The sequence below is a fragment of the Camelus dromedarius genome, chromosome 21, assembly GCF_036321535.1.
Source record: "Camelus dromedarius isolate mCamDro1 chromosome 21, mCamDro1.pat, whole genome shotgun sequence".
NCBI classification, from domain to species: domain Eukaryota; kingdom Metazoa; phylum Chordata; class Mammalia; order Artiodactyla; family Camelidae; genus Camelus; species Camelus dromedarius.
This window is the reverse complement of record NC_087456.1, coordinates 35905673-36049851: the sequence shown is the minus strand read 5'-3', so window position 1 is coordinate 36049851 and position 144179 is coordinate 35905673. Positions and strand designations below refer to the sequence as shown.

Sequence of the window (144179 nt, the reverse complement as noted above, 5' to 3'; positions counted from 1 at the left end):
TTTTATAGCAGTACATTGGGTCCAGATTTTGTCAGTGACATGGCAACATTTTTCTGGTGAATGTCCTTTTTCCAGCATTTGTTTGTTTTCTCCTGTTCCTACTTTTTTCCCCTTATGTTATCTATATATAGATCCTCTGCTTGTATTATTATTATTATTAATGTTGAACCGCGCTGCGCTCTCTGGGACCAGCTGCCTGCGGGCCGCGGGACAGGCCGAGGTGGTGCCCTCCCTGAGCGCTGCTCCCCCTGGTTCCCGGGGGACTTCCTCACGGCACAGGTTGCTGCAGCCGAGTGAACTCCCTCGCACATACTGTCCCGTGGGAGCAGCTGTGCGGGTCCGCCGCGGCCCTCCACCTGGCGCCCTGTCCCCACGCCTTGCCTCGTGGCAGGTGGCCTCCGGCGGAGCCCGTGCACCTCGGGGCTCCCTGTTCAGCCCACGCCCTGCTGCTCAGCTTCGCCAGAGGTGACTGCAGGGTGTTCCCCAGCCGGGTCCCCCGGCCTCGCGCAGGGAGGCGCCCCGTCCACGACCCTCCCCAGCCTCGCTCGCCGCCCGGAGAGCCGGCCCTGCGGGCCCTCCGACGCCGCCGGCGCGGGCGTCCTGCCCGGGTGTCGTCCCGCGGGCCGGCGGGGCCCTCGCAGACTCTCCTCCAGCGGCGTTTCTGGTCCACCTGCTCGTTTTGTCATTGTTTCAGGGTGGCTTCCGAGGGAGGAAGGGAGCGCGGTGTCTCTCTCCTGCTGCCTTAAGGATGGAAGCGGCTGGTGTGCCGGGGGGGGGGGGGGGGGGGGGCTCGCGCCCCGTCCTGGCAGCTCCGCCGTCCCCGCCGCTTCGTGTGGGCTGGGCGGCTGCGCTGCGGAAATTCTCACCTCATTTAACTTATTTAAACTTCCATTGAACCAGCCAGCCTCTATTTAGGTTCCCCTAAAGGAATGTGCTTTAAAATTTTTTTTTTTGAAATTACAACTTTATTTGAAAGTATATAATAGCAACTCCCTTAAAATGTACTTTTGTGTAATAAAAATTATCCAACAAAGTCCAAAAAATTTTTTTAAAAAATCAAAACAAAAGGAACATTTCATATTTCTGTAAAGATAAAATAACAAATTCATATTACTTACATAAAATATGCATGACGTAAAATTTACCACTCTAACCATTTTTCAGTGAACAGTTCAGCGTCAGTGAGCACATTCACTGGGCTGTGTGAGCATCACCGCTGTTTTCAGAACTTTTCATCGTCCCAAACAGTGACTGTGCCCATTAATCAGTAGCTCCCCATTTCCCTCTCCCTCAGCCCCTGGTAGCACCTCTGAAACTTCCCGTCTCTGTGAATCTGCCTGCTGCAGGGACCTCCTGTTTGTCCTTTGTGTCTGGTTTATGTCACTAAGGAATGTGCTTTCAGAAGGCATTTATCTTCGCGGGTTTTATTTTTGTCTTCCGCCTGCCACCTCCCTTTCCTGCGGCAGAGAACACAGTTGGGGAAGTGCTTGAAGGAAAGAGAGAAAATGCCGGAAAGGAAGAAGGGGCTCATCTCTCAGCGGTCTTACCCTTCATTAACTGGAGTCCCACTTTTCCCCGTAGCTGGAGCCGGAGGCCCAGGCTTCACTGGAGACCTCCCACAGCTGGAGCGATGCCCAGCTCCTTGTGGCCTCAGCTGCCACTTTCGGAACCTAAGGCAAATGCTGGCGCAGCATTTCGTGGGATTTCTAATCAGCTGTGAAGAAAAAAGTTTCTGCGGGATGCTAAGGGGAGACAGGACGCGAGGTGGAATGCGCTCCTGCTCCCAGGGACTGGTGGCCACGAAGCCTCTGTGCTCCGGCCTCTGCTTACATCCCCGGGGGCTTCTTGCAACTCTCCCTGGGTCCCTTGTGGTCTGGCCTTCTCTGTGATGCCAAGGGTGTGCCGTGTCCTTGCTCCGCTCACTGCAGGACTTTTGCACGTTTTGTCCCCACGTCTAGAGGGGGACCACCCTTGGCCATCTTTTACTTTTCACTTCTACCCATTCTTCAGATTGTGCGTATTCTCCCCCAGAAAGCCTGCAGCAGTCGTGCCTTGATAAGTAATGTGGGTTAGGCAGCTGCCTCAGGAAGCCCACCATGTTTTAGAAGAAGCCACAGTTGGGAGCACGTCTGGATCTCCCCCAGGAACTCCGGACACTGTCACCAAGTCCATGCTCACGCTCCTTGTGGCATGACAGGCCAGTAAGTCAGGAGACGAGTTCTATAGGGCAAGGAATAATGACTTTATTCAGAAAGCCAGCAGACTGAGAAGATGGTGGACTCGTGTCCCAAAGAACCATCTCCCTGAGTTAGAATTCAGGCTGCTTTTATCCTGAAAGGGGAGAGAGTAAAGTCAAACATTTCCTGGTTCCGGTCAGCCTCTGCAGGGGATGTGTTAATCTCTTCCTTCCTGCAGTCATTCACAGGGGGGCCTGGTCAGGAGGTTTCCTGTGAGCTAAATGAAGGTATTTTAGCTTAATATCATTACCTGGGGGACAGGATTCCCAGAGAGGGGCCCTTTTGTGTAGTTTAAACTTACAGGCAGCATCCCTTTGGTGATTAACTTGTAATAGAATACAAAGGTTCTTCCCTGTTACCATGTTCCTGGGATGTGGTGTTCCCATCCTCCCACTCTGAGATGCATGGCGGTTTGGTGTTTTTCATTTTGGTTTGGTGTTTTTCATTTTGGAGGGTGCTTGAAGGAACAGATTCTGGTTTCAGTGGGGCCATCCAGAAACAAAGGATAAAACTGTAAACTGTTACCCTGCTTTAAACGTATTATGCAAACCCTCCTTCCACATGTCAGTGAGACACTCAGCTCTCCAGGTGGTTTGCAGCTGTGCCAGACCCTTCAGTCATAATTAAACAAAATAAATGAATCCTCCCTTCATGGAGTTCACAAGGCTGGGATGCTCTTTGTAGACTTAGGTTTAGATTTAGTATTTTCTGGAAATGAAGGGTGTAATAATAAATAATATTTCCTAGAAATGCAGGTGCAGTAATAAAATGTGCAGTTTTATCGAAGGGGAGCAGATGATGCCTTTACCTGGTGAGGAGGGTCACTGCCGGTTTGCTGACCTGCGAGGTGCATTCGTTGTTCTCTGCTAGCGTCGTCCTTCGCTGCTCGCGGAGCCGGGGCTTGAGAGCGGATGAAAAGAAAGAAGGGCAGTGAAGAAAAGAGAAAGTGAGAGTCTGATTGGGTTAGGGCAGAGTGAAGGAAGTCCCAGGAATAATATGCTCAGTGCAAGAGAGCTTATAAAAGCAATTTCCCCCTTTCAGAAGCACCTCTGATCATGCTGAGTCAGGCCATCACTGGGTTAATGTCCCAGTTAATATCCGAGCCATTGTGTTCTGTTGTCGGGGAGGCTCCCAGAATTACTCCCCAACAGACGTAACTTACGGACCAAATAACCTGGCTCCTTTGAGTTTCCCAGTCCACCTGGAGCGAGCCGTTCACTAGCAGTTACCAGCGTGAAAGGCCTCTGACTGATTCTTCCTACCTGGACGTGGCTCAGGCGCGACCACGAGGAGGTGGCTGGGTCACCAGGCTGGTTCCCAAGGATGAGTGTCCAAGTCGGTTTTATTTAATTTGTTTTATACTCAGTGTAACTTTAAATCTATACATAAACTAAAATTTCTGAAACTTTGGTTATGCAATAATTTATGTTAACTTACCAGGGACAGATCCACAAAAAGAGCCACAAGGCCAGTGACATTGAGCCATGATGCTGGAATTTTCGACACCTTCACACCAGCGGGGACACGGGGGGACCAGGCTGAGCAGGGGTCCCCGTGGGGACTGGGTCTGAGGTTTCTCCGAGATGACTCATATAATTTGGTCACGTACTTGTTCCAAAGTAGCCTGAAAAAAGGGAAATTCAGATGAAGTCATTATGCCGCTTAGCAGCCTTCGGAGAGTCTAGGCCTGAGGCTAAGAAGAGAAAAATGGACCTTATTTCTGTTTAACCAACAAATGAATTAATTCGCTCCTTGAAAAGCTTTAAAATTGTCGTGTTTAAGTGGCCATGCTCAGCTCGAGCTGGCGAGGCCGTCTTGTGAGCGAGTCACGGTCAGCATCCACTGCGAGTGCAGGTCCGGGGCTTCCTGCGTGGGGCTCCTTCTGGTTTTTTCCCTTCACCCGCTGAACACTTGCTGCCATGCTTTCTTCCGGAAACAACACATTTTCTATAGCTAAATGTGGTTTAGTTTTCCTTTTTTGGCTGATCAGTGGCCCCTCCTTCTCTGACAGCTTTGGCAGAAGGGAGGTGGAAGAGGAGAGACCTGGCGGAGATGAGATCAGGGAGCCGGCTGAGAAGTCAGGGACCCACGGCAGGGGCCTCCGGAGCCACATCTCACCCAGAAATGTGAACTTAGTCACTCATTGTCATACAATGTCATCAGTGTGTCAGTAAGATATCATTACTCACAATAGAGGATTTTTTTTTGATTGTGCATTTTGCTACAAGAGCGAACAATAATACTCTAAGTAATAAACCTTCAACTGTGAATATTTTGTCTTTATTTTGAACCAAATTTACATTAAGTCTAACACATATTTAACAAAATTTATGAACACCACTGTAACACCTCATACATCAGCATAGACTGAAGGCTACATGCATCCTACCGTCAAATCCTAGAGGCTTGCTTCAGATGATCCTAACTTTCTCTTAGGCCCAGAGAAGATGAACTCTTGCCTGAGAACACACAGCTAGTAAAGAGTCATCCTTTTTAACCTGCTGAGTTTGGAAATAAATGCTTTTAATTAGAATATAAGATTTTCCTCCTTTGGATAGGAAATTAAGTGAGATTACTTCTATAATTCTTTCAAAATCTAATAAGAAAATCATAAACATTTTTATTTTTATTTTTTAAATTGAAATGTAGTTAATTTAAAATGTTGAGTTGGTATCAGGTGGACAGCAAAGTGATTCAGTTATACGTACATATACATATATGTTCTTTTTCAGATTCTTTTCCATTATAGGTTATTGCAAGATATTGAATACAGCTTCCTGTGCTACACAGTAGGTCCTTGTTGTTTATTTTATATATAGTGATGTGTAACTGTAAACCCCAAATTCCTAATTTACCCTACCCCCACCCTTTCCCCTTTGGTAACCATACTATGTTTTCTATGTCTGTGAGTCTATTTCTGGTTTGTAAATAAGTTCTTTTTTTTTTTTTTTAGATTCCACATTTAAGTGATCTCATATGATACTTGTCTTTCTCTGTCTGACTTACTTCACTTAGTATGATAATCTCTAGGTCCATCCATGTTGCTCAAATGGCGTTATATCATTTTTATGGCTGAGTAGTATTCCATTGTATAAATATACCACATCTTCTTTATCCAGTCATCTGTTATTGGACATTTAGGTTGTTTCTATGTCTTGGCTGTTGTAAATGGTGCTGCTATGAACACTGGGGTTCATGTGTCTTTTCAAATTAGAGTTTTCTCCAGATACATGCCCAGAAGTGGGACTGCTGGATCATATGGTAACTCTGTTTTTAGTTTTATTAAGGAAACTCCGTATTGTTTTCCACAGTGGCTGCACTAATTTACATTCCCACAAAATCATGAAAATTTTTCACAGGTTTCATTGTGTAACTTTATTTTTATAATCAGCAAAGTTCTTCCAAATAACTTGTTTCATCCTCACTTCTACAAATTACTACCACTCAGGGATACCCAAATGTATTTTTTTTCGGTGAAACTTTTGTATTACTCTTTTATAACAGGGGTTACTTTGACATCAACCACTTTAAAAAAAAATAATTTAAGGTGTGAGTTCTTTTTTTCCATCCAGCATTAAAGGGGTGGATTCTTTCTGTCATCTTACACGTCCTGTCCTGAGAACGTCTGCTTCAGAGCAGCTCTCATGAGCCCCCGTTCTTCCCTCCCACCTGATCTGCAGATTTTCTGGGTGCCAGAGCGTGTGGAGCCGAGGGAGAGCGGTGTGATAAGATGTGAAGACGAGGGTGAGACATCACAACGTGAAGACTCTGCAGTTGGGAGAGAAGAAAGAGCCCAGCCAGCGATGGACTGAGAAGAGGGTGAGTTGACAGGAAAGGGAAGCTGAAGTCTGAGGGTCGGGGAGGAGCTGAGGCTCTTCCAGGAAGGGGTTTAGGGACAGAAACGTGATGATTCAACATCTCTGGCTCCTCTAAAGAAGCGAAGTGTGTAACCTCTGCTTTCTGGAGTCAGGAAAGAATGCTTTGCGTCTCAGCATTTCTAGTCCCTGCCTCCCCCCCACCCAGTCCTTTTAAAAGAAAAGGAAGCTTCCTATTCCACAGAATTAAAAGTCTTAACGCACTTGGGAGAGTTCACACCTTGGTACAATGGGATAAAGGCAGGAAGGTAAGTACAGGTGTCAGATCCTATTTGGCTTTGATGGGGGCAGGCTCTCTGGGAACAGAAAAGAAAAAGTAAAGATCTCCTGGCGGGGGGGGGGGGGGGACAGGGCAGAAGAGCTACGATAGTCAGTAAAGGCAGATTCCCTGGTTTTTGTCATTTGCTTGTGGCCATCCTAGTTATTCACAGCTGCGCACAGACCGGCAAAGCCGTGTGCAAAGGTTTCAGCTCGTGCCCTTCCTGCACACGCACACCTGCGTGAGGAGCGCGGACCACGTCGTCACCAGCACGCCCGGCATGCTGCCATCTTCCTAAATGCACCTTTGTGTTTTGTACTTTCCTTCCGCAAAACGTAATCTTCCCCAGCTCTACTCAACGCATTTAAATCACAGCGCGACAGAGGGTCGAACAGATAATTTACGTTTGCTGAGGTTGCGCTCGGAAGACTCGTCTTTGTCTGAGATTGACCATTAGATAGCCCATTGTCAGGACAGAAATTTGCGGCATCGGTTGGGTCCAAACAGCACAGTGAGGACCCACAGTTTAAGAGGCCGTATTTCTTCATCTTGTTAACAGATAGCCTCTTGTTCTTTATAAGACATGACATTACCCAAGAGTTCCTGGCCAGCGTTAGGATCAGGCAGTGGGTTATAACATTTGGACCTGATGAGCTGAGACCAACACCTGCACCTTCCAAGCCAGTCGGGGGTGGGTGTGGGGTGGCGGGGAGGCACAGTTGTTCCTTTCAGACCACCACTTACTTATCTCCCCAAGGGAAAAAATTACACGTGAAAACTTTTTCTGCTGTAAATGGTGTACAGACGTTCTAGCGGTTTGACTGCTGGCTTATAGGATAGAGTTGACAGAATGGCATGAGGTTCAGGGAGTCTGACTGTGTTGCCTGAAGTCGAGGGGCGACGAACACCCTGGTTCTTGGTGTGAATTTCCTACCCAGAAATGGCAGGGCTGGCACTCCACCTGCTTGTGTGTTTCTGCTGTAACACTCCCCACTTGGGTTCTGCTGAAGAATGACATTTTGACATTCCTCAGGAAATTTCACATCCCTCTGTGTGTGTGTTTTAAATTTGTAATTGCTTAGAATGTGTACACATTAGAGGGGGCGGGGCCCCCATTTCCCGAAAGCAGCACATCCCTGGCAGCCAGTCAGAGCAGCAAGGCTGCTGTGGTACCACAGTCACGTCCCACTTCAGACAGCTTCCTCTTCGCCGTCACAGAACTGGAAACGAATTCAGCTCGAGTGCTTCAGCCGCGGTGGCCGGGAAGTGGTAAATTAAGGGAAGCACCATGATGGTAATGAGTTTATTCCGCTGTGGTTAGCCTCGCCCAGGTGAATGGCTCTGGGGAGCGCTAACGTATGGAGTGCCTAATGCCATGGCTTAAAATGCCTGAGACTTTGTAACTTCATTTAAAAATTTAAAATTTTTATTTTGAAACAATTTTAGCCTTACAAGAATGTTGCAGAAATGAACCAGAGTTCCCGCACGCCCTTCCGGCAGCTTCTCCCATGGGGGCCTCCCTACCGGAGCCTGAAAACGCTGACAAGCTCTGGGGAGTCCGCGCGGACTCCATGCCCCGCGGTCATCTGGGGGTCGTAGTTAAATCTGCTGGTTGTGTCCTTTTTCAGGCCCAGGAGCCAGTCCAGAATCACACTTTACGTTTAGTGGCTGGATAGTGACTTTTAGAGATTGCTGTACCGCCTACATACTTAATTTTAACCTTATCCTTTTAAGCAGGTAGGAACCTAGAGTGTCATGATGTCATAATTACAAGACCAGCTCGGTAAAAACACTCAAGCCTGTTGACTGAATTCAAGTAACTGCCCTGATATGCTTATTCTAGGTAGAACGGAAAGCCAGATGTCAGCGTTTCCCCAGGCACGTTTACTTCTCACCCACTTTAAATGGGAAGTGTTATTCTCGTGTGAGGAGTGCCTTGCCAGGCCAGCACTTCCCATGGTCAACAGGGTCAGAAGCCAAGTGAGAACAGCCTCCTATTTTTAAACCATGACTTTGAAGACCAGTCTGGTGGTGGTACTGGCATTTGAGGTGGAGTGGATGGAGGGATGGAAACTGGGTAAGAGCCCACGACAGCAGTGATTCAGGACAAAAGGGTATCTTAGACGGGAAGAAAATAACTAACGAAAAGAGGACAAATCCAAGAAAAATCACTGCCATTAGGTGGCTGATGGAATAACGGAAATGAAGGAAAAAAGAAGGGTAAAGAACATTACAGTTTTTTTACTCCATGGTTAAAATGCCTTTTTAAGGGTTTAACAAAGCTAATCACTTCCGGTGTCCATGTGATGAATCAAATTTCTCAAGTAATCTCTCCGCATATTTTATTTTCCAAGTAACACCTGGGTGCATAGGTTAACTCAAAGAAGGAAGGCAGTGGGAGGGCAGGAAGAGGGCAGAAATGTTAGTGGACACTGACTCGGCTTTCTGGGCAGCGGAGTAGCTGTCTTCTAAATGGCACGTGTCTTTAGAGCATCCATGTTACCGAATGCAAGTTCGTGTGTCGAAGCCCAGTGAGGCCAAAAAATACCGAAATGTCAGTTTGGAGCAGAGAAAGGTTTATTGCTGGGCCAGGCAAGAATAAGTGGCTCATGCCCCCAAAATCTCCAAACTCCCTGAAAAGCTTCAGCTGAGCATTTTAAAAGGCCAGCTGAGGGAGGGACGTCCCAGGGTCTGCAATCAGTTGTGCAGAGTTCTCTGATTGGTTGATGGTGATCAACCCTTAGGCGTCGGAAGTTCTGGGGGGGCCACATGCTCATGATTATCAAGTAGTTAATTTCTTCCATTTGGTGGTGGTTTTAGCATCTGAAAAACCCAGGAAACGTGCGTGAGATACTATTCTCTGGGTCCTTCAGACAGAAGCTGCAGCAGAGGGTATGGGGGAGGGGTCTGGCCCCCAGAAGGCCCCCAGGTTTCTGCTCATCACACTTGCTGGACGCCAGAGCTGCTGGGAGTGGGTGCCCCCACTCCTGCCTCCCCGCCCGGGAGCCTCCGTCCCTCCACGGAGCTGGTGCAGGTTCTGGTTCTGGCACTCTGTGGCTGGCTGCCTTTGTTCCCACAGCAGAGGGGACACCCACCACTGTTATCCATACTGCGTTCACTGCAGCCACTCCTGTGGTCCCTGCTGCTTGCCAGTCCCAGAAGCTTTGTGAAAAATGACCGGAAAAAAAAAAAAAAAGTTCTGGGAGTCGGGGTGGTGACGTGGCTGTGGGAGAGTCACCTGGTGGCTCTGGGCTCCTGTTTTCTGAAAAACGAGGGGTTGGAGGAGGTGAACCTCCAGATCTCTCCTGGTTTTCTAATTCTACAGTTCGTCCCCTGTTTCTTCTTGCCTCTTCTGCGTTTTGTCCAAGGGCTCACTTGCTTTGGGTTCCCCTGGAAAGGTGTCTTCCTGATAGACCCTGGGTGTTGTGGAAGCCCCTCCTCCTTCCCCAGAGCAAGCCGGCCAATCAGTGTAGCTCTTCTTCCCCCCCCAGAGAGAGCCGGCCAATCAACGTGTCAGGGGAAGACCCCCGCCCCACCTCTCCCCGCTCGGTGCTCCCTGCTGACATCAGCTTTGCTTTTTAAATATCTGCCTATTGGAAGGTGTGTAGGGTTTGATTAATCACAAAAGAGCTTCTTCTCAGAGGGAAGGATTTTTCTGAAGTTTGTGGAGCTTAGGGGTTTTATAAGATGCATCTCTAGAGATAATTGTCTTTACTATCATGACAACACAAAATAGTTTTCAAAGCTTTTTTTTTTCTCATGCAAAAAATTATAATTGTATTCCATATTACAAAAGGGAAAGTTACCTGTAGGAAGAAGAAAGGAGGGATGCCCGTGGTAAATTTTGTATACGATTACCAGGTAGTGTTCTGCATTCTTGTCAAACTTTCACGGAGGAATTTTAAAGCTATTAGTGTGATCCTTTCACCCCGAAAGTGCTTAACTTGGCTCACAAACTGGACTTAACTGAATTTTTAGATGTCTATAAAATTTACAAAGTGACCATCTATAGCATTTTCAGGTATGATCTTACTTACGGTTTATGATCTATTTTTTTCATCACGTGAGCACAATTTAAATTTTTAAGACTAGCTTGCTAAATGCATCCAAAGACAAAAGCCTTGACTAATAAAAAGCCAGAGAGTTTGTCTTCTGCGGTCAGCACATAGGACTTGACAAAAGGATCGTGACTGTCAAGGATCATTTAAAACCAATGAATTAAAAATCAGGCAGCCAGGGAGAAGCCGCCCAGAGATGATAAGGCTCTCTGTATTTGTCTTAACAAAGGAGGTGTTAAACCAGAGCGATTTCCCCCTTCGTTCTTTCCCCCCACCAGGGAGAACCGTGAAACTTAATTTTACCCTTGGTTGAGAAGGTGCTAATTTGTCTGACAAGTGGTTGGAATTTGAGGTTGCTCAAGGTATCCTTGATGTCTCAAACCTTCACGCTGAGTGAAGCATGCTTTAAATGTGTCAATGTTTGCGAGGCTCTCTAAGTCTCATTAGGTAAGAACAATATAAACCGCGTGAATGCAAATAGGATTGCAGGAACTGGTCCCCTCTCCAAGGGAAAACCTTCAGCATGTTCTAACCAAGCCAATTTTTGAGTCATTCTCATTCGACTAAATATTTTATCAGAAATTAACTTTATTCTTTTATATCCTAGGAGACTTGAACAAACTTTTCTCCATTTGCTTTCTATTTCTTGAGGAGGTGGGATCTTCAAATCCTTCCCTTTATTGATTGCAGTATCAGTGAGTATTTATCAAGAAGGCTCCTAAGAGGGAGATTCATGTACATATGAAAACTTTAATTCCTTTTCTTTTTAATTGTGTATTTATTGATTTTTCCCCTATGCTTTCTAAAGCCAAGAATTAGCTGTGTGAATGACCTTTGCATGTTAACTAAATCCTGGTTGGTAATGATTAGAAGAAAGTCCTGCTGGAGAAAAAAGACTTTTTTTTTTTTTTAAGCACACAACTCACCCTAAGTTGCATGGTTGATTCTAATAGCTAACACTTAACTCTCACAATGGGCAAGGCATTTTTTTAAGCGCTTTTACTCATTTTAACTCAGGTAATCCTCATAATAACCCTGTGAGGTGAGAATTATTATTTCAACTTTACAGAATCAGAAAAGTGATGACAAAAATAGAGCAGCTTAAAAGTAATAGAGCCGAATTCGACCTCGGGCTGTCTGGCTTCAGGGTCCAGCCCCTGACTCCTGTGCTGTGTTGCTGTTCCTCATCCGTGGCCCCTCACGTAGGGGAGAGAAAGTACGTCGGGTAGGACTGCCGTCCTGTGCTGCAGGGAAGATGCCACTGCAGTCGAGAAAAGCTCCCATGGGATCTGCATGTAGCTGACTTTTCTAAAAGACAAAACTGTAAGGCAAATTTTAATATTTGCAATAACATTTACCATTTGCTTGTGATATTTTTGACCAGCATTATGTATTATAGGAAGACTGAGCTCTTGAAACATTCCAAGACAATAAGAACCATGACTCATTGAGTGCCTACCATGTGTGAGACATTTTACACTCATTTCACTTCATCTGCATAGTAACTGACGCGTGCGTATTGTTATTCACACTTTGCGTGGAGGAATTTGAGGTTCAGGGAGGTTAAGTAATGTGCCCAAGGCTCCACGTTCCATGAAATGCTGGTTGTTTCCCAGTATTCACTTTTCAACTTCATCATCAATAAACTCTGCGGATTACTAACTGGCTGTAAGAATACCTGGAATAAAGACTACTTTTAAGGCATTCCTTGCAATTAGGCATTATCTTGGGATTAAGTTCTGGCTAAGTTCAGATATTAGCAAATATGTGTAACTTCAGAGAAGTGTTAAGTGAGAGTGTATCTCTGACTCCTCCCCCCGCCCACACTTTCTTCTTTTGGCTGGCAGGAACATAGATATGATGGCTGGTGCTCCAACAGCCTTCTTAGATTGTGAGGAAAAAACCATCACTAAGACTTGAAAAGCCCTGACAGTAGAGATTTTACAGTAGAGACCAATATCAGCTCTGGGAGGGTTCTTTTGAATGAAAGAGAAATATAAAGTTTCATAGTTTAAGCCACTATTGTTTGCCCATTTCCACCTGTAGTTGAACCTAACCCTCATGAATATATTCTATATTCAGTACCGTCCATGCATCTCAAACTGTCATGTGCATTCAGATCATCTGGAGGTCTTATTAAAGTGTAGATTCTGATGCAGTGGGTCTCAGGTGGGATCTGAGAATTGTATAAGCTCCCAGGTGACGCTGAAGTTGCTGACTGGGCCATGGATCACACTTGGAAGAGCAAGGTAGAAAGAGCTGGTGCCAGAATTAGCACCTAGGGTGTTCAGACATCAAAGCCCATGCTTTTCCCTTTATGTCCGACTTCCCCCGTAGTGTTGTCACTTTTGTAACTTCCCCTTACACCCAAAGTATCATCATCGTAGTTTTAAACCTGTTAATGCTTTAATAACTTGTTTCCTTGGCAACTTTAGAATAAAATGTAGGCTCTTCATGTAAAATATAATTGTTTGGTTCAGGAGAGGTTGACGTGGAGTGAAACTAAAGGGATGGTGGCAGGAGTCATGCGCTAATTTCAATTTATGTAATGATTTAGTTGATATGCAGTTCATTGTCTTATGATTGATCCTGAAGAGCAGTAAGTATCGTATGAGCTAACGGGAGTAACACAATTACATTGTGAAAGTCTGATGAATAATGCAGTTACGTTACGTGAATCATCTTTGTGGGCTAAGTTGGTGGTAAATTCTTTGCAAATTAGGCTCTTTGGGGAAATATCTAGAACTTCTGTTGCCCAGGCTGGAACCCAGCCCAGTGGACCTGAATCTCTAGGGGTGGGTCCCAGACATCAGAACTTTTCAGAGCTCCCCTGGGATTTCAATGTGCAACCAAGGTAACCAACCCCTGACCTAAATGGATGTTTTCACTGCAAACCCCATACCTATTTCAAAAACCCTTCAACCGTTATAGTAAATACGAAATATCAAATGATTTTTCTTGGAGTTTCTTTTGTCTGAATCAAGCATTACAACACAATTACTTGAATATCTTAGCACCTGGAGTGTATGTTTACTGCGGAAGTATGAGATGTCGTTTGTTAAGGTACTCATGGAGTTCAAGTGATCCTGTGTAATAATCGAAAAGAGTCTGTATAAATCAGGGGCACCGCCTCGTGTATTAATGATTATTCAAACCACATATTCCTGAAAAATCGACAGTCATTATTATATGCAGAACACATTTTTATGTCCATGTGCTCCTTTTGCCCCTCCAGGGACCACCCCCCACCTCCTCCCCGCTGTGGAGTTATATGGGCAACGACCGTGGTGCCCACACCCTCCAGCTTCTGGCTGGCTTAGGCCGGTGGGGGCCCTGTCCACCCACCCCCAGATCTAAAGGGTAGGAGGGAAATAAAGCATTTATTTCCTTGGTTCCTTTCAAAGTTTCCTCAGACTGGCTGTCTCCCTCCCCTGAAGGTCACTGCTGCCTTCAAGGTCACCTCCCAGCCCGGCGCGCTCCCATTTTGGGTCCTTACTTCTCCCTCCCGTGACTGCAAGCCGCGCGCGGAGAGGAGACCCTGTGACGCTGGTCCTGTTGCCTGCACTGTCCGTGGTGCTGACTCAGCGCTCCACTCACAACTTTGTAGTTGTCTCCGTGGAAGCAAACCCTCCACAGATCGTCCCATTTTGACTGTGCCTTTTGTTTCCTGTTGGGACCCTAGCTGATCCAGTGCCTAATAAAAACTGAGGTGAGGAAATCTGCCCTGAGATGGCACCAGTGATGAGACAACAGCTGAGAGGCCCTGGGCTGCCACTCCATTGTGACGCATCCCAACGTCCACCCTGAGCATGAGAATAACTGGTTTCTAAAAGTATGTTTGCCTGTGTTTTCACACAGGTTAAACTCTGCAGTCTGTTCACCGCTGACAGCAACAGCTTGAGGATACCATGAGTGTGGAAGTCTACCCAGCTGCCCTCAGCGTGTTCCCTCTGCAGTGTTTGCTGTTCTCAATATTTGCCCTGTGTTTCCTTTTCCATCTGTGTCTCACCTCATCCTCTTGCTTCCTCTTAGAATTCGAGGTCTAGATTAAACGCCCTCTCTGCCCTGAAGTTCTCCCTGATTTTTCCTCAGTTGAAGGGAAAGCTGTTCTCCTATGAAATCTACTTTGTTATCTACATGTCTTGCGGCTCTTTTTTTCTTTTCTAAATGGAGGGACTGGGGATGGAACTCAGGACCTCGTGCATGCTAAGCAGGCGCTCCACCACTGAGCTGTACCCCCATCCGTCTCATGGTTCTTCCTACTTTGAGTCTCACATTCACCCCTTGACATCTGGCTGTCCGTGACGGGCAGCAATACTCGCCTGGGCTTTGTTTTTTGTGCTGTAAAGTGGGGATGGATAATGATAGTGCCTGCCTTGGTGAGTTGTGAGGCTTGTATCATGTAAGGGAGGTAAAGTGTTTCCCTCAGTGGCTGGCATGTGGCAGGCGACCCCTGTTAGCCACTGTGATGTCATTGTGCCATTGGGGTAAATCCGTGTGGGCACATCACCCTGCAACATGCTTCAGGGACGATGCCGAGTTCAACTTTGCACTCTCAGCACCGAGCAGAGAGACCCGGCTCGCAGTTGGTGGGAGGGAAGCCGGCTACTTCGGTCATTGTTCATTTAATAAAAAGGAGGCAGTCTGGTGCGGTGGTTACACTCAGACCGAGACACTTATTTCCTGGGTTGAAAGTCTGGTTTCCGGTACTTGCTGTTCATGTGCCCGTGAGCAGACGGAGCCCTCTTGCTGCGCCTCAGCCTTCTCATCCGTGACGTGGAGACGACAGTGTGACTCCCCCTTGTAGGGCTGTTGAGGTCTAGGTGACATAATTGTGTAAGGCACTTGGCACCATGCCTCAAGTATGGTCAGCATTCAGTGAGTCAGGGGCGCATTACAGGAATCACAGGAGTAGGAAGCAGCCGGCCCGGGGCGAAGACCGCACGGAGGCAGAGTGCTCTGCTTCAGTGGTTATTGCCGGAGAGCTTCCATGTGCCGAAAGCCTTGCAGTGCAAACAGCGTTCTCCCGATGGGCAAGGAAAGCATTCTGAGGCTGAGGTGATGCCAGGACAGGGCATCCTCGTCTAAAACTGCTCTAGTGATGTGAAAAAGATTCATATGGTCTGTCTCTCGCCAAAGGGTATGTCAGACATGAGATTTACACGTCCTAAGTGTTGTGCCGTGTGATCCGTGCCATTTGTTTGCGTGTCAGTAGCTCTGTGATCACTCCTGGGGAGGACCCATCCACTTCCCGCTGACCTCCCCCGTCCTCGCTGTCCATCCCTCATCACGCCCCGATGTGCGCTCTGATGTATGGCCCCAAGCCCAGGTGAAGCCGGGCGGCCGGCTGAGATAGACGGGAGCCGCGTCCTGCCGTGATTCATTCTAATTCCACCCAAATCCCACTAATGGAGAAGTCAGTGCGGTCGGGGGAGGAAGAGGGATGTGGCTCCTCCTGCTGCCATTCTTTCTCCAGACACTGCCCCCCGTGAGCTGTCGGCGCTGGAGAGCTAGAATCAATAGCTTGTAGAACAGTAAGATCAGCGTGGAAAAGATTCAGATTTCCTGCCTGTAAATGTAGTGGGAACAGGACTGCTGTGCTAAGCCGCTGAGGTGAGTCTGACCTTCGCTGGCTGACGGATGGAAGGCGCCAGCAGAGGAAGAGATAAAAGAGGAGCACGGGGACGATGCGGCTGTGAACATGAGATCAGTGCCATCGTCGCTTTAACTCTGGGAACAGACTGAGATGTTACTTCACTGTTGAATTAAGAGCAGATCTCAGCTCGAGTAAAACAGTACATTTCTTCCTCTTCTTCCTTCTTCCATTGCTAAGCTACAATATATTCAGTAACCTTTTCTTTAAAAATTAAAAAAAAATTATGTAATTTTGAAAGGTTACTTTCCATTTGCAGTTATTACAATATGTTGGCCATTTTCCACACGTTGTAAACACATCCTTGAGCTTGTCTTCCGTGCCGAAGTTTGTACCTCCCTCTTCCCCACAGTGGCAGATTCTTGAAGAAGGCTCGGAACGGAGAGCCCAGACAGAGGGGTGACTCTCACTAAGACGCCTCTCGACTGTCTTTATATGTCTGGGTTCATTCCACCGAGCCACGCACATTTCCTAAACACTAAGGTCACCTACGATTATTTTTTAAAGACCAAGGATTGGTATTGTTTATCTCAAAATTCTAACTGGGGCTGGTAGTTCGGAGGTCAGATTTTTCTACGTTTAAAATACACACTGAAGGAGAATTGTGGTTCTGCATTCTCCCAATGTGGGCTGCTCTCGAAATAGTAGACATTTCCACTGTATTTCTGCAAGGCGTTTTAGAATTTTATTAGAAAATATGGAGGAAAGAAATTGCCTTGCAGGTTAAATCAATGCTTGTCTCCACGTAGAGGTTGTTTCAATCACAGGTGGATGCATATGGGCTGAGATTTGAAATTCCACGTTAGCTACAGTCAGAAGAAACCCAATTTCCTGTATTAAAAATGTCATTAAAAGTTTTCTGAAAATACATCAATAGCTTATAAAGCTTTCCGTGTGATCAAATCACCCCCACAAAATTTCCTCCTGGTGATTTAAGGCTAAAGAATCAGACATATCTAAACTTCTTCAAATAAACGTGGATTTGAAAATTAGGAGGAAAAAATCCGTTCTTAGCATGTGTTATGAATTTGAAGATAGATCATTCAAGAAAGTTCAAGGTGCTCACTGAAGCAAAGGGGGTCCAGAGAGGCATTTTGAGATGTAAGACCGCTGAGTTTACAACACCCCAGGAAACGGAGACTCTTTTAGGTGAAAAACAAACACTTGGAAAATGAAACCAATTTGAATACAATGAAGAGTTGAATTTATGGAAAAGTCCTGCTCAGCATCACATGGGGAGAGTTCCTTTTCTGAATATAAGTAAACACCAGTCTACTTATCCACTAATTCACCTTTACAAAGCCAGACTTTCCCCATCTTGCTGGACGATTTCTGGGTTTGAATTTAGGTAAATATTCAGGGAGAGCTGACAGCATGGGGTGCAACCTGCAGTGACAAAGTCAGTGCCTGTCGCTTCCTCCAGTGTTCTTACTGTCTCTGGAATGGCTGGTACACAGGTTGGAACCAGTGATGCTGTTGGTGAATTGTTCCTCTGAGTTGCTACCATTTTAGACTTGAAGTTTTCAGGGTGTGATTAGCCTTGATGGGTTTTTCATCTAAACAAGTACAGGTATCTTATGTTTGTTCCTCAAAATTTATCTTTTTTGAAGGCACTAATGAACTCATCTACAGGACAGAAACAGACTCACAAACATAGGAAACAAACTTAAGGTTACTGGGGGGAGGGGGTTGGGGAGGGGTAAATTGGGAGTGCGAGATCTGCAGATACTCACTACTATGTATAAAATAGCTAAACAACAGATTTCTTCTGTATGGCACAGGGAACTATATTCAATACCTGGTCGTAACCTATGGTGGAAAATAATACGAAAACGAATATATGTATGTGTGTGCATGACTGGGACATCGTGCTGCACACCAGAAACTGACATGTTGTAACTGACTGTACTTCAGTTGGAAAAAATCTACCTTTTTCTATCCCAGTGGGTATTCTGGCGTAAGAATGGGATCCTAATCAGAAGAAATCTCAAGAAAATGGAAAGTATAAATTCTTGAATAAAAATGTAGCCAACCGTTGAATAAAATCTCCGCTGGGAAACCGCTGAGACCGTGCTGAACGTGTTTGGGTGTTTGGGTTGCGTGTGGCTGTGGTGATTCAGGTTTGTCCTATTTTCCAGATTCACGCGTAGACGTTCTCTCTCCAGAGGAGGTAAAGCAGTAGTCACTGAGAAGCACTGACGCGGAAGCCTTAGAGCGAGGGTTCACAACTATGATGTAATTGAAATGGTAAATACTGTAATGATAATATTTTATAAATTTATAATTAGAAAATATAAATAGTACCAGCATCACCTCTCATTGCAGATGTCTCGTAATCGCTGTTGAGAGACTTAAGAGAGGGCCGCTGCTTATGAGAGACTTTTCTAGTTTTGCAGATTGTGAAAAATGCTGCTTTGCCTGATCCTTATAACACGAACACGAGATGGGTGTTTTCCAGCCACCTCTCTCTGCTGAACCAGATATAACATTTTGAAGAGCCAGAGAAAGGTTGAGTTAGTGGCCCTTGCCAGTACCTGCGAAGGTAATTAAGGGAGTAACTTAGTAGAAATACTGGTCGTTTCACACGTTCGTTACGTAACGTGGTGTAACAGGGTCAGCTCAAGACCAGAAAGGCGCGCTCCAGAGTACGCGCACGTCGGCTCGGAGATGCCGGTTCCCGAGCTGGTTTTTATGGAATTACAGCAGCAACTGATTTAAACACTTAAGAAAGTGAGTTGGAGATTCTACAAGAATAAGGATCAAAAAGACCACCAAGAGACGCCGTGCCCTACAAAGACATCAGCATAATTTTCATTAACTGTCTGTCATAGCAGTTCATGCACATCGTTGCTGCTAGATGATCCCGAACGTTCACCGGAAATTGAAGCCTGGGAATCAGGGACTGTTCCAAGCATTTCACTAAAGACGCCCAGGGCACCAAAATATTTGCAGTAGACCTCGTACGTGCCCATAGCTGAAGATAGACACTGATTGTAACATGTTAATAATTCCTTTATACTGTCCCATAGGGGCCTTTATCAAGCATATTGAGACATCCATGCATTTCTCAAGATTATAAAACCTCCCCAATGATGTTGTTTACAACTACTTTGTCCATGTACGGTGTGACTTCCCCAGAAGGAGCTTGCCCTCAATTCCCTGATGTAATAAAGAAAAAACTCTTTGAGGGGAAACGCAAAGAATCCACATCCGAAGCATGTATGCCATTCGAAGAGTCTGATTTTAGGAAACTCTTAAGGACTTCCCAAGGTTTTGTCTACTCTCCTGCAGTGCTGGAGGCATCTAGGGGAGAATCTGCATTCTTCTCTCTGAATCTGGCTGTTGTACCAATTCCCTTGAAATGGAAATATTTCCCATATGTTTCAGGAAAAACTGTAGAAAAACTTGGTCACCAAATCAAATGAGTTTTTCTCAGAACAGCAGTTTCTGTATCTCTGCACCAGTTGTGCTGGAGCGGAGACCTGGTGAATATTAAAGTAACACGAAGTGCAGATGCTGAATGGATTTTCCAATGTTTTTTAAATTGAAGTGTAGTCGATTTACAATGTTGTGTTAATTTCTGGTGTACAGCATAGTGATTCATATACATACACACATACATATTCCTTTTTATATTCTTTTTCATTGTAGGTCATTACAAGGCTTTGAATATAGTTCCCTGTCCTATAGGGTAGGACCTTGTTTTTGAAATATCAAGATTTTTTTTAATGGAGGCACTGGGGATGGAACCCAGGACTTCGTGTGTGCTCGGCACATGCTGTCCCACTGAGCTCTACCCTCCCCCCTTAACTTTTTAATTTCAAAATAATTTTAGTCTTCCAGGAAGGTTGTAATAATAGGACAGAGTTCCTGTATCTTTCTCACCCAGATTCCTCTACTGTCAGCATCTTCTGAAAGCTTGGTAAAGTTATCAAAACTAAGAAGTTACCCCTAGTACGATGCTATCAGCTGAACTATGGATTTTGTTTGAGTTTTGCCAGTTTTCCCATTTTCATCTGTTCCAGCACCCAAGCCGGGCTCTCACGCTGCATTTAGTTACAACCTGTAACATCTTCTCTGTCTTTTCTTGTGCTTCGCAGCTTAATTTACAGGGAAACGCCCTGGTCAGTTATTATGTAAGCCACGTCTCAGTTTGGGTTTATCTGATGTGTCCCTGTGCGGTCGTGCGGTTTTGCTGAAAGCACCATAGGTGGGCTGTGCCCGTCTCAGTGGCGACATCAGGAGGCACGTGATGTCATGTGTCTCATTACTGGTGGCATTTATTTGGTATAATGTGTGTTCCATTTTGAGTGCCTCCCATCTCCTGGTGATTATTTTCTAATTTACACACATGAAAGAAAGAAAGAAGGAAAGAAGGTAAGAAAGAAACCTCACTGTTTGTGGTAACAGTTCCACAGGTTTTGACGAATGCAGTCGTGCTTTCATCACCAGTCATGGTGCAGCACATTTTTATTCCCCTCTCTCTCATTTTGCACCTTTGCAGTGAATCCCCCTCCACATCCCACCTTTTCAACTGCTGATTTGTTTCAGTTCCTGTAGTTTCCCCTGAGTGAAATGCATTTAAGATTTCTTCTCTCTTTGTCTTTTTTTTTTTTTGGTGTGTGTAAGCCAGGTTTGCCCCACTTCACTGCTGGATGGTGTTCCATTGTACAGATGTAGCACAGCTTCCTGACACATTCAGTTGAGCATCTGTTTTTGATGATTGTAAGTAAAGCTGCTATAAGCATCTGCATGCAGATGCAGGTCCGGGCTCAGTTCTTTTCCATGAGGGCGTCCAGTTTCTCCAGCATCACAAAATTGCCTTTGCACTTTTCTAAAGATTCAGTTGACTAGATCTATCTGGGTCCACCTCTGGACTTCTGTTCTATTAATCGTTGACTCTGTCTTTTCATTGTTACCATGTTGTCTTTATTACTGTCACTTTTGTTAAAAGAAAGTTAACCAAGTACATTTGAAGCTCTAATTGGCTTTATTCAGGGATTCACGAATCAGGCAGCACCCCGTCCAGCGAGTACAAAGCAGCTCCAAGGAGCTGTGCAGAATGAAAGAGGCAGAAAGAGGCAGGGCGAGGAAGCCGCTCCAGCAAAGGTGGATTGTTTCAGCTGAGGCGCCTTCCTGCGGGGAAGGATGGGGTCTGTCGCCCAGGTGACCTCCTAGGGCTGAAGGTCATTCCAGACTGACTGGCTACGGGGCACGTTCCTGGGAGGGGCGAAAACTGCTGTCAGGGACGGTCCTAAGTGGTGGTTTGCTGGTGTGGGGCTTTGCACAAGTGGCTCTGTCTTGGCCTGTTGTTCCTTTTTTTAACACTTTGTAGTAAGTCTTGAAATCGGGAGTATGAGTATCAGCTTTGTTCTTTTCAAAATTATTGGGACTCTTCTGGTTCCCTTCTCTTTCCATGTACATTTTAAAATAAGCTTGTCAGTCTATACCTCCCCTAGAAAAATCCTGTCTTGAGTGGATTGTGATTGAAATTATAATGCATCTATAGATAATTATTAAGCCTCCATAATACTGTCTTTACAATATTGTCCAACATTATGATATAATATTGTAAAATGTTATAATATTTCATAATCATCATAAAATTACAACACACTTGCAGTATAACATAATGCATTTTGATATAATTATATTATACAATATTACAGTATTATAATTTTGAGTCTTCCAGTCCATAAACAAATACATTTTTCCATTTTTTTAGTTCTCCTTTGATTTATTTTATCAGTATTTTATAGTCTTCAGCATATGGATTCTGAACATATTTTGTAAGATTTATACCTTACTTTTTTTCTTTGTTTTTTGTGTTTTGTGTGTGTGGTGTTTTTTTGTTTGTTTGTTTGTTTGTTTTTTTTAGCTTTTCTGCTTTTGGTGATGCTGTATATGACACTTTAAAAATAAATCTGAATTCTAATTATTCATTGCTGTTTTATAGAAATGCAATTTCTTCTTGTATATTGACCTTATGTTTTATGATTTAGATAAACTCTCTTGTTAGTCCTTGTGAGTTTTGTAGATTATTTGGAATTCTTTTTTATAGACTGTCATGTTGTCTGTTAATAGAAACACTTTTATTTCTTCCCTTACCGTCTGAGTGCCTTCCTCCCCCTTTTCCTTCCTTACCGCACTGGCTAGCGCTTCTGGTACTAGATTCAGTAGGAGTTGAGAGAAAGGGCACCCTTGTCTTGTTCCCCGTCTTGGGTGGCATTCAGTGTTTTGTGACCAAGTATAATGTTAACTGTAGATTCCCTTTATCAAGTTTGGGAAATTCTCTTCTATTCCCAGTTTGCTGAGGGTTTTTATAATGGATGGGTACTGAATTTTCTCAAATGCTTTTTCTGCATCTACTGAGATGATCACATGCCTTTTTTCTTTACTAATATGAACTACAGATTAATTTTTGAATATGGAATAAGCCTTATATTCCTGGGAAAAACTTGCTTAGTTGGTGTTTATTATTCTTTTTATATATTGCTTGTTTTGACGGATAATATTTTGTTGACTGTTTTGCATGTATGTTCATGAGGAACATTAGTCTTTACTTGTTTTTAATACAATGTTTTGGTTTGGTTTTGGCATTAGGGTAATGCTGGCTTCATAAACTGAGTTGCAGGGTCTTCCTTTTTCTGGAAGATGTTATGCAGAATTGTTACTATGTTTTCCTTAAATATTTGGTACAATTCACCAGTGAAATTATCTCAACTTGGAAATTTCTTTTTTTTGTTTTTTGGGGAAGTTTTAAACTACAAATTCAACTTCTTAGATTTAAGAATATTCAGATTATCTACTCCTCCTTGAGTGATGTTTTTAGTTTTTAAAGAATTGATCCTTTTCATCTGACTCGTTAAATTTATGGGCATAAAGTTTTTGGTAGTATCCCCTTAGTCACCTTTGAGTGTCTCAGGTCTGTGGTCCCCTCTTTCGCTCCTGATTTGGTAACTTAGGTCTTCTCTGGTTTTTCTTTGTCAATTTGTCTAGAGACTTAGCAACTTTATTAATCTTTTCAAATAATCAACTTTTGCTTTCCTTGACTTTCTCTATTGTTTTTCTCTTTTCAATTTTATTGATTTGTTTCTTTATTATTTCCTTTTTCTAATTTCCTTGTAATTAATATGCTTTCCTTTTTCTAGTTTCTTAAAGGAGAAGATTACTGATTTGAGACTTTCTTTTTTCAACATACATTTTTGATACTATAACATTCTCTCTAATCTCTGCTTTAGCTTCATGGTACACATTTTGATGTATTTCATTTTTATTATCTTTCAGTTTAAAATACTTCTGTTTCTTTTGAGATATTCTTTTTGACAGATGGGTTATTTAGAAGTCTGTTCTTTATTTTCCAAAAATTTGGTTTTTTCCCCAATACCTGTTAACAGATTTCTAGTTTAATCAATGTTATGTATATGAATATAAACATGATACATATATCCTGTCCAGACACACGTGCATATATCTTTAGCACGATGGGACGGGTCATAACATACTTCCCTTATCGCCTACTTCGCTTTACATGGACCGTGTTGTCACGCAGATGTGCATAGATCTGTATCAGTCTTTAAGTAACTACGTTGTATTCCGTTGTATAGATGAAACCTCATTTAAATAATGACTCCACTGTTGATAGACATTTACATCATTCAATTTTTAACTGTTAAAGACAATTCTACAACAGTGATGAATTGTAACATGTATTTGTATTCTTTAGGAATTTTTCCCACAAGATAAATTTTAAAAGTAACCTTGCTATGGAATAGAGCATTCATATTTTGAATGTTGATAGGTGTTTTCGGATTTCTCCCCAGAAAGGCCGTACCGGTCTCCACCAGCAGCAGCTGTGTGTGGGAGTGCCTGCTCCTGCCCCAGAGCATTTCCAGACACTGCTCTCCCCTGGAGCTTGCTCTCAGGGCAGAAAGACGCTGTTGAAACCTTTTGTATTGTTAAGGATTATGGCAGACGCGGTGTTTGCCGCATGTCAGTTTGGCATTACCACTAAGAGAGTGGATGGAGATGAGTGAATTTTGACGCTTGCAGACAAATGTCTCATTCAGGCTGAGGGTCTGAGAGCCGGCAGCGATGCAGTTGTCCGGCAGGAGGAGCTCAGAGGAGGGATGGCGTTTCAGAGAAAATGAAATGGCCCTTGTTAGTGCTTGGGTGTGAGACCTGAATTTGGAGTCAGAAGACCAGGATTTGAATCTCAGATATGCCATCATTACTAAATTGGTGACCTTGGTCAGTTTTTCCAATTTTCGTGTTGCTTACCTGTAACAGGCTTATTGTAAGGACTAAATGAGGCAATTTATATGACAGTTTTTGAGACTGGAATGCCTCATGCAAATGCAAGATAAATGTGATAGTGTGTGAGATGAGTGTGAAAGAGAAGAGAAAATTAACAGTGATCCCAGTATTTGAGCAAAGTGGTCCAGGACGTGGAGGTTATTGGTGGAAGGAGATGATTAAATGAGACAGTGATGGGTTCGAATTTGGAACAGTTGGGTTTGAAGTTAACTACAGAGCTTCCACATGGAAATACCCAATAGCCAGTGGATACAAGTGAATTAGAATTAAGGCAATAAAGACTTGAAATGAATTTCCTCTTGGAAAACCTAGGAGTTGGCTCTCTGACCTCACAGCCCCTCCTCCAGTCTCTGGAGGATTAAGTAACTGACAGGCTGAACATTCTTTGCTTCACTCCCATTTTTCCAGAAAGGGCTGAGGAGGCCCACGGTGACCTCCTGTTAGCTGGAATCCGGCATCTTTCCAGACACAGTTTGCTTAGGGTCCTGTCTGGAGGTTAAAGCTCAGTTTGTAGGCTTGGAAAGAAGGCATCCTCTGTTTTTTGCTTGAATTCCTTACTGATCGAAGAATTATCTGAAAGATACGGGTTAAGGTCATGGGGATTAAGACGGATGGTAACCAAATCGTCGGTCTCTCGGTTGGTAACTCTTGGTCGTCTGTAGTAAGGAGAATGACGCTACTCCTGCCCTCAAGGAACCTTCTGTCTGGTGGTGAGAGAGTCGCGTCTGAGTTTAACCAGATGAAACTGGTGCTTTGTTAGGACTGTGCCCCGGAACAGGGGAGAAAGGAGAGAGAACGGAGCGTGTGGTGGTTTCCACATTTCGGGGGAGGGAGGCAAATGATGGGAAGTTCTAGGGGGTTGTTGACTGAGCTGCATCTTAAGGGATAGTGTTTGTGCGTGCACAACAGGGCGGACGTTTAAGGAAGAAAAAGCAGGAAGACTGACTACGTGGACGGGAGGGACATTTCCAAGTACTCAGGTGTGATGGCATCCACAGGTGGGTCCTCCTGGCTGGAGGCGGGGGGAGCAGGCTGCACCGGCCGGCCGTGTTGGAGTCCTGCTCTGCTGTGATGGCGGTTTCTACTCTCCTGACCCCAAAGCCCGCTGTCTCCAGTCTTGATTTCTCCTGCATTTGAACGCTGGCCTGTCCTTTCACTCTGGGCTGCAGCCTTCCTCCACCTCCACTCAGTCCCGCACTCGCGATGCCTGGGAGCCAGATCGCCACCTGAGGGATTAGACCATCGGTTCATACTGGCCTTGCTGAGAGACGATACGGTTCTGCCCGAGGTTTACTGCGATACGCTGGATGAAGTGAAGACTTCTGAGTTTTGATGTTTACATGTTTAAAAGAAACAGGGGGGAAAACCCCATACTTTAACTCCTAGAAAAGGAATCAATGTGTGCCACGCCGCCCCCCCCCCCCCCAGCACAGTGTAATATGACTTACGTGATACTGTAGCCCAAGAAGCCTGGACTTACTGAAAATACTGCGTAACTGCTTAATAACTCAGATGGAGCACTTGCTCCTGGTGGCGCCTGAAGACTGACGGGCACCCGGCGAAAAGGGAACAGTTCCGTCTCAGCATCTCCAGTCATGCCCCGGCTTCGGGCTGCCTGCAGTTGCTCTGGGCCCTCTCTTTCAGGTTCTCCCCTCCACCCATCTAAATGCTTCACTCTTTCTCATTACTTGCTTTCCTTTAACGCATTGTCTCCCCCCCTTCTTGAGTCTCAGTGACTTGCTTATTAACCTGTGCACACTCCGGTTTGCTGTGCTTTGTTTTTTCATCCCAAGGAAATGTCACTTGCTGATTATGCAAGTTATTTTGACTTCATGGCATCATTTGGACTATAGTCTTCTCTCCTACAAATAGAGGCAGCCTTTCTTTTAATATATGTTTTTTAAATAAAACAAGAGCACAAAGTGTATTTGCTCTTTAAGTCATCAGTCGGCGTGAGCCATTCCCAGCTGCCTACTCAGACAAGGTCCTTCAACAGGGTGGCTTCTCCTGACCTAATTCTCTCCCAGACACCAAATCCAGTCATGCTGGGGTTACAGCCTCAACGTGTGAGTGGGGTTGGGGGTTGGAAATTCAGTCCCTGGCAGGTGTTTTATTCATCTGTGTGTCTTGGGCACCCAGCACAGTTCCCAGGAGCAGACCCCATGGCTTGCATTGACTATGCATTGTTTAATGGGTTTAGGTCTTTTGATGACATTGGGGAAAATGGTAAAAATCAGAAACTTTGGTAATTGGATAATGATGAAGTGAAAGAAAAATATGTCAGAGCATTTTTGGGTGAAAAAAAAATGGAGGGGGCTAGGATTTGAGTAGGAGAGAGCAAGCCTGGATTAAAATGCACAAATATACTCAGGGAGCCAACGGCCCTGATGCCCCTCTAGGCAAGGGCGTGACTTGAGGACAGTAGCTCGCCAGCTGTCCCTTGCTGTTTGACAATGTTAACGGGCAGGAAGCCAGTAATGATTTATAAACCGCTGTCGGAGCTGAAGTTGACGCGGCCCCCGACCCCACCGGACGTGCAGAGCGGGCAGGAGGTCTCGGTGGGGAGGGGCTTTCCTTCGTGCCTGTTCCCACCTCACACATTGTTCTGTTTCCAAGCTCCCCAGCTCCTTTATTTCTGACAACACAGAGCCTGAGGTTGACCTGTTGGGGGAGCCTTTGCGGCCGGTTGCAGATAAAACACAGGCTGCTCCGTTTAACTGAATTTCAGATGGAGAAAGAAAGGTCTTCCAGGATGAGTACGGTTCACATAACGCTTGGGGTCAACGCTTATTTTGGAATTTTTCTTGATTTACCTGAAGTCCAAATGTCACTGGGGTGTCTCGGCCGCTCCGTTTACAACCCACATTGCTTTCAGAAGAGGTCGTTAACTAGCTTGGATGCAGAAAGCTCCTTGGTTCCCTCTCAGCACCGCGAGGGAGGCCTGTAGGCTTAAAGCCAAGCACAGGTCGGGACAGTTCTGTTATTAGATGCTCTGAGCTGATGTTTGATCGTTTCAAAGGTGACACTCTTTATGTTGCTGTTTTGAGGATGTATGGACTTTTTAAAAAAGAAATGTCACCGTAAATTTGAAAGAGGGAACCCGGTAAATCACAGAACGAACCAGCCGGAAGGAAGCGGAGCCCTGGGTCAGGCCCCGTCGTTTCATGGAAAAGGCGCTGAAACGGCAGAGCGGACTGAAACCGCGGGGTCATACGTGGAAGGCCGGGTTACCTCGCTCAACAGCGCGGGGGCGCGCAGGTGGCTTAGGCGTCTGCGCTTCGGTTTCCTGCTTCGGTCACGGGGACTCTTGAGTCTGGAAAGGCCCCGAGCTGCTCCCCGCTCGCCCGCAGCAGCTGGGCCGCCGCGAGGCCTGCCCAGCCCGGGCCACCGCCACGTCTGCCGCCGCCGCCCTGCGTCGCTGGAGGCGACCGTCGCGTCTGTTCATCCCCGCTGGCGGGCACCGAGCGCCCCACCTCGGTGGGGTGAACTATCAGCTGGAACTTGGCCCCGCCGGCCAGAATGCGTGGGCAAGAGCAAGTGACCGCTGCTCATAAAAACAGACAGAAGCCTAGGGCGTCCGTGTCGGGGGCCGGAGTGCGTTCCCCTCGGGAGCCCTGCCCGGGTAGTCCAGGCACCTCGTGAACAGGGAAGCCTCTTTGGTGCTGCTCCCTCACAACTCCAAAACGCCGATTCTTCTCAGCACGAGATGCTCGCTCATCCGCCGTGTCTGCCGTGTTCCCCGTGCTCCCGGCCCTGCTGCCGTCGCGTCCTGGGAAGCGGCGCTTCTCACGGCGCGGCCCGAGCCAGTGGCCCGGCGCCGGGCACTCGCTGCAGACGCGCGTCCGCCCGGGCGCACCGGGCCCCGTGCACCTGAGAGGCTGGAGGCGGAGCCCGGCGGCCGTGCTGGTGACGCGGGCTGGCTGACGTCTGGGGCCCTGGCCCCGGGGCTTCGCCCCGCGAGCCCTCAGGTCCGCCTGCTTCTCGCTGGTCTGATCGCGGTGCAGTTCATCTGTCTGTCTTTGCCTCCTCTAGACGATTGCAATTTGAGGACGCTCAGAAATTGTTTTTTAAAAAACTGCGTATGTTTTATTTATTTTTTGCAGTGTTTATAGCCATGTGTTTAATCTCATTCTAATAGTTAATTTTTTTTGTTGTTGAAGTGTAGTTGATTTACAGTGTTAAGTTTCAGGTGGACAGCAAAGTGGTTACATGTACACATACGTGTATACGTAGCTTCTTTTCAGATTCTTTTCCATTATATGTTATTACAAGATCTTGACTATAGTTCCCTGTGCTATAGGTCCTTGTTGTTCACCTAGTTTATATATAGTAGTGTGTATCTTTTCATCTGTAACCTCTAATTTATCCCTCCCCAGAAGTTGTTAAGTCACAATACGGGAAGGAGGGACACCCCAACCTTTCAGTGCAGAGGAAGGGCTGCTATTATGCTAGACAACCTTACACACGTTTTCCCATTAAATGCTCACAGCAACCCTGTGTGGTTGGTATCATCCCACTTTGTTAATAATGAAACTGAAATTCAGAGATGTCAAGTCATTTGTCTAAGCTCACACAGCTCCAAAGTAGTAGGGCAGAGATTTAAGGCCAGTTTGACTTCCAATCTTATCAAGATACGTAAGAGAGTCCAGCTTTTCTACTAGAACTCCATGAAATGGGACAGACCTCGAGATTCGCAGGGACCGGGGAGAAGTGAGCTGAGAAGTTTCTCAAGCTTGATGGAGGTGAAGGAACTGCAGGTGGGGAGGGGCAGCTGACAGGGGAGCCCCAGGTGCAGGGGATTCTGCACCCGCATCTCCAGGTGGGGGAGGAGTAGGCTACACACACGCACACATTGCTCACAGCCAAGTTTAAAACAATTTAAATGAAGCAGAGCATTCACTTAGAGATGCTTGAGGAAACCAGGCACGTATCATCTGTGTCTGCAGTGAAAGGGAAGAAAATATTTATCCTTTGCAGGCTGTGAGCACTTGGGCACCGTGCGATGCTGTTGCCTCGCGGAAGAGCTAAAGAATACATTGAATACCTTAGAGAGATTAATTTCCCCAGGAAAAAAAAAACAAAAAACAAAGGAAGATCCTCTGATTACATTTAAATATTTCCTTGCCAGTGCGTGGGGGAATTCAAGCGTTCTTGCAGAGGAAAGCTTTTGTGCCCGGGAGGATGGAGACCGGGAGGGGCGGGCGGGAGGAAGGGGTGTTTCAATAGCTGCACAGGTGCAACAGTTTGGAGTGAGTGATGACCTTACAAATGACCCTGGCACAGAGCAGAGGAAGCCCAAGGAGAAGATTAATTGAATTACAGCTACAGTGTGTGTGCGTCTTATTTCTGCTGTGGAGTCTAAATGGATTGTGGGGCTGGCTCGCCAGCTGGGGTAAGGTCACAGTGTTGAGGAAACGGGAGGGGATGTGGATGAACAGTTTTCTGGGTGGGGAACAGGCTTCAGGGTGTGGGCTCTTGCTTGGGGTCTGGATGGGCTCAGTGTATAACCTCCCTTGTCTAAGAGCAGCCTCATTGTTTTTCATGCCAGGCTATGACTGGCACTGGAAGCGTTCACTTTAAGACAATAGAAGGTAAATTGGGACATTGGGATAAGGCGGAGAATGTGAGCTTTGTAACACGATTTCTTACTAAGATAATTGCCAACAGGATTTTTTTCCTGCAGGGCACTGAGAAAATAATTGAAGTTTTAAGTGAAATGACTATCCAGATAGCTTCTATACAGCAATGAATATTGCTAAAAATATTTCTTTGTGGATATATTTTATGATACAGGCAAAATTTTCTAATATCATCCATGTGATTTCATATTTCCTTGGAATGTTAATCAAATTAGTAAGAGACATGAACAAGCTGATATCCAAACATTTGCCTCATCTCTTAAAAGCATGAGTTAATTTAGGTCATTACAAGTTTGCGTTACCCAAGTTGCTCAGGCTCTTACTTAGGTGTTTATTCAATTACCTATTTGGTCCTATTATGTAATAGCTTGTGTCCACGTATCCCTTTGCCTTTTGAATTAAGTATTTTAATGTTTTCTGCAATGTCCCTTTGGATAATTTGGCAGGAAGCAGCCTCATATATCTCAAGGCCTAGCAAACACGGTTCTAGTTCTGACAATGTATGCTAAACTTCTAAAAAAAAAGTAGGGAGAGGTGCTATCGGATAAAACCAAAAAGTAAACATAGGATGGGCAACAACACTAACCGTTTAAAAACCTGTGAGCGTTTTTTCCTTTTTATTATTTTTTATAAAACTTTTTAAAAGTTACACTCCATGTATAGACATTACAGAGTATTTCGCATGCTCCTTGTGTTGTGTGAGGCATCCTTGGGCCCATGTGATACCCAGTGTCTGTGCCTCCCACTCCCCAGCCTTGCTTTGCGCCTCCCGCCCCCTCCCCGCTGTGACCACGAGCTTGCTCTCTGGATCTGGGAGTCTGCTGCTTTCTTGTTACATTCCCTAGTTTGCTGTGGGTTTAGATGCCGCCTGTGAGTGATCTCACGCAGGAGCTGTCTTCCTCGGGCTTCTTTAACTTAGTATAACGCCCTCCAAGTCCATCTCCCTTGCTGCAGATGAGACTGTTTTACTATTTTTTATGGCTGAGTGCCATCCCATTGTGTGAATACACCACGTCTTCTTTACCCAGCCGTCTGTTGACGGACACTTCCCTCGCCAATTGTAGGCAGTGCCGCTGTGAACACTGGGTGCGTGCATCTTTTTGAATTAATAGTTGTATCTTTCTGAGGCATAGACCTAGGAGTGGAGTTGCTGAGTCATATGATAGTTCTTAGTGTTTGAGAACCCTCCACACCGTTCTCCACAGTGGCTGCACCAGTTTACTTCCCCACCAGCAGTGCAGGAAGGTTCCCTTTCTCCACACCCTCTCCAGCGTTTGTTATTTGTAGACTTTTGAATGATGGCCATTCTGACTGGCGTGAGGGGTACCTCATTGTAGTTTTGATCTGCATTTCTCTCATAATTAGCGATGCTGAGCATCTTTTCATGGGCCTGCTGACCATCTCAGTGTCTTCTTTGGAGAAATGTCTATTTAGGTGTTTTGCCCATTTTTTGAATGGGATGTTGTTTTTTTGATACTGAACTGTATAAGGTCAAACTAACACTTCTTGCAAGAGGCTCCTGTGTGGTGTGGGGGTTTGGGAGTGGGGCTAGGGGATGAGAAGTGTGAGTAGAGGCAACACAAAGAGAAATCTGGGGTCACATCCTTGACTGGCATTGGCTGTGCGAGGAGGGAAAATTACAAACTTTAGATCACAAAAGCCAGGGGTCAGGGTTTTCAGAGACTGACACAATTGACAACATGTATTTACCTCTTTCTAGCTTCAAGAACAACTGACATGTTACAGCTAGTCATCTGGAAGCATTTCCATTATTTTAAGGAAAAGAACGTGTTTTCATCTTAGAATCACAAAATGGTAGAGCTAGAGGAAAATGTGAGGTTGCCTGAATGAATTCAGTTTCTTAATTTGACTGCCAATGAAATTAAGGCTTTCCCAAAGATCTTTAAGGGCCTGATTACAATTGTGCCCCCCTTTTATTTAGGGTTGTGTGGAATGCTTGGTCTTATGGCGAGATTGCAGAGCCGACCCATGGTGACAACTACCATGTTGAACTGGGTGGGGGTGGCCTGAGAGCTGGGTGAACGGTCGTTTTACTGCCTTTCCAGCAACAGTAAGAACCGTACATGGTGTTTTCCTGTGAGAACCCTTAAGAACTTTTCCTACAAACCTCACTCACACTGTTTTGCCGAGGTGAGGACTCCAGGCATCTGAGAGAAAAGAACTAATTGTGGTTTTGGTGGCGGCAGCCCAGGATGCTTTGTCACATTAAGCTGATTTCACCAGGAATGTGCTACTTTCGCTGTAACCATCACTTCTGAGGGGGAAGGAAGGCTGTTCTTAGGAATATTCTAAGTGTTATGTATGTAAGAAGCTTCCTGCTTTCTGCTTCCCTGGCTCCACAAGATGAGTCTTGCAAAACATTTCCCTCTGCAATTATTAGCCTATCCCTCTTTCTTTTTTAAAAATCATTACTTATTCATGTATTTTATTTTATTAAATTTTTTTTCTAAAATTGAAGTCCCTCTTTCTTGTAAACTGATTAAAAATGCCCCCAACCCAGTTGTCCTCAGCTAACAACGACGCTTGGGAAAAGCCCACATTCCACGGACGGCTGGAGCCCTTGCTAGAGCAGAGTGGCGGCTTTTCTAGGCACAGGGCTTCGGTCACCTTGTGTCCGGCCCCGGGTGCCTCTGTGGTGTATCCGTGCTGATCCGGGAGAGGTGCAGCGGGCCTTCCGTCCGCGTCGGCCAGGGTGGGCGTGTGGGCCGATGCTAGCTGCACGGCTGACATCTAGTGGGTGCCAGCCAGCGGTGCTGCTCCCGGCGGTGGAGGTTTCTCTCTTCCCCTCTTTAGAACGTTATTTATATGGAAGAAAATCACATTTGAGGAAACCATTGTCTTAAATACAGAGTTATAACACTAGTCAGTAGTAAAATGATAGAAATGGGAAACTTCTGCAAATGAAGAAAACGCACTTTATGGACCTTTTGAAAGAGTGCAGAGTAGCCTGGAGTGGAAAAAAGACCACATACCAGAATTTAGTTTTACTGAGTTTGTTGGAAAGGACTGAAATACAGTGACACGGTAGTGAAAGCTGATGAGATACGTAGACAGCCACACGGAGCTGGAAGGCTTGTTGTTATCGTTTCACCTGCAATTTCTTTTTCGATACTCACTCACTGGCTTGAGAGATACATTGAAAAGATCCTCGTCTGCTGCCCTGCCATGAAACAGCACTTGTGATTGGGCCACAGTGTGGCACCCCTGCTACTGTTCTGAGACTCAAGTACTGAGAATTCACCAGCGGAATGAACTTTAAATTATTTGTTTTTATTTTGACTGCCAGAAAAATTTCATTTATTACTATAAAAATATGCAAAAGAATTGACCATGTCAATAGGAAATTTTAAGCACAAAATGTTTCGTAAAAAAGTGCCTGTTTTATTACCATTAAGGTATCAGAATCCAGATAATTATGGGAATATAATGCAGATTATAAAGTTGTACGCTGATCTTTAGGAAAAAGTCCTGACCATCCTTATTTAAGGAGTTATTGGACATACAGAAACAACAGACTGAACAAGGCAGTCAATTTGCAGAATGCCATTCCTGGTCAAAGTAGTTTAAAAAATTCTTTTTATTGAAGTATAGTCGATTTACAATGTTGTGTTAATTTCTGATGTATAGCATAGTGTTTCAGTTGTACGTTTATATTCCTTTTTGTATTCTTTTTCATTATAGATTATTACTGGTCAAAGTAGTCTTTAACTGTAAATAATAAAAGATTTAAAAAAAGTTTTTTTGATATATAATCTGGTAGATTGAAGAAATTTTTTTGAAAGAAATTATTTCCCTCCTTACCCCGTCTCCTCTCCTAGGCTGTGTGACATTTCCAGCAGAGAGAGAGCATTGTTTTAAAGGACATTTTGTCGGTGAGAGCAGCCCAGCTGTGAAAATTGCATTGTGTGGGACAGGCAGACACCATAGAATAGTATTCATAATAAGAAAATAAAATGTTGCTGAAAACTCAGGGCAGATAACTCCTGTTTCTCTTTATGACTATCAGCGGGTCGGATAGACCTCATTCCTGACCCTCGAGAGCATCATTTTCTCTAGAATGGCCAGGTGGAGCTGTCCACGGTCGAAATTCTTAGCAGGGGTAAAGAAGTGGCGAAAGTTGAAAGAATTTTTCAAGCTGTTTCCCACTGGCTGGGAAGGAAGGGGCTGCAAGTTTGCTAGCTGTGTCTTTTATATTCATTCATGCATTGATCCTGAGAAAAGCTTCCTTGGTGACGATGTGACCAGGCTGATGATTTATATTGCAATTATAAATCCAGGCCATTATTCGTCCTCCTGTTTTTAAAAATGGAGGTATAGTTTACACACAGTTGAAATGCAGTGTTTCAGTTGAATGAGTTTTAAGCAGTGTGGGCGCCTGTGTAATCCACATCCTGGATCAAGGCTCAGAGTACTTTCATCTCCCCAGAAAGGTTCCTCGAACCTCTTCCCAGGCAGACTCCACACCCCGATGCCCGCCTCCCACCCTGTTCCTCCAAGCAACCACTCTTCTGATCTCCTTCATTATCATTACCTGTTCTAGAATTTAATATAAATGCAATCATAAGAATTATTTTCTTAAGTGTGATTATGTTATTCATATCACATATGAAATACATACAGTTTAGTTGAATCTAATTGTTTCTGTTTCAATTTAGTTTTAGATTTTTTTTCCCTTTCAATGCTTGCTTTGAATGCGTAGAACCTTATTCAGCACCCACATGTCCGCATGCATCTGGAAGCACCAGTCTCTTCCTGTGCTCCCACCTCTTCCCCGCCACCCGCTGGATCTTGTAAGTAACAACTTCAGTGTTTTCTGGTTAATTCTTCTGTGTTTCGACTTTGCCATTTTTTCCTATCAGTTGTTTTTTTCAGATGTGGGATTTTAATTTGTATCCTAAAAAAAGTCCATTTCTCTGCTGAGAAACTACTCGACTTCACTCAGTGTGTTTGTATTTTCCCTGAAGTATTTAAATAAATTCACAATAACTTAAAAAGATTTCTTTCTGCCAGTTCTGACAGCCCTGCCATCTGTGGGTCAGCTTCTGCTGGATGGTTTTTCCTTTTCTGGTGTTGGTTATTATTTTCTTCTTCTTTAGGTGTCCAGTTATTTTTTCAGTGGTGCTGGAGAGCATGGTTCCTACGTTGCGGAGGGTTTACCCTTAAGCAGCGTTGCGTTCTGCTCCGGCAGGTAGTTAACTTACTGGTGGGTTGACACCGTCCTTTTGAGACTTGTTTTTAACAGTTGTTACAGTGAATCCAGAGTAGTCTCTACCCTGGGGCCAGAATAGCCCTACTCCTAATGTCTGGGGGTTTTGGGAGTTTTATTTGAATGCCTGGGGTCAGTTCTTGCCAGTCTGGCTGGTCAGAAATCCTGTGTCTCCCAACTGTGCAATCTTCAGAAATACCATTCAGATCCCCACTTCCCTAGTGTTTGGCCTCCCTGACCTTGCAGGTTTCTGAAATTCCTTCTTTGCACAGATCCTTCCCCTCTGGTTCTGTGCTCTGCGAATTTCGCCTGCTGCCCCAGCCCTTACTCTGGTTCCCGCCTTCTTAGTTTAGCAAGACCACCGTGTTCTGGTTGGTCTCCACCTCTCTGTGCCACAGTCTGGAAAGTTTCTTTAGGCAAAAAAAGAAAAAAAAAAAAAGTAGGCTTTATCTTGTGTGTGTGTTTTCCTTCTTTCCGAGATCACAGTCCCGGGCTGCTGGTCCAGCATCTGCACAGCGTGGCTCCAGGTGCTGGCCGTTCACGGCAGAAGGCTGGTGTGCTCTGCTCGCTCCATCGTGGCTGGAAGCAGAAACTCCCAGCCAGTGCTTCTAATGAAGACTTTTCCGTGTCACTAGGAATTTGAGTAGCAGTCTGCCTCCCTTTGGACGTTGCCTAGTACAGCCTTGGGTGGCTGGCTTTAGCTGATGCAGAAGTAAGCAAGCACTGGGGGCAGAAGTTTTTCAGATTTCCAAATAGCTAAACACTTGGCATGTACGTGCATAATCCCAGGAAGTGACAAAAATGGGACTTAAAACACTTCTTAAAGAAAATGACAGAGACGTATTTCATGATGACGTATGGTGAACGCAGGATTTCCTTTTCATACATTTCTTGTATTTTTACAATTTCAAGATTTTAAAATTTAGTATATTAGAAAACCTTTAAAATAGTCACACTTTAAAGATAAAAGAATAAAGGTAGGATGGGTTAATACGATGTAAACCTTGTAGAGAGAGCTGTACCTTGATGCTTCCTAACCACGTGCCGTTTCGGCAGGACTGTGGTGTCGCGAACGTGTTTTCCTCCTGAAATGTGTGGCCAGCTAGTCACAGCTCATCGTGTTTTCTAGAAGATACATATTTCATTGTATTTGTAGACGCGAACGAGAGTGTTTTGCTGGAGTTAAGATTTAAACACTTAGGGAATCGTTTTCTTTCGTCACTTGTGTCCTGAGCGTTCACACACGCACTGTACCCGTCGTGTCGCTGTGGTTGGTTGTGTGACTCTGCGGTGTGTTGCGTTCACACTGAAGGGTGGCCGGCAGCAGAGGTGAGGCTCAGGGGTGGGGGGCAGGCGGAAGTGACTGAGCAGGAAGAACGAGGAGACCGCAGAGTGTGAGGGTCGGCAGGAGGCCCACGTGACAAAGCGCGGGGCCGAGCGGACCGGCGCGGGACCAGGGAGCCGTCCTTTTGTGACCGTTTACGAGCGTCAGTTACACCAGGCGACGCGGAGTTTTCTAGTTTCAGTTCTGGTCTCCGAGGAGCCTACAGTCTATTGGGGAGACAGACATATAATAAATCTTCATAATATAATCATCAAAGTAAGTTTTATTGTGCCAGAGGTTAGCTTTTGTGTGCAGAGAGAAATATTTAAGGAATATTAGTGAAATTATGTTAAATTTGTATTGAAGTTAAAATGACTTTTCTTGAAATTTAATTTTAACTTACAAAGCTTGAGCCTCTGTTTTATATTCTTCACTGTTTCTTTGTCTCTATCTGATTATCTTAGTTAAACAGATTAACTCCCCTTAAAATTTTGATCTCTTTTAGGAATTTAGCTAACGGAATTCCCTTAAGTATTTAAAAATAATTTTAAAGTTAATATATCATATTTTCTTTTTAAGTACTTCAAATATATAATTAGGAAACTATATAATTCTAGTAATAAAAATTCTCAAGCACTTAATTTTTTTTATTGAAGTAGAGTCAGTTACAGTGTGTCAATTTCTGGTGTGCAGCACAGTGTCCCAGTCATGCATACACATACATGTATTCGTTTTCATATTCTTCTCAAGCACCTTAAATAACTCTTGAAAATGTAATCAATTAAACCTGGACGTTGATGTTGTGTTTGTTTCCACGTCTTCCCAGACACTTACCTGCTAAAAGAGACAGAGGACATCACAGGTGGGCTGGGGTTGCTCGGCCGGCATTTCGCAGCCATCACATGGCTGTCACCTTGGGCAGGCTGGTTCTCTGGCTCTGGGATTCGAGTTTGGGAGTAAGGCTTGTCCTGAGCACAAATAGACACAAGGAACAAGCTTGTGGTCACCACAACAAAAGAAAACTCCGAGTCCTTCTAGCCTCCGGAGTGAGACTCCTTCCTGCCTGCCCCGGGCTCTGTCCTCTCACTCAGCATTTCCTAACCTGTTACAACTGCAGTCACCTGCGTGGATGAGCTCTGCTGCCCGTGCGCAGCGTCTGTCACCACTCGATTGGATTCTCCTGGTCTGTTTATTGTCTGGTTCTTTGCACTTCTGATTTTTGGCTGCAGCTCCAAGCTCTTCTGACAGTGACCTTGCTGAACCAACCGAAACAGACACGTGTGCTGAGTGGGGAACGTAAGAAAGCAAGCCCGCTTCCTGTGTTGGCCAGATGCCTTCTCTCTCCGAGCCTCTTGAAGCCTATGCTTACTTCTATTTTGCTGCTTCTGAAAAGATACTCTCTTATTTTGTTATTTTTTTCCCCAGTAGAACGTATGAGCTTTTTGAGAGATGGGGCTTTGCCCGCCCTTACATTACACCTTAGGATCCGGCAAGTATTTGTTGGATAAAATCTTTAATACTTAAATAAATGCCATAGCATTAAAATAGCTTGATTGGAGTGAAGTGAGATCAGGAGCAGGAACAGCACTTTAAAAAGTATTTAGATAACCTCAGTGACACATCATGGAGTCAGTGGGAAAAAACAAGAAGGTGCGTGTAGGGAATGCTCATTTAGGAAGCAGGATTGGGAGGGCGGCTGCCTGGGTGATGGGACGTGGGAAGGGGTAAGTCTGGGAGATCAAGATTTGCAAATATTAACTACTATATAAAAATAGATAAAAGAGTTTCTTCTGTCGAGCACAGAGAACTATATTCAATACCTTGTAACAGCCTTTAATGAAAAAGAACATGAAAACTAATATAGGCATGTTTGTGCCTGACTGGGACACTGTGCTGCACACGTTGTAACTGAGTGCACTTCAGTTGAAAAAAAAGAATTAATCTAGTTAGTTTCTTAGAAGACTGGATAGACAATCATAATTGAAATTGTTGCTCAGGAAGCACAGACGTATGCAGTGCACGGGGCTGGTAAAGCCAGTTTCAGAAATGTGTCTGAGGTGATTGTGAGCTACCCAGGCGGACACTTCCAGGAGGTTGTTTGGAGGAAAGTTCTAAAACTGATAAATCTAGGCGAGAGGGAAGATGCTCAGTAATCAGCCCCGGATGGTAACTGAAATGGGAGAGTGGTTAAGTCTCTCCACGGGGAGGAGTTCGAGCGAGAAGAGAATATGGTTAATTTAACTTTAGGGAAAATCAAAACTTGACGACTTCTGTCCTGACAGTAGAGGGGTCAGCAGACTCAGGAGAAAAATGGGGAAAATTGGGAGGCACGCACCCAGCCTAGTTATCACCGAGCCAAGAAGGACGGATTACACAGTTAACAAGAGCCTCAGATGAGGACCAGAGGGAGGCCTTTGGGCGTGGGAGTCGGGAAGCCCGGAGGCAGGGCGAGGGAAGAGCTGCACTCACACGCGAGTGCGCAGAAGTCCCACTCGGTCCCTCCGGCTGGCTGGGACTCAGGCCGACGTGAACGTGGGTCCCTGCACTGCTGGTCCTGCCGGTCCTATCCCAGGCCAGCTGCTCGGGGTTTCTGATCCGCAGTGTGAAACGGAAACAAACCCTCGCAGCGCTGCTGTGAGGGCGAGCGCCGGCGGCCTGGCTTTCTAGGCGAAGTGCTCACTGAGCTCAGTGCATTTTGACGGGGGGGCGGGGGGGGGACTTTGGAACTTGGAGAGGACGAGGCCAGTTCCTCCTTCCTTTTCCTCACATAGCCCTTGACATCACTGAGGACCAGCCAAGTCCATGCTAGGGGCGAGTGCCTATAAATAAAGCACAGGTCTCAGTGACTTCTTGTTGTGGTTGACAGGCCTCAAATGATGACCACTATTATGTTATTTCCAGAGCAAAATGTTTTTCAAGTTATAACCGCATTGCACATGGACCTTGAGGAGAGCTAGTGTGTAAGTAAGTGGAGCATTACCTCCGTTGCCTTGTAGCAACCGTATCTCCCCCTGGTGTGCAGAAGGCAGCCTCGTTCCAGCAAACTGAGTGTGTGTGTGTGTGTGTGTGTGTGTAACAGAGGATGGAAACTCCCGGTGGAGAAACTGACGTTTGAGAATCACAATTCGCATGTCACACAGGAAGAAGCATACGGGTTTCAGGAGACAGGAGTGTTTTCCTGAAGGTAAAACTTGAATCACGTGCAAATTAAACATGATGCTGAAGCCTTTGTAATTATAACAGTGATAAAGTTTAAAGCTCTTTTAGAAACACTGTTTAAAAATGTCCTTTTCAGAACTTTAGAATGCCTCTTTGTGTTTGTGAAGGTGTAAGTCACCTCCGCTGAGCTTAAGTAAAATGGTTTCTTTTCTACGTCTCCTCCATGTCGCCCACCTTCTTTGCTGACTTCCAAGTTTCTGGGAAATAATGGAGAGGCCTAAGCTGCCTGCAGCTACTTCAAAGTCGGGTACTGTAGAAGCCAGGAATTTTAATCTTTGCAGGTGCTGACAATTTTATAAATTTGAATTTTTGCCTTAAATTATGTATTTTGTTTTTCTGGACTCAAATGTAGCATCAGCCTCTGACTCACAGGATCTGCTGGTGTTTCGGGAGAAACCAGCCCTGCCTATGGACCAGCTAAGTTGAAAGTACAACGAGAACTCAGGGTCGGCAAACCAGTTAAAACCTTGTGTTCGATCAATGGCATCAGAGTTTCAACAATTCTTTATTAAACTGACTTTATGACATTGATGAAAAATAGCGCTTTGAGGAATGGGAAAACGGGAAGAAAAAGGACCTGCGCAAAATACTTTATTTTGGGTTTGGCATTCAGGTTCCCCAGAGCAGGGGGTGTGAAAGTGGACTTGGGGCCCCCTCCCCCGCCCACTTCAGGTCCCTTGGGGAGAAGTGCCCGGGGAGTGTGGCTGCGCCGGGGCCCCCCCGGCGGCGGGCTTTCCTGCTGACTCGGTTGCTGCTGGTGAGAGGCCCGCTGGCAGCGGGCGCGCCTGCGCGTGCGAGTGAGGCCCGCTGGCCCCCGCGGCCCTGCGACGCGCTGCGCGCTGAACGTCCTGAGTGCTTTCTCATCCGAACCCAGAGTCCTCTCAGTTTTACCTAAGACCCCTGCCCCTCTTGGTGCAAAGAGCTCCTCCCCTGGTTCTCGTCCCCAGCTACCTGTTTGCACCTTCTGGGGGAGCTTTTAATGGCCCCACGCCCAGGCTGCGCCCAGCCGGTGAGACCGGCCTCTAGGCGTGAGGTCCAGGACCAGGGTGGTGGTTCTCAGCGTCCCGAGTGTCTCCGTAGTGCAGTCACGGTTCTAGACTCTCTTCATCCAGCTGGCGTTGTCGTTTCCCATGCGGTCAGAGGCGGGAGTGGGGCTGTGGCTTCAGGCCTGTAAGTCAGTTGATACCAGGAGGATGCAGGACAGAGACTGGTGTTTGCTGGGCTGTGTCCCCACGACACCCCTGTGTGGAATCCCCAGCTCTCAGGACCTCAGATGTGAGTGTGTTTGGAGACAGGGCTTTAGCGAGGTTGTTAAGTTAAAGTGAGGTCATCAGGTTGGGTCCTAACCAAAATAACCTGTGTCCTTGTGCCAGGAGGAGGTGAGGACACAGATATTTGCACACAAGGAAGAAGGTGTGAAGACACGGAGAGACGGCCATCTACAGGCCAAGGAGCGAGGCCTCCTGCTCACACCTCGACCTCAGTCCTGAGCCTCCAGAGCTGTGCAAAGTCTGTCCCCAGCCTGTGGTGCCTTCCTAGAGTAACCCTAGCAAACACACATAGGGGTCAAAGGGGTTTAGGGTTGGGAAAGGAAGGGAGAAAAGAAGAAAAGGAGGAAGGAAAGAAAAAGAATTCTTTGTGAAGCACTTTGTGAAAACGAAGGTCGCTGGTACCAGCGCTGCCTTGCTGTGTGGACCGCTCTCCTGGGAAGGTCCTCGGTGCTGAGATGGTTTAACTGAGAGCCAGTGGCTGAGACCTTGGCCCGATGAGCACTGTGGAGGCAGTAGGTGGCCGCAGGTGCCGTACGGATTTCCGTGCTGTCCAGACACACTCCTGGCCCAGTGGTTTATAAGCATTTCGCCACCAGACTTCTCTTCCAGTTTCGTGCTGTGGTGTTGCCTACAAGTGCTTCATATGAAGTTACAGTGCCATGTGCTATTCAAGGAAGAACCAGGTCCTGTTCAGTTTTTGACTTACTAAATGACAAATAGAAGGGACTCAAAAGTGCTTGTTGAATGAATGACCACATTGATTACTTAGTGAGTGATAAGCCGCTGTTTTAAGTCTAAGTGATCAGAATTGGTTTTCAAAAGACTTTACTATCTATGTTCTTTAAAATACATCTTGTCGTCCACTTAGCCCACTGATACTGGATAATTTCCTGCAAATTGCGTCTGTGTGGCTCATTTTATGTCTGTGTGGTTTAATGCATTTCCCTGCCTGAGTTGCATTTCATTTGTGGAATTCGTTGTCTTCCAGTCAAAGTTGGTTTCTCATGTCTGCTTGGCTGTAAACCGTGGATCCCAGCCTATGCTCAGCAGACATGTATGGAGCCTCTGGCCTGTACCAGGCGCTGTGTTAGATTTTAGGGGTTCACAGAGACGTCCAGCAAGGTTCTCTGTTTGCCAGGGTCTTGCACTTAGACTGGGGAGTGAGACAGGTGACTCGTTAAGGTGTAATGTGTGAGTGTAACAGAGGCAGGGAACAGATGCCAGTGGGAACTAGGGGTGAGAACTCAGATCCGCCTGGGGGCTCGGAGGGGCCTTCATAGAGAACGGGTCATGTGGGAGTCACGTGGGTAGAGAGGGCGGGTGAGGGTGAAACAAGGGGAGGAAGTGCTGGGCTCAGCCTGCGGCCGCTGGGCAGCCTTAGCACTTGAGTGCTTTCATCTCCTGCAGCCTTGACGCCTTCAGGAACGGGTACCGCTAGCATTCAGCCAGCTTGCCTTGTTACAGAAAATGCCTCCCCGGGGAGAGACGAAGTGGCAGAGAAAAAGCCTGGGGTCTCGCCATTTCTCGACCTGATCTCCAGGTGACACCGCCAGCCCAAGCCGCCTTCTTGTCTGGGGCTGCGTCTTGTATTTCGCTGTAGGCAAGGGACTGGTCCATACACTGCACGGGAACAGCATGTAAAGATACACATTAGGGTGTAATTTTTAGAGATGAATATTATGTGGTGATAGAAATGGGTTTAATCTTACACACTTTTCTGTTGGACTATGTGCAAGTTAAATATATGCCTTGAAACAGTAATTGTCTTCTTAAAAAATGCCGTCTTTATAAATTGATGCCCCCCAAAAAACTTCCATTAAGAGCAGAGTCAGTACTTTTTGCTTCGCCAGTCTTGTCATGTAGAAAACACGTGATGTTTATACAGTTTTCAAAGCTCCGTCTGATTCAGTTAGGCGCCCAGAGACCTGCGTGAATCGTTAATTCCACACCGCCCAGCACGGTCCCACCAAGCTTTGCGGAGTTTATAGGGGATCAGTTACAAACGTGATTATACCGGCCATTCCTCAGACCTGACACCAGTTTCAAATTAAAAACTGACAGGCCTCACCTGCTCCTGGGTTCACCCACAGGTCACCTTGTCACTTCGGCTCTCCCCCCATTAAAAAGACATCTGTGTTCATAAAGGGACCAAGGGGGCTGTGAGCTGTTAGAACTGTTGCGGAATAAGAATCAGGTGTCCCCTGCCCGGATAATGTAGTGCTCAGCTTTGGCCTTTCGGGAACAGGAGGCCAGTGACACGTGCCTGTGTTTCCAGGTACAAGAACAGTGGCCTGAGAGGTCACCCGTTGTGGCCCACGGAATAGAATAAATGTGCTGTTACAAAGAGCAGGTGTTCACGTCAGTAAGAAGAAAGAGGCAAGTAGAAATAGCAATTTAAAAATATTCCTCCTAGGTATCTAAAATAATACAGCACCTGCATGAACCATTACAACGTATGGGCTTCTTTCCGAAAAGTATAAAACGCTTCATAGATCTGACTGTAATTGACCAGTTAAAGAATCAAGGCAAACGCGTAATTTTTAAAGAGAAAACTGGATGCTAACCAATTGCAATAATACCTTATTTCTGTGTCTCTGGTAGTTTGGAGAGTACAAAGCGTTTCACAAACGTGTTGATGATGATAATAAAAAAGCTGACGTACAGAGGAGATACCTGGTAATTGAAAAGGCTACAGATCTGAAAAATTGTCATCATTAAATACTGAATGTGGAAGCAGATTATTCTCACTGTGATCTGAGTGTCTTAGATTTTTAAAATGGAGACTTACTTGCTAAAGTCTTTTAAAAACCAAACAAATGTGTAAGTGCTTTTTGCATATACCTGCTGCCAGGGCACCAGGAGCCCAGGGTGCCTGCTCTGTGTGCCTGCCGCAGCCGTGTGCACAAGCCCGGCTCACTGGTACGCCAGGATCGCCCGGGGAGGGGACAGGTGAGCCGGGGCTAAGGCAAACGAGGAAGACCAGGTCCCTCCCCTGACACGGACACCTGCGCAAGTCAGCAGGGATGGCAGCGCTGAGCAGAAGGACACGGTGGTGATGAGTGGATTTAAATGACGTCCAAAGGGAACAAAAACTATAGAAATGGTGCTTGCTTGGTGGAGAGGAGGGAGGCGGCAGTGATGGAGAGGGACCAGAGGGCGTGTTTTGGAACGCTGGTGATGCTGTGTGTCTTGATTAGGGGATGTTCATGGGTGTGTTCACTGTTATTCACTAAGTTGTACACTTTAATATTAATACATTTTATTAAATTATATTAATAAATCTTATGTATTAATTTTATAAATATATTTACCTATTAATGTTGATTATATCTATAATTTTAATATTAATATTGTATTTAATATTTTAATATATTTCATATAATAATGCAATATTTATATTTTAATATATTTGATATTAATACAATATAATTGATATATAAATGTATTTTAAGATGAGTATCTTTTCTGGATGGAGGTTATATTTCAACTAAAAATTTATAAAAATTACATGTTTGACATCCAGGTTTGTTAAAGAATTCCACTAATACAAGTTAAGGAGCAAAATAAATTCAAACCCCCCCAAATATACATCCAAGCTTGGCCACCGTGAGTGCCTCCCCATGTCTTCCCAGCCTTCTCTACACCTGCCCGCCTCCAGAGACCTCACCATGAGGTCCTGGGATAAAAATGTAGAAATGAGACATAGTATAAAAAGGCTCGTGTCCAGGTAGAAAGATGATTCAGAAGCTGAAAGCAGCTGTATCAATATCATGCTGACCGTCTGGGTAAACAGGGTGGGACTCTATCAAACGTGCGGCTAGTCGGTTGCTACCAGGTTATCTGAAGAAATTTAACTGATTGCTTGATCCCTGATTTTTAGGCAGGTGTATGACAAGTTACATAAAAGCAATTGATTCACAGAAGTCTGGATATTTAGAAGAAAATGACTCTTTTTTGTGAATCACATCACTGGGGAGCAAAATATTGCCATGGGAACACTGTGTCCGGATACCACTGGACCCCGCAGAGGAAGTGAGGGTAAGATAAGCAAATTGCCACCCTACACGTAGTGGAATTAAACCAAAGTAAGTAGTTTTGTCTAGTCACTAAGGAAGGTATAAGTCCCCACAAATTATAAATGAATACTGCAGCCTTTTTGGAGGAATGCAGTGGGTCAGTGAGGGGAGCAGTGGGACATCCAGAAACTCCTTTATTCCCGAGCTAAAAGTTTTCTCATTATTTTGACTTTCGACATCATCATGTATCACAGTGTTATCAATAAGAAATTTGAAGAGAATCCATTTTTCCCTTAAAAAATTTGTCTTTATTGAAGTATGCTGAAAATCAAAAGGAACAAAACACGCAAGGTCCTATAATCTCAAGAAATGGCTCTTTTTTATAATTTTATTTTTGGGGTTAGGTAATCGGGTTTATTTATTTTTATTGATTTATATATTAAAAAACTTTTTTAAAATGGATGTACTGGGCATTGAACCCAGGACCTTGTGCGTGCTAAGCACACACTCTACCACTGAACTCTACCCTCCCCCTAAGAGATGGCTCTTGGTGGCTTGATGTACTGGCCTCCAGGAGAGCTCGGTACCTCTGTATCCCTTTAACATTGATGGGAAGTGAAGATGTGTTTCGTTGACATGTACAGTATTATTATTTAGTTTCGATAATTCTGGATTCTCTGATTTAAGCTCGTAGCTTCTCTGCAAGAATGAAACCCCTTGAGCTGCCTCCTGTCTGATACTTGGGGGCTGTGTGCCATTTCAGGCACTGTTTTAGGAGGAGTGGCAGTTCATGGTTCTGTTCTTTAATATTTCTAATGGTCTCCTGAGGTAATGCTTGAATATTTTATTTTTTTTAGCTTAGTTTTTGTTACAGGTGAGGATGATGTTTGTTTGTTTGTTTTTGAATTACTGTGTAGAGAGAAGGTGATTGATTTATTAACAAAGTGTCAGAACCAGTAACTCTTTCTTTGTAAAGGAAATTAGAATTGCTGTAGGGAGATGTCCCTCTGCTGGGCTTCAGGAGAGGACGCTGTTGCTTCTCTGTCTGTCAAATAATACAATATACTTATTAAGCACTAAATGTTTGCACAACAATGATTGACCATTGACTAGTAAATAAGGATTTGCTTTTATTTGCACAGTCCATCTGCTTGGTTAATTTCCTAACATTTAATTGCATCAAAATGCAGGGTGAGGTAACCTGGACTTCAGATCCGAAGAAATGAAACAGCAGATTCAGTGGTTCTGGAATTTGGAGGCAGGAGCTCTAGCTTTACATTTTATTTTTACTGTTTATTATGTTAATTTAGGTGAGTCACTTCATCTCTTCAAACTTTAAAAAATGGAAATGATATAACATGTCCTCCGCAGGATCACAGTGAGGATGGAATGAGATCAGATGAACTAGAGTTGAAGTGCGTGTCTTAGCCCGCATCCCATAAACGCTCTTCCCTAAAGATCCCAGCAGTGGGGCCTCAGGTGCCTGTAGGATGAGCCTCCATGCTAGGAAGTGCTTTCAAATTCCATTTTAATGTGCGTCCTCTGTGCTTGGTCTCGTTCTGTGCCTCCAGTCGACTCCTCAGCATATTAAGCATGCATCGGCTTTGACCCATATGTTGTTGCTAAAAAAATTCAGAAAAATATTGGTTGTCATCTGGAAGGGTGTTGGAGCATAAAACCCAAACAAAAATTGGAGCCTGCCCTTAAAAAAACCAATGGGCTGTAATATGCCCTGTGCTGTGGACATGCTGCTTAACTCGTTCCAAGAAGATCAGAGAAGAGCTGGAACGTTTCAGAAAAGAGTGACTACGAACATGCACAGGGGTGGAGGAAGTTTTTCCTTTTCTTTGGATGTGCTGGGAAGGTGATTTGGGGAAGTAAGGTGTGAGGAAGATGTGATAGGTAGAAAATTACAAAGAAATGTGTGTCTGGGGCAAGAGCCTGAGGCTTTGAAGGTTAACAGGGGCTGCCAACCTACAGCCTCTGGGCCACACCGCGTCTGCCATCTGTATTTTTTGTAGGCTGGGAACTAAGAATGGCTTTTGCACTTTTAAATAGTTGAAAAAAGGAAAAAGAACAGTATTTTGTTTCATGTGAAATTTATATGAAATCCGGATTTCGGTGTCTGTGAGTGAAGTTTTATTAGAACTGGGCAGTGTTCCTTCGCTTACCCGCTGTCCGGGCTGGAGTGAGCGGTCACCACGGAGAGCGTCTGTGGGCCACCCAGCATCAGACAGTCACCGACTGGCTCTTTGCAGAAAAGTCTCCTGGCCCTTAATTTAAGGCTCCGTGTTTAAGTCACAGAAAGGCAGTATTGTTACGCACATGTTGCAGCTCACTTCTGGAGATCGCTATCTCTGTCCTATGCCTTGTTTCTGAGAAAGCTTGGGTCTTCCCAGTTGTTTCAGCTGCGCGTTGCGTTGGACTCAGCTTACATACAGCCGCCTCCGGGAAGCTTCCTTTGCTCAGCCAGGGAGTGACATCCTCCCGACCCTGACACCCAGGGCGCCTTGTAGCTCTAGCGGCTCCAGCGGTGGCCTGGCCCGACGTTCGCTCCGGTGCTTGTCTGACCTTCTCAGCTACGTTACAGCCCCTCAAGGAGCGGAGGCGGCGTCTTTCCCTCCACGTTTCTCCCTTCTCGCCCCGCACAGCGTGTGGTCAGGAGCATAGCTCAGTGTTTGTTGAGTGAATGTCAGGGAACTGATTAACTCCATCGTTACAGAAAATTGGTTCTTAGGAGGTTACTTTTTGATGCTATACCTACAAGATGACACAGAAGCACCTTGTACGCAGCTGTTTCCCGGAACACTGAGTTGGATGGCGTCCTTTAAGATGAAGCTCTGTACCCAGTGAGATCTAGTTTAAGCCATTATTGTTCAGACGCCAGCTTTCCTCTCGATCCAGGCAGCAACTCATCAAAGTATTCCTTCCTTAGTTAACTGCTGGTTTCCTTTCCCGTTTCTTCCTTTTCTCTCCACGTGAATCTCCCCTGAAGGTATGTGTTGCTTCTGATGGCCACGAGAGACAAGTGTTAGGGTTTCATTTTCATTGAAAACCACAAAAATATTGTTTTCTTTATTCTTTACTGCTTATCCTGTTACTTAATTAATTTAGCATTATTTTATGCCCTGGCCATGACTCTTTCTTTTTCTTATATAGCATGTGAATTAGGAAAAAAAACTCAACCTGGAAAACAATGATTTTTTTAATAATCTGATTTTTGTCTATTTTTGGTACTTTATCTGAGCCTCCTTTTCTTTCTTTCTTTCTCTTTTGTTTGCCCAAAGTATTTCCTTCTACATTTCATTCCTCTTCAATAACCTTTTTTTCTTACTGCAAATAGAAACTTCAGGGTAAACTCAAGGAGTGAGAAACTCACTAAATCCAAAGAAATTTTGTGCAGCCCAAGTAATCAATGTACTGAACAGTTGAGGCTAAATTAAGTCAAAATGAACTGAGGACAGAGCTGTGCATGCAATTCTGTGTTGGGAGAAAAGGATCTTTCCAAGCTTTGTAAAACCAGGCTTGGCAGGGGGAGACAGATGACAAAAATAGATTTACTGAGGGCAACGTTTAAAAAAAATGATTTGGGTATTGATCACTTTTAATCTCTCGCCTTGAACGCCGGGGAGATGTATGAGCCCTCGGGCCACGTGGAAAGGAAGCCGGGCTGTTCTTTCGGCTGCTCCCGTTCACGTGGACTATTTTCCGTCTCTGGGGATTCGGCCACAAAGCTGTGTGTGTGTGTGTGTGTGTAACTGAATCAGTCACTTTGCTGTTCACCTGAAACTAACGTTGTAAATTGACTTTTTTTAATCTAAAAAAAAGAAATTATACTGTAAGTGATATGACATCACTTTTCTTTTTGCTTCAACAGAGTTGTCTTCAGTCAGGTTGTTAAACATGCTTATTGGTCTAGAGGGACGTGGACTGAATTCAGTTCACCCAGATTAAAACAGCCCCCCACTTCGTGTGCTGTTAATTAGCCTCTAGATTATCGCCAGCCTCGTAGCATCACAGCCGCGTGGCTCTTCGCGAGCGCCTCGGTCAGCAGTTGTGCCAGTCTGTTCCATCCAGGAGAGCCTCTGTGTCTCATTGCTAACCTCTGGCATGCAAATTTAGCTCAAGCTGACCTCCGTTAGTGCAACAAAAGGAAAGCAGGGACTGCTGACAGGTGCTTCCTACTGAGCAAGGCACGTCCGGGCATTTGGAAAGGAACTGCAGGGCCCCGTCCTCTGAAGCAGGAAGAGGCTCTGGGAGTAGCGGGGTCCCCATCATTTCAGTGAGTGGCAGAGGGCAGCTCATCGGACTTTGACTTCGCATTGAGCCTTTCTCTCCTGGGCACAGCCGTATTGATTTTCAGGGGCTGTTATTCTTGGGGTGGGGAGCCCGAGGAGGGGAGGAGCAGGTGAGGGCTCATGAGGTCATAAGGACCAGACCGCTCAGTGCTGCGTCCTGTCCCCGGGGCTGGTGAGCTGCAGGGGACACAGATCTTTGTTCTCGGTCAATTCTAATGGAGATGACGCTGAGAACAAATGAAGTCGTCTAAAGGAAGAGGATGTCTCAAGAGTCTTGCTACTGGTTTGGCTGCAAGTTAGTAATGTGGCCGGCACTTCATGGGAACTACAGGACAGTAACTTTTAACAGATGCCATTCACGTGTAATCTAAACAGGTCGATTGCTAGCAAGCCTCTGGTGTGGTCTCGGGACACCAAGGAGGAGCCAGAGAAAATGCCCAGATGGGCAGACACAGGAGAACTAAAACTGGGCACAAACCAATTTGCAGAAACGGCATTGAGCCTTAGAGGAATGAAGCAGCCTGCTGCATGTTCACTTCTGTCTTACTGGTTATTTATGCAGGACGTGAGCTTGTCACTTAAAGCAAAATTTTACAATTGCATAAGAGCACATATTTAAAAATTCCCTGTTCCTCCAGGAAATGGTATATCCTTAAGGGGGGAGTGTAAATATTAGAGAAAATTTCGCCTTCTCTTTCTATTCATTATTATTGGCAACTCTAGTTCAGCTCCAAACTACAGGTTTCTGGACGAGCCCAGCAGTCCTGCAGTGAACACAGTAAGAGTCCATCCATCTCTCATACGTGTGTACGTCTGCCTCTCATTAATATTAATGCAGTTCATACAAGCATTGAGGCGATAATAGACCCCCATTAAAATCCATTTGTATTCATGAGTTTTTTTAAAGGTTACTCTTCAATCATTTCTTCTAAAAATGTGAGTCAGTGATCTTCTTCAGTTCAAAGATATTTCAAACACAGCTGACTAAATACAGTAAAAATCCAATTAAAGTTTATTTGCAGCAAATTTTCATGGAAAACTTAACAGTAAATTGACCCATTTTCCCCCCTAGAATCACCCTTATTTGCTCTATTAAACTGTGTACAGTACATTAACCAGAAAGCATACAATGATCCTTGTTCTCTGCTTCTGTTGGTCTTTGGAATCTGGACTTGCTAGATTGACAGCTGACAGTCTGAACATAACCGCGTCCAGAAACTGAGCTTCTCCCCCTAGAAGAGACTCAGCATTGCCAGCGGTAGAATCATACATCTCTGTATTCTTAACATCATCCAGGAGCTGTAGAATGTTGAAGGCTAGGAACCTTCGATAAAATTCGTGTTTAGAAAATTAACATTCTATTTGTTAAAGAATTCCTCTTTGCACCATTCACCACTGATTCTACGGAAACAGTAGTGAGGAAGGAGAGGGTTATAGGAAGGGCGAGTCCTGGAGCAGACAGTCCGCATTTTCATGCAACCAAGTGTTTATAAAGAGAAACCAGGCAGCGGGATGCTGAGGGGAGGGGTGTCGGCTAAGCTCACGTTTATAGCCTTAGTGATAAATCTCTCCGGGATTTTCTGATTAAAGTAACACTTTATGCTTTTAGAGGAAAGCCTACCAGACTCTCAGAACCAAGATTAAAAGGCAATTCAAACATTCTCGAAAGCAAAACACATTACGTAAAAGAGGCAGCCCATTTTGTCAATAATCCCTTCTCATCCAAAGGACTAAACTGAACTAAATGTAGTGAATTTAGTTGATTCCCTAAAACATGAATGTGTGTTTCCCTTGGGCAAGCATGTGGCTGAGGCTCAATGGGAAAAACTGGCGGGAGACAGTCTGGGTCCCCAGAGATTTATAATCTATGTGAACCGTGGTCACCGGGGGCACACCCTCACTGCACCCTAACTGTGAGTCAGGTGTGTTCCCTGGGACTATGGTTTCTAGCTGAAGACGGCTAAACCCCTTGGAGGAAGATTAAATACAGCAGCAGGATTAAATACACGTCATCCATCACTTCTGGAGCAGGGAGCAGGGGTCCAGTGTGCACAGTTCTAGGAGTGAGTCTGTGTTGTGTAATAATGCAAATTTTTACACATTACCAGTTATAATTATATTATCAGGATATACTTAGTGACAAATATTTTTGGATCGATTTGCATTAAACGTTCTAAGTATGTTGTTCATTGCATTCAGTGTTAAATGTTTAAATACCCATAAAAACTCACTGTAATACATGGAATACTTAGTGCCACTAAATTTGAGTATCAGTAATATTAGAGGCTGAATGCATTACAGTAAATGGAACAAATGTGAAGAAGCAAACTCAGAATGTAGTCTTTTTATTTTAATTAAAAATTCTTTTTTAATGGAAGTATAGTTGGTTTTCAATGTTGTTAGTTTCAGGTGTAGAGCAGGGTGAGTCAGTTATATACGTATATTCCTTTTCATAGTCTTTTTCATTACAGGTTATTATAAGGTATTGAATAGAGTGCCCTGTGCTCTACGGTAGAACTTGGTTGTTTATCTGTTTTGTATATAGTGGTTAGTATCTGCAAATCCCAATCTCCTAGGTTATCCCTGCCCCCTTTCTCCCTGGTAACCATAAATTTGTTCTCTATGTCTGTGAGTCTGTTTCTGTTTTGTAAATAAGTTCATTTGTCTCTTTTTTCAGATTCCACATATAAGTGATATCACATGATATTTGTCTTTGACTTACTCAGTATGATAGTGTCTAGGTCCATCCTTGTTACTGCAAATGGCATTATTTCATTCTTTTTTATGGCTGAGTAATATTCCATTGTAAATATATTTACCACATCTCCTTTATCCAGTCATCTGTGGAGGGACATTTAGGTGCTTCCACATCTTGGCGACTGTAACTAGTGCGGCTGTGAACATTGAGGTGCACGTATCTTTTCAAATTACAGTTTTCATCTTTTGTGGATATGTGCCCAGGAGTGGGATTGCTGTGGTTAAGAATAGTCTTAACCTCTGTTATTTTTTTGATTTTACATGACTTCTGTTGAGCCACCTGTCAGGACAGAGCGTGGTGACAATGAGTGGGAAGACTGGCTCTTTCCTGAGCGTTTACTCGTGCACTTCCACTGAGTGGCCCATTTGCTGGCACTGGACTAGATGATCAGATAAAAGAATGGAAGACATGTCTGGTCCTTGGTCATTTTACCGATGAGAGGGGAGACCTCTAAGTGCAGATGAATGTAACAGGGAAATGCTGGCATAGGAGTGTGCATAGGGTGCTCTGGGAGCATGTTGGGAGGGAGGGGTAATGTGATTTTAAGGAGAGATTTCCAGAGATGTGACGTCTGAGCTACGTCTCTTCTACCACTATACATAAAGTAGATGGCATCTATTTATCTATTTCATATATAGTAGTAGAAGGCCAGGGGCCTTAGGACCACATTTTAAGAACAGCTGCTTCAGTCTGTTTATAGATTGTCGGTTCCCTTCCATTCATCCATCAGCCCCGGCACCGATACTTTGCTGTTTTAATTTAGTGCATGTTTACAATATGTTTAACGCTCTATACTGTGCTTTCCTTACCCTTTATCATTAGCGTTGTAGGTATTTTCATACATTATTTATTCAGTTAGAATTAAAAGTAGTTTTTATTATTTAAAAGACATCCTGTCAGACTTTTAATTGGAATGATACTGTTTATAAAGAAATTTGGAGAGAACAGACTTTGTTCCATTGTAGATTTTTCTCTTTCACGTTACCCCAATATCTGAGAAAGTGGGATAGAAAATTTTGGCCCATTGGACACCGTAGTGGAGTAGGGTCACTGCAGTGCTGCACACCTTCAATAAAAAGTAGCTGAAGCCCAAATCTGTGCATTACAGCCCTGTGAGGGCGCCGGGAGTCACTAGTGTGACACCGACTGGGAGCCAGTTCCTCCAGCCTATTGAATTTGGTAACTTGATGGTGCTTCTTTCTAAGCTTCTATAAAGTCTTGTCTTCATTCTTAGGGCCAAAATTTGAGGGGCTGATTTGAACCTTGCAAAAATACAAAGCATGAAAACCTACGATACCACACAGTATCAAAAAAGCTCATAGTGGGAAACAGAACACTGGGAGATTTCTGACTCTAATCCCAGCTTTAGCCCTTATTTGCTGGTGGAGTAGAGATCACCTTCATCTCTCTGAGGTTCAACTTCCTCGTCTCTGAAACAGGAATAATGATACCCAGACTCCTTATTTCAGAGGATTGAGAGGAACAGAAACTGTAAGTGATTTACTTTGTCACGTGTTTTACAAAATGCTTGTGATTGAGTGATGTTAGAGAAATGGAGTTGCAGAGCTGGATCAGGGCCTCAGAGACCAGCGAGTCCACTGGTCCTTGGAGCCCTGCGTGTTCCCTGTGTGTGTCCCAGAGCCAGGCGTGGGGTTGGCGGCGGAGCAGGAGGACACGTGAAGATCAGGTTTATGCCTTAGGCTTGCTCGCTTGCTTTTCTTTTCTTTTCTTTTCTTTTCTTTTTTTTTTTTTTTTGGCTTGAAGAAGGGGAGATACTGCTTTCAAACTTTGAAAACCTCTATTTCTAGTCCAGACCCTCATTTTTATAGCTGAAGAAACCAATTAAGAGCAGAGAAGTTATTTTCCCATTTGTTCAGCTAGGTAATACTGGTGTTAGACCAGAAGCGTGGTCTAATGTCTTATGTGTGACACACATTCAGTCTGCTTAGCCTTTAATTTAAAAATCTGTACAAAATTTAATTATCTTTGGCTTTCAGTCTAGAAAGCTGACTTTCTGTTGTCACCAGAAAGAGACATACTCTTTATGAATAAAGCCAAATAGAGAAACAGTGTGGATGCTGCTCAGTCTGTCAAAACGATATACCGTCATCTCAGCACTGCAGAGTCTATGAAGGTGTCATTTAGACGTGATAAGTCATGAGTGTTGGTTGCGTGAAGGCCTTAAGGACTTAGAGAAAATTAACATACATTGCCACGAGGGATCTCTTTCTATGGGGCATAAAGGAAAATCCAGTTGAAAGGAGAAAATCCAATGCTTGTTATTGAGGTTTCAACCAACCACTGGGGAAGGGTCCTTCAGCCTCTGTGTGTCATGTCTACATGAGGTCAAGTGCCCAGTGCGCCTGAGTGTCAAGACGTTTGTACAGAGGCAAGTTCAGATGACTGTTTTTGGTTTGCTTTGGTTTTTCTTCAGATTGTCTGCTATAAGGGCTCAGGTTAGTGAAGTACTATCATTGGATCAAATTGTGTTCAAATAAAATAACTACATAATACGTTCCTTTTCTTTTTTTAAAAAAATTGAAGTATCATCTGTTTACAATGTTGTGTTAATTTCTGGTGTACAGCTTCATGATTCAGTCATACATATAAATGTGTATCTGTTCCTTTTCATACTCTTTTTCATTATAGGCCATTACAAGGTATTGAATATAGTTCCCTGTGCTGTGCAGAGCCTTGTTGTTTATCTATTTTATACAAAGTCATGTGTATGTGTAAATCTCAACCTCCCAATTTATCTCTTCCAACTCTTTCCTCTCTGGTAACCATAAGTTTGTTTTCTATGTCTGTGAGTCTGTTTCTGTTTTGTAAATAAGTTTATTTGTGTCATTTTTTAAGATTCCACATATAAGTGACATCATATGATGTCTGTCTTTCTCTTTCTGGTTTACTTCATTTAGTATGATCATCTCTAGGTCCATCCATCTTGCTGCAAATGGCATGATTTCATTGTTTTTTATGGCCAAGTAGTATTCCATTGTGTATATATATCGCATCTTCTTCATCCAGTCATCTGTTGATGGACTCAGGTTGCTTCCGTGTCTTGGCTGTTGTATATGGTGCTGCTGTGCACATTGGGGTGCATGTGTCTATTCCAATTGGAATTTTCTCTGGATATATTCCTAGGAGTGGGATTGCTGGGTCATAGGGTAACTCTAGTTTTAGGTTTTTAAGGAATCTCCATACTGTTCTCTGTAGTGGCTGCACCAAACTGCATTCCCACAACAGTGCAGGAGGGCTCCCTTTTCTTCTCACCCTCTCCAGCATTTATCATTTGAGGGCTTTTTGGATGATGGCCATTCTGACCGTGTGAGGAGATAATAGGTTCCTTTTCTAACATGTCTTGATTTTAGTGTGATAACACTCAAACCAGAATAGTAAATTTACTCTGGCATGCAGGAAGACAGTGGTGGCCTCTTCTTGGGCACAAAGGCGCATGTGGCCACTGTCTGGTTTGTTCCTTCTGGGATGGTGTTGAGCGCACAAGAGCAACTAGCTGAGCAGCTCACAGGCCTGTCCTGCAGAAGCAACTTTCACCAGTGAGAACTTTCAGAGACATGGTCAGGTGCGTGAGTCTCTCATTGCTTCATCGCACCGTGGGGAGGTGCCCCTCTCCCTGGGGCTGGACATTATAGGAGAGGAGCCCTGACTCTTGGGCTGAGGGTCTTTCCAGCTTCCTGACAATGGAAGCGCTGGTCTTTCTTGTGCTGTCGTCAGGGACCAGGATGTTGCGGTGCAGAGGTCATGTTTTTAAGCAGATGATTCAAGTAAAAAATATCAAAGAATTTCTTCATATTCTAGAAAATAGTAGATAACAGTGTCCCCATTTCCTGACAAATGTTTGGCATGGCCTGAAATTCACACGCTTGAATTACAGAAAGGTGGAGACGCCACGAGCTTAGGCAGCAGTGCTTACCGTGCAGGCCTGCAAGGTAAACTTCGCAGAGAGCGATGAAACTCTAGATGAGGTGTTGCACGCTTACGCAGACAACATGCTTCCTTCCTCGTGGGTCTTTGTTAGGAAAACAATTTGTACTGGAGGTTGAGCCCTTTTTAAAACAGGAAAAAGTACGTCTCCTTTTACACAGACTCTGTTTTTAATTATAATTTGACAAAAGAAATAACCACATTACCTGTTTGATTTTCCAGAACCTTCTTGAGCACCACCTGTTAGGCCCAAGGCACTCAAATACTGACATACTGCAGAGAACAAAATTACTGAGCTGGCATGCCGACTAGCATTGGTGCCAACAAAAGCATAATATAGCCTTTGTACTCAGAAGAAAACAAAAATACGTTAAGCTACCAACTGTTAAGGTTTAAGAAAGCCACATCTAATTACATACAAACAGAGCCTTCTAACAAAGAAATGTAATAAAAAAAAATGGTCTTGGAGCTAAAAGGCCAGAGTTTGCATGGTGCACACTGGTAACTCTCATGAGCTGTAACAGAACAGAACATCACGGTACGGCTGAGTTCTATTAAACCCGACAAGGGGTGCCGGACTTGTTTTCATGAACTGATGGGTTCAGTTCCGTAACATGTGCTGTGAGGAAATAGTTCAGTGCGTTACCATACCAACAAAACAGAGTTATAATCTGTTACGTGAGTGTGTATTCATGGCACTCAAGTTTGTGATTTCTGACTCTGGAGGGGCGTGTTGCCTTTGAAGGTTCACCTGCCTTTGCCTTCGTACCACATGGACTTACGTTAGTGCTGAAATGTGCAGTCAGGACATGAGGGCTTGTCTAGGTGCCTCCCCTATTTTGGACAAAGAAATAAGGAAAGGCCGCCTTGGAGGAGTGACGGTAGTAGACGCACATGCAAAGAGCCGTAAGTTCTGACGGCCACGTCCGCTGTCGGTCCTGACTGGGCCCCGCGCGTCCTTCATAAACATCCCTCCGACGAATGTGAAGAGTAGGGGTTTTTATTTTATTTTACACATGAGGATTTTGAGACTTAGGTTAATTAACTTGCCTAAATTTACTCATAAATTACCCCAAATGATCCCAGAGCAAGTGCTCCGAGTCTGTACGGCAGACAGCTATGAAGCTGCTCTTTCCCTAGAGGGCGATCTGTAGGTTTGTGGACTCGGGGGCTCAGGTCCGCCAGCGGGGCTAGAGTATGGTTTCGTGGCTGAGATGTAACTGAAGAAGTGGCTTAATCAAACGTGCCGAGCGTGACTGTGTGAGGAAGGGACGCGTCAATGGAAAGGCCTCAGTGTACGCGGAGGTGAGAAGTCCTGCTCAGGTTAGTGCAGAAGAGGCGTCCGTCCCTCTAGTTCAGGGGGCTAATACTGCTTCCCGGGCCAGAAGTACCCCCAGGCCAGTTCACATAGCTCTCCTTCTTCGATGACAGTTTAGCTGCTCCATTCTGATTCTGGGCTCTTCAAGCAAACTTCTGGCCTGTAATTCAGTCGCTGAAGTGAATTGATCCACCGGGGGACACACCCTAAGCTGATGACCGAAGGCGGTGCTGGTGTCGCCTCTGTTGTGAATTGACAGTGGGCACTTTGGTTTGTAAGACAGATTCTTGAAATTTTAGTTTGCCTGAATAAATCTCTCTGAGTTTACCTAATTCAAGATAGTTTCTGAATCTGAAAAGGTGAGGACCAGGACTGGGAACCCACTCCCTCCACCAAGGGAGCCCCGCCTTGGGACACCTGCCTGCGTCTGCTCCCTTTGGACGTGGCTCCTTCAGTGGAAACAAAGGCTTTAAGACTTTCAGCTCAGTCCTCTCACTTTTGTAGGTGAAGAGAATGAGGCAGGAAGGCTCCACAGTGTGTCTAATTAAATACGTTAGAGCAGTGGAACTCCGTGCCTCTCCCCGTGTGGCCTTACCAACTGTTAGCTGCCGTAGTTACAAATATTTGGGGCATGTGGTTCAATTGTCTTTCACTCTCATCAAGTGCTGCAGTTTCACAGACAAACATGTCACAGTGTCATTTCCAGTGAGTGGGACCTAAGCTGGAATGTTGGAAATTGTGTTAAGTTGTAACAGTGTGATGACACAGCTATTGTGATGGGTGGTTTTGGAAAATACATGCTAGAAACTTTTAAAACCTTTATGTCCTAAACTTTCACAAGTTTTATAAATGACAAAACCAACTGTCAAACAGTTTATCTAATTTTTCTGTGTTGCAGGGCCTGACGCTTGGCCTAAGGCCCTGCTATCATGTCTTAAAAATCTTAGTAATTTTTGAACAAATTACAATAATTTGAATTTAATTTATAATTATTGCCACCCAGCTAATAATTGGCAAAACCTCAGATTGCCTGTCTTCAAAGCTCATATTTTTGCATTTGAGTAAAAATCACAATTTTTGAAAGGATGCGTTTTGTAAGTACTCAGTGGCACTCAAAAACCATGTAAAGTCTAGGTCAAATGTTTTCAAAGTAATAACCCCCACAGGTCAAAATGTTGCTAACTAGATGGGAGAGAGTCCCTAGAGCTGGGTGGCTGTAAGTGAGCAGCTGGGAGAATTCTAGGATTTTTAGCACTAGCGTCTTAAAAAGATGGAGTTGCCATCGATGCAAACGGGGAAACCTGTAGGTGGCATGAGTCTGACAACTGATGAGTTGATGTGTTTATTGAACAAACAAATGGAGATTTCAGGTGGGCAGCTGGATAGCAAATCTGGCATCTGGAAGGTCAGGGCTGGAGATAAAAATTTGGAAGTTACTGGCACGTAGATAGTATTTAAGATCGTGAGTGAGTGGGATCCCCGAGGGAGTTTTGTAAAGAAGAAAAGACAATGGCAAGGTAAGGGAGGAGAGGAAGGAGGAAGGAGCGAAGGAGACTGAGGAAGAATAGGCACTGAGGTAGAAAAGGTCCAGGGAGCGCTGATGCCCTGGACACCACGTGCCGAGGGGAGGGGCGCTCCGCAGGGTCAAGGGTTGCTGCTAAGTCTGTAAATGAAGACTGAGAAGCTGGCCGCTGGATATTAACACGTGCAGGTGACGGGTGACTTTAACAGGAGGGATGGGACTGACGGACACAGTCACTCTCAAGTGGATGTAAGAGGGGGTGAGGGAGAGAGGTTGGAGATGGCATACAGGGGCCACTCCTTCGAGAAGTTTTGCTGTAAGGGGAAAAAGAAAAATGAGGTAGCTAGTTGGGGAAATGGAGGATAAAGAAGGTTTTTTGTTTTTTGTTTTTCCAATGAGATAAATGAAAAAGGGTGTTTTGCTCCTGATGAGAAAGGTCCTGTAGGGAGCAGGAAATGACGGCACAGAAGAGGGCGTGGAGAGCTGATGCAGGACGCCCTTGAGTGGGTGGGGGGGTGGGGTTTGGGTACCAGTGGAGACGTCAGCTCTAGAGGAACTAGCAGATGGATTTGACAGATAAAGAAACAGTCCGGAGTTGTTGAGCTTTGAGAAAGAAGAGTAGATTGTGTGTTAGAAAATACAGTGTACCATGATATTTTATATTGGTAAGAGGCTGTTTCTAAATAGTATTCTAGACATTCGTGGTATTGACTGCTTTGTGCTGGGATGCATCAGTGTAGGCATATTATAGTCACACTTTCTTCTGTCTTACTGTAAATAATGATACAGATGGACAATGGAATATGCGATGCTGTATTGGCTAAAGTGATCCGATTTTATAAAGTCATCCCCATTTTAATTAGATAATTTCACTTGGGGATGCTATGGATGAAATATTCTTTGAGAATATAATAATATTTCTGTTAAGACTTTGCTTTGGAGAATAATGGAACTCAGTGAAAGGTATTTTTACCTCAGTTTGTTACCACAGAAGTTTACCAAGTAGTCTGCTTATTCAATAAGCATTCATTTTTTTTTTCACGGCAAGGCACTCTTTTATCTGCTAAATGCTTTGTGTAGTAGGATAATCTTTAAATTTTCAAAGCGTCAGGGTCCTTTTTTTCAAGGAAAACTCTGAAACCCGCTCTACAGAATAGATGATAATGCTATTTCTTTTGGATGTCTTTTCAGTAGTTGAAATGGATAATGTTTATTTATAAAATCAAATAATGAATCTGTGCGAGTGCACACGTGAAATTTAGACGCTAAGGACGGCAGACGTCTCCTAACATCGGTGCCACCGTCCTGTCGATTTCTGGGTTTCGTCTGGTTAAACTGTAGCAAGTAAACCCTGAGTCTTACAGAGAAGTAGTTGCAAAAGCTAACAAGTATTTAAACAGCTCACTTTATAATCTCAGGATGTTTAAAAGAATACAGAACACTTTTAGTATTAAAGATGAATCAACCTTCTAAAAAACAATCACAAGAAATTTCTAACAACTGATTGAATTCCTTGTAGTAAAGTAGACATTCAGAATTCAAAGCTTGTCATAGGCTATTGACAATCTATTAACTGTAAGGGTGTGGAGTCACCAGGAGATGTGTTCTGCGTTAACTCGTGATTTCACAGCAGACTCCGTACCGTGATCGGCTGACGGGTTTGGGAGCTACTCCTCTGCTTCGTGCAGTGTTTAATTGACTACCCAGCACACGTGGAATTTATGAAGGTGTGAGCATGTCTAAATTCAACAGAAGGTCAGTACAGAAAAGACGTCATCCTGATCATCAGCACGTTTATAAGAAGTTCAAAGGTCTGCGTGGAGATGACAGGAGAGAATTTATTTAATGTTTATTTAAGGAAGGCACCCAAACAAGAGGAACTCACTGTCCAGTCGGTTGATGGTGGTCCTCACCGAGTGAAAGCTGGATTTTTAAGACTTAAAAATGAAATTTGTACCTAACATTTGCAAAACTCTTAAAAAGCGCATCTTCGAAACACTGAAGTTCCAGAGAATGCAATTTGAAAAACACTTATGTTGTAGAAAGAGCAAGACATAACATCCCAGTACCTGCCTGGGAACCCTTCTCTTCTCACGTACTAGCAGCGTGAGCTGGGGCGCAGGGTGCACTTTCGCTGAACCTTAGTTTCTCTTCTGTAAAATAGGGGTTATGACCACACCCAGTTTTTGCTAAGACTGAATCCTTTGTGATCAGTCAAGTAATACGTAGCTAATGCAATGTCTGGCGTAGAGACAGGTGTGTCAAATGCTATTCCATCTAAACCTAATGCCTCGAAGAACAGAAAGTACTTTCTAAATCCTTAGGAAAACAGAAGGAAAAGATTGCAGTTTGAGGGAAGGAGGGGGACTATGCTTGGATTTAAGGGGAAAAAAAGTGATTCCATCACAAAGAGAGATTTCTTCAAGAGAAGAATAATGAAAGTGTGGAATAAAACCCTCGCCTTTGGACCCAAATGGAATGTCTGTCACACTGGACTGGATGCTCTGGTGTTAAGTAATGTGTATCTAATTTTATAAAGCAGATATTCCAGTTTTAGGGTAAAAAAGTCACTTAACGTTCTCTTCAGCTTCCCAGGAAGCGTTCTGCTCTATAAAGTGGTCAACAGAGGATAAAACCGCAAAGAGGCGCAGGACTGCAGTGCGGTGGCTCTGACCTGGGGGCGCACGGGTCCCAGCAGTGCCGTCTTCTCAGGGACTCGGGCCAGCTCAGAGTTCTCAAGCTCGGGCTCCGTCCCCAACCTCCTCACTGTGGATAAAATCACCTCTTGTCACAGGTCCAAATGAATCAATATCCCCTGAATGAACTTTTCTTCAAAGGTAAGAAAGAGCCAGAAATATCCATGGCTTAGTGACTTTTAATTCTTTAAATCCGTGGGCCAAGTCGGTGATACAGCAGATGACGTGTTTAGTGGTTCCAGAACTTGGCCTTCTACCAGCGTCACCAGGGGAGCTTGCTGGGAGAGCGCGTTCCCTGGGTTCAGCCCCCGGAATGCTGACGCAGGCGCGGCTTTTGACGCTGCCGCCGGGGGGCGTGGCGCCCGCTGTGAGCAGGCTTCCGCGAGCGCGGCACCCGCACGGAGCGCCTCGCTCCTGCGCGAGGCCGGCGCGCCCTGGCCCACGGGCGCGCGGGTCTGGGGTGTGCCTTCGCGCGCCCAGCCCTCGCCTTGCTTTCGCTTGGCCTCGGCTCCTTCGGCAGCTCTCGCGGCCAATGGATTTACCTGCGTGCGCCGCCCCCCACCTTTGGGCCCTTTTCCTTTACTTCCGGGCAAGAGCTCTTAACCCTTTGTTTCTTCATGGCTCCTAGAAATTCTTTGACTTTTCTCCTGGACTCCCTGCAAGAGCTTCTGGGCGTCGGGGTGAAGGCGGGATGCTGAGGGGTTGACTCTGGTAGCTTCTGCCGATAGAGAACCTGCAAGAAAACTCGCCTCTATCCTCTGTCAGAACTGAGGTCCGTTCACTTAGCCCCCGAGTCTTATTACGTGAGACAACCCTGGGGCGCAGTCGTCCACGTCTGTTTCTGTTCCTCTAACATTTGCATGTCCGCTGTCCAGGACGAGGGGGCAAGAATAAAAGCATCTTGCCCCATTTTGTTGAACATTCTTCCTCAAATTGCTTTTAATTTTTATATTTTCGAAGTTGTGAAGTCTTTCAAATGTAGGAAAAGTATTGGACAATAATTTAATAAACATCTGTGTATCCACTGTGCAGAATTAGCAGGTATCAACATTTGCTACAGTTGATCTCTTGTATGTGGTTGGTGGGAGTGCAAGTGTATAACCACTTGGGTAAATTGTTTGACGGTATCTACGAAAGAGGCCCCGTGCACGTCCTGCAGCCCAGCGCTTCCCCTCCTAGAAGCGCATGCTCACATACATTGATGTCCGTGAACCAAAACGCAGCTGAGCCCCACACGGGCCCCATTTATTATCTTCAGAACAGCCTGTTAGCCTCTGTAGGTGTTAAAAACTCCTAGAATCATCGCTTTCAGACTCCTAGAAGTTTTCCAAGTCTACATAATCCAAAATTCTCAAAATTTATTTTCATTTATTCCAAACAGATCTTTTTTTTTCTTTCACTTACTAATATTGCTCAACCTCCCAGGCCCTGGTACATTTTATTTTCCTCTATTAATCACTTTTGCAGCATCATGAAGTGAGTGCCATCTCCGAACGTAATCTGTCAGTGTTTGTTTACTCCTCCTTCCAAGTCATTAACAGGCGGCATGAAACAAGTCTGCCCCCGGCCCTTTGTCATCCCCTGAACCGTCGTCTTCTCCGTTCAGGGCACTGACCTTTTTCATGACTTGCTGCTTCAATGCCAGTGACAGGATGTTTAACCAAATCATTTTTTAAGCATTTTCTCAGAGTGCTTTATACTGCAATGCATCAGACGTCCTAGAACACTGGTACCCTCTCTGTTGAGTTTGCTATTTACTGATACTGCTTGACCCTGAATGTTTGGTTAGTTTCGTATTTTAAAATTTCATGGCACTTTCTAGTTTCTCATCCATCCTCCTTGTTCAAGGTTTTACCTTTTTTTAAAAAAAAATTGGAGTAACACTATCTACCCCTGGGCGTACCCCCACGCCCTTACTATATTTTTCAACAATGAACCAGTTCCTTTTGGAGAATCTGAAAAGTGACACGGGCAGGCGAATTGTGTCTATGAAAGCTAACGAGAGCTCTCTAAAAGCAGCACGCAAATGTTTAGCAAGGTTCTGTGGCCGCTGTAAAAGTGAAGTCCCTCAACCAAGGGCCCTTGTGCAGATCATCTGCGCCCATTAGACGCGGCGCGGGCAGAGACATCAGGGTGATGCAGGTGTCGAGATGCTGAGCACTGGGAATGCACCAGGTGCCAGCGGCGATGGGTCTCGCCTGCCCCTTCCCCACCTCCACTCCACTCCACTCCACATCGCTTCCCGTCTTCTGTGAGCCCATGCTCTCATGCGCACACAGCAGAAGGAGCTGCCGACTGCTTACCAGGTCCTGTGCTGGGGCTTCAAAGATAAATGAGACCTGAATACAAGATGGTCCGACAAGTAATTCTCAGTCCCCATCTTTCCTGGCCACTTAGCACCCTTCCACTGTTGACCACCCCTTCTGCCTCAGTATGCTGAGACGTGGCTTCTGCTCCCCACACTTTCTTTTTTTGTTTGTTTTTTAACTTTAATCAAAGTATAGTTGATGAACAATATTATATAAGTTACATGTGTACACGGACATAGAAAACAAACTGTGGTTACCAGAGTGGAAAGGGCAGGGAGGGATAGATCAGGAGTTTGGCATTAGCAGATACACATCACTGTATATAAAATAGATAAACACCAAGGACCTGCTGTACAGCACAGGGAACTGTATTCAATATCTTATAATGAGCCACAATGGAAAAGAAACTGAAAATGTATATATGTGTATGCATGTGTGTGACTGAATCGCTTTGCTGTACACCTGAAACTAACATTGTAAATCAGCTGCAGTTCGATAAAAAATAAGAATTAAAAAATTAGTTCCGTGTGTACAATATAGTGATTCACAGTTTTTAAAGGTTAACTCCACGTATAGTTGCTATACAGTGTCGGCCCTCATCCCCGTGTTGTACGGTACATCCTTGTAGCTTAATTCATACGTAACAGTTTGTACCTCTTGCCGCCCTGCCCCCCTGCTGCCCCCCCCCCTCGCCGCAGGTGGCCACTAGTTTGTTCTCTGTATCTGTGAGCCTGCTTCTCTGTTGTTACTGTCCCGAGTTTGTTGTAGCTTTTAGATTCCATACACGTGATACCGTGTGGTACTGTCTTTCTCTGTCTGACTTCTTCCACTTAGCGCAGTGCTCTCCAGGTCCGTCCGTGTGGCTGCGAATGGCAGTCTTTCATTTTTCTCATGGCTGAGGACTATTCCGTTGTGTATACACATCACATCTTCTCTATCCAGTCATCTGTCGATGGACAACACGCTGCGCGTTCTTGCTTCTGCTCCTGTCCTCGAGGCGACTCTCGGTCTCTTCCGTCAGCTCCTCGTCCCCCTGCTGTTCTGTGTTGGATGCTGCGGGGCTCAGCCTTCACCTTCCTCCTCACCCTGTCTGCATGGTCTCTCCTGGCGACCTCATCTCACCGGATGCCAGCTTCATCGTGCTCAGCTGCTCAAGCCCAAAGCCTTGCGGTTGGACTTGACCCCCATCTTCCCCTCACGGTGTGCGTCCATGTGTTAGGAAGACCTTTGCGTCCCCCCTCTCAGGTGCGGCCCGCCCACTTCCCACTGCTGCCGCCGCCGTGTCGGTTTGAGTTGCGCTCACCGCCACGGCTGAGGAGGCTTCTCTCTCTTTCTCGTCCGGGCTTCCCTTCTCTGCCTTGTCAGTGCAGCCTCCAGTAAGATGCCAGAGAACGTTTTTAATGACTGTAAGTTACTGTGTCGCTCCTTTGCTCAAAGTGCTGCAAAGAGGAGAACGAGGCATATGCAAGGAGAGGCTACTGGCCTATAATTCTTTCAATATGAGGTCAGTCGGCGATGCTCCCAGGGCTCTGAGTTGATAATGGTCCTAGTGGCCGGACCTGGCCTTGCTCCATGACCAAGACCCCTCTGCCTTGTGCCCTGGGTCAGGGACTGAGTTTGTTTTATTGTTTTGTTTTTATTGTGGTAAGACCACGTAACACAAAATCTATCCTCTTGACAAATGTCCAGGCACATCACAGGTCTGAGGACGGCACGCACAAGGTTGTGCAGCAGGTCTGGAACGTGTTCATCGTGCACAGCTAAAGCTCCTTGGCCACTGAGCAGAAACATCAGGGTGAACTTGGTTGCCCCCCTCCTGGTTCCCCACTGTAATGATCTGCCCAGGTCTCCAGGACGTCCCAGACCCAGGCCCAGTTCTGTTCTTGCTGCTCCCCCGAGAGGCTGCCATGTGCCATTGAAAGCCTCGACTGACGTTCAGGGCCAGCCTTTGTCTTACTGTCAGCCCATTACCCAACATGCTTTGCTTTACTCACTCTTTGGAAGACTTGACTGTCCCCTTTCCAGTCTCCCCAGATGCTGACCAACCGCATCCTTGCCTGCCTGGATCACCCCCAGTTTCCTGGTCCTGGACGCCATCTCCCCACAGTCCTGGCAGCTGGATTTCCTCTGCTGTTTGCTTCCAAACACACCCAGGCTCCTGCCCATTCAGTGGGCGCGTCCAGCCTGTAGTCCTGGCCCCGCTCATTCTGACCCTTCCTGCTGCTCACCCAGCATGACAACAACGTGTGTTTGAAACTTGATTTTAGGAAGAACGTCCGATACCAGCCCATGGGGAGAACTCAGATTGAGGGGGGACTGAGAGATACTGTCATCCAGAGGGGATTAAAAACACACATCTAACAAAACGCTCAGGTTTGACCATGGAGCCAAGAAGTCTCCAAATACTCTCTCTCCTTATACTGTTATCGCCATTTTTATCGTCATTTCTCAGTTACCACTCCGTTAGATCCTAGCACATTTTTTTCTTTCCTTTAGCTAGAACAGGAATGCATTTGGGTAAAGATTTAAAAGGCAGATTCATAAATTGCAGTCTTCTTTTTCTTTCTGTATTTTGAAATAGAGTTGTTTATTTTTAGTTACCAAGTTTATTCTTTCAGTGCCTCAAGTCACAGCTGGCTTAAACCGTCTAGGAATTTCACTATAATGAAAAAGATTTAGATTATTTTTATGAAAAAGGTTTTATGTGCTTAACACTGAGCTGGAATTCAAAGTTCAAGATCACACTTCTATTCTGCTTTTTATTAACGCTGCACTTTACAATGTGTTTTTACCTTATTTTTATATAGAAAAGTGGAAAAAATATCGACAAACCAGGACACTACAGGGATAATTTAGTGAGGTCTCGAAAACACAGTTTGCTACATACAATTAACGTTGAAAGCATTTTTAAGTTAAAAAATGGGCATTTTTTTAACAAACCTGTTCTTCACTTGGTCTGTCAAAAATTGTCACATGTCATACCCACAAATAACCTCGTTTAAACAATCACCGTGGAGCTTCTGCGAGTCACTGAGGGGTGGTGTGTGACAGAACCGAGTAGAAAGCATGAACGTGTTTTCAATTTGAAATCGGCCTGGAAAATGGCATCAGCGGCACTTCCAGTGGCCTGAAGTATTTCATCCACTATAGGTAGAGCTAAATTTTGCAAAGTCTTCAGATTCTGCCAAGAAACACAAGGGAAGAGCAATTAATAGAATTGCAAATCCAGCATAATTTGCTAATTTTTGTGTCTGAGTAAATTTCTCAGTTTCTTAATGTGAAAAGCTATTTTAAAGGAGCTGTAATAAGCTCACCTGGGGATTATAAATTGTGTGGAAAAGGAGTTTATGGGACAGTGGTTGGTTGTCTGAGAAGCTCCCTGCTTTGGAGCATGGCTGTGGAGTTTGCTTAACGCAAAGTTCATTGCACAGGGGACAACACAGAGAGGTCGTGTTGTCTTAGCACCGTCCTAACCCAGTCTCAGTGAGGGCGGCCATGCTTAACCCTTCTGTGGACGTTTTCCGTGTCTTTTATAAATACGTGCCTGGGGTTGGGGAGCTCTGTGAGGTTAGGGAGCACGAAGGGGTGGTTTCAGGGTAGACGTCGTAGGTCTGCTGTGACGTTTTGCAGTGTGATGGAGAAGTCGCCATCCAGGGAAAAACATCTCTGGAACTATGTTGTTCACTCATCTGGAGAGCACCAGTCTTTGAGGGACTGATCCACGCTGTACCAGGAGAGAAAAGATGGCTAGAAAGGCTGACATACTAACGTCCTCTCTGTTTCCCTGATGTGGAATCATGTCATAATTTGGAAACTGACGTAAGGGGAAACTTCCTCAGCAGCGAGAGTTGCTAAGTGTTGGAAGGCGCCGTCTGGGTGTCCTTCCTGACGTCCTTGCACTGTAGGCGCAAGACTGATCACCCAGGGTGATTGTGGACAAGCTGCTGCCAGCAGGAGGAGGAATCGTCACGGCTCCGTGGGGAGTTTCATGATTGGCATCTGTCAGTAATTGTCACCGTTTCCTCTCTTGCTCCTTCAATCATCACTCTGTAGACCTTCATATAGTTTTTTTCTTGCCCTGAGATAGAACAGAAATTCATCCGAGTGAAGATTTAAAAGGAAAATTTATAACATAAAATCCGATTTTTCTATATTTTCATTTTAAAGTACTTTTTACATAGTTACTGATTTTTACTTAGCAAGTTTGTTCTTTCAGTGGCCCAAGCTGTAGACCTATACGAGGAAGGACCCTTGTAGATTTTGTGAATCCGTGAAAGTTCAGTATTATGTTTGTTTAGTACTCCCACCACCAATCAGAGCAGTGAGTCCCCCACTGTCAATACATTTTGATTAAATTAAAATAAATAATTTGCTCTATTGAGCATGTCATGGTAAAATAAAAAGGAGTTTCAGTGGCTTTCATACAAGTTATTTTTTTGTAGAAATATGGAATTCACAATCCCCATTAATTGAATTTGTTATCCTTTCAAGAGCCATATGACTGTCTTGGCATTTTTATCCTCTGCTTTGCGAATCCTCTTTTATCTATGACTTGATTTATAATGAGATTACAGAATCTCCAGATGCCTTTATAAATATCTGTTCTTCTAAGACAAGTTAGAGTTTTTAGTTTAGCTGTTGGGAGATCTAATTTATTTTATGTGCATTTTAAAGGCAGCATGAGTCAAGTAAGTTTTGCCTGGAATGGTAAATACGATGCTTATTAACAAGAATATCATAGGGTTTTTTTTTTAAAAAAATACACATCTTATTTTTTAATAATTTCAGGTTTACAAAAAAGTTTCAGAGAAAGTGTAGCGAGTTCCCAGACAACCTTCACCTGGCGTTCCTTGTTACTATCTCATAATACCCTTGCACACTTGGGAAAATTAAGAACATTTGTACATTACCGTTAACTGAATTCCAGAGTCTTCAGATTTTTCCATTTTTCCCACTAATATCCTTTTCCCATGATTTGGTCTAGGAAACCACATTGCGTTTAGACAAAGTTTCCATTAAAAGAAAATGTTAGAATTAGGAACAAATGCCCGCCTGCCCTGAGGAGCCCCTCGCGGGTACGTGACCCCAGATCCCAGGCAGAGTGCGGGGAGGACGCTGGCTCCGTGAGAGCGGCCGTGGAGGAAAGCGCCGTCTGCGAGGTCGTGTCAGGCCCTCCGCTAACCGTCCTCATTTCGTTCGGGCGAGAGAGCAGAGCGGACTGCACGCACGAGCGACTCTCTGAAGCCCTGAACTCTGTCCCGCGTCACCTCTGACAACCCGGTAAGCCTCCTAACGTTTTAAATTCCTTTTTCAATCACCTGTCCTCTGCAATCTGTAGTCTTCAAGAAGGTTCTTGCGGGAACATCAGCAGATTGCTCTAAATGGGCATTAAACCAGCTCCCCACGGAGCACAGCGCGAGGTATGCCTGTCAGCCCTTCCTGTGCCGGAATACGTTTATTGGGGAATGCAGTTTGGTAACGGCTTCTGGAAACTTCTTAAAAAAAAAATTCTGACTTTTTCTTCTTCATCATTCAGAGGTTTTTGATAAACAACTTCATTAGAAAACCTTTTTTTGGAACCTGTAATTCTGTAAAACATTGAAAAATCGACTTTAACAAAGATAGGCCCTGTGTGTTTCCTAACGGCAGGTACACCTTACAGCTAAAAACCTCGTTCTATGTAAAGACAGAAATACTCCAGGAGGTTATTCAGTGTGTTTGCACAGCGCTAGAAGCTTTCTGTTGTGTATTTTTCTTTCTTTAAACAGTCCGGTTATGACAACAGAGCAGCCCCAGAGCCTTGCCTGTTGTGTAGGGGGGTGAGGAGAAGTGGGGTTTCGGGGGGTTAGTGCCGAATGTTGAGACGTGGAGAGGTGCATTATGGGAAAGTCAGCTAGGGAAGTCAGTCTACATCCAGAGGAGCTGAACCGGAACAGTTCTTCCAAACCCTCCCCAGGGGCCCTAGATTGTCACGGTGAATCCTTCCCTTGTCCAGTCACGAAGTCACAGCCAAGTCAGACTCACAACCAGAAACAGATTCACAGACATAGAAAAAAACTCAGTTACCAAAGAGGAAAGGGGGGATAAATTAGGATTTGGGGATTGACATATACACACTGCTATATATAAAATGAGTAAGCCATGGGGACCTACAGTACAGCACGGGGAACTATATTCAGTATCTTGTAATAGCCTAAAATGGAAAAGAATCTGTACGTATACACATGTGTAACTGAATCACTTTGCTGTACACTTGAAACTAACATGACATGGTAAATCGATCCGTCAATAAATTTTTTTTTTAATTCTGAAAAATTTCCAAATGACTTTTTTTTTCATTGTTACCACATTGTACACTGAGATAGAGATTATTTTTTTCCCCCAAAATATCTTCTGGAAAGGCTAACCCGGCATTCTGGAGAGGTGTCAAGGCTGTCTGATGGTGTGTGAGAAATTTCCTGGTGCTCGGCTTTGGAGAGAGAACTGATCTATCAGCAAAGTTTTAAACTGACCTGACGGTGCAAAAAAAAAAAAGGTTACTTTGCAAGCTATTAAGAGAACAGCCTTCCAGGCTGTCTTTTTCACTTTGGGCATGATTTTCTGATAAGTAAATCCATAGATTTAAATAAAAAAATTTAAAGGCATTTTTTTTAAATGTATAAAAATAAAGACAGAATTAGAAAGTTTAAGTTAATATTATTGAGTAAGCAGTTTTATCATATAAGCATTACAATTGTATGCTCTAAGACCATAGCAGGAAGGCTCTGTCATGTATAAACCACTTCTGAACGACGTAACCACGCCCCTCTGCAGCTCCTAAATATAAATGTCTCGGGATAGCAGCATTATTTTAACGGATCAGAATACCCAGCAAAATAAAACCGGGAGATTTTATGAGGCTGTACTCTGCGTATGTTGTGTTTCTATGAGCGCTTCCCTCTCACACATTTTTGATGGACACTTGAGGACATGGTCTGCTCTTACTGAATTCACGTGGAGCTATGTGTAAGCGCTCTCACAGCCGGTTTGTTCTTGGTCTCTTTGGTGTCCACACTAGCAACTTATTTTGACTTGCTGCCAGCTTGGATTTTGTGTTGGCCGGTTTTCTGAAACCAGCCCCGGTCCTTGGCTCCCAGTTTACAGACCACCCTCAGCTCAGAGCCACAGGCATTGTGTCCAGGTCCGACTCCCTGGTCCCTGAGCCTTCACTGTCCAGCTTTCTGCCGAGCTCTCTGACATTCTGTTGGTGAGGCTCGTTGCCTGAGTAGCTGCTCCTCTTGCTTAAAACCTACCATCAACCGTTGTGAGATTCTGACCTGGGAGACCAGCCTACCCTTGGTCCCTACACAGAGCTGCTCCCTCTGCCTGCCCGAACCTCAGGTCCTCCTCTGTCCTGGGCGCTAGAACCTCTACGTTAATACACCTGGAGAACACTAACCGGGCCCCCGATCCTGCCTCTCAGCTTTCTGCATCCATCGTGCTCAATTGCTGAGCCCCTCCTGTGAGCCAGGGATTGGGCAGATGCCACAGGGGATAAGGAAGAAGACTCGGTTCCTGCAGCCTCGTGGCTCTGCAGGTGGGGATAGAAGACCACAGAGAGTGAACAGGTTATTTTTTGGATGTGTAGTGAGGGCTCAGAGTTTCCCTGGACTCGAGTTGAGTCTTGAAGGATGACTAAAAGTTGACCAGTACTTGGGACCGTCTTGGCTGCTGGGGACCTGGCAGGGTGCTGTGAACCAGTAGGGAGTGCAGGAGAACGAAAAGCGCTGTTACTGGAGTGCGTGTAAAAGCTTTGCATGCTTCCTCCCATGCCACGGTGTGACGTGGCTGTTGCAGAGAAATCAATATGGCAGGACCCCAGGGAGGTTAATTCAATATTAGATCAAGGGGTTTAGCAAATGGAATGCACCGAACTCTGTCTTGAGTCATAGACTAATTAGTTTGCTGTGTTCCCGGTGAGAACTGTGGTGACACAAAAATCAGCTTAGAGAGACAACTTTGTTCCTCATCATGATAGCAACCCACTGATTCAATCAAGATTCAACTGCTGTTCATAAGGGTCTGCCGTGGCCCCAGCTCTCATCATGACCAGGAGGCCACATGTGCGGAATGGAAGTGGGGGGTCCTTACAGTTACGGCACCTGTCAGCTTGCCAGGAGCAGGGCAGGCCGATCAGTGTTTTCGAGTAAACTTCTGTCCATCGATGTAAATTCTTCCTGAGTTAGGTCCAACAAGGCCGGCAAATAAGACACTGCCACTGCCCTCAGAAATGATACAAGGTCTTGTCGCTTCGTGCTACGTTGTGTAGTTGAAGTGTGTAGTGGGAAATCTCCTGGCTGGAGTTAAGGGCCGTGCGTTCTCTTTCTGGGTCACTTGTCATCTTGCTGGGTTCCAGCTCCCTCGTCTGTAGAATGTGAAGTTTGAGTGACATTTCAGTTCTTTTCCAGCTTTGAAGTGCAGTGATTTCTAGGAACTCTACACAAGGGTTCTGGGTGTGGACCTGGACACCTTAGCGTGTGAAGGGACCCCCGTGGGTCTGCAGAGGATCCATCTGGTCTGTCCCCCTCCTGCCTAATGTCCATTGTGAGCGTGTGACTTTGCATCACATAAGACTTGACACAGAGGAGGAGGTAACAAAGGAGAAACACTGTCTGTGCCAGACTGTGCAGACGGGATGTTGTTTGGGCTCAGATACGGATGATTGCGTTAAAGGTATTTCCCAGTTATGGTGAATCATCATAATTCCATGGAAGGCTCTTCCCTTTGTTTCCTCCCTCCTCCTCCTATGCTCACTTCCTGCTTTTATCCTCCTCCCCTCCCCGACAGGCAACTTTATGTCATGTTCAATGTGGATGTTTTTGTTTGCAATCATTGTTCACAAATGGATACTGTGGTTGTGGGTGCCTGTGTTTCTAAGTTATGCAGATGGAGTTGCATTATTTACTTCATTCTGTTTATTCCCCCATATATTGTATAAGATCCTTTTCTATTAATTCATGTACTTCTAATTTATTGCTTAAATCAGTGAGCGCACCCACCATGTTGTTCCTGTGCGCACTCCCAGTAATAGGTACTCAAATTGCCGTCAATTTCCTGAGTCCCAGTTTGGAGACAGTGATCACTAAAAGATGCATTTGGGATATATATGTATTTGTGTGTGTATGTGTGTGTGTGTGTCTTATCTGTGTGCGCACGCATGTATCTGTGTATATGTATGTGTGCGTGTGTGTGTCTTTGTGTGTGTATATGTGTATGTGTGTTTTGTGTCAGTGTGTGCGTGTGTGTGCATATGTGTGTGCGTCCTGTCTGTGTGCGTGTGTGTGTGCGTGTGTGTGTGTGTGTGTGGCATGTTTATATAATTGAAACCGATGAGCTGTGAGGAATGTGTGTAATCTGATTAAGTGCTTCCAGACTGTTCTCTAGAAAAGTCCTACCTTTCTGCGCTCTCCCCTGGCCTCCAAGTCCCTGTCTTCACCTCGTGTCATCAGCTCCCCATTTTTGCTGGTCTAATAGGTGTAGTGTTCTCTCCTTGATTTCACTGACCTGGCCAGCAAGGGCCCTGACAGAGGAGTGACAGTGTCCGACCTCTCTGCCCCTGGTTCTAACTCCTACAAGGACGTCTGTCTTCTGATTCTCTGTGGCCTTTAGGGAGGGGTGTGGCGGGGGAGGACTCTCCTCCGGCCCCTGTCCCTTCAAGGCTTCCCTCTGGGGTGGTGGGTTGCAGGGCGTGGCTAGAGACTCCACAGCTGGGCCTCCACAGGCCACTCTGCCAGGCTGGTGTCGCTCTGGTGACACCTCCATAAAACCTCCGTGGCTGGTGAACTCTCTTCTGGGGACTTACTAATCAGAGCGAGAAATTTCGAGGAGTCCTGGTGCTTGAGTTGAGACCGGTTTGCAGCAGACCTCGGTGTTCTGTTTCTCTGGCCTCCGCTTAATTGCTGTCAGCAATGCCTCTGCCTCCAGGCTATTTTCTGTGCTCAGAGCATCCTCAGGTGACGAGTGTTGACTGTTCGGGGATTCAGAGTGGAAACTTCTGGGTATTTTTCTCTCTGAAATCAGGGCTAACACCCGGTTTCCTTCTAGCTCATCATGGAAAAAATAAAAAAGGAGCCAACAGAAGTGAGGATGGAGCAGTGGTTTGGGAAACAGTGACCGAATCTGGAGTAATAGGATTCGGTGCTTGGAGCTGTGTCAAGGGTTCAAGTTTTATGCGTGTAAGTTTGAATCATCATAAGATGATGGCAGAAAATGACTGAGATTCCGTGGAGGAAGTAGCGTTTGTCTCTTCTCCGTTTGAAGGTTGGATCTTCTTTCTGTTGAGCCAGAGGTTTTAAAAGAGTTTCTGTGACCATAGCAGACATTTGAGAGTGGAGAACTGGTCCTTAACTACCACTGTGGTCAACTTGCAGAGGTGGAGATGCTTTGTAATCGCTCCCTGACGACTGCAGACACTGTGGCTGGATACAGCTCACCATCCACCAGCCGGAGCCGCAGCGTCCGCCCCCATCAGCGTCCTCCACGCATCGCTGCGTAAACGGACTCTGAATCATTCAGTTCACTCTTCTGATATTTGGACTTACTCTGGGTCATTCCGTCCCCCCAGTATAGAACAGGGCTTCTCCCGGGGGAAACCCTGATGTCCCCGGGCACGCTGGGGGGTGACCTGCTCCCCCAGCCTCCTCCTTTCCTGACAAGAGCCCATCCCGCTCGGCTCCTGCCCTGCTGTGCTCAGGTGGCAAAAGCTTTTCTCCCAAAGACCCACCTACGCGTCAGTTCAGAAGTGAGGGATGGATGTTAAGGTTACGAGGGGGCAGGATGCTTTGGGGGCAAAATTTGCTTGCACTGCCAGATACAGTTTAACCTGTTTATATAGCTACTTCCCTTTCTCTTTATCCTCTAAAGCCCATCGCCCTTGTTTTCTCTATAAAATAAAACCGAGAACATCTGTTTCCGACTTGAGCTGATATGAACCATTTCACATGCAATATCTCATTTAATTTCGACCATTCCCGACAAGTCCATACACATATCTAAACAACGAAAATGCTTCAGCCTTAAGGATGAAGAGTTCCGTCCCCCCGCCTTTCGCCAGACGACACACACCTGGCACTAGGACTAAGCCTTGGAAAAACTACAAGTGAGCCAGGCTTGTATTCTGCACGCTCCCACCTCGTCCAGCATTGCTTTTCCTGATGCAGCCAGATCTCCCCTCTGGTCTACGAAGGGCTTTCATTCGACCTCTGATCACCCGGGGTTGTCTCTACGGAGGGACAGCCTCTCTAAGGCAAACCGTTTCTCCTGGACTTTCTTTGTCTCCTATTCATCAGAATGTACGTGCCTAACATTTTCTCCCCTCAGTCTCCTCTTGGCTTGTGGTTTATTGCAGTAAACTCTCTAAGGATTTGCATCTTGGATGAGAAATCCCAGAGATAATGTCTTAACATGAAGACATAAACCAGTAAAGGCAGAATTGCAGATATAGTGACAGAACTTAGCAACAGAGAGAGTCCTCAAACCACAGCAGGTCAGTGACTCTCAGCGCGCCCAACGGGAGGAGGCCCCTCCTGGAAGGCACGGTGCTGAGAAGATACCCCGTTGTCAATCGCATCTTTTACTTTTCAAATACATGTTTCAGTATAATGTAGATGGATATTATTCTGTTATTTATCATTTTTGCCTGAACAATAAGCTCCCGAGATTCACTGTCCACCACACAGCTCACTGCCCCTGGCCAACAAGTGTTCAAAAGGTGCTTTGACTAAAAATGGACTTACCATATGATCTAGCAGTCCCACTCCTGGGCATCTACAGAGGGACCCTTAATTCAAAAAGATACATGCACCCCAGTGTTCATAGCAGCACTATTTACAACAGCCAAGACATGGAAACAACCTAAATGTCCATCAACAGATGGCTGGATAAAGAAGCTGTGGTATATTTATACAATGGAATACTACTCAGCCATAAAATAGAATGAAATAATGCCATTTGCAGCAACATGGATGGTCCTGGAGATTGTCATTCTAAGTGACGTAAGCCAGAAAGAGAAAGAAAAATATCATATGAGGTCGCTTATATGTGGAATCTAAAAATAAAGATAAACAAACGTATTCACAAAACTGAAACAGATTCACAGACATAGAAAATCTTATGGTTACTGGGGGGAAGGGGGTGGGAAGGAATAAACTGGGAGTTTGAGATTTGCAGGTACTACTGCATATAAAATAGATAAAAGAACAAGTTTCTATTTAGAGCACAGGGAGCTGTATTCAATATCTTGTAGTAACTTATGGTGAAAAAGAACATGAAAATGAATACATGTGTGTTCCTCCTGTAGCACTGTGCTGTGCACCAGGAATTGACACAACATTGTGAACTGACTAGACTTCAATGAAAATATATTTTTAAAAAAAGAGGTGCTTTGGAAGATGATCATGATACGTTTGGAAGTAAGTCTTTCCACTGAAGAAAGTTCAGTTGCTGAATTTAGAGATCAAAACGTTTTTACATTGATAATCCCGTCTCTGAATAAAATGAGAAAATAAAGGTTCACACTGCTGAAATTAATTCATGGGAACACACAGACCACCTGGTCCACATTCTGTCACTTTAAGACGAGGAGGCGGGGACAGGAAGCAGCCTGGTCACTGGCAGGTGAGCCCTGGAGCCAGACGTCCTTCTGGGTGGTACAATTTTCTGCCCATCATGAACCACGAGAGTGGCTGGATGAAGAGTGGACCGGCTCCCCTAGGCCCACTCCCCTCTGTCCTGGCTCTGGACTGGTCGTGGTCTCCGTCTGTCCCACCAGTGCCCTCTCATCTGGAACCACTGCAATCTGATTTCCTTCCTTCTGCCTGGCACATATGGTCTGAAGTGGATGCCTGCGTGCTCCCCCTTCTCATTCTAAGGGTAAAACAGAGCACTTTGCACATAGAACAACTTGATGAACACTTTTTATATAAGCGTTTAAGTAACACCCCTTAGACGTCCCTGGGGCGGTGACCAGGCCTTCGGCTGTAATGTCCACTGCTTACCCCTGGGTGCTCGTGTTCAGTAACGGTTTGGGGATGAATGAATAAATAAGTAGATGAATCAAACAAGGTATATATATCCCTGCCTTCCGAATAACCTGGACCCCCTCCGAAGTGGCATTTACAGAATACTGCTCATCCTTCATCCCGTGGGGTTTGGTAGAAACTAATTTTGTATTGATTGAAAATACATACTCATTGAAAATTATTGTGTTACATGCACCGAAGGCTACAGTTTATTTTATTTCAAATTGTCTTTTCTATCTTTCTTTTCTCCTGTTCTGGTAACTGGACAGCAGAATTCACTAAAGACAGAGGCGATTTTCTTAGATAAAAATGAAAATTATTTTTCAAAATGGATTTAAATGTTCTTCTCCCTGGTCTTCATGTCAACACAACATTTCACACTTTTCTCTTGTTACTATTCTCTCTCTAGATTTTGTTCAGACCCAGGCAACTTCTGGGAGGCACGTTAATGGGTGCAGAGGAGAGATGACAATACGAGTCACTCGTTCTCCGGGGGAAGCACCGTCCCACTGTGTTGTTTTGTTCGGGACTCAGCTGACTGCGCCGACTTGAGGAGCCTGTGGTCTGGCCGGTGGCGGGATGAGTTAGCGTTGCAGATCTTCTTAGGCGCTGGGGGCGGGGGAGGGCGTCTCTTGCTGTGACTTTGGAAAGCACCTTCACCTCTTTGGGCTTTTGTTTATTTCACCTGTGAAGTTGGGAGAAGAACTCCAGCCCTGTCCTGTTGTCTGAGAGAGGAAGTGCCTGCTGCAGTGCTTCCATCACTAGGGGTTAGCATTCCATCATCCTCGCCATCACTGCTCTAGCTTAAGGGAAACAGGCTCCTGATTCGTTCAGTAGTAATTTTTGAGTCTGATGAAGAGGCTTGTTTTCCTAACTCAGACTGCCACTGTGCCATGGGCTTCCAGGGCGTGTCCTGTCTCGGGGACAATTCCTCCTGGCAGGGTGCCATTTTTGCCATTTTTACAAGAGGGCAGCCAGCCAGGAAGCCAGATCAGGGCAGATTCCGGGCACAGACGGTATAGGAAACATGCATAAAATTATGACCACAAACTGCCTTCAAAGAATTGTTCTGACGGTCTGAAAATACACAAATCGAACTTACTCTAATGATTTCATTCTTTTGAGGATTTCCTCCCTATTTGTGCCCGCGTTTAGAAAAACACCGACAATGAAGTGAAAACTGTTGCCAAAACCCTTTATAATGTGTGGATTTAGCTGGTCAAATGTGGTGGAAAATTACATCTAGGATGTTGAGAGTCAGCCCACCAGTCGCGTGCACAGGGTTAGCCTGGCCTGAGTTCACATCTAGGGAAATCCACTGCTTTCTCTTTGATCGATGTCTGTAAATTTTAAAATATAGCAGATTATATAAATATTCTGGAAGTCCTGTTTCGGTTTAGGCTCCCACGAAAGCTCCTTTTCAGTCCCAGGCACTAAAGGCTGGTACTCAGGTGGTTCCTGTCCTGCTTTTCTCAGATGCTGTTACCTGGGAGCTCCCTGTTACCTTCAAGGGCAGTTGTTTCTCACATGCTGCTGACACAGACCCTCTCAGGCTGGGGCAGAGCTGACACGTGTTACGCTGGAGGCGTCTGGTCTCGTGGCACACATCCTGCGCCTCGTCCTCTCCAACTACCAACTTCATTAAATATCGTCATGGTAGGTAGTTCAGTGAGAGCAACAGCATGTCCACCTGGACTTCTTACTGAGAGGGAGCAAGAAATTATGTGCAGTGGCCACTTTCCCCTCCCCCGAGAGAGTTTTATGGAGCAGTAGATGAAACAAGTGGCCCCAGCATCCTTCCTCAAAATTCATCTCACTGCTTTAAAAAAGTGCTGTTAGAAACCTTTGCAAATTGCTCCTCCGTACAGCTTCTGCTTTAAAGACAACAACTACATGTTACTGCATATAAAACGGATAAGCAACAAGGACCTGCTGTGCAGCACAGGGAACTATATGTGATACCTTGTAAGAACTTATAATGGAAGAGAATCTGAAAAAGAATGCATATATGTACGTACGTAGGTATGTATGTATAACTGAATCACTATGCTGTGCACCTGAAACTAACACAACATTGTAAATAAACTGAACTTCCATAAAAAAGAAAGCGACTAACAGAATAGATGAATGATGGTTTTGAAACTGCTTTTCATGAGGAATACTGCTTAATGTTAAAAAATCAGACAAAGAGGGATGAAAAAGATGTAATGTAGGAGGTTGAAAATGAAAAATCTAGAGAATAAGCTAAGGTTTTCCAGCCCTCATCGCAACGCCTGAGGCGGCAAAGAGCTGTATTTGTTTTTTCTCGTCCATTTCCAGAAGTCTGACCATCTTGTGATGCATGGTATAAAGAAATAATCTCTTGGAAACAGAAGACAAGGGATAGAAACTCAACTGCTAGCAGGATCTTAAACAAGTTAAGTCTCCTTTGACTATCAGCTTCCTTCATAAAACTTATATGACACATTCCTTATGTTGTCTTTAGGAAAAATCATCAACTTTGGCTTAAAAATACAGGCTGGATATGATAGGAAGGCTTAAAAGCACAGGATTATTACACAATGAATGACTTTGTTTTGTAGCTGCGTTTCCTATTTGGGGGCATAGTTTAGAATTTCAATTAAAAATATTCTGACTATAATTTTACTCTTATCCCTGCCATTGGAAACAGGTAAAGAACAGTGACTCGACTACTGTCATGTTTTTGGAATTTGCAGTGGCAAATTCGTTGCTTTCTGGATTTGTAGGATATTTTAACTTTGAGATCCTAAAATGAAAATATAAATTGGATAGTATGGGAAATGTAGGTGATTCTAGATACGTTGTTTATATAATATAATCTTCAGCTTAGTGTTTCAAAAATAATTTGGAATGACTATTTGATTCATTTCTTAATTTTGGGTTGGCTTTCATCTATTTGTTAATGGTATAATTTTGTTATTTATTCAACAAATATCAATTGGGAACTGCTGTTTAATAGTTTTTAAAGGAGCTTCTGGTCTATTTATTTTCTCCTATTTATTTCCATATTTTTCCACATGAAAACAATCATCTGATGATTTCATGTGCATGTTTGATCATTTTTACCTACAGAAAGAACAATTTCACATGGTTCAAAAATATGTATATATATGTGTGTATATATATATATATATATACACATACACATTTACAATTGTCACAAAATAGATGTATAGAGAAAATCAACAGAAGCAAAAGGGACCGTTGGAAGATTTTTTTCTCCAACATGATCCATTCTTGGGTATAAAACAAGAGCTTAAAAATGACAACAACTTGAATTAATATAAATACAAACGTGGACTGTATCTGAAGTGACAGGAGACACATTGAACCTACCTAAATCCCTCGATCTGATCTTCTTTTCTCCAAAACGTATGTATAATCTTCGTCTCTCAGAAGGTTTTTATTAGAGCAGCTACAGCAGCAAAGTGGCCCTCCTTTCCCCTACTCCTTTCTGGATGACATCTGACTTGTCAAGACTACAGGGGAGAGGAAGGGGAGAAGGGGCCAGGAACCCACCACCATCTGAAACGTAGCCTGGGAACAATTTGGAACAGACACAGCAGTTTCCTCTTCGGAACGGGAAACCTATTCCCATTTATCTTTCCGTCTGATTGATCATAATTACAAAGAGCCCCGGGAGTAGCTGTGACGTCTCTTTCTTTTCAACGTGAAAAGCAGTGCTGTGTGTACTCTAACTTGTAACTGTAACAAAGGGCTGCGTATTTCCCACATACGCTGCCAGTTACCTAAACCACTTAATTTCCCGTTTATCACATTAATGGTACGTAGAATTAAATACTGAGCTCTTTGGCTATTAACAATGTGCTTAATAAAAAAAAAAAATTATTCTCCAAGTGGAAAAGAAGGAGGTTATTTCCAGACTTTGGAAAGGCTTCTGCTGCTTAGGAATAAAGCCTGCCTATGGAAATAGCACGTGGGTATTAAATGATTTAACACATTTTGGTTTATGCTTTTCTGATATATGTGCAAAATACAAGCTAACGGGCTTGACAATATAGCATATACTAAGCAGTGACAGGAAAAAATTAATAGTATGAGGAGACCTTTAATTTTCTTTAATTAGGATAACAGATTTGGGATCTGACTTTTTGATGGAACTGTGCTAATATGCATAACACTTTCCTGGATTATTCACTGGACACATGTCTGCTCCTCTGGAAAAGCCCTCTGCTTCTCTGCAAGGGAACTGGTCTCACCCTGGAATCCAGTGTCTCCTAGCCATCAGGCAGTCTGCAGACACAGTCAGCCCCTGCAGTGTATTCAAGTCTGTTTCAGCAGATTAGATGCCAATGAATGAGTGGCTTCTCTTTTGTTCGCTGTCCCTCCGGGGCTTAGAACGGTGCTCGGCCCCTGTACTTTCTCCGTGGTGGTTTGTGGATGGGAAGACATTTCAGCAGAGCACTCCACAATTGTTGTTCATAGTATTCCTTCACGATCCGTCTGTAGGATCTGCTGTGATGGCCTCTCTTTCATCCCTCGTGTTAGTAATTTGTGTCCTCTCTGTTTTTCTTAACCTGGCTAGAGGATTATCAATGTTCTGATATTTTCAAAGAACCAGCTTCTGGTTTTGTTGATTCTTCTCTGTTGGTTTCCTGGTTTCAGTTTCATTGATTTTTGCTCTGAGTTTTTCTTTTATTCTTCTTGTTTTGGCTTTAATTTCCTAAAGTGGACACTTAGATCTTCCTTCTTCTCTAATGTGTGCATGCGATGCCATGTGTGTCTCTGTAGGGCACAGTTTTTGCTGCACTCCACAAATTTTGATAAGTTGTAATTTGCATTTTCATTTAGTTCACAATGTTTTAAATTTACCTTGAGATTTCTTCTTTGACCCATGTGGTAATTAGAAATGTGTTGTTTAAGCTCCATGTATTCTGGAATTTTCTAGTTACCTTTCTGTTAATTTCTTGTTTAATTCCATTTTAGTATGAGAATAGATATTACGTGATGTATATGTATTTTTCCAATGTTTTAAGGTATATTTTATGGCCCAGGATGTGGTCCATGTTGGTGAATGTTTCAAGTGAATTTGGGAGAAGTGTGTATAATCTGTTGTCTGTTAGGTAGTCTATAAATGTCTGTTACAACCAGTTGATTGATGGTGTTGTTGAGTTAACCTTGTCTTTACTGATTTTCTGCCTGCTGGATCTGTCCTGTCCTGAGAGAGGGGTGTTGAAGTCTCCAGCTATGACAGTGGATTCATCCCTTTCTCCCTGACCGTTTTTGCCTCATGTAGTTTGATGCTCTGCTTTTAGGCTCAAACACATAAGAACTGCATGTCTCCCAGGGAGCTGACACCTTTTATCATCATGTAATGCCCCTTTTTATCCCTGATAACTTTCCTTGCTTTGAAGTCTCCTCTGTCGGAAATTAACATAGCGACTCCAGCTTTCTTTTGCTTAGTGTTGGCATGGCATCTGTTTCTCCCATCCATCCACCTTTGATCCATGTGTGTCTATATGTTTAGGTGGGTTTCCTGTAGATAGCATATCACGGGGTCCCGTTCTTTCATCCACGCTGACAATCTCTGTCCTCTAAGTGGTGCCTTTGCACCACTGATGTTCAGAGTGATTGCTGACAAGGTCGGATTGCTCTCCACCATGTTAGTTACTCTCCACCATGTTAGTTACTCTCCACCACGTCAGTTGCTCTTTTCTCTTTGTTGCCCTTGTTCTTTATTTATATTTTTGTTTCTTGCTCTTTTACTATCTTTTCTGGTTCTAACTGAGCATTTTCTATGATTCCATTTTCTCTCCTTTCTTTTTTATATGTTTATTTTTATACATTAATAAAAGCATACATTTATACTTTTTTATGCTTCAATAAAAGTATATTTTTATACATTTTATGCTACTTTATTTTAGTGGTTTCCCTAGTGTTTGATGCACATTTATACCCAATCCAAGTCCACTCTGGCACTTCAGAGGAGAGAAACCAGCAATAACAAAATAATCCTAGTTCCTTCCTCTCACCCCTCATCTCATTGATGCCATCTACTTCACTTATACACACAGTATGTATGTAGAGAAAAACATATATGTACACATACACAGTGCACACTTAACATAAGCATACATAACATAGGTATACATAAGCATATATAATCAAATACATCGTGGCTATTATTATTTGGGACAAATTGCTATACATTAGATAAAGAATAAGAAAAATAAAAATTTTTATTTTATCTTCACTTACTTCTTCCTTGATGTTCATCCTTTACTTACGAAGATCCAACTTTGTGACCCATAGTATTTTTCTTCTCTCAAGAATTTCTTTCAACATTTCCTGCAAGGCAGTCCTGCTTATAACAAATTCCTCAGTTTTTGTTTGAGAAAGTCTTTATTTCTCCTTTGCTTTTGAAGGTTAATTTCAGAGTAAAGAATTCTAGGTTGGTGTTTTTTTTCCCTCAACACTTGAAATATTTCAGTCTACTTCCTTCTAGCTTGCATGGTTTCTGAGAAGTCAGAAATAGTTGTTATCTTTGTTCCTCTCTAGGTAAAGTTTTTTTTTTTGTTTTTTTTGTTTTTTACTTCTCTGGTTTCTGTCAGGATTTCTTCTTTATCTTTGGCTTTCCGTAGTTTGGAGATAATATTCTTAGGTGCAGATTTTTGTTGTTTGTTTTGTTTTTTTTTTAGTTTTCATAGTGCTTGATGTTCTCTGAGCACCCCGAATCCGTGGTGTGCTCGCGGACATTAACTTGAGGAAATTCTGAGCCCCTGTTGTTCCACATAGTCATCCTGCTCCCTTCTCTCCTCCCCTGGTCTTCCCATTTTGCGTATCTGGCGCTTTCTGGAGTTGTCGCGCCGCTGCTGGGTGTCCTGTTGTGTCTTCTCGGCCCTTGTTTTCTCTGCTGCTCTGTGCGCAAGAATGGCGCCGGTGCGCCCTGCGGCGCAGGGAGCCTTCGCTCGGCCGCGTCTGCTTTCCCCGGCGAGCCCTGCGGCGCTCGTCGTTTCTGTTCCAGGGCTCTTCCCGCCTCGCGCTGCCCTGTTTCCTTCCAGGACGTCTCTCCGCTCACGCGGCCCGTCGCGCCTGCCCGCCCGTGGCCGCCGGGGCTGGGCGCGTGCGGCGCAGCTGTTCCGCGTCCCTGCGCTGGTAGCTCTGGCCCTGCGCGGCGCGGCTCCTCTCTAGGCGTGCGCTCGCCCTCCTCCTGGCAGCCGTGTGCTGCTTTCGTGCTGCCTGGGCCTGACGTCTAAGGAGATGTGCAGACGTCTGGGTGGCCACTGCGGCCAGCTGCTGGGGGTGGGGGGGGTGTGAGCGGCGCTGCGGGGCCCGTGACCCTCCCGGCTGTCCGCGAGCCGGTGCCTCTGGGCGCTGACCTGGTTGCCGTTTCTCGGCTTCCTTTCCCCTCGTGGGGGTGGGGGGACGGCCGGAGGGGCCAGAGCCGCGTTTCCCCCTCCCCGGAGGGCAGCGCTGGAGAGCTGGCGGGGGCGGGGCGGGGCGCGGCGGGGGCGGGGCGGGGCCGGGCCTCCCCTCCCCCAGCGGCCGGGCTCTGGTTAATTGGTTAATTGGCTTCCCCGGGCGCGGCCTTGGTAGGGAGAACGCAGGGCCCTGGGAAAAGCTGGGGCGGCTTGTCTTCGGCGTCTTCTGTGGGGCCCAGGTTGAGCCCTGGAGGCGAACCTCACGGAGTTGTGGGCGCCCCACGGCCGAGGCCCCCGAGGGCTGAAAGCCCCGGCGGCGCCGCCCGGGCCGCAGACGCAGCAGGGGCTGCTGCCCGCGGGGCCCACGGCTGCTCCCGCGCGCCTCGCCCAGGTGAGCTGTCGTTTCCGGGTCTCTCTCTGCCTGTTTCTCCTCCCTCGGGTGCAGGGGTCTTCCCTGAGTCTTCGCCTCCCCTGCAGATCCAGGAGACGCCATTGGTTTTGCGGTTTGTTCGGCTTTCTGCTTGTGCGGACGGAGTGGCGTCTTCTGGGCCGCTTCCGTGCGGAACCGGGAAGGTCGCCTCCTACATTGCTCTTCTGTTTTGTTTCACTCGTTTACGGCGTGTTTATAACGTTTATAATGTTATTTTTCGGCTTCCGTACACACTGCGTGCGCCCACCGCCGAGGGTTTGATTTGCGTCCGGCCGCGCTGCTCGTTTCCTCCTCCCGCTGCCGCTCTTCAGCACGTCGTCCCCTCGGACTTCGTGGACGGTGCAGCCCCTCTGTGGTGCAGTACGGACGGGCCCTTCACCAGCGTCACGTCGGCCTTTATTTAATGGTATGTGTTTTAGGAGTCAAATTTACTATTTTCAATGGCTTTTGGATTTCAAAGCACAGTTGAAAGTTTTTTCCCCCCAGTCAGCTTTAAAGGGATATGTTCGTTTGTTCTTCTGGAGCTCGTGAAGTTTTCCTTGTTACATTCGTACCTCTAGTCCATTGGAGTTTACTCTGTTGGGCCATGTGAGGGACGGATCGTTTCAGGCTGGTTGGTGGTTTATGACTTTAGTTCCTTTTGTGTTTTCTCTTTTATTAATCTGTTTTAAAATTTGTTCCTCTTGCCCTTTATTTCTTTTTTTGTTTGTTTGTTGGTCTTTTATTACTGTTCTGAGGTGCATTTTTGTTAATATGATTGTTATGAGTATGAGTTTCATTCCTGTCTCTGAGCACTGCTTTAGCAATTCCCGTAGATTCCAAAAAGCTGTGTTCTTGCCGTTTTCTAGAAATTTTCTATTTCCGTTTTGTGTTTTTCCCTTTGATCCAAGGGTTGTTTAATATCATTAAAAAACATTCCAAGTAGAAGAGACTTGCAAATTTTTGTAATTTGTTTATGGTTTTATTGTGTAATGATAAAAGCATACTGTTTGTACTATTTATTTTAATACTTTTAAACTAGCTGTTTTGGATTTATTATTTTTGTGTATGGAATTATATGTAATTGATTTGTATGACGGCTCTGTGTTCACTTGAAAGAACATATGTTCTCTGCTGCCAAAGCACTGGGTTGTAACATTTATATACGACGTCCACGTTATGGGGTTGATTTGTAGGTCTTCTTTATCTTTAACTTTCTCACTACATCCGCCTTGGACTGGGAGAGGTATTTAAAACCCCTTGTAATCAGCATTTGACGCCATCGCTTCCGTCTCCTGTGGCTGCTCCTGTAGGTAAGTTGCTGCTGTGTTTGGGGGTCTATCCACAATGACTCATTTACTCTGCATTGTGCCTTGCAGTTTTCAACGTTATAAAGGGTTTCTTTGTCGTCTAATACCTTTGACTGTGTCCTTTCCATCTAACCTTAGCGTAACAGTCCCCACTTCTCTGTAAAAAGTATGTTTGCTTGCTGTATCTTCGTGCCACCAAGATGGCAGATTCATTAGACGGAAAGGGAACTCGGGCCGCTTTGGAACAAGAGAGGCCCTGGCTCACAGCACTGTGGGGAGGGCGGGGGCGTAAAGCCCTGTCCCCTTCCCATTTGGGATGCACATCTCAGGGCCTCACCCGAGGTGACCTTTTTCTCCAGTTCAGCCAGTACAGTCACAGGTTGTACGATTTCCACCTCTAAGGATAATCTGGTTTCAGGTTCTAACCAAACTGCACAATTTCAGGACAGAAAAATCTCGTTTTCTCTCAGAAGAGCAAAACATTGGAAAGAGGAAGTGGGGAGGAAAATATTAGAACTGAAACTAATAAATTAATATTTTTTATTCAACACCTGTGGTCTTTGGAGGATTCTGATTTATTATTTTCTTTGGATTTGGAAGGGAGACAAAAATGGACTTTCACAAACAACAGTGATGTAGTTTGCCTAACAGCCAGCGAGAGTCTGTTTTGCCAGTGGAGTTCGACTTCAGTGATGAATCTGAGGCTCGTTTTAATTAAAAGTATTTTTATCCACCAGTTGTATATATTTGCAACTCATTAGACCAAGAACGAGTAGACTACCATGGTGGTTGGCATGCTAATGTTCAAAGATGGTTTTTATCTTTTTGAAGTAGAAGTGAAATATAGTGGCAAAAGGTCATAAATTTGGCAGTTTTGATGAAGCACGTGAAAGGACTTTTCTCTTTTTCATGATGAGGTGTTTTTGGGGAACTAGATTGGGTCACAAGAGCAGAAAGAATATCCTTTGTTGACTTGCTTATCTTTAAAAAAGTATATTTATTTTCTGTAGAAAGTGCAGTGCAATAAAAAGCTCCCAGCTGCCTGTCACTGCAAAGCTTCAGTCCTCCCGGGTTCAGCGCAGCTGTTTATTGGAGAAGAGTGAAGTTATTAAAAGCCTCCGAGTCTCTGAGTAGCTAGCTCATTTACCTACTTCGCTTAAACACTGGTCTAGAATCAGTTCTTGACTAGAGAGCTGCTTATTTTGCAATTAGCAAAGAAGTGAGATTTTTCTGATAATTTGCTAAAATATTCATAAGTTAACTCAATGCCAGTAGTTCACTTAAATGTAGTAAGTACAATGTTTATTACCCACAGTGTGTCTATATTTTTCATATGACACAATTGACAGGGTCTAAAGGCGCCAGAAGCTTTATGGAAATGAAGGTGTATGCTCTTGAGAAACCCTGACTGCACTACAATAGGCACACGATTCTACAATAATTAGGGTCAAGAGACACGTCCCTAGGGGATGAGACACGTCCAGGCAGTGATAGCTCCCATTCGTTGAGTGATTTCTGCATCTGGTCTTATGCTAAGTGCTTCACATATGTTAGCAATAATGCATTAACTCTCAGCGTAACTGTAAGTCAGGTATCACTGTAGCTCTGTTTACATGGGATTGTGAGGCTCAGGCTGATAACTGGGTCAAAGTAACAGTAATTACGGGACTGGGATTCAAACATTGGTTCTAGATTATATGCGCCTTTTGTTTTTGTTTTTTTTAATGAAAAAATTTAGCTATAAAAAGGTGACAGAACTAGCGTAATAAATACTCATTTACTCACAAAGTAGCTTAAGAGGCAGTGGAAGCCCTCTGTGCTGTTTCCTCCATTGCTAGTACAGCGTTCGAAGTAACCGCTGTCTGAATTTTGTGATTATCTTCCCCGTATATTCATTTACATAAATGTATACCAGTTTATTTCTAAGCAATATATCCATCCTATGCTTTAAATTAAATATTTTAAAACATGGTTTAAATTAGGAATTTGTATAGATCCGGTATATGTCCTTCTGGAATTTGCTTCATTATCTTTGTGAGATTTATCCATGTTGCTACAGGAGTTCCTTTCCATCACGTTAAAGTGATACGTTACAGACTGCTGCAAGACTGTGGTTTCGTTACTTACTCATCCTCTACTTGGTAGGCGTTTTTGTTGACCCTGTTTGTTAGCTATTGTGGGGAACACTTAACGTGCTGGTTTTCTTTGTGCGTATCTTAGTTTCCTAGGAGTAGAATGACAAGTGGTGGAGGGGGGAATATCTTCAGATTTAGGAGACACGGTTGTCCCTCAGCATCCAAAGGGGGTGGGCACCGAAATCCGTGGGTGCTCGAGCCCGTTACGGAGAACGCGCAGCGGTCCGCCCGCTGCGTCTGCGGTGGGAAGGGGGTCTGTAGGTCCAAAGGAGTTTCCCCAGCCCCTGTGTTGATGTGTATTGACACTGGTATTTCTATTGTTCTGTGATGTACCTCTGTGTTGCAAACTTGTTTTTATATTTATTTTTGTAAATCTGACTATGGGAACTGCTTCCTCAGTGTGATTTTTGTTCACATTTCTCCTTGGCATTGGCTGAGCGTCTTTTTAAATGAATGTGCCATTTGTCTGCGTCATCTGTGAAGTGCCTGCTCATGGATTTTGTTCATTTTCCACATAAGAGCCCATTTTAAGTTAGCTGTCGTTTTCTTATTGTCTTGTAGAAGTTCTTTACTTGTCCTGGCTGTTGATTATTCTCCTTTTACATGCGTTCAGAATGTGTTTTTTAAGACTGAGTCATCTTTCTTCAATTTGAGTTGATGTCTTTTGATGAGCAGATATATTAAAATATGAATACAGTCAAATTAATCTTTTTCTTTGAGTTATAATTTTTGTTTTTTAAATAACTGTATTTTAAAATATACTTGCAGTATTTCTCAAAACCTCTGTTGAGATTCTGTATTATAATTACAGACTAATTTTTAGAGAAATATTTAAATATATGCATACTCCTATCTATGAACATAATATATTACTCATTTTGTCTTCTTTAACAAAATATTTTAATTAAGTTTTATATTTATTCCTTAAGATATAGCATATATTTTGTTAGATTTTTCCCCCTACATTCCATATAGTATGAGATTGTATTAATATTGCATTTATTTGAATTATAGATATCCTGTAAATAGTTTAACAATATTTTATATTCCAATCCGTGAACATGGTGTATCTCTGCAAGTTTAGAGTCTGTTTAAAAGAGAATTTTATCCCTGTATAGGAATGCAATGATTTTTATATACTGGTTTTTAAAATCAAATTTATTATTGTTTAATTTACCTATGAATAAAGCTTCTGTAAACAGCATGCAGATTATTGTGTGAACCTAAGATTTCAAATCAGTTGGGTAAATATCTTGGAGTATGATAGATTATATGATAAGGCCATGTTTAACTTGTATTTGGTAGTGCAAGTTTCCCTCTAAGCTCTGATTTTACTGCATCCAAAGCAAAGTTTAGTTTGTATTTTCATTTAGTTTAAGATGTTTTGAATTTCTTTTGGGATTTCTTCATTGACCCCTATGTTATTTAAAAGTGTGTTGTATAATCTGCAAATATTTGGTAATTTTACATTATCTTGCTCTTATTGATTGACAATTTAATTTTATTGTGGTCTGAGAACATATTTTGTATGGTTTTTATTCTTATAAATCTGTTATGCTTTATTGACAAAGATTATGGTCTATCTTGGAATGTTCTATGTGAGCTTGAAAAGAGCGTGTACTCTGCTGTTCTTGACTGAGCAGAAAGGACAATGAGATCAAATTGGTTAATAGCATTGTTCAGGTTTTCTACGTCCTTACTGGTTTTCTGACTGCTTGAGTTTCAATACTGACAGAGAGGTGCTGAAATCTCCAACTAGGTTAGTGGATTTGTCTACCTTCAGTTTTTTTCCTAATGTATTTTGATACTGAGTTGTCAGATTCATACACATTTTGCATTCAGACATACACATTATGGTTTCTTAGAGGATTAACACCTTTATCGAGATGTGGGTGACACCCTTTATCCCTGAGAATGTTCCCTGCTCCCAAGTTTGTCTTCAGCTGGTACGGTGGTCCCTGCTTTCTCTGATTAGTGTTAGCACAGCAGTTCCTTCTCCTCCCTTTACTTTAACTTGCTTGAGTTATATTTAAAGTGGTTTTCTCGTAGACAAAAATATAGCTGGGGATTTTTTAATCTACTCTGAAAATCTATGTCTATTAAATTATTTACAGTTAAAGTGATTATTGACATAGTTGGATTAATATATACTGTGTTTGTAACTTTTTTCATTGCCCTTATTCTTTGCTTCTTTAAAAAAAGACTCCGTTTTCAGACTCCTCTTGTTTTACTGAGCATTTTATGTGATTCCATTTTATTTCTTTATACAATATCAATTACACTTCCTTTAAAATTATTTAGTGCCTAAAGTTTACAATATACATTCTTAGCTCTTCCAAGTCCGTCTTCAAACAACACTTGACCACCTCACGTGTGACGTGGCTGCCTTGTAACTGACCGCTCCTGCCTTCCGCTCGCTGGCTTTTATTTCGTTATCCACGTACTAGAGCGACTCAGCTCCATCGTCACTGCCACTAGCTCCTGCTGCATAACAAGCTACCCAGAATCTTAGTGAAGTAAAACAACACAGATTTACTATTTTTCATGATTCTACAGGTCAGCTGAGTGGTTTGCTGGTCTCCGCTGGTCTCCGCCAGGGTTGCTCACATCTCCGCAGCAGCTGGTGGGCTGTCTGCGTGAGGGTCGGAGACAGTCTCACCGGGATGAACTGGCTCTTCTCCTTGAGTTCTTCTCTCTAGCAGGCTCGTCCGAGTTTATTTTCATGCGTGTCCTTATGGCAACTACAGAGAAGTGAGGGGGAGACGGCGGGTGGGCATAAAGAAAGGAGGAGGAAGACAAGGAGGAAAATAAGAAAAATAAGAAGAAACACTTGAACTCCTTTTAAAGGCTCTGCTTTCATCGCATTTGTTGTCCCGTTGGCCAGGGCAGGTTACGTGGCGAGTCCGCAGAGCGTGGCAGGGGCACTGCCAGAGCCGCGGGTTCGGCGAGGTGGGGCGCACTCAGGCTGCCAGTCTCCCGAGGTGCTTGTCCTTACGTTTACTCCTTGTGCCACCCCTGTGTGCCTGCTGACGAGGTCTGCGGTTAACTCTTTTACCTGCTTTCCTCGTGAACAACGTAAGATGATTAAACTCATAAATTTCTACGAACCTCCATTGTCTTGTCAGGTACTTTTGTTCTAAGTTTTCGACCCCATGTTAGTTATTATTTTGTATAGTCAACATTTCCTCCATCTTACCTGCTTTTATTTGTTTCTTCGCTCCATTTCTTCTTGTTTCTTATTCATTGTCTGTTGAATAACTTCCATCCTCCTGAAGCAGTTCTTTACAGCTTATTTTAGGGGAGATCTGTTGGAGGTCAATCTTTTGAGATGTAAACTGAATAAAAAGTGTTTACTTTCTCCTTGTTGACGATGTTTCTGTGGTCCTCTGGCTTGGAGTTTTGCTGTGAAAAATTATGCTGTTGATTTAATTACCCCCTTCCTAGTACTGTGTCCTCTCTCTCTGACCGCTTTGAAAATCTGCCTTGTTTTCCTGTTTGTTTCTTCCAGAGGCCTGCAGCGCCATTCTCATGTGTCTAGGCGTGGGTGTCTTCTTTTTCCTGCTTGTGTTTCCCAGGGATTTTTGAATCTGAATTCTCAGTCATATGCTTGTTGAATACAGCATGACACCAAGTTTTCCATACTTCCGTTACTGCGGTTAGACATAATGTTCCTTTTCCATGTCTGTTAACTTCTTACTCATACTTTACATCTTTCTGTCTCCACAGTTTTCCGGGTTAGTTTTTAGGTCAGCTGTCAGCTGTACCTCCCGCTGCACGCAGTCTGCTGTGTAATCGTCCAGTAAGGTTTTAATTTCAGTGATTATATTTTTTTTCTTTAGGATTTTTTTCCCTAACCTGAGTGGGGTTCTAAATAGTATCTTAAGCTTTTTGTGTTTTTGAAAGATCTCTGTTTTTAAAAAATGTTTTAAATATACCTATTTTATTTTTTGTAACTGATTATCCATGATCTAAAATCTTTGGGAGTCAAAATCATGTTTGCTTCTTGTGTTGATTTAAAGTTTCATTCACTTTCCATAGGACTTTGATTGCTTTTTCAATTTTATAAACATTAAATATAATATTATACAATATTTTAAGTTATTTTCACAATCTTTTTTGTAAATACACATTTTTGTTCTGTTAATGAATAATTTTATCAACTTTGCTTTGCAAATATTTGAACTAGACATGTGAACTGCTTTTTCTATTTAGAAGAATTTCTCTTTCAAATCCAGTTGAGTGTTTCCTGACCTCACCATTTTGTGGCAAGCAATATTGAAAGATAAAGAATCCTTTGGACTGAACATTGTACAGTTGAAAAGCTCTGCCTGGTACAGATATGATCCAAATTGTATCCTGGTCAGTATGTCGATACTGATTTTATTTTGAGTTTTACTCTTTGGATGGAGGAAAACAGCAGCCAGGCACCGGGCTGCCCTCCCTGGAGCTCACGTGGCTCTGTGTGGAGACACACACACACCACTAGGAGGAACGCTGATAACCTGATGTGTACACATCACACGTGCGCATGTGTGCCTGCGTACATGTGCAGTTCCGCAAAGTACAAGAAAATCACTTAATTTAAATTAAAAAAAATTATATGTTAAAAGGCCAGAAAGTCATCTTACCCCTCCTCTCTTCTTCCTCCTATTCCCAAAATAAAATATATTACCTGTAGGCTTTTCGTTCACTTAACCGTTGCTATATAATGTTTGAGACTTCAGAGTACTTCGCTAATGATCAGCTCTGTGAGTGGAAAGTATCTCCCACACTGAGCTGCTAACGGGGCGTGGAAATGAGGAATAAACTCTATTGGGTGGTTTCAACCAGGGAAAACATGGATTAAATTTTGAGGTATTATGTAATGAGAGACAGTCTCTGGAATTGAGGACTGAGATATATTTAAAAAAAGTCACTGGAAGGAAGTGGTATTGGTGACGATAACAAGGAGAAATGGAACAAATCATGCGCTTTTCATGAGGCTGCGTATTCTCAGGACATGGTAAACATTCTCTGTAGATTTCTTCGGGCTGTTGCTCAGGCTGTGCTATATTTTAGATCATTTATCTGGAGTAGGTTTTCAGGAAAATTGACGTTGATTACTGGTTTTCTTTTTCTTTGCTGCACAAACAATAATAAATCAGGAATAATGGAAATCTAAAAATAAAAAGGTAAACACGATTTTCCCGCTTCTTGTTCATATGCATGTACAATTTTGCATAATTGTAATTACAGTGCTTTCTGATTTTTCTCTCTGCATTTCTGTGTCTCTGCATTTCTCTTATTGTTCAGCATTGTCCTCATTTTTCGTGGCTTCATCATATTTTACCTTTGGGATATGGAATCGTTTATTTAACTCTTGCTCTGTTAGTGGTGAACATTTATGTTGTTAGAAAGTCTTCATTTTGCAGGAAGCACCGTTATTTGTCCACCCGGCATCCATTTTCCTCTGTTTCCTTTCTGACAGAAGCCCGGTTTTGTACAGATATGCACGCATCTTCTTTGTGGCTCAGGGGGAGATGGGTCCATCCCGAACCTCAAGGTGGAGCCGGGTTTGACAAGGCCCGCCGGCGCCTGGCGTTCCTTTGGCGAACGTCACCGGTCTGGGGCCGCAGGGTGATGTGATCAGACCCGGGATCGGCATCCCTGTGTGCCACTTACCAACGATACGGCTCTAGGGATGGTATGTAATCACGCTCCCATTTCCCTCACCTGCAAACTAACTATAATAGCACCTACAGCGTGGCTGTTTGAAGTATCAGTAAGTGAATGCACCTTAAGTCGTAAGTCTGTGTAAATGTGCAGCGTAGCACTGGCACACAGCAGGTGTTCAGCGTCGCCTACATTCTTCTGTCCCTTGTACAGTGTCATGTCCTCGGAAAACAGCCCGAGGTAGGATTCCTTCTATACTTAGCACACACGTGTGTCTGTGTTTAGATGCAAAACCTAGAGACCTTGAACCATTAAAATTTTAGACCTAGGGCCATTATTTACTTTGTATGTCAAAGCAGATCCAAAGGGGTAAAGGAAATTCACTTAAGCCTGTTAGTGACCAGTTTTCACTGACTCTCCAAGTTGAGTGCTCCTTCTTTTAAAATTTACAAAGACAATACCTTAGTATAGTGTTGTTGTCTTGTCTATCCATCTATTCATTGAAAACTCACTTTTAAAGCACCTGCTCTGGGCCAGGCGTAATCCTAGCTTCTGGGGAATTCAGGGCACAAAACAGACTGAACTTCATTTTAACTATGATGGGAAGCCACTGACTGGCTTTGTTTGGGAGAGAGGCATGATATGTCCTGTTTAAGAGGAATCGCTCTGGCTGCTCCATGAGACGGGACTGCAGGGAGATCAAGAAGGATGCGGGGAAAGGCGCTGGGAGGCTTGACGAGAGGTGGCTGTAGCCTGGGAGAGAGCGGTGAGTGGAGAGGAGGCGGGAAGTACAGGGATTCAGGCTACGGTATCCTTGCTGAAATTTTAAGCAGGGTGTATGGTAAGTGTGGAGTGAAGATGCCCCCCTGGACCCGTGTCTCCACGCCAGCCTCTAAGAGGTCACCGCCGAGTGTGTACCTGTCACCAAACTGCTGCCTATGTTAGTCACAGATAGATTAGGTGCAGATGAAATAATTTTTTTTTCAATTTATTTGCAGTTTTTTCCCCCTTGTTTTATGTTGCTAACTCCTTTCCTGGAGCTGAGTTAAGACTTAATGAGGATTTGGAAGTCAGAAACAACCCACCTCACAGCTGGGCTTTGGTAAAACAGTTGCTTCAGACAACAAGCGAGCAGACAAGTAACGTCATAGGGAAGTTCTCTCTCTTTTTCTTTTCTTTTCTCCGTTTAGTTGGGCGAGTGCCGTTTCCCAGGGTTGGAATGTTTGTTTCGTCCCCTTTTCTTCTTTTTCCTCCTTCTAAGACTTCGGGCTGGAAACCAGCAGAGGGCACTGATAACCCTGCACATGCAGAAATCTCATGGAACTATACAAACAAACAAAAAGTGGAACAGGGTTGTAAGGCAGGGACCATAGCACAGTGCAACTACAGAAACGCAGTTTGGGGTTTGTTTTAAGAAAGTCAAACTATATTTCTAATGGGCGGGACCTTCCTCATCCCCCCCTGTAGTGCATTTGAATGTGGGCTCCTAAAGATACTCTAAAATGCACAATAAATGATTTTGGTAGAGTGAAAATAGCTATTTAATAATATTTTCTCATCTAATTATTAATTATTTTATTTGATTCATAATGTTCCCAGACTGAAATCCTCTGTGTAAGTTGGTTAGAAAATTGAAATAGGCTTGGTTTGATTGTATTTTTACTTACCTTTCAGATTGCACGTGTGTATATGTGTAGTCAAAATCTTAAAAAGTATTCAAAAGGTTATGTACATATAAAATAATTTTTATTGATTGGTGGGGAAAGTGCGAATAACAAATGTAATTTGCAGTTATTATTTGTTCTTGTTAAAAACTCAGACGGATGCAGGTTTGAATTTGAATTTCTAACAAAATGTAAACAAGCAGAAATATTCTAGAATTAATGCATTTGTTTATTCATTTATTGTCAGAGGGAATTCAGCCTCTGTAACAGCTATAGAAACTCACCCTAAAGAGAGTAATGCCAGATGATCAAGCCATTTGATCAAGTCACCTGACATGACTCTAGAAGAATAATGTATCATTTTTCTCTAAGTCAGAGCTGCTGTCATAAGGAACTCTTCTGGTGTAATCCTGACACTTTTCAGCTATGCAAAAAGTCTTTCAGGATTTTACTTACCAATTCTACTAAAATGATTCACTGTATACATTGCAGATGTTTTTTGGAAGCTAATATCCAGATGCTGAGCACCCTTTTGTGTGTGTGATGGACTTCCTAGTGTCCTAGCAGACTTTTCAGAGCCAAGAAATACTCTATTTCTGCTGCAGGGTAATGGGCTGCTTTCATCAGCCACTAGAAGCATTAATCTCAGTGTCTCCACCGAAGTATGCTTTCAAAATGAGGAAAAAGTAGATTTTCTAAGAAATGTAGAAGAATTCATTCTCAAGATGTTTTATGCTTTGCACATTGGGGAGTCTGTAGAAATGGTTAGTCTTATGTCACGGAAAACTGAGTTCTCTTTCACTGTGACCCGCTTTGAAGAATGAGAACCGCATTTTCCCCTTCATGGCGACAGTGCGACCGCGGACCCTGTGACACCTGATTCTGGGGATTCGTTTCCCATTCTTTGATGATTTAATGAGCAACACTGCCACAATGCACACGTTTTTCTTGGCTTGCTTCCTTGGTAGTAAGTAATGGGATGTGGCAATTCATGGCTTCCTGCCTGTGGATGGCAGTAACTCCTGCTTAAATGTTTGCAGCCCTTAACTGTGAGATCCTCAAGTAAGCATTTCCCGTCCTTTGTCAGTTTTCTTTCCAAAGAAAACACTAATTTACTTAGTCTGAACTATACACATACATCTATAAATGTGCATACATACATATCTGTCAGACTTACACACACACACATTGCAAGCTAAGTATGCTGGGTCTGTGTTTAGTGCTAAGAGTTGGTAGTATGAACCCCAGGTTAAAAGGAAAACGAGGCCGCAAAGAGCTAACCTAAAAAAAAATGGCACTGGGGTATTTCCATATGTTTATATGCGACTCGTTTTCCTTCTTACATAAATTAGCAAACGCTGCCGAGCCAACCGAGTTTCTTACCTCGAGACAACGGGCATCGCAGAGGCTCCAGGAATACGTCCAGGCTCTGGGAACAAGCGTGTCTGCCACGAAAATTATGTGCTCTGATTAATACAGCCCATCTGGGCTTTCTGACTGCGACTTTTCGTAGACACAGGGAATTAAAGGGCTTAGACGCTCAATACCGTTCAGCGCACACGTGCGTGACGCGTGGTTCGCTCGGCCCCGCGCGGCGGCTGCGGCGGGGCTCCAGGCTCGGGGCTCCGGGCTCCGACTGCTCCGCTGCTTTCCCGGTCCCCCCCTTACTTTCTCTTTTAAACCTGCTCTTCCTGCCCTTTGAGTCCCTGGTCCTGCTCCTCAGCCCCAGACCCCCTTGCATGGCTCTCCCCGGGGTCTCTGGGCTCCGAAGCCGAGCTCTGCCCTCTGCCCGAGGCCCCACGGCTGTGCCCGGGGGAGCCCGCCGCCCGTTCGGCCTCCGCGCAAAGCCACACCGCTTCCCTGGGGGAGGAGGGTGGGTCAGGGAGGAAGAAAGGCCCCCTGAGATCTCTTTAACTAACGTCCCTCTGAGGATTTAAGTTTTTTTTTAAATATACACACATATATGTACATAGATGTGGTTTTTAAGTATATACACATATATGTATATATTCTTTCTTTTTTAATACAACTGATACTGTTTTTTTGATTTGTAAATTTATTTTAAATTTATTTTTTATTTTTTGGTGGGGGAAGATAATTAGGTTTTCTTATGTGTTTATTTTTTGGAGGAGGTACTGGGGTTTGAACCCAGGACCTCATGCATGTTAAGCATGCGCTCTACCACTGAGCTGTACCCTCCCTGCTGAGAATTCAAGAGTTTTTGAAAATGTTTACATTAAGACCAAAATTCACTGCATAAATTACATGCTTGGATATGTCGACTTTTGATGTCTAAGTGAAGTGACCTCAATTTCTGATGACTTCGCATAAACCACCTCCAAACCATTGCTGGTTTAGTAGACGTCCCTATGTACTCACACATGTGATTCTTTTTAACTCAGAAAAATGAATGTAATTTTTATGGCTTCTGGATGATAAATTTTAAAGTCAATATTATTGCAATGATAATTCTCTTAGCCCCAAACGGAAGTCTAATTTATGAGAACTGGGCTGGGTTTCCTTTGGGAAAGAGTGGAGAATCTTCACTCAGGGTAACTAATGATGGACACAAATAGCTGGAACAGAAAGAACCTGAAACCACAGGAGAATAAGGACCTTGGTAGAAAACTCAAGGGAAGAATTGAGGGTCACTAAACCCAACAGTGTTAGAAGCAGGTATGGCGTCTGGTGTCTAAAACTTACAATCTGGAATCAAGTTTACGGGACTCAGGACAAGAGTCCAGCAAATTGGAAGGTGAGATGAGAGAAGGTCTCGAAAGTCGACTTGTCGGGGCAGCTTCCTTGCTACCTCCCTGAGCTGCAGATGTAAATCCACACGGTCGAGCTGGGGCCACACCCTGCTTATACACAGGGCGACTCTCAATCCCTGCCCCAGATGGAGCGGCTGGCTCTGGGCGGTTGTACTTGGCGTCATCTGGCTTGGGCTATTTCCAGAGCGCAGACATGGCCTCGCCCCCAGCTCAGCAAAACTGACCACATTGCCAATGAAGGGAATTTTGTGGGTAAAATACAGGGTTCTGAAGATTTGTGTCTGAGCTGGGTCAGTGCCCGTAATAGTTTCCACCCTACCCACTTGTGAAGTCACAAGATACCTTTTCTTTCTTGTCCACCTTTATTGAGAGATGTGTACGTCACGAAACGATCACCACAGTAGGTTTAGTGAACATCCAGCATCTCCTATTGATACAAAATGAAAAGAAAGGAAAAGATTTTTTTTTCTTGTGATGAGAACTCTCAGAGTTTGCTGGCTTAGCAGCTTTCATACATAACATTCAGCAGTGTTAACTGTGTTTATCAAGTTGTACATTACATCGTTAGTAGTTATTTGTCTTAAAACTGGACATTTGTACCTTTCGGCTAACTTCATCCAGTTCCCCCTGCTCCCTCAGCCCGCTCTGATCACCCAGCTGTGATCCCTTTTTCTTTGAGTGAGTGTGTTTTTGAAGTGTAATTGACCGGCAGCACTGTGTCAGTTCCTGGTACATGACGTCGTGATTCCATGTTTCTGTGCATTTCAAAATGACCACCACAAGTCTAGTAACCATCTGTCACCATACAATATGATGTTATTATTGACTGTATTCACCAGACTGTACGTTTTATACCTGTGATTAGTTTATTTTATAACTGAAGTTTGTACCTCTTAATCTCCCTCACCTATTTTCTCGTCCACCCCCTCCCTCCCCTCTGGTAACCATCTGTTTGTTCTCTGTATCTGCGAATCTGTTTCTATTTTGTTTGTTCATTTGTTTTTTAGATTCCACATATAAGTGAAATTATACAGTATTTGTCTTTCTCCATCTGATTTATTTCACTTAGCATAACACTAAGCTAGGGTTAGGCACATTTGGCAAGATTTTGTTCTTATGTTTGAGTAGTAGTCCATTGTGTGTGTGTGTGTGTGTGTGTGTGTGTGTGTATGTATACACACACACACACACACACAAACATACCCACACCACATCTTCTTTATCCAGTCGTCTGTTGATGGAACTGAGGTGGCTTCTATACTTTGGCTGTTGTAAATAATGCTGCAGTAAACATAGGGGTGCATGTATCTTTTTGAATTAGTGTTTTTGTTTTCTTCAGCAATTCCACTGCCAGATACGTGGATTGTTCAGTAAGTCTAGTTTTAATGTTTTGAGGAACCTCCGTCTGTTCCCTGTAGTGGCTGCACCATTTACATTCCCACCGGCAGTGCACTCTCAGCCTGTGTGTCTTCAGATCTGAAGGGAGTCTCTTGTCGGCAGCTTGGATGTGGGTCTTATTTCTGTGTCCTTCAGTCAGTCTGTGTCTTTAATCGGAGCGTTTAGTTCCATTACATTTAAAGTAACCATTGACAGGCATGCACTTGCTGCCTCTTTGTTCGTTGTTTTCGGGTTGTTTTTGTAGATCCTTTGTTCCTTTCTTCTTTTGGTCTCTTCCCTACTGATTTAATGGACTGTCTTTAGTGTGATGTTTGGGTTTCTTTCTCTTTTTTTTTTTTTTTGGTGTGCTTCTATTACAGACTTCTGGCTTGTGGTTCCCATGAGGTTTATGTATAGCAATCTGCATACACGTGGTTGTTCTAAGTTGATAATGTCTTAAATTCAGTGCCTTTTAACAAACCTGCGTTCTCACTCGTCCCGCGCACACACTGAGCGTTTCTGACGCAGGTCTCGCGCCTGCTGTGTGTGTCCCTGGCTCTGGGCGTGGGCGGCTGGACTGCTCTTGCGTCTAACCTTCCTATTCGCTTCTTAAGTGTTGGATCTACTGGCTTTACTGTATATTTAACTTTGCCAACGAAATTTTTTTCTTTCACAATTTTCGTACTTCTGGCCATGGTGTTTCCTTCTCCGCAGAGAAGCCCTTTAAGGTTTCTTGTGGAGCCAGCTTAGCGGCGATGGGCTCTTTTACCTTCGCGGGTCCGCAACAACTCTTCATTTTGCCCTGAAATGTGATGACGGCCTTGCTGGGCGGCGCGTCCCTGACCGGAGGTCATCTTCCTTCCATCGCTGTAGGTGCGCCGGGCCGCACCCTGCCGGCCTGTGCAGCTTCCACTGAAAAGCCGGCTGCCGTCTTACAGAGTTCCTTTGTACAAAACTGGTCCTCATTCCCTCGCTGTGTTTTCTATTCTTTTCCTTTACTTTTTGCCGTTTCAGTCACAGCGTGTACTGACGTGGGCTTCTTTGGGTTGATCTTATTTGGGGTTTTCTGTGCTGCCTGGACGCGTGTCCTCTCCCAGGCTAGGGGAGCTTCGGCTGTTATGTCTTCACATACAGTCTCTGCCCCTTTCTCTCTCTCTCTCCTTCTGGGGCTCTCATAATGCAAACGTTAGTATGTATGATATTATCCCAGGGGTCTCTTAAACTGTCCTCATTTTAAAAAAGTTCTTTTTTCTGATCAGCTTGAGTGATTTTCACTACACTGTCTCCCAGTTCACCGATCTGTTCCTCTGTATCATCTAATCTACTCTTGATTCTTTCTAGTGTATTTTTTTTTTATTTCAGTTACTGTATTATTCAGCTCGGTTTGGTTCTTTATATTTTCTAACTGTTTGTTAACCTTCTCACTGTTTATCCATTCTTCTCTTCAGTTTGTTGAGTGAATTTATGACCAGTACCTTGAACTCTTTATTGGGTAAATTAACTTATCTCCACTTGACTTAGCTCTTCTTCTGGAGTTTTATCTTGTTCCTTTATTTCAAAAATACAATTCCATTGCCTCATTTTGTCTGATTCACTGTGTCTATTTCTATGTATTAGGTAGTCAGTTCTGTTTCTTGATCTTGGAGGAGTGGCCTTTTGCAGGAGACGCCCCGTGGGGCCCAGCAGCACACTCCCCTCTGCTCACCAGAGCTGTATGCTCTAGGGGGCCCCTACCGCAGGCTGCACGGGCCCTTCTTTTGTGCGGGGCTGACTAACGTGGCCACGCTGGTCCTGGCCCAGCTGGGTGCCAGGCAATGCCCAGTGCAGGGGCTGTCAGCCACTAGTGGGTGAAGCTGGGTCCAGGGGCGGCTGGCTGTGGGTCCAGGGGTCCTGGAGCTGGTGTTGGCCTGCTGGTGGGTGTGACTGGGTCCCAGGGCTACTGGTTGGGGGCCCAGGGTGCCTTGGGACTGATGTGCCCCCCTCTGGGTAGCACAACCAGAGCCCAGGGGGCTGGTGCCTGCTCATTGGTGGGTGACGCTGGTCCTGGGGCAAGTGCTCGTCCACTGGTGGGCAGGGCCAGGCCCTGGGCCATCTGAAGGATGGGGCTGTATCCTAGGGGCTGGGGGTGTTAACCTGGGCCTACGGCTGCTGTCAGCCTGCTGGTGGGTGGAGCTGTGTCTCCATGCAGCTAGCTGCGTGGCCTGCAGGGGACCCAGGACTGGTGCTGACTGGCTGGTGAGCGGGGCTGGGTACTGATGCTAATAAGTTGGAGGGAATACTCCAGAAGGGTGCTCACCAGCCACAGTGTCCTCTGATAGAACAAGCCCCCCAATGGCTGCCTCCAGCATCTGTGTCCCCCAGTGAGTCCCAGGTGCCCCCCCCCCAGGAGGCTCCCCAGGATCAGTCAGTGGGTCTGACTCTGGCTCTGTTTGTCTTTTTATGGCCCCTTCTTTATGTCTTTAGTTGTAGAAGATCTTTTTGCTAGTCGTCTTGTCATTCTCGTCAGGAGTTGCTCTGTAAATAGTTGTAACTGTGGTGCGCCTGTGGCAGGAGGCCAGCTCAGGGTCTTTCTACTCTGCCATCTTCTGTGGTCTCTCTTAAAAATGTCTGAAGAGTGTTCTTAATTCAGTGGGATTCTTCTGAGTTCTACCTGGGCCCTTCCTCCCTTGGTCCTGCCTTGATTGGTTTCCATGGTTTTCATTCTCTTGCTTTGTGTCTAGTTATTCACTCAGCAAATCTTTATTGAGTCCCTAAAACATGCTAAGTACTGTGAAGCACTGTGGTAGAGCTAAATATACAATGGTGAAAAAATAAATACAGACCCTTCTATTACGAATTTTATAGTTTGAGGAGGGTTGCAGACAAAAAAGAGAAATGTCACGTCAGAGGGATGGGGGCTTGACGGAGTGCCCATGCTGCTCTGGGACTTCTAGCAGCAGCATCCAGCGTAGATTTTGGTGGCAGTGGAGATATCAGGGAAGGTTTATTGAAGGAAGTGATAACCTGCGCTGATATCTGTTGTCTGTAGTCAAAGCGGTCAAGGTCAAAGCCAGCCAGGTGGAGGGAGGGAGGTATCTGGGGAGGTCGGAGCACATTGAAAGACCCAGAAATGAGAAATAGATGAGATGGATTACACTTGTTGACTCCTCCAGAAAGCAGGGGCCACGTTAGAAGTAGATGTGCGAGGGGTTTGTGGAGGGAAATCCCTGTGAGGGACAAAGAGTTGAGGAAGCAGGAGTGACGGAGAGGAGTCTCAGGGCTTGTTGCAAGCCTGATGCTTGTGGAAGTTACGAGGGAAGAAGAAAGGTAGAGCTGGGGAAGCTGAAACTGCAGGGCAGCTTGGGGGCCAGCTTGGCCAGTACTTGCAAGAGTCTCAGAGTCCCAATAGGGGGCAGAAGTGGCCAGGATCCTGCCCTCCCCGACCAGCCACCCACTGTGCTCGGTCATCGGTCATCAGCTGGGAGCAGCCCCAGGGGAGCAGGGCTTCAGGGTGAAGGGGCCGCGCTGTGAGTTAATGAGCGTCTCTCCTTGTAGCAAAATCCCTCTTGAAGGGAGAGCTGAGCCGCTGCCCCGTGGCTGCCTCCCTCATACAGCCCGCCCCCGCCCCCCCAGCAGAGGAGCACGTCCGTGGTGCCCGAGGGCCTCTCCCTGAGGAGGGGCCTGGGAGGGAGGCTAGAATGAAGGAGCGCAGGCCCGGCCGTGGCCGCTGGTCTCAGGGCTGGGGTTGCTGGTCCCCAGCTCCCCGTCCACCAGCCATTCTGCAGCTGCCCCAGCTCAGCCGTCACCCCTGCAGGTCTCGGGGCTTTAGTTGATGGTGTAACCCTCACCCTCGTTCCTGAGGGGCTGAGCCCCAGGGCTTCACAACCTTCTTAAGTCAGGGCTGCTGCACATTCTCAGTTCTAGCTGGGCAGGGGGGTGGGTCCTGCTGCGTGAACCACGTGGGTCACTGGGTTCCACCTGTGTTCTTCACGGCTCCCACCGTGTGAAGGAAGCGCTGTGTTCTGATGATGATCAAAGTCAGACATCCCTGTGAGTCTGTTTCTGTTCTTTTTTTTCTTTTTCTTTTAGATTCCACATACGAGCGATCTCATATGGTATTTTTCTTTCTCTTTCTGGCTTACTTCACTTAGAAGGACATTCTCCAGGAGCATCCATGTTGCTGCAAATTGTGATATGTTGTCATTTTTATGGCTGAATAGTATTCCACATCTTTATCCAGTCATCTGTTGTTGGACATTTAAGCTGTTTCCATGTCTTGGCTATTGTAAATAGTGCTGCTATGAACACTGGGGTGCAGGTGTCTTTTTCAAGTAGGGTTCCTTCTGGATATATGCCCAGGAGCTGGATTCCTGGGTCATATGGTAAGTCTATTCCTAGTCTTTTGAGGCATCTCCATACTGTTTTCCACAGTGCCTGCACCAAACTGCATTCCCACCAGCAGTGTAGGAGGGGTCCCTTTTCTACACAGCTGCTCCAGCATTTGCCATTTGTGGTTGCCAGAAGGGCGGGGGCTGGGAAGGGACAGACTGGGATTTCAAAATTTGTGGATACTGACCGGCATATGCAGAATAGATAAGATTATACTGTACAGCACAGGGAAATATGTACAAGATCTTGTGGCAGCTCACAATGAAAAAAAATGTGACAATGAATATATATATGTTCACGTATAACTGAAAACTTGTGCTCTACACTGGAACTTGACACAACATTGTACAATGACTATAACTCAATAAAAAAATGTTAAAAAAAAAATCAGACGTCCCTGCTGCAGTGCTGGCTCCTCTCCAGGCCCGCGGGCCTCTGCGTGCAGCAAGCCCGAAGGCGCGGGGGGCAGCCAGGGTGTGCAGCTCAGGGCGACCCCTGGTGTGAGCGCTGGCAAGAGCCTGTTCCTTTGGGAACCAGGAGTTCTAACCTGCGGGCTGGGCGTGAGGAGCATAAAGCTCCTCCGTGGGGCATCAGGAGCGATGATAACTGAGGCCACTCCTGCTTCTACTCCTTGGTTCCCTGATCCTGGCTCCTGCCTATTAGAAGCAGCACCGTGTTGAGTTTCTCTAATGCAGTGTGTGTTCCTACAGAGTATTGCCTTAAGCTGGCACTTAGCCCCATTCTCAAGACAGCTCCTGGACCCTGTGAGGCCGGCTGCTTCTGGAAGCGCCCGGTGATCTGACCTTCGATCCCAGGGTCTTGAGTCTACTCCTTTTCTTCACTGTGCAGTGACCCCCCTGCTAGGTGGTGCGCTGCCTGGGATTCTATGGCAGGGCATCAGGAAACCTGTAAGCATTCAACTGATGCTGGCTGAGGCTCTCTGAGCAGAATAGGCAGCGCCATACGCAGAAGAGGTTCCTGTCCCTAGGAGTACTAACCACTAGCCCTGTCAGGATGCAGGGGCCCAGTGTAGCCAGCTGGCCAGCAGGCCGGCTGACCTTCTTAAGAAAGAGTGTCATATTGGGGATGCAGTGTTGGTCTGTGTGATTGCCAGGTTGGCTGTTCAGAGATGGCAGCAGACAGATCAATCTTAGGAAGAAGACATCCATGCTGTTGGACGCGTGCAGAGCCTCCATTTCTCCCGACAGGCTGTGCTGGTCAGTCTCGGGGTGGCCAGTGACGACGACTGGCTGGCAGCCACAGGATGAGTCGTATTCCTGGCTATTTAGCGCCTCTTCTCTGGTGTTTGGTTTCTGGGGGACAGTGGGATGCGGTACAGAGATCTTCACCCTTTGATTCATTTCCGGGTACCACTAGCACGTCTTCCATTTCTTCCTTCTGTGTCCCCAGACAGTCAGACCCTCAGCCACTGCCCAGAAACGGCGTGTGCACTAGCACTGGCCCACTCTTCTGTCTACATGGCGTGGACGACCACGTGCACCACTTTCTGTCCCACCCACTGTGATCTCCCCTCTCCAGCCATGAGTATGGCTGGAATGAAGTCATCATCTGTTTTGGCTTTTACTCGCATCCTTGGCCAATCAGCAGGTGAACAGTGGTTGCTTTTCTTCCTCCCTCCGTTGGCTGGTCTGACGGGCCCCCCGCGTGGCCTTTGGTGTGCTCTCAGGGAGGGGCGCTGGCCCAGCGCTGGCCTGTGGCCCGGGTGACTGGACTAATTGCTTATGCCCTCTGGCTGTAACTGGGCTTGATCTCAGATGGAGCATTTTCATCTTAAAACGATTCTGATTCCGGTTCCAGCCAATTTTAGGACGACTTGTGTCCAACAGGATTGGGGCCAAAATGGCTGGGCTTTTATACTTCCGCCTGCCTAGGCGTGGGCTGTCGGTTGCTTAAGGAGCGCTGTGACCTCAGGTGAGGTGGCTCTGTGCTGACCGCTCCCCCAAGAACGAAGGACGTTCCAAGCTAAGCGATCGGCACTGTCTTTCCCGTGACTACAAATGTTCACATGCTGCCAGAGCACGGAGTGCCAGGCAGAGAGATGTTGGGGATGAGATTACAAGCAGGAGCAGGGCCGTGTCACGGAGGGCTGGTGTGTGCAAATCTAAGAGCTTGAAGTAAGGATTGTTAATTATTGAGTGTTTTGAGTTTTTGCGTGTGAGTGTGAGTGATCACTATGGCTTCTGTTTTAGTTGTAATAGTCTCACTTATCCCCGAGGTTATTGCTGGCCGTTTACAGGTTCACGTGTCATGAAGAAGGCTCAGAGAGGAGAACTGAAACCCACGTTCACACATTTAATTCATGGAAAATCCAGGAGTTGATCTTCTTTTTGCCACTAAATCCCATTTGTATCACAAAGACATTCATTGACTGAAAGTATGAGAATCACAGGGTTGGATTTTCAACATGGACATGCAAATCTATGGGGGAAAATATGGGAATGGACCTTCTGTTAGAGAGGGGAAGACTGGGCGGCAGGCTGGCCACTGAAAGTCCAGGTGAGAGGTGATACCGGCCTGGCCAAAGGCGGTGAGAGTTGGGGTGGGAAGGAGGGGGTGGAACTAAAAAAAATTAGGAAGTAAAATGATCAAGTCATTGAGAATGACCGAAGGCAGAGGTCTCAGAGATTAAGGCATCAGTCACTCTGGATTTCTGCTTCAGGGGCATTGGGGATGGAGATGCTGTCAACAGAAACTGGACTTCGGGTAGGATTCTCTGAGTAGCTGTGTGTCTCCTCCGTTAGAACGTGGTCAGAGATTATTCATAGTTTCTGTATTCCAGCACTTGGACAGAACCTCACTCAGTCCGCATATGTGGACACACATGGCGTTTACTGATAATAGTTTAATCATCACCATCGTGGCATGAAATTCAAGGATAATGAGGTTACTGGGGAATACAAAAAACATTTATCACATGTCTTCATCATCATTTTTATTTTGCAGAAGTGTAATTTCTCTTTAGTGAGGATTCCTATGTTTAACTTTTTCCCCCTAACATATCCACTTTTAACATCATTTTAAAAGAAAAGCTCATTTCTAGAAAACAGTTATTTATAAAGTTGGAAGACAAGAATTAAACTTGATGAGAAATTTAAATTTTTTAAAAAATTAAAAAAATTTTAACTGAAGTATAATCGATTTACAATGTGGTGTTAGTTTCTGGTATACAGCACAGTGATTCATTTATTCTTGTTTTCATATTCTTTTACAATATATGTTATTGCAAGATACTGAATATAGTTCCCTGTGCTCTACAGTAGGACCTTGTGTTTATTAATTTTATATACAGTAGTCAGCACCTGCAAATCCCAGACTCCCAATCTGGCCCTCCCGTCCCCTCCTACTCCTGGTAACCACAGGTTTGTTTGCTGTGTCTGGGTCTGGTGAGAATTCTGATTTAGAGCTCAGCCCGGTGGTGGGCGGAGTTAACGTAGGACCAAGATCATGACCCCGTCGTTCGCCAGAGCCTTGGTTTAATGGGCCTTTCACTGTCGTTTTATGGTCATTGCCTTCTGAATAAAACGACCTTTAACTTTTTTAGGCTCTTTTAAAATTTCAATAACTAAACCCTTGAGTCCCACCTGCCATACAATAAATTCTGCTCTTTAGAGAGCTGTCAGTGTATTTTTATCCCTCCAGGATCTAGGCTTGCGAGGTGACTTAGCGAGGACGTGCAGCAGACACCTGCAGGTTTAACAGTAAGCAGGACCCCAGCAGCCCGAGTGTGGAGTCAGGTCCCGTTTGAACCTAACCTTGGTTAGTTACCGTCCAGGTAGTGTGAAGTCCGTCACATGACGCCTGCAGGACTCAGCTCCTTGTTTGTGAAATGAAGATAATAACACCTGGCAGGTTTGTCACCAGGATTTGCAGCAGTGAAGGGACACCCTGGCACGGAACAGGTGCTCCGTGACAGGAGCTGCGACTGCGCTTGTCATTAGTTCCCACCAGTGGTCCACGTGCAGGTTCCGAGCTTTGTGACCCGGCGCCAGGAGCCCTCTGAGTCCCTCCCATTTGTGTTTTTCCACCAGTATCTGCTAAGAAATGTCAGTTACATTTGAATTCTAGCACCGGGGACGGTCAGTCCAGTGGGTCCTGGAAACATACCCATGTGACCTTCAGACAGTGTAAAATTCAACCCCTGATCTGATGGCGAGTTTCCTCAAAGAACTGTGAGAAAAGCCTTGAAGACCAATGTCTGGTGTGTTTTCTTGCTGAAAGCGAACGGCAGACTTGCCATGTGGGGACTGCCCGCATCAGTGCTTCCCCCCGTCAGCGAGGAGAGGTGAGTTGACTGTAATTAGCTGTAATTAGCTACTGATCTTTCTGGACAACCAGAAAATCTGGTTTTTCCTCCAGACATGAAAAGGGCACTCAGAGAGGGGAGAACTTTTGTAGTTGGATAATTTTGAAGCAGATGAGAATGAATCCTTCAAAAGCAGCACTTCTTTTTAAACCATTCTTGGTTCTTTATCTATTTAGCATATTTATTAAGATGTGTCATGGTCTAATGGGGGAAAAAGGAAAAACAACACATGAAGGAGTTTTCCGAATGGCTGTGGAGCGCCATATGTAAAGCAGTGAGGCTGATTGAATTGAGTGGCTTTGAGCCCCTGGAAGTCACAAAGTGACGAGGTTTGCTTGACAGCGAGTGAGCGATTATTTCCCGTCCCACTGATTAATTTGGTCAATTAGTGGCAAACAGGAATGTCACAAGTGGAAAGGGTAATGAGCGTCATTATAAATGTAGAAGTAAAATTGAGGGCAACCTTGTCACGGAAGGACCCTGCTTTGCCTGGCTCCGGCACTCGTGGGACCCACGGTTTCTTCCTGTTTCTGTCTCTCTGTCCCTGGAGACTGGATCTTAACTTCAGCCAGAACTTCTGGAAAATCAAAAGGGACCCATTGCAGCATTTTCTTCTAATGCACACGGAGAAAACTGTCTTCCAGAGTGGCAGTCAAACAGTTCATCTGCTATTTTCGTCTTTTGATTATGTCCTCAAATTAAAATCTGCACTTGCCTTTTACAACAAGTCAGGTTGCAGTCCTGACACCCCCAGATGCCGAGTGTACCTGTGACTTCCCCACAGGGGGGTTCTAAATCCCTCCTCAGACCGCGCCCACTGTGTTCGTTTTCTGTGGCTGCTGTGAAAAGAAAATGGAAGTGGGTGACTTAAAGCAACAGAAATTTATTTTTTCTTGGTTCTAGAGGCCAGAAGTCCAAAATCGAGGTGTCTGCAGGGGTGGTTCCTGTGGGGGCTCCGAGGGAGAGTGTTCCTTGCCCGCTGCTCAGCACCCGGTGACCGCTGGGCACCCCTGGCGCTCCTGGGCTTGCGGGTCCACCCCTCCACCCTCTGCCTCCGTCTTCACACGTCCTCCCCGCGTGCCTCCCTTCCTTCCCCGCCAAGGTCAGCTGTCCTGGGATTCAGTGCCCACCCTAATCCAGGACCATCTTGAGGTTCTTCATTACATCTGCAAAGATGCTTTTTTCCAGTAAGGTCCATGTTTAAAGGCTCCAAGTAGACATGTATTTGGGGGACCACCATTCAGCCCACCGCACTCGGTTTTACAGTGACCACCTTCCAGTCTGCTCAGGCCCAGGAAGCGGAAGGGTTCTGGGAAGGGGGCGATGCTGTATGTGCGAAGGCAAGAACTGATGGTCTTCACACCATGACTTCCACTCACTGTGCTGCGGGGCCACCAGTGTCCCCAGACCCAGGACTGCCAGCTCTGCACCCTGCAGCCCCGTGTTGCCCTGTTACTGCCAGCTCTGCCCCGCAGGCCTGATCGGCATTAACTGCTTCTGGTCACGGGGTCCACATCCTTCTGCTTTGTTGTCTGAACTTGAGGTCAGCTCTGATCGTGGTGTCACCGCAGAAGACAACATGCTGCCTGGCCTGTCAAACCTCAGCCTTCAGAGGCTGCACTTCCCATCCCCAGATTCACCACTAAGCACGTGAGAAATGGGCGGGTGCCACTGCCAGCGTCCTCCCTGGTCTTACCACGTTGCTGCGAAGCCTCTCATCCACACAGCAGCTCTCTTGGCTCCATCGGATGCTGTTTACCGCTTTGGGCCTCCAGCTTGATGCTCGTACCTGATGCCTCCTCACATTCGGGTTTTCCAAACATGTCTGTCTTCCCCTCGTCCTCAGAGACAGCCTGAGTGGGTGCTGCTCTGTCAGAGACATGTCTCCATCTGGAAGAATGAAATAACACTCGTGGAAGGAGATTTTTTTCCTTCTGATTTCAGCTCCTTTGTTCCACGTGCTTTACTTCAGTTTGGCCTTTGAGTGTGTGTGTGTGTTTTTAATGAAGTAGAGTTGATTAGTTTGTTGGATTAGTTTCCATTGTACTGCATAGGGATTCAGTTACACTTATGTATGCATATTCTTTTTCATATTCTTTCTCATTACAGGTTACTACGAGCCATTGAATATATTTCTCTGTGCCCTACAGTAGGACCTTGTTGTTTATCTATTCTGTACAGAGTAGTTTGCGTCTGCTAATCCCAGACTCCCAATTTATCCCTCCCTCCTTCCTTTTCCCATTGGTAACCGTAAATTTGTTTTCTATGTCTGTGAGTCACTTTCTGTTTTGTAAACAAGTTCATTTGTGTCATTTTTTTTTAGGTTCCACATATAAGTGATATATATTTGTCTTTGTCTGACTTCACTTAGTATGATAATCTCTAGGTCCATCCATGTTGCTACAAATGGCATACTTTTATTCTTTTTCATGGCATAGTAGTATTCCATTGTATAAATATACCACATCTTCTTTATCCAGTCATCTGTCATTGGTCATTTAGGTTGTTTCCCTGTCTTGGCTGTTGTATATAGTGCTGCTGTGAGCATTGGGGTGCATGTGTCTTTTTGAATTAGCGTTTTCTCTGGATATATGCCCAGCAGTGGGATTGCTGGATCATATGTAAGTTTATTTCTAGTTTTTCAAGGAACCTGCATATTGTGCTTCATAGTGGCTGCACCAATTTACATTCCCACCAGCAGGGTAGGAGGGCTCCCTTTTCTCCAAAGCCTCTCCAGCATTTGTTGTTTGTAGACTTTTTAATGATGGCCATTCTGACCTGTATGAGGTGATACCTCACTGTAGTTTTGATTTGCAGTTCTCTAATAGTGATGTTGAGCATCTTTTCATGTGCCTGTCTGGCCTTTGAGCGTTTTCGGCTGGGGCATCTCTCGCATTTGTCTGGTCCAGGGCTTCCCAGTGCTGCTCCATCAAAGCTGCACTGTGTCTTCATGACCCACTGCTCACATCATCCCTTCCCTGACCCCGTCCCACATTCCTGGGGGCTGAGGCAGTCTCTCCTCCCTCAGCTCTATCCGGTCTACGTTCTCTCAGACGTAAAGCCATCTTAACCAATTACATGTGGTCATTCCCTCAAAGATGTGCTTGGGGGATGCGGTCCGTTCAGGAACCGTGCGCTGGAGCTCCCTGAATTCTCACACCCTTTACTGGTCAGTGAGCCCCGTGGAGAAAAACAGATTTTCTGTCTCTGGTGCCTCACACAGTGACTGCAAGTTCTTGGTAAATAGATAAGAGAATAAATACGCAAATGAGAGGAGAGGCTGAATGTTGCTAAAGGGTATTTTGGTCAATTCAGGTGCATTCTTAGGCTGTAGATATCTGGGCCAACTTTCTTGGTTTTTGTGTATATATATTTTTATTGAAGTACAGTCAGTTTACAGTGTTGTATCAGTTTCTGGTGTGCAGCACAGTGCTCCAGCCATGCATGAACACACATATATTCCTTTTCATATTCTTTTTCACCATAAGTTACTACAAAATACTGAATATAGTTCCCTGTGCTTTTTTTCCTATTTTTATTGAAATCTTGTTGATTTGCATTCATGTCAGGTGTACCGCAAAGTGATACACATAAGTATTTTCTTTTCAGATTCTTTTACATTATATGTTATTGTAAGAAGTTGTGTATGGTCCCTGTGCTCTACAGTAGGTCCTGTTGTTTATTTGATATACAGTCATCTGTGTCTGTTAATCCCCAGCCCCTAATTTATCCCTCCTCACCCTTTCCCCTTTGGTAGCCATACTTTGTTTACTATGTCCGTGAGTCTGTTTTTGGTTTGTAAATAGGATTTGTATCATTTTTTAAGACTCTACAGATAAGCAACATCAAATGGTACTTGTCTTTGTCTGTCTGACTTCACCCGGTATGACGATCTCCGGGTCCATCCATGTTGCTGCCAGTGGCGTCATTTCATTCATAAGTGGTATCATATGATATTCAATCATATCACTTGCTTACTATTACAAAATAAAACTAAGCCGCTATTCTAAGGAAAACTAATATTCGAAGCCTAACTCAATACTCGAGGAGGAAGTGACCGAGTATTAGCTCCTCTCAGTGGTGGCGCCCACTCGCCCACCCCCAGACCGCGTAGAGATCAGGCGCTGTCTGTACGCGAGCCCCTCTCGGAAGCACTCTGTTGCGCGCTCCGTGCTGGCCGGGCCCTCCGGCGCTTCCCGGGGCGGCCTGCCGACCTGACGCCGGGCGCGCACTGCGCCGGGGTGCCCGCTGCCGGCTCGGCTCGTCTGCGCCGTCGCAGGCGGGGGGGCCAGCGCAGCCCGGGGGCGGCCCGGCGCGGAGGGCCCGTGCGGGTGATGAGCGCCGCAGGCGGACGCGGAGTGCCTCGCCCACAGTCTCGCTAGCACCAAAATCAAAGGGAAGGGGAAAGGTGGTTCGTCGTCTGGACTTCCCTGTTGTGCTTCATATACCGCTGAACGCCGCGGTCTTCACTGCAACACGCTTGGTTTTGACCCCGCACCTTGATGGACGCCTGGTGCGTGTTGCGTGCACTGTTTCTTTCCCGTCTGTGTGGTTGGCACAGACAGCACGTTATCCATTATTATGTCTCCCGTTTTATTAGGTGCAGCTCTGCTCACGTCCATCTGCAGAGCAAACTGACTGAAATGAGGAAGAAGGGGATGGGTCTCATGCAGGACAACGCGGAACAATGAAATTATAATCCCAGAAACAGCAGAGCCCTGCGCCTCACGACCCTCGTCAGGGCGGCCGGCGGGGTTGCTAACGCGCCTTCGGCCGGGGCGTGACGCTGAGTCCTCCCGCTGCGCGTCGGGGGCTGTTCGCTGCCTGGGGCTCGGCGTGGACTCCGGTGGACAGAGTTGGTTCTCATATTGTGTACAGTTTTAGATTTTTTTTTTTTTAACATTTACTTCTAATGAATGGAAAATATTTTGTGTTAAAAGAGGCTATAAAAGGAAAGCCGAGGCGTTGAGATTAGTGTAGTCTAATGTCTACTGTAGTCTAGTGTAGGCAGCTGGATTGAGAGCTGGCAGATGCCTACACTAGACGACGGCGCTGGCACGCTGCCCCCTTTCTGCCAGGTCTCCTCGCCGGGGAAACGGCAGGGCTGCTCGACATCCCACCTTCAGTCCTCGCCGGGCGCCGCCCTGCGTGCCTCTCACGCAGCTCGCGGGCGCTCAGAGCGACCCTGTGAAGCAGGGTCTGTGATCGGTTCTTTCTGTAGCTCGTGAGAGCGGCAGGGCGGGAGCAGAGCGTGCTCCAGGCCACACGGCCAGGAGCGCTGTGGCAGGACTGGGGTCTGCAGGGGCGGTTCTGGCCTGGGGCCCACGTCCCTAGTCGCTCCCCTGCACGTCTTCAAGTACCTCAGTGACTATATTCACTGTTGTTTAGGAAGGGAGGGTGTTATTGAAAAACAAGCACCTAATTTTGTATTAAATTGGCTTTCTTGTCCAGAATCAGTAGGAGCTATACATTCATACACCAAGCCAGTATGAATCTGGTTTTAAGTCTTTCATGAAACACTTTCTTGAAACTACCATGAATCACTGCAACAGAGAGAACGAAAATAGGACCGTGTGGCTGAACATTCTTGTCTTTAGTTAGTCTTAGAATTTCCATTTCTTAATGACTTTGGACTGAGGCAGCCGCAGTAGATGAAGTATTTTGTGGGGATACTGATTGCTAAGATGGCGTGAGAGCACAGGGCGCCTGTATACCTCTTATGTGTATGTCTGCTGGGCTGTTATTGCGGAAGAAATGAGAGCGTATGTTCGGCTACGTTACAAAGAATGGGACTCGGTCCGGCGTGGAGAGGATGCTAGAGTTATCTGCTCAAGATGGTGCTGACTGGGCGCTGGGTGAGGATGTGGCCACCGGGAAAACTTTAGAGTGATAGAAAAAAATGTTACTTGCTAGTAAAATTTTTCTGAGCGAGCAGCGCTGTATAGTAAGAACATATTTGAGTCCATTTGTAACATATGGACTCAAAAGGCCGCATGTGGAATCCAGGATCCACCATTTCATTGCCACATGATCCTGGAAAAGCAATTTTATCCTTCAGCTTTGTTATTCATAAAAATGTGGTTAATAATAGTAATGTATCTTAAAGATGGTTATGACGATTCGTATGTGTGTATTTTGTATGCTTTCAGCACGATTTGCAGGTAGGTTACTGTTGGGATTGTCATGAAGTGTTTATCAGGCACTGCCCCTCCCCGTCAGTGTGCAATGCTCCTGTCTCCAACTTTCACCTTTACACTTTTTTCCTGCATCTTAAGGCTCAGAGTGATATTTTCCAGGTTTTTAATATTCTGATTAAAGACATGGTTTTAACAAACAACACATGCTCTAGTAGCAGAGGCAACAAAGTGAAATTGGGAAAAGGCTAATAGGAAAGAGAAAGTTCAAAGGAATGAGACAGTGGAGCGATCATCTTTTGATATTTTTGGCCTGTTAGGTTCTGGGATAGTTTGTTATACGTCGGTAACACCACTTGCTCCTGCGTGGGGTTCCTCTCAGGCTGTCAGTCACAGGGTCTCCCCCCAGGAGGGGTGGCCTTGTGACCCAGACATGAGCCTTACTTTGTCCATTGACCAAAGGAATCGATTCCTTCCCTGCAATTCCATTGACCCCTAAAGAGAAAAGCGCTCTCTTCACTTCTGGGTCAGTAGATGGGACAACAGAAACATGGGGCGCTCTGTGGCTGCGCCCCCACCCCGAGCCCCACCGCACTGCGGAGAAGCGTGTCTGTGGGAGGAGGGGAGGCGAGCACACACGGAGACGGCGGACGCAGAAAGCCTCCCCTGACAGCCGGGTTCTGGGCTGGGAGCGGCGTCCCCGAGTCCCAGTCCGCCTCTGACCTGCCCCTTCATCCGTCAGATCCTTAGCGAGTGCCTGCCACGTCGAGTGCCAAGCGCTGTTCCAGATTCTGGGGATGCAGAACAGTTAACAGTGCTGGCCTCGTGGAATGTACCTTCTAGCAGGGAGAGGCAAACGATAAACATGGTAAGTGAGCAAGTTACATGGTGTGTCAGAGGGTGGTCAGTCCTGCGGGGCGGAGGGGATGGAGGAAGGTGAGGAAGGAAGGAGCAGGGCTGGGAGAAGGGGAGCAGGCGGGTTTTGGTTTAAAGAAGAGCCCAGGCGGGCGCTGCAGCAGATACCTGACACACTTGAAAGAGGAGATGGAGTGAGCCAAGCGGGCGTTGGGGGAGAGTGGTCCAGGGAGCTGGAACGGCGAGGGAGTGCCGGGTGGACCAGGTGGCCGGCGAGGCTGGGGCTGAGGGAGGGGAGACCTGAGAGGGAAAGGGTCAGAGAAGCAAAGGGGTGGGTCCAGGTGGTGTGGGGCCACGTAGCCCTCGTGGGAGTTCTGTTTTTATCTGTGTGGAATGTGCAGCCACCGCGAGGTTTTGTGCGGCAGAGTGAAATAAGCCGACTTACACATTTAAAGGATTTCTCGAGAAGGACGATGAGGGTGAGCAGCAGCGGAAGCGCAGGGAGAGGCTGACAAGGAGGCTGCGTCAGCAGTGCAGGGAGGAGGTCACTGCGGGTGACTCAGACGAGGGCGAGAAAGTGGCTGAACGTGCATGTGGATCCAGGGCCAGCAGGGAGTCCTGAAGGGCTGGGCGGAAGTAGGAAGGGAGAGGGGGATCGCTCATGACAGCACCCCCCCCCCAGCAGCTAGCAAATGGCACTGCTGTTCACGGAGGCGGGGAGGGAGGGGGCGAGGCAGGAGCTTAGCTTTGCCCAGGGCGAGTGTGTCACCCGAGCAGATCCGTGGTGAGGAGCTGGATGTGCGAGTCTGGAGCGAGGAGGCTTAGTGGGCGAGGGGGTGAAAGCGACGTCTAGTGGCAGGAGCGGGGACGAGCTGGCCAAGGCAGGCCTGCAGCTCGAGGGCCGCGGGCAGCGCACGCGCTGGGCCCCCGCCAGCAGCTCCCGGCGCCGCGGGGGCTTCCTCTGAGCCGTGCCAGCCAGCGGGTTGACTGGAGCGCGCCCGGTCCCAGCCTGGGCTGAGAGCCTTGCCTCCGCCAGGGCGGGTCCTCTCCGATGGGAGCTGCGCAGCCAACAGTGAAACGGACATTGAGCCTGGAACGGCAGAGTTTCATTCCGGGGTCAAAGAATGGAGAAGCGGGAACCTAGTGCGCAAGGCAACTTCTCCACGGAGCATTCATGAGAACAGGGCTGTGGTCTGGGCCCAGGACGGAGGCATCTCTCCTTTGCGGTCCCCTATGGGCTTTTCTGGCTGTTGCCATGGCAGCTGCCCTGTCAGGGCGCTGGTGGGAGTGTCATGTAGCAGCTTGTGCATTACAGGGAGCGTGTAATGAGACTCAAGGTCCACTGGACGTCAGATCTTCTGCCATCTTGGGCCTTGCTGGTCTACTCAGTTCTGGTGTTTCTCTTTGCAGCTGCCTCCTGAAACTTAGATAAAAGCAACTGGTTTCCACTGGAGGGAGGGGCAGGTGTGGTTCTGGGGCAGCAGCCTTGGTAACAGAAGGGCTGAGCTGTGATGCTGGAGGCACGCCCGGAGCCGGGGGTGGGGGGGCTCCATCAGGCAAGTGAAGGGATTGGATGGGGTGGGGAGGAACAACAGTTGTCACGTGGGCCAGAGTGGAAACAACTGATGACCCTGAAAGGTGACATTTCCTGGAAGTGGTTCACTGAAGTAGCTGGGGCAAAAGCTCGATTAAGGTGCAGCCAGCAGATGATGGGAGGAGGGGGAGGCCGAGAGCGAGGACGGACAACTCCGCTGTAGAGTTTTGCTTCAAAGGGAAATAATTAAATAAGGGAGCATTTGGCTGGGGACAAGGATTCCATTTTTTTTAAAATTATTTTATTTTTTAAGACAAAAGAAATCATAAAATATTTTTAAGACCATGAGGAAGAAAGAGAAAAATTGGTGCTACATGAGTGAGAAGGAAGAATTGCTGGATCCAGGTCCTCAGGCAGGAGAGAGAAGGATGGCGCTGAGGGCACAGGCTCGGAGGGTTTTATAGGAAAACAGGTGGTCCGTGTCTAGTAACAGGAGGGAGGCGGGGTCTGCGGCAGCGGATGCTGTGACAGGTTAGACAAAGGAGGCCGCAGGGCAGGCATGTTCCCTTCCCAGTTACTTGAGCCAGCGAATTTGACGTAGGCCAGTTGTCGGTGGTCCCTGATATAGCCCAGTCTCTGAGAGAACAAACAAGGGCACTTAAGTAACTTCCCAGGTCACGTCGCTCATGCCATAGCACAGTGCCAGTGCAGCGGCACTGGGTTTAGCCGGGTCCTGGAGCTTGCTTTTGGCCCTGGGGAAGTCTTATCTGACCCAGGCCTGTAAAGAGCTGCTGCTTCATCACTCTTGCAGTTGTTTGATGAGTGACTAATAGACATTGCCTGGTGAAAAGAAGACATGTGACAACATCAGTGAAGGAGAGTTGCTTGGCACTTTGCTGCCTTGTGGCAGGAGGGCTCCTTTAGTCCACAGGGATCTGGGGACTCCTGTAAAGAGTGACAAGCGGAGAGCGGAAGGCTGGGGAGCAGCTTTTGAGGCATTGACAACAAAGCTGAGGCATTGAAGACGAGGTAGGAGAGAGCACAGAAGCGCGAGGGAGGGAATGGAGACCGGGGCTGGGCGGGGACGCCAGAAGGAACTTGACCTACAGTGAGCGTAGGACACAGATGGAGCCAGATTGTGGGGCTTCTGACGTGGGATTTAAATACAAGTAGCTAGTGTTCTGAAGCACAAATGCGGGGTGTGTGTGTGGGGGGGTGAGTCATATTTAAAACACTGATGGTCATAAAAACACTTATGTCCGTTAAAATACTTCCACATATACAATCTCATTTAGTCCTCACAGACGAAATGTTTTTTTTTTTTTTACTGTGAGTAAATTCTTTTCACAGAAGGACCATTTACAACCAAGATACCATCTTACACTTAAGTTATTTATAGTCAATAATTTATTAATATGGATTTATTAGCCTGTGTGCCAATTTTTTCCCGTCTTTAATTTTAGCACATATAATGGTAAAAGCAGCTCACAGATTACAAAAAGTGATACTTTAGGACTCAGCACAATTTCACAGGAAGAAAATTTATTTCATGTTACAAATGCAAATTTTAGCAATGAGTCTGTAGAAGTTACTTTTCTAGGACTGATTCCAAAGCATTATTTCAGCTACTCGAGATAAAACACATTATTTATCAGGATGTGATATTTCAGAAATGTCACAGATGAGAAACACATGTCAAAGGTACCACATTTGTTTAATTTCATTGGTTACAAGCTCACAGACTAAATGATTTTTATTTCTTAAAAGGTGACATTTTAATTGATATGTTACAAATGAGGAGACAAGTCAACGGGACCTGCCTGCCAGGTCAGTACACCCAGTGAGTGGGAGCACTGCACTGAGTCCCCGCCTCTGCTTCTAAGACCACTTTCTCTCCACTAGACCAGGGTTCAGAGAACATCTCCTAAAATGTGCAAACATGACACATGATTTGGGAATACAATCTTTTATACTGTGACATAGAAAAATATTAAACAATCCAAAAGTTAATGATCACTGGAAAAAGAAAACACAATCATGGGTTAAAGCATTAGATAGTTTGATTTTATTCTTTTATTCTGTTGCCAGAATTTCTTCAATCTATAGGACCTTGAAATAGTTTGAAATACATGTATACACACTTGAAAATCAGCAGAAAAACCTATGCTTCAGAAGAGAAGGCTGAAAGATAATTTGTATTAGTAAGTGCCTTACCCCAATTTAAAAAGTCTCTATCTTAAATTATAAATATTTTGGGAGGTGGAACCAGCTTGCTTTGCACAGTGCCTTCTACTTATTCAAGTTTTCTTATGAGAAAGAGTTCCAAGCCCGGCATCGTTCACCATGTTCCGAAGTTACTGGCAGCAGAGGGGACGCGGAGCCCCGCCCCTGCTTCCCCGTGTGTGACGTCTCTCCCAGGCTGTGTGCGGCTGTAGACAGTAACCGTGTGTACACCGGGAGTGGTTTCCATGTATACCTTAATTGCCTGTTCTTTATTTAGGGGGTGTAATTGAAGATTTGCTCTTAATGGAACTACATGCTTGGTGCTGCAGGGAAAAAGATGACCCCTGTCCTCCTTGAGGTTATAAATGATTAATACAAACATAAAAATCAAGCTACAGTAATGCAGGGCGGGATGTGACGACGGCGAGGAGAGCTGCTGTTTGTCAAGCAACCACGACATCCTAGTCTGTTTCCATGTTTCCACGTGCTGTCTCTGGTCCTGTCAGTGATGCTGAGCAGTGGGAACTGTCGTCAGAAATGAAGAGGTAAAGCCCTGGGCCATGAGACAAGTGGCCTGTGGTTGTGAGGCAGGAAAGGGCAAAGCCAGGGTTCAGCTGTCTCTCTGTGAAGTGGAAGCTTGTGGACACATGCACACCTGCTGTGCGTGTGTGCGCGTGAAGTCATTCTGCACGAAACGCCCCTGTCCTCTCTGTCTGCCGACTCACCTATCGACCGGCTGATCTGTCGCTCTCCCTCTCTGCTCGGCAACAGAGGTGCACACACGTTCACAGTATAGATGACGTTTTAGCTCTTCAGTGTAGTTTGTCATTTTGAATATTCTGTTATTTATAAAAGAAAATATATAGAAGTAAAAGGAAAACAAAAATCTGAGAGCTTGTCAGAGATAGTCATCATTCACATTTTAGAATTATTTCTGTCTTTATAGACTTGTGTGCACTTAATTGTATATATACATATTTTTATATATGTTTTATGTGCATTTAACTTTTGTGGTGCCAAGCTGTGGTCATGTTATCTATACAAACCACATTATATACACATACACACAAGTGCTTTTTCACTTAATTTTTGAGTTTTTCATAGGTAATTTTCAGTTATCAAATAACCTTTGAAAGCATCCCTTATTAAGATTTATATAATAGCCCATGTTAAGGTTTTCCCACAATTTAACTTTTCCTTTTGTTGGACTCTGTGTTTTTGATTTTGTACTCTTGTAAGTAATTCTGCGTGAAATACCCTTGTGTGATGAATTTGCTTCACGACTGACTCCATCTTAAGGGTGTGTTCTGGGAGGAGACATTGTTCCATCGGAGTGGGTGGTGCCTCCGAGGCTTTATGCAGGGCGCTGACTTGCTCTGTGTTGGGTGTGCTTGGTCTCCTCGGGGGGATTCAGCTGAGTCTGAGCAGGACTCGCAGCTCAGCACCCGTCGCCGTAGCTCAGGGTGGGCACCAAGGGCTCCCGTGGGCTTTGGGGATCGTCAGAGGGGAAGGCGGTTCTGCCCCAGTCAGATGTGCGCAGGAGGGGCGCGCCGATTCTCCTCTGCGCAAGGGGACCACTCGTGCGCAGGGCCCGCCCACAGCCCCCAGGCCAACTCCCAGGTGAAATCAGCCCTTCCCTGAGGAGCCCTCGCTGTGTTTTGGTGACACACTCCGTTGCCTGAGCCATCAGGCTGGGGTTAGGTCTTCACTGTTTGCGGCTTGTTCAGGGAGAGGCTCACAATGAAAGTTTCTGTCTCTGTGAAACGAGGATAATATCACAGGCATTGCGTGGGTTTGTTGGGCTTAAATGACACGATGCACATAAGCAGTGTAGTGTCTGCTCGTGACAGACTCGCGCTCAGGGCAACTGTTGTCACCATGTTTGTGTGTGGCGAGGACTGAGGGGTCAGGCCAGTGCTTGTCCCCGCCTGGAGCGGTTCCGGACCTTCATTCGCAGGGATGGATGAAGATGCAGAGCGCCGGGGTGTGGGAGGCAACAGTGGGTGGGAGGGATGGAGAGAAACAGCGCTAATATTTCCTGCCTTCTCTTGACTTGTTTTCTGGGCCAGCCACTGTGGCCACTGCTGTATGTATCAATTTCACCCTGCAAGGCAGGGGCTGATATTACTTGTATTTTTCAGATGAGAAATTGGGGCAAAATGAAACAAAATAGTTTGCTTAACAATTTGCCAAGAGAAGTTAAATATGGCACTTTTCTGCTCGACGTTTACAGGGTCTTCGTCGATTCTCTCAGTAACTCTCAAAGGTAGTTATTGAAGTAAATACTGTCACCCTCCTTCACAAATGAGGAAACTAGGACTAAAATGGAGTCAGGGAAGTGTCCCTGGTTCCACGGCTGGAAGGATGGCTGCCCCCAGACCCGAGGGGTTTCCTCTGTTCCACGTCGCCTCCTGCTTTCAGGAGTAAACAGTGAATTGTCTTAAGAGTTGTGTAAGTAATGTAGTTTATAATGTAATTATCATCAGTATGCATAGGTTTTTGTCTGCTTTCTGCCACTCATCCAGTAGAGCACAGTCTAAAGACAAGGAGATCATAAAGTAGACGAGGAGACGTTTCTCAGTGAGCTGTTAGGAGCACATCACTCAATGTGATTTAATAGTATTCGGGGCTTGTGTTTTCTTTCGGATAAAAACATGCAGAGATGCAAACATTTGGCTTCTGACGACTGTATAAGAGATAGTCCTGGCTTTTCACCCTCTTCCAAGCCAGCACTTAAACGAAGACAGCAAATCTGATTGGAAAGTCATCATCAAGTCATCCCCCAAAGAATCATAATTGCAGCAACTGGTCTACCTGCCCACTGGAAGAGGCTTCCCACGGGGGTGGTGTGTTTATTCCACAGTACGGAATGCGATCCAAACAAGAAGTGCAGGGCTGAGCTTGGCTGTGCGACTGGACCCCAGGAGCCGTGAACAGCAGGCGCCCCACCTGTGGCCCTCTCAGTAATGAGTGTGAACACGTGAAGTCCCAGCTCCCAGCTTCTCTCTCTCCGTATCAGTAGGACAGTTAACAAGCTCTGATCTGGAGAAGGTACACAGGGCCTTTGCTTTAAGCTGTAAATACCAGACACCAGGTTTACTAGACTGAGGTGTACTTGGAGACTTCAAAAGCCAACCCACATCGTTTTCGGTCTCTGAAGTAAGCCTAACCAGCTTACCAAACCCAGCTGCGTAAGGTTCGTCTGTCAGGGCAGTCAGTACAGAAACCCCAGGCCAGCAGTTCTTAGCAACACAGTTCCTCTGTGCTGCAGAATGCATGCAAGTCCTTCCATCAGAGGCAAGATTTAGCAGAAAATAAGCATTAGATACAGATCCGCAGTCCTTTACCTGCGATTCCAAACTCAAAACAACTCTGAAAGCAGAGTTGAAACAAATTGACGTAGAATTTTTATAAAATAGCAGGTCCTAAGTGTTCAGTTAGGGTACACCTGTGTAACTTCCCACAGTTCCAAAGCAAGATGCAAACTGTTCCCAGCACCCCATGGTTTCCGTATCGTGCAGGCGGGTCCCTCTGCCAGCCACCGTCTTCTGGTCCCCTCCGCCCCGGTCAGGTCTGCCTGTTCGCAGACCTCACCACGCGGTGTGCTGCCCTTGTGGCCGAGCTCTCACGCAGAAGAGGAGCAGTGCACCCCTTTCTCCCGAGTCGCGGGCCACTCTGACTACGGCAGACCGTCTAGCCTCGGTGAGCATTCGGGTTGTTTCCCGTTGCTGGCTGTTGTGAATAACGCGGATGGGACTGTCCTTGTACAAGTCTCTTTCTGTGGACATTTACTTTTGTTTTTCTTGGGTCAATACCTGGGAACTGAGTTGCTGGGTCATACAATTTTTTTTAACTTAGTAAGAAAGTGCAGAGTCGTCCTCTGAAGTAGTGCCACCGTTTTGCCCTCCCACGAGCAACGTGGGAGAACGCTGGTCGCTCTGCGTCTCCAGCGCTAGCCCCGCCGGGTCTTCGGGACTTTGGGGACTCTACTGGATGTGAAATGGTGTCACACTGGATGTTTAAGTTTATATTTCCTGACGATGAATGTTGAGCACTTTTCTAGGTGCTTACTGACCATTTGTGTATTCTGTTTATGAAGTGGTGTATAACTTTTCTGCCCATTTTTTATAGAATTTTTAAATTGTTGATTTGTTAGAGTTCTTTATATATATTTTGGATATAAGCTCTCTACCAGATGCATGTATTGCAAATACTGTTTTCCCACAGTCTGCGGCTTGCCTATTAATTAAAAAGCTTCAACATTTAAAAATGAATCTGAATGAATTCACTTAGTAGTAAGTCCTGATCTGAAATAACGTGGAAATTCAGGCATTACTTATGCCACTTAGAGTCAACAGTCATATGTTTCCTTGTAAAGATGTTAATATGTTTAATTATAAGATACCTACTGGAGGTTTTAAATCACATGTGGTATAAATGTTTTACTTTCCTACAATCAGGGATATTTTAAATTACAAAGGCATTTGGTCCTAAGAGTTAGGGACCGGGGACACTGTGGTTGCAGCAGGTGTTGGGCAGAGGCGATGTCACTGGACTGCTTAGTGGGACATTTGTGGCAAAAGTATTGGTGCCTTATATTCATGTGTTTCATTTAGTTACTATAGTGAAGTATTCTTATGAATAGTATATATTTTAGATTATAAACTCTTGGAAGTCATCAACCATGTTTGTTTCCTGTATTTTTCAATGCACATCAAGACGAGAATCGCAGCAAGTTAAATTTCATTATAGAAATAAATCAAATTTATTATAGTGATAAGTAGTCTGATAAATAAAATAGATGTTTCTTTGTGAATTATTCAGAGTTGATTATAGGAGCTTTCATCTCTGACTTGATAATTCTTTACGCATTTTCTTCCTTTGGTTCGTTTTGCCTTAGACATCTACTTGTCAAAAGAACAGTTTAAACCAAATTTTCAGCCGTAATAACTGTAAGAGCGAACTTGACTTACTTTTAGTTTTAGATGATTAGCATTTGAATGTTGATGAGGTGGAAAGCCAAGCAAAGCCGAGGGCAATAGTTTGCAAAATGTATTCCTGGCTTCTTAATTAGATGAGCAGTTAAGATACGGGACTGAACAAGGCTGAGAACTCTGAGCCCCGTTATGTTGACACACGCAAACAATGTTGGTTAAGTTGGCTGCCAAATATTGCTCCAGTAGATTAGTTATGAAAATAATTTAGGGTTTTTTCCTTTGCAGTTTTAACGTAAACTATTTCTCAGTCAACAGGGCCTTTATTTTGTTGGCATGTCTTTTCTTCAATGGAAAACATTATGTATTCAATATACCTTGTTGAGTTTTGACCATTTCTTTGGGCTGCTTTTGAAAAATTTAATTAAATATATCAACCCTACATCATAATATCCATTTCATGAACTGCAAAATAGTAACTACCTGATGGTTAGAAAATGTTTTACTTTTTTTTTTTTTTTTGCGCATTTCACAATCATTACTGAACAATGTCAAAGAATCTTTGAAAAGTTTGTAAGAAGAATTGAATAGGTAGTTGAAACACAGTTTAAATTCTTAAAGATATTCGTGCTTTATAAACCACACTAATAGAACATCAGATGTTTACAGGAAGGTTGTTCTCTTAACCTTAAATTTAAAATTAAATAAGGTAGGCATTTTTAAATTGAAGTATAGTTGATTTATAATGTATTAGTTTCAGGTGCGCAGCAAAGTGATTCAGTTATAATTCAGATTCCTTTCCATTATAGGTGACTACAAGATATTGAATACAGTTCCCCGTGCTGTACAGTAGGTCCTTGGTGTTTATCTATTTTATATACAGTGATGTGTATCTGTTAATCCCAAACTCCTAATTTATCCCTACCTCCGAATTTCCCCTTTGGTTACCATAAGTGTTTTCTATGTCCGAGTCTATTTCTGTTTTGTAAATCAGTTCATTTGTATCATTTTTTTAGATTCCATCTAAAATATTATCGAAATGCTTGTCTTATCTGATTTCTTTACTTGGTATTATAATCTCCAGGTCCTTCCATGTTGCTGCAAATGGCGTTATTTCATTCTTTTTATGCTGAGTAGTGTTCCATTGTGTCTGTGTGTGTGTGTGTGTGTGTGTGTGTGTGTGTGTATACACCACATAGTGTTTATCCATTCATGTGTCGGTGGACACTTAGGTTGCTTCCACGTCTTGGCTGTTGTAAACAGTGCTGCTGTGAACACTGGGGTGCACATGTCTTTTTGAATCAGAGTTTTTGTCTTTTCTGGATGTATACTCAGGAGTAGGACTGCTGGATCACATGGTAAGTCTAGTTTTAATTTATTGAGGAACCTCCACACTATTTTCCACAGTGGCTGCACCAGTTTACATTCCCACCAACAGTGTAGGAGGGTTCCCTTTTCTCCACACCCTCTCCAGAATTTATTATTTGTAGACTTTTTGATGATGGCCATTCTGACCAGTGTGAGGTGATACCTCATTGTAGTTTTCATTTGCATTTCTCTGATAATTAGCGATGCTGAGTATCTTTTCATGTCTGTTGGCCATCTGGATGTCTTCTTTGGAGAAGTATCCATTTAGATCTTCTGCTCATTTTTTAATTGGGTTGTTTATTTTTTCATATTAAGCTATATGCGCTGTTTGTATATCTTGGAAATTAATTCCTTGTCAGTTGCAGCACTTGCAAATATTTTCTCCCATTCTCTAGGTTGTCTTTTCATTTTGTTTATGGTTTCCTTTGCTGTGCAAAAGCTTTTAAGTTTAATTAAGTCCCCTTTGTTTATTTTTGCGTAACTCTAGTTTGGGATTAACAGATACCCATCACTATATATAAAATGGATAAACAACAAAGGCCTACTGTAGAGCACAGGGAACTGTATTCAGTACCTTGTAATAACCTATAATTTTAGTTCTTACTTCAACATATGGATATATATATATATATATGTGTGTGTGTGTATGTATAGATATATATGTGTGTGTATGTATATATAGAACTGAATCATTTTTCTGTATACATGAAACTAATACATTATAAATCAACTATACTTCAATAAAAAAAAAAAGCCCTTCTCATCTGCCCTAGGATAATGGTATTTAATTTTCTTTTGAGGAACTAAAACCCTCAAAACTCAAAAATGCAAGTAATTTCCCAGCATTTTCACTGCTAGTAAGTGTCATAGCTAGGATGTGAATAAAGTGCATCTACAGTGTAACTTCCATCACCTTCGCATCGTCCTGAGAACTTCTTTGCTGTCCGCTGGCTTCACGACATTGAGGGCAACACCCAGTGCATCACCAGCGAGACAAAGGCTGGATCCACAACGTGGACCCTAGTATATTGCAAGGCTCTTTGTAACAGGGTTTTCAGTTGTAAAGTCTGCATCTCCCAGCTTGAGGCAGGGGGCATGGATTATCTCCGCTGTCTCACTGGGAGAGTGACGCTGTCATGCAGATTTCTCTGTTGTGCCTCCTAGACCCCACGACCCTGTCTTAGGCAGAGGTGTGCCCACAATTTCACGTGAGTCAAGCATGGAACAGACAGAATTGTGTAGCAGCTTCTTTCCTGAAAGAGACTTCTCTGACAGGGTTAAAATCAAAATGAGAAGTACCCGCGTCTTGCCATGAAATAGAATTGCCTTCAAAAGATGAGACGGGACCACTTCAGTCTTCACATTTAGTGCTACTTGCAATTTCCCCCGGCAAGTCTGCGTGCTGGTGCACAACGCAGCATATTCAACCAGTGCGGGAGAACAGCTGTACTGATCAGACACAGACTCTAAAAGTGGATGAAATGGCAGTATTGTGTCATCAAATCTTCCAGCCCCAGGAGCAAGTGATAAGATGTGGATTTTTTTCTATTTGCAGGTGCAATCATTTACAACTAAATGGCAGGAATGCCTCTCACAACAAGCAGTTAATAGGGCCTAGAATTTTCCCAGTAACCAGATGGCATGCATTTCATACCAAGCATGTTGAAATAAGAACTAAAATCATCTGCCAGTAAGTTGCATGGAAGTTTTCCACAGTCTCCTTAGGTGACCTCATTTATGATTTTGAATTTTTTGAGGTCAGAAAGCTTATGAATATTCAGTCCTTGGTGACTCACTCTCAGGGCTATGGTGGAGTAATTACAGAATAATTCTAGTTAGCCATCATTGAAAATAGTCTGACTTTACCGTAGCTTATGTTAGGTTATGCTTTTTTTTCTTTTTCTTATTACCTTCTGGTTGTTTTCAATACAGTCCTTACTCAAAGTGCCACTTAAAGACGGTGAGTCTAAAAAGCCACGGACATATTCTCTTTGGAGACATTTTCACTCTGAATCCAAAACTGGAGAGCAGATGAAAGCACTGAAATTGTACTTAAATGTTTTTCATTGTAGCAAACATCGCTGTGACTTCAATAGCATCCGTTACTTCGTCACCTACGACTGACGTCCTGATTTTCCTTAGGACGATAGCCCTGCCCTCTCCCCATCCCTGGTTGGAGGGGGAGGTCCTAGTTGGATGTGTTCTGGATCTGAGCACTGGGAACACATCGCAGGGTGATGGAAGGTCACGTGTCCCAAGCCAGCCAGTCAGAGCCAGAGAAACACAACTGCGGCGTTTTTGTTGACATAAGGAAGAAATGCTTTCCTCTTTCTTTAGACTTATAGATGTAACCATGAGATGCTGGTGGACACTGGGTACCACGTAAGGGAGCCTGTTTGACAAAAAAGCTGAACGAGTAGAAAGATGACTTCAGAGATGAAGTAAGAAAGAGGGAGAGGGAGGGATCTGGAGGAGGACGAGAAGGGGCCCCGGATGCGGCGGGAGCCCAGTTCATCCAAAAGACACAAAGCAACCTCTGCTTAAGCCTGTGTGCGCGTGGCTTTCTGCTGCTTGGAACTACAAGTCTTGAGTCATATATGTAGCAAATGCCACTTGTGCTCTGACTCTGGAGAAACAGTAATAATATAGTCCCAGGCATTGATGAAACTACACGGGAATTTTCTACTTGGATTTAAAATAGAATTCTCTTTCTTAGAAATATTCGGTAAATAAACCGAGATACAGCATGTCTGCTTCCCAGGCTCACATTTGGAGGCGGCCCAGTGAGGAGGAGGGGGGCTGCGGGGGAAAACTGTCCTCTCGTCGGACACTCACACGCGGGGCGAGACTGCCCACCAGCTGCAGGGGCGTGGTTTCCACACGTAAAGGAAAGCACGTGGCTTTGATGCCCTTCTTCCTAAACAAAACCTGTACGACTTCCTCTGCCCTTCTGGGCTCAGGGTCCAGCCCCATCTGCCATGTGTGGCCCTGACCACACTGACGTGGCGTCACCAGGCTGTCCGTCCATGGCTCGCAGTGACTGTCCCCGGCCGCCCCTCCTCACACCGGCGCTTCTCTTTGTGTACGTCTCGCTCCCGCGTCTCCAGTGTCTCAAGCTGGTCCTTTTACTGCATTCTTTCCCCCTCTCTAAGGACTTTGCCACTTACACATGCTTTTTTATGTTTAGCATCTTTCCTATTTCAAGCAACTGGCTTTTTCCTTTTTCCTTCGAGTATCAGAAAACAAAATCAAATCAAACTTGCCTCAGGAGAAGAGCAGCCTGAGTGCCATCCCTCGCCAGGTCCCGCAGCACGAGGAGCCATAGGGACCATCTGCCTGTGTCTCCCGCTGAAGGGAAATAGAATTTGTATCATTTTTTTTTTAGATTCCACATTGAATGATGTGGCTTATTAGTGAATAAATTGAATAATTGAGTAAATTAATGGAATCGCCAAGTGCTACTTCTCTTAAAGGTATCTCTCCCTCCCTCTATCCTGCTCAGGACCCCAGCTTGAACTTGCACCTGCGGGCACATAATCCCCTCCATGAAGTCCCCAAACTGGATGCTCAACCTCTAGGCTGTTGCCCTTATGATTCATTGTTTAATTGAGTTTTCTAAGATCCTTGTTCAGTTATCACCGTACGATGGCTTTTGATCTCCTGTGATTTTAGTCCAAACTGCTCATTTTGGCTCTGAAAGATCCCCATCAGCAGGCGCCCCTCCCCCCAAGCCTGATCTCTCACTGCTCCTGGCGCTGACCCTCTGTTCCTGAGCTGGGGTCCTCACCCCGACCACATGCCAAGTGCACTGGACATCTTCCTGCATGTCTCAGCATCCTGGAGTCCCTCAAGCTTCGTAGAGCAGAAACCTGTTTACGCTGCTCCTTTATACTGCGTCCTGTAGTGGCTCCCTGGCCTTTGGAATAAAAGACAGTCTCTTCATCAGTATGCTTATAGAGGCAGCCGCCTTTCACCTGCTGTGCTGGGCAGAGGTGGACAAGACACGGTTCTGGCTCTGAACGTCCTCACAGTCTTACAACACGTGTCCTGTGAACTTGGCCCCCGCCTCTGCTGGGGTCCTGTTCTTCAGCCTTACTCAGCTAACTCCCTCAGTTCTCCAGTTCTTTTTCATTGTAGGTTATTACAAAAAACTGAATATAGTTCCCTGTGCTCTACAGTAGGCCCTTGTTGTTTATCTGTTATGTGCAGAGTAACGTGTGTCTGTAATCCCCAGCCCCTAATTTGTCCCTCCCCATCCTTTCCCCTTTGGTAACCATAGTTTGTTTACTATGTCCGTGAATCTGCTTTTGGTTTGTAAATAGAACGTGTATCTTTTTTTCCCTTAGGTTCCACATATAAGTGATACCATATGATACTTGTCTTTCTGACTTACTTCACTCAATATGATCATCTCTGGGTCCATCTATGTTGCTGTAAAGGGCATTATTTCATTTGTTTATGTATGAGTAATATTCCACACACACCACCTCTTCTTTATCCAGTCCTCTGTCAGTGGACATTTAGGTGCTTCCATGTCTTGGCTGTTGTAAATGGTGCTGCTGTGAACACTGGGGTGCATGTGTCTTTTCAGATTAGTTTTCTCCTGATACACGCCCAGGAGTGGGATTGCTGGGTCACACGGTGAGTCTGTTTTTAGTTTTTAAGGAGCCTCCACACCGCTCTCCACAGCGGCTGCACCAGCTTACACTCCCACCAGCAGTGCAGGGAGGGCGCCTATTTCTCTGCACCTCCTGCAACAATTATTATTTGTAGCCATTTTAATGATGGCCATTCTGACTGGTGTGAGATGATACCTCATTGTACTTTTGATTTGCTTTTCTCAATTAATGACGTTGAGCATCTTTTCAGGGGCCTGTTGGCCATCTGGGTGTCTTCTTGGAGAAATGTCTATTTAGGTCTTCTTCCCATTTTTTGATTGGGTTGCTTTTTTTTTTTTTTTTTTGATATTAAGCTGTATGAGCTGTTTGTATATTTTGGAAATTCATCCCTTGTCAGTTGTGTCATTTGCAAATATTTCCTTCCATTCTGTAGGTTGTCTTTTCATTTTGTTTGTGGTTTCTTTTGCTGTGCAAAAGCCGAAGGACCTACTATAGAGCACAGGGAACTGTATTAAATTGCTTGTAATAACAGAATGGAAAGGAATCTGAAAAGAAAATGTATACATGTATGTATATATGTATAACTGAATCACTGTTGTACACCTGAAACTAACACTGTAAATCAACTATATGTCAACAAAAGCTTTTTAAAAAAGAACAACTACAATAATCAGTAAGGGGATAAAAATGAAGACGTAAAGTATGACATCAAAAACACAAAGTGTGGGGGAAAGGAGTAAAAAAATGTAGATCTTTTAGAATGCATTTGAAGTTAAAGGGCTACCTATTTAAAACAAATATATATGGTTATAGGTCAACATATATGAATCCCATCCCATGGTAACCACAAATCAAAAATCTACAATACATACACAAAAACTAGTGGTATATTTGTGTTCCTTTCTCTCTAAAGAAGATCATCAACCACAAGGGAAGAGACTAAATGAAAAGAACAGAGAATAACTACAGGAAGATATCAAGAAAACAGTTAACAAAATGGCAATAAGGATACACTGATCAATAATTACTTTAAATGCCAATGGAATAAATTCTCCAATCAGAAGATGTAAGGTGGCTAATTGGATTTAAAAAACAAGGTTTTATAGCAATACAGGCGTACCTCAACAAGCAAGAAAAATCTCAAATATTAAAAACCTAGGCTTCCATCAAAAGGAATTGGAAAAAGAAGAACAAACAAAGCTGTAAGTCAGCAGAAGAAAGGACATAATAAAGATCAGAGAGGAAATAAAATAGAGATTAAAAAATAGAAAACATCAATGAAACCAAGAGGTAGATCTTTGAAAAGATTAAAAAAAACTGATAAATCTTTAGCCAAGAAAAAAAGAAAAAGAACCCAAATTAACAAAATAAGAGATAAAAAAATTATAAGGGAATACCTGAACTGTTATGCAAAGTGGACAACCTAGAAGAAATGGACACATTTGTAGAAACATACAACTTCCAAGACTGAACTTGAGAGAAATAGAAATCTAAATGGACTGATAATAAGTAGTGAAATTACATTTGTAAGAAAAAATTCACAGCAAACAGAAGTCCAGGGCAGGACGGCTTCACAAGGGAAATTCTACCAAACATACAAAGAGCTAATACCTGTCCTTCTCAAACTATTCCAAAAAAATTGAAGAGAATGTAATACTCACAAATTTATTCTAAAAGGCCACCATTATCCTGATACCAAAATCAGGCAAAGATACTACAAAAAAAGAATTACAGGCCAATATTGCTGATGAATGTAGATGCCAAAACCCTCAACAAGATATTAACAAATTGAATTCAATGATATGTAAAAAGGATCTTAACATCACGATGAAGTGAGATTTGTTCCAGGGATGCAGGCATGGGTCAGTGTTCACAAGTCGGTCAGTGTGATGCACACATTAACAAAAGGAGGGATAAATGTCACATGGCACCTCGACAGACACGGAAATAGCATTTCACAGAATTTCAACATCCATTCGTGTTAAAAGCTCTCAAGAAAGTGGGCGTAGAGGGAACATGCTTCAACATAATAAAGGCCATTTATGGCAAACCCACCCCTAACACACTCAGTGGTGAATAGCTGAAAGCTGTTCTTCTAAAATCAGGAACAACACAAGGATGCCCACTCTCACCACTTCTATTTAACAGAGTATTAGAAGTTCTAACCACAGCAGACAACAAAAACAAAAGGCATTCAAATAGAAAGGGAAGAAATAAAACTGCCACTGTTTGCAGATGACATGATACTATATACATAGAAAACCGTAAGGGCCTCTACACACAGACACACAGAGACACAGACACACACACAGAGACAGACACACACACACTATTAGAACAAATAACTAAATGCAGTAAAGTTGCAGGATACAAAATTAATATACAGAAATCTCTCCTTTTCCACACACTTACAAGAAACAATCCGAAAGAGAAATTAAGGAAACAGTCCCATTTACAATCACATCAAAAAGAATAAAACCCCTAGGAATAAACTTAACTTAGGAGGTGAAATAACTATATTCTAAAAACTATAAAACATTGATAAAGAAATTTGAAAATGATACAAAGAAATGGAAAGATAATTTGTGCTCTTGGACTGGAAGAATTAATATTGTTTAAATGGCCGTACTACCCAAAGCAATCTACAGACTTAGTGCTGTCCCTTTCAAAATACCCAGGACATTCTTCACAGAACTTGAACAAATAACCCTAATTTAAATGGAACCACAAGAGACCCCAAACTGCCACAGAGATCTTGAGAACGAAGAACAAACCTGGGGGCATCGTGCTTCCTGCCAGCAGACAACACTGTAAAGCTACAGTGACTGCAGCAGCAAGGCGCTGGCACAAACACGGACTCAGAGGTCAGCGTAACAGAGTGTGGACGTAAACCCACACACCTGTGGTCGATTAATTTATGACAAAGGAGGCAAAAGTATACAATGGAGAAAAGACAATCTTCAAAAAACTAAAAATAGAATTACTATACAATCCGGCAATTCCCCTGCTGGGTATATATATATCCAAAGAAAATTAAAACACTCATTAAAAAAGATACATGCACCCTAGTGTTCATAGTAGCATTGTTTACAACTCTCATGATATGAGAACCCATCAGCAGATGAATGGATAAAGAAGATGTTGTGTGTATATGTGTGTGTCTATATATATACATGTATGTACACACACACACAATGGAATACTACTCAGCCTTAAAAGGGAGTGACATTCTGCCATTTGCAACAGCATGGATGGACCTAGAGCGTATTATGCTTAGTAGAACCAAGTCAGACAGAGAAAGACACATATCCTATGCTACCATTTATATGTGGAATCTAAGAAATAAAACCAACAAATCTATTCAATGAAACAGAAACAGACTCACAGATACAGAGAACAGACTAGCAGGAGAGGCCTGGGTGGGGGGCAAGGTGGGAACGTGGGGTTAAGGGACACAGACTATTGTGTATAAAATAAACATGCAACAAACATATAAGGCACAGGGGAAAACAGCTACTGTCCTGTAAGAACTCAAAATGGATCATAATCTATAAGCATACTGAATCACTATGTTGTACACCTGAAACTAATATAATATTGTAAATCAACTATACTTCAGTTTAAAAAATTAAAATAGGATTAAAAAAAGCACTAAATGTAAAAGAAATTATCAGTACACTGGACTTCATTAAAATTAAAATTTTCTATTCCTTCAAAAACACTATTAAGAAAGTAAAGGGCAAGCATACCACAGACCAGTAAAAGGTATTTCAAAGCTATAAAGCTTTTCAGGATTTCTAAAAACTTTAAAATTAATAATGAAAGATCATTCAAAAAAATATAAGCAAAGACTTGAAAAGACATTTCATGAAGGAAGATATAAAACTGGACATTAAACATATGTTGATTATCATTCAGCAACAGAAAAAATGCAAATTAAAACATGAGATAACACTATTTTCACTATGGCTAAAATTAAAAATCAGTGTCAAGTTTGTGCACCTCTGAATTCAGTGACGCTCCCTTACACTGATCATAGGTGTGTGGCCTGATATGAATGTTTTAGGAACCTCTTAGGTAGAACCTCCTAAAATAAGTATTGTATCCAGGAATGGAATTGAGCAATTAATTCCTTTCTCGAACAAAGTCCCAACCAAAATAAATGCTTATATCCAACCAAAGACATGGTTAAGAATATTTACAGCATCTTTACTCACAATATCTCCAAATCATAAGCAACTCAATTTTTCACATGCAGCAGATGGAGGAAATAGACTGGAACATTCACACAATGGAGTACTATACAACAACGCAAAAGAGCAGACTGACGCAACCGCAGCAGGGGTGACGTCCCCATCCGGAGGAGGGAAGGAAGCCAGACAAGTCTAGGCCTAGGGTTTTGGTGACGCTGTCAGAGAGTGGGCCCTTACAGGGGAGGGATGGAAGGGAAAGCCGCAGGGCCGAGTAGAATCACCTATGAAGCCAGAGTAGATAAACAGAGGAGCCCCTGAAAGGATGTTGACAGGAAGCCTTCGGTGAAGTCAGAGCACTTGTTTGCACAAGACGGATGCTGCCACGCTTTTGATGCAGAAGTGGTCAATCCCTGCAAACTGTGCAGGGCACCCAGCATCAGGGACAGAGAATGAAGCCCTGGGCTGGAGGAGGACCCCGAGCCCCGCCAGAGCAGTTTCAGCGGGGCTACGGGGTCCAGAGGGTGCGGACGAGGACTGCACATGGGAACGTGGAAGGCATTTGTTATGGGTTTTGTGAAAGGGACAGAGAAATGGGGACGAACAATGGGATGCAGACGGGGAAGCTGAGGGACTTTCTTATGAAACCGTCATCACATACTATGCTGACTCAGTTAAAAGGGGAGTTTGAGAGATGTGTGGAGGTAGGGGACGGGACATTGTCAGGAGCCAAGTCCTTGCAGAGTGACAGGATTTTTCTGGTGAAACCTTGTTTTGATCACAAATACATGTGATTCCTGTTGCTGCTGACTTGCCAGAGAAATTCCAGCCGCACAAATGCAGGAGCCTGGTTTACGTTCCGTAACTTTCTAGGCGGAGTGTTTCGCTGACAGAGTTGTCCTGACACACCATCAGTGCAGGGGCGCGTGGCTGCCTCACAAGTAGGGTCGGGGTGAGCTGCCCTGGTTCCATGGGGCGACGCGGCAGCAAGTGTGCCCTTCCACCACGAGAACGTATTAGAACACGAGGCCCCCGGAAAGCTGCTGCGCTGCCGAGTGGGGAAGTGTTCCTTTAGAAATGGAAGTTTCTCACAGGAAAAAAACACAGTGAGAGTTTTCTCGTGTTCAATTCAGAATAAACAAACATTACCATGGAATAAATGGTTTTTTAAATCCAAAATATAGCACCATAGGTGTGTTAACTTTAAAAAACTAAGCGCTTTTAGATCTTAGGAGAAACAGGAGCACTGAATGTGAATATTAAAATGCAAAACAGTTACGATTTTCCCTCACTTTTCTCTGTAAAAGTAAATTAATGGCTGATGATGATTTATGGTTTTTTTTCTCTTTCTCTACTGGGTTTCTTGTTAGAGGAGTGTTAACTTTGTCACATTCCACTTCCAGAGCAGGTGATGATAATTTTTACTCCTTGATAAGCACGTCAGTGGAAACGCAGTGGCCAGTGTCCTCACTGCAACGTTACTAAAAAGGACCTTGACATTGATACTTCCTGGTGTGCTATTTGAACACAGAATCTCTATCTTGTTTAATACCATTTTTGCTCACATCTTCTATGATCTTGTTCCCATGTGTGCGTAAGGATGAAAGGCCGACACTCACCTGTGTTCACTGACAGCTGGGGAGTCAGGAGAGCACCGGCCCTGAAGCTCAGTCTCAAAAAGGCTGGTTTGGCCCCGGCGGCTGTTTTCGCGTGAATTGTCGGTTGACGCAGACTAGCTGATCGCTTGTGCACACGTGCATTCTTTTGTTCTTGAAGCTAATTGTTTGGCACTTAGAAGTGTTCATGCCAGAAAGCCATGGTGACAGGCAAACTACTGAATTAAGAAAATGTTTATGTATATGGATGCCTGGGACATGATGCCGGACACCAGAAACTGACACAGCATTGTAAACGGACTATCCTGCAATTAATTTTTTTTTTCTTAAAAAGGAAGAAAATATGGGTCTGCGTAACCAAAATGTACTCCTTACGGACACCTTCTCAGCGGTGAGCTTTGCTGGGGGCGTTTTCACTTGTGGATGAAAAACCACGAAGGGCCACGCTCAGCATGGTTTCAGGTTCCTCATGTCTGATGTGCAGCCTGTGCTTCCAGCCTCCTTGCAGGTAACAGAGAAGCACAGCCTAGGTTGGAAGCTGTGTTCTGACAGCAGCATTGTTGTGTAATGATTCTGGTTCATATTTACCTTGTTTCTTTCTTTTTTGAGTAATTTAAAACAATTTTACTTTGTATAGAAGTATAGTCAGTTTACAATGTCAGTTTCACATGTACAGCAAAGAGATTCAGTTATACACATACATACAAATACATACAGTTTTTCAGGTTCTTCTCCATTACAGCTCATCACAAGGAGTTGAACATAGTCCCTGGGTGGTGCAGGAGGTCCTTGTTCATGTGTTTGTATGTAGTGCTGTGTGTCTGTTAATCCCCGATGCCGAGACCACCTTGTGTCTTCTGCTTACCTCCTTTCTATAAAATATGTTGCTGAAAATCAGAACACACTCCTTACTGTGGCAATGGTATATATATTCAGCAGACCTAATTAAAAATAGATGCAATGTATGAAATTTTATTCAACATCCATATTTGTGTCCACCACACGTACAGGTGGTGAAATTTGCACTAGGGGGCCGGCCATGATTCTTCTTATTCTCATGTTCCTATTTTTTTTTAACCTCAGAATAGAGAACTTGACTCCAGACATGGGGTGACTCCAAATTAAATTTTAAATGATGTACAATTCGATTTGTCTTTGTCTTATAAATTGAAGTGATATTCTTGGCAAGAGGAACCAGAGACTCAGCTGGTGGAAAGAAATAACAAATTCTTCCTTCCCTTGTTTTGTCTGAATTCCTTCCTTCCTCTGTCAGAAATCACAATGCACGCTTCAAAAAGAGCTGGTCGTGAGTCAGAGCGCCTGACCCTCCGGCCTTCCCTCTGTGTAAACCAGCGCCCGCCTGTGACACGTGGAGCCCGCCGGCCCGGCAGCGCGGGCGGCACGTGTGGCCCCGTCTGCCCGCCCCGCAGCCCAGGACCTGAGCACACTGGGGCGGGGGAGGGGGAGACCAGTCACGCCCGCTGCTTCATCTCCGGGAGAACAAAGCGCCAGCCTGGCAGTTCGGGATCACGTCAGAAACTCAAGACGACGTTATTTGCGAGAAACATCCACGCAAGGGAAGCCCCTTCCCGGGGGGACGGCGGTGCAGTGAGTGCAGGCCTGCGGGCCTCCAGGGCGGCCCGGGGCTCCGGATACAGCTGTGGTCCCGGACAGGGACGAGCACAGCGATTCATAGAAAGGCAGGTGCCGTGAAAAGGAGAAACACCGCAAGCCCGTAGCGCAGGGCGCATCTGCGGGGAGCAGGGGCGTGCCGGAAAGCCAGCTCAGACACGCACGGCAGGGCCGGTAAGCTAGTAACACGGCCTCGGCTTTCGCCAAGGAGACTGCCGCCGGCTTTGCTCACGCTGTCGTGCGACGTGCTTAGTCGTACGTCACAGAACGTCCAGTTTCACTCTCCTTGCCTAGTGGAGAGCAAGAACGTGTGTATCTAGAACGCCCCGGCGCACTCCAGCCCGTAGGGGGCACACCAGTCTTTCACGCCGTCTGTGTCCAGCTTACCACTGACTTACCCAGGTGGAGGACTTAATTAACTAAAACAAAAATCTGCCCATCAGTCCCTCTCTGAAAGGGACCCTGGAATGTTCCCAAACTAAACAGGGGAGCCAGCTCAGTCTGTTGTCACTTTGGGGTTCCTTCTTGCAAACTTTCAAACAGCAAGACAGACCCTGCCGCACACAGGTCGCCCTGACCAGGAACGCCGGGGGGAGGCGCCCGAGAGCGCTGCACGGCTTCACGGTTGCTGCCAGCTTAAGTCTGCAAGAACTGCGCCTGCTCCTCAGGGGAGGGACGGGGTTCCTCTGCCTCTTTACTGACGGTTCATCCCTTAATTTGTCCAGCTGACGGTTCCTGAGTGCTCACTACGTGCCGGCGCCTTGTTGTGCTGCTCAGTGTGACCTACAGGTGAGCCTACAACGCTGCCGTTTTTTGAGTATGTCCAACTAATGGCGCCATTAAGAGAAAAGTGCTACGGGTGATTACTGTTTTCCTGTTTTAACTGTTTCTTCTATCTTACAGTATATGCTTTGGGGAGCAAGTTCTGAATCAGGCTGCTCTCATTCTTCCTCCTAGACACTGCCCCTGTGGAAGGCCCTCAGTATTTTCTGCAGGTATGAACTCAGATACAAACAGCTAAGTATACAAATGTAACAGTCATTCATTAGAGCCAAAGGCTAAATGTTGACTGACCGAGTGTGATCAAGGAGAAAATGCCCCCTGTTTATAGTCAAGTCACTGCAGCCACCCATCCGCCCATCCGTCCTTCGATCCACCCACCCCTTCAATCATCCACTGATTTCTCCATCAGTCTGTTGATATCCTACCACGTGTCAAGTGTAATGCTAGATGCTAAGGATAAAAGAGTAAATGAAACACAAATGCAAAGGAAGTAGCCACACAGACATACATGGAGACGAGTGAGGAGACGTTACCTTCGATTGTACTCCTCTGAGCAGGTGACATTTAAGAGAATTTTGGTTATTCTGCAGGTGCAAAGGCTCTAGGCAGAGGAGGAGCTTGGTGACGCCTCAGGTACTGGGTTGAACAGTGTCCTTGCCAAAATTCACATCTGCCCAGAACCTCAGAACGTGACCGTAGTTGGACACAGGCTCTTTATGGATATAAGCAAGTTAAAATGAGCTCATACAGGATTGGGGTGTGTCCTCATCCAGTGACTAGCATCCTTGTACAAAGTGAGAAATTTGGACACAGACACAGGGCAGAAGGCCATCTGATGTCAGAGGCAGACATTATCTGTTTCCCCGAGATGAGGCAGCAAGGGAGTCTCCCCTAGACCCTTCAGTGGGAGCATGGCCCTGCCAACACCTTGGCTTTGGACTTCCAGCCCCCTAAACTGAAAATGTAAAACACTGTTGCTTAAAGCCATTCAGATGGTGGTGCTGTTACGGCTGCCGCAAGGAACTGACACACCCGGGAAACGTCAGAAGACATGTCCTAGAACCAGGAGGTAGATCACGTTAGGCGTGTACTGCTTTTGTCTTCCTGACATCCAGTCCCACTTTTTCTAGTTCGTTATTTATTATAAAGTCAGTTCTTTCTCATTTACAGCCCACATCACTTGGGGTGGGACCTGCCTCGGCCCAGGATCTGGCCTATAAATCAGACTCAGGCGCAAAGAATACTGTGGCCAGTTCAGAGGTGGCCATGATTCAAGGGGAATCACTAAAACCCGAGAAGCGTGGGCACCAAGGTTTCTGTTCTGTGGGCTTAGTAACCTCCCGTCTGGTGCTACGGTCCTGGAAAACGCCGCATCTTCCAAAATCAAATATAGATGTTTCCTGGTCTGCAGAACCTCTCTGCTTCCTTTTCACAGTGTTAATCACCACCCTTCGCTTGATTTCCTTACCTGCCAGCTTAGTTCATTCTTACTTACTGAGCTCCTGCCATGTTCGAGGCACTAGACCACACAGCAGAGATTCAAGGAAAAATAGGTTAGGGCTGCCGCTCTCGGGGAATTTGTAAGTAATTCGGCAGGAAATAAGATGACCCAGCAATATCGCCTAAAACGTGGTACCGGCGTGTGCATCCTCAGAAACACGCTTCAAGTTGGGCACTGACAGCAAGGGCGGTCAGAGCAGGCAGGCAGCTAGACGTGCGCAGAGACAGCGGGGCACAGGCCAAGTGGCAGGAAACCGCGCGTCTCGTGAACAGTGGGGGTCCGTGGGCAGACAGAGAAAAGCAGGAGCCTTGGGACTGAGAACAGATCCCACATTTCAGGGTGACCAAGTGTCCTGGAGGCAGACAAAGTGGGAAAGGCAGGAATCTCCAGTGTCCAAATGTAACCTTTTGCTCACTATGCCCCCATTACAATAAAATTAGCCTTGCAGGTTAGGAGTACCCGTCACGCACTGACGCCCTGACACTTCCCATCCAGACTAAACAAGGACAAAAATCCCTCCTCCCCTCAGGAAGGGGGAGACGGGATGGAAATCAGGGACTGAGACCCCAGACCCCTCCCTCCCCAGTGAGTATTCCGCCCACTCATTTTTACTCCCTGTGTCACCAGCTTGCCAAAGACACTCAGGGCAGCCGCTCACCTGAGCCTGCCTGCTCTCCCTGTGCGAGTGTCCTATCCATCCCTTAATAAGCCCTCACTTGGCTCCCTTGACCTCTGTGTCTCATCTCTGGATTTTTTCCGCCACGAGACAAGAATCTGTTCTCTGGCAACAGAACCAAATTCTCGACGAAGGTACATGCTTCATAGGATGCACGCATGTGTCCTGAGAAAGAAGCCACGTCTGTGTGAGCCGGTGAGCCATGGACGCTGAGTGGAGGGACCTCCACGGGGAGGAGCCGTCAGAGAGCAGGAGAAGAACGAAGCGTCCAGCCGGACGAGGGCACGTCAGCATCAGCACAGGGCGGGGTGGGGTGGGGACGGCGCTGCCCCAGACCAGGAGGACGGGGGAGAACGAAAGCCAGTGCAGCGGACATGAACAGGGAGTTTAATCGGAGCGGAGAAATAACAACAGTGAAAAATATACAGAGGAGATTCGACGAATATAAGATTGCTCTTCCTAAGAAAGAAAACAAAAGCACTGGGGCAGAAAACACATTGGAAGAAAATTAAAAACAAGCATTGAATAACGGACACAGATACACATCTAATAAGATGCCACAGAGACAGGAAGGAAAACAGGGAGAGAAAGAGGATGACAGAGTCAAAGCTGGGATGACGCCCGAGGCTAAGTCAGTATTTTTTTTAAATCAGTATGATTCCGATTTCAGTCCATTCTGATAGCGGTTCCTGAACACAGGAGACAGTGAGGGGGTCCCTGAATCAGGTTAGGTGGAATTTTGAAAATGCCCACCACGGAGTGGGGCTGCCCGACAAAACCTCCCCACCACCCCCGGGGGGGGAGGGGCGCCATCCCGGGAGTTCTTCCTGCAGAAAGTTCCAGCACAAGGAGAGCCCGGCCCATGTCCCTGTGGAAACCGGCCGGCAGGGACTCCCGGCAGACTCCAAGGTAGTGAAACACAACATGGGCGAGCAAATACTTTTGCAGAGGAGCCACAAAACTATGAGGCTACTGACACAAAAGCAAAAATAAACATAAGCAAAGCAAAACTGGTGCCCCCTCCTCCGAGAAGCCTCTTCCAGCCTCAAGAGGGAAAAAAAAAACAAATCTAGCAAAACTCAGATTCATCTCCGAAGAGCTGTAAGTAAGTGTAACTTCAATGAAGCAAGTGGTCCTTACGGCTTCTGTGCTGTGGGTCACTGGAGAAAATCACTAAAAGGGCAGTTAAAGCGAAGTGCTGGCATTCAGCACCGCGTGCCCGGGGAAGTCAGCACTGCGTTCTTCCCTGGACGGTGCCCTGGACGAAGGGGGCTGGTTCACATTTTCATGAGGAAGGAGAAATTCAATGCAGAAGCATCTCTCTGGAGTGGTTAACTGAAACGAAGCAGATAAGGTGGAGGAGGGGTGTCCAGGCCAGCCCGAGGCGTTCGAAAGTCTTCCTGGACGAGAACGCTTCTCCCGAACCGGCTGCTCTGGGACAGAGGGACCAGTTGTTGGTGGAGGGGGACTTTCAAATGAAAATAAAAATAGCAAGGAATGCTGACGTCAGCAGCCCAGCATTTTTGAAAAACCACAAGCGATTTGGTATGATCATCCCCGAAGGTTGAGCAAGACCTCTCCAGGGAAGGGCGTGGGGGGCCAAGTATTGTCGGCAGAGGGAACAGGGAGGACCCGGGGGGAAGACGGGGCCAGGCGCGTCTGCGGACCTGAAGGGAAGCGGCGGGGCTGCAGCACCCTGAGCAGGAGGCGACGCGGGGGTCAGGCTGGGTGGGGGCCCTCAGGCTGTGACTGGGGCGAGTCAAGGATTCTGTGTTGATGAAAACGGGTTGAGGCTTTTACAGTCCTTCCCCAGGGAAAGCTGTTGGCAGCATAACCAGCCTAAGTTCTGTGGCCTGTGTTGCCCAGCCTCAGGGACAACCCGTGAAGGAAGGAAAGCCACACTTCGCGTGCTGGAGGCGCGCGAGCGGTCGGCTACCCCAGGGCGTTCATTTCCTTTCCCAGAGAGCCCCAGCCTTGTCCTCCACTCGTGTCGTGTTCAGTTGTTCAGTGCATTGTTGTCTGTTCCTTTTCCGGCTGCTAACTTGTGCGGCCCCCTTGAGGGGTGAAATCAGCTGCACTGAACATTCTGGACAGGAGACGTCAAGCCCTGGGCTGGGGGATTGGACCCGGGCAGCCTGGCTCTCCACGGAGCCCGTCTGAGGCCATGCGCATGCCTGGGCACCCCGCCCCCCCCAACTCCGGGGGTCCTGCTGTGAGAGCAGGAGTGGTACTGATGACTCCTCTGCCTTTAAGAAAAGGACGGCTGTGGCCTGGTGGCCCAAACAAGGACTCCGGGGTCCAACAGGCCTGCGTTTGAGACTCCGCGCGGTTGTTCTCAGCTGGATGACAGGGAACGTCCTTCACCCCGTTTTCCTTATCCGTAGGCAGGAGGTGATGCCCACTTCAGATGCTTAGTGAATTAACACTGCAGATGTTTAGGGGGGACCTGGCCCGGACTGGGCGCTCAGTAAATCACAGCCCCTCACTTTTCCAGTGACTTTGTTACGTGTTATCACGTAACAGTGAGCTAGGTCAGGTGTGAGCTCTACTTTGAGGTCTTTTTTTAAATGAAACAGCGATGAGCAACAAGCTTTGTCCTCGAAGCGCGCGGTGTGGCCTTCCTGGGGGACCTCGTCCGTGGCCGCAGGGCTTCCGGGGCCCCTCTGACGAGCGTCCCCAGGTGGCTCTCTGTCGGACTGGCAGCCCGCTGGGCTCCACTCTTCTCAGCTTTAACGCGTCGTCGCTTTTCCCTCCGTCACGAGGACCAGAGGTTCCCGCCGGTTAACGCGCTGCGTACCATGCCGTGGAGCTCGTTTAAATCAAGGCACTACGTGAGAACGTGCAGGAAGCATATAAAAACCGTTTGACTTTTTAGACATTTCCATAGTTTTTTGCATAAATACCTAGGGGATGTCTTCCAGATCTGCCCAGCGATCTGTCACAGCGACTCCAATGGAAATACAAACACAGCAGGCGAGTCCAAAGAAAAACAGTAAAAGCCAGGGACTCAGACCCGCAGGGGGCCCTGTCCTGCGCGGCGTCTTTTCCACGGGCTGGGTTTTGTGCCTGGGTGGTCACTTGTCCGCGGGCGAGAAGTACACTCTCTCAGCTGCTGCTCTTGCATACGGGGACGCTGCAGAGCCTTGACGGCCGAGACGTAGCGCGGTGCACACAGAGCCGGTGTGAGTAACGTGTGCACAGGACATCATCCTGCCCCGTCAGGGGCCGGCACTCAGCCCCGCGGCCCCGGAGATGGGAGCTGCTCATTTGTTTGCCAAGGGGATGGTCTGAGATCGGCATTCAAATCCGCGCTATAAGTCATAGCGCTGTGCTAAAGCTCTTCAGACACTTGAGTGTCCTCCTAAAGCCTGACGGATGCTCTCAGTCTTCGATGGTCAATGTGTTAACTAGGGTCTTAGCTCTGGTAACTTTTAAAATTTTTTTTGTGATGGCAACTGAAGAACTGTCTTTGCAGTAGGTGTTATGTGAATTAAATGCCTAAAGCTCATTTAAGAGGAAAACATTCTGAGGCCCTTTGCATGCCTGTATCCACTCGTGTGTTTCACTGTCAAAAACATTTACTGTTTCTCAAATACCTTTAAGAACATGGAGATTTAAAAAGATAATGAGGGGGGAGGGTAGAGCTCAGGGGTAGAGGGTGTGCCTAGCACGCACGGGGTCCTGGGTTCAATCCCTGGTACCT

General features: G+C 45.2%; 1 non-coding gene across 1 annotated transcript; it reads right to left on the bottom strand.

Moving 5' to 3' along the window:
- Nucleotides 1–97698: 97698 nt before the first annotated feature.
- On the bottom strand, nt 97699–97771 carry TRNAV-AAC (transfer RNA valine (anticodon AAC)). Its single transcript has one exon. It is a non-coding gene; the product is annotated as a tRNA-Val (tRNA).
- Nucleotides 97772–144179: the final 46408 nt, after the last annotated feature.